Here is a 121,896-nt window from a genome sequence, read left to right as displayed (position 1 = left end):
TCAAAAGCCGTGTCCGCCCCGTGCGTCCCCGGCCAGTCTGGCCGAGTCTCTGGCTTTGCTCTGAACGGAACAAGCACAGCCCTGTCTTATCGCCCAGAGTGAAGCCTCCGTGAGACCCCCTCACACAGGCCCGGCCGCCCTGGCCTGGGGCCCCCAGCGTCCTTATCTTCCACGAGCCATAGAGGTGGAGGCCAGGGGAGGGTTTCCAGTAAGAAGGGCGTCAGCGGAAGAGAGGCCGGGGAGGGCTCGGGGAAGGAAAGGAGACTTGAGGAGGCTGCAGCGGCTGGTCGCTCGCTCAGACTTCTGTGTCCTCTGCCCCCGAGCTCTTCAGTGACCTTCACCAGACCACGGTCCCCAGTGGAGGCGTCAGCAGTGCTCGAACGCCTCTTTTTCCTCTGTTTGGATTTAGATTCCCTCTTGAGCACATCTGTGGGGCTGAGACTGACACCGTTGTGACCTATACTATCTAAATTATAAAAAACAGATACTCACATATATGCTATGATATATTAAAGGCCTCTGCCCTGCTGGAGTTTCTCCCTAATCCAGGGTGGACGTCGTAAGCAAAGCAGGGGGAGAGAAACGAGCCCACCAGCAGAGAAAGTAAACACCCTCGGTCAGCATCCGCAGGCGGGCGTCTCCCAGGGACCACAGCCAGCACAGCAGGCGGGGAGGTGAGCAGTGGGGGCGGGGCGGGGCTGGAAGGCCGTTTCCCACCCTCAGAGAATCTCACGGCCCTGGACATCTGGGAGGGGCCTGAGAGGTTATTGCATTCACACATCCGCCTCCCCAGCTTCCAGCGGGGAAACAGGCAGAGGGGGACGCGGTGCCTCTGTTCGCATGCACAGACCTAGAGGCAGATCTGGAGGGAGGCAGTCCCACGTGATGGCCGGGGTGAGAGACCCGCCGGGGGCTTATCTGAGGGGATGAAAGGTAACCAGCCACACGCAGGGAGAGAGATGCTGCTTCAGCACATTTCCCGTGTCTGACCCCGAATGAATCGTTCCAGGTAGTGATCATGGTCTGACACAGGTTCAGGCAAACACCACTGCTGAGGTGCTCCGTGTGCAAAAGATTCTGTGACTGTTAATTCAAGAAGGCGGTCCCCCGCATAGCCCTGAACAGCCCTAAATCTCCTCTCTAACCGGGGGGCCAGCATTCTCTGTCTTAGAGACACATCCTGGGTGCAGGCGGAAGAGCAGGGGGCCCCTCTGCTCCTGGCGCTTCTTCTCCCCGCCCCTGCCCTCTCGGCCTCAGCTGCAGCACGTCGCGGGCTCAGGGCGCCTGATTCAAACCCGACCTGTCCCGGGCGTGAGCTGCACACCTCTGTGAGCGTCGCTTAGACTGTCTGCATCAGCCCCTCCTTACACAGAGGAAGCAGCTGCACCTCCTCAAAGCGGTTTTATGAAGAGTGAACGAGTCACTAAAGTAAAGCGTCTCGTAGGCTGTGAGTCTCAGGTGTCACCGTGATCATCACTGGAGAAGCAGCGCAGGGAGTCAGACAGACCCTGCCCCCGTTTATCTGCGTTGTGACTCTGGACAAAGAAACCCCAAGAGCTTATAAGGAATCTCTTTGCTGTTCTCCACCGCGGCTGCACTGAAATCAACTACGTTTCAATTTTAAACATTTAAAAGAATACAAATTAAAAAAAGAAACCTCAAGAGTGCCACTTCTTTCTGTATATTACATATTGTAATTCTGTAAATTAAAGTATTGATCATGCCGGGGGGGTCTGCTCGCAGGGGTGCAGTGAGACCCAGATGAGCGAGTGTTTGTGCAAATGCTTTATAAACCACAGAAACACGTACACACACAGGGTAAGAAATGCCACCTCTCTGTGCCCATGCCATGTGGTCGCTGATGGTCCCCAATGTTTATCTGGAAACTCCTGGACACACGGGTCACACTTCTCCCCTCTTCCGTCAGCTGCGATGTCCATCCGCCTGAGGTCTGCACTCAGTAAATGTGGAGTGGGGAGAGCAGCCGTCTCCTCCCACGTGTCTTCTTGCAGAGCGTGTGCCAGCGGCCGGCTCCCTAGGGGACGACGTGTGCTAGGACTGTCCCAGGAGCCAGGCCCCCCGTAGACACTAACTGTGGGGGTGCCTGGCCTGCAGCTCTGCTTCTGGGACCCTCCTGGGCTCAGACCTCTGTGCTTAGCCAACAGACATTCACGAGCTCCCTGAGTCCACCTCCAAGCTACTGGAGAGATTATACCAGGGGAGTCGCCCCCGGCCATCCAAGTCAGGGAAACCGAGAGATCAAACCTCAGCATTTTGCAAAACAGCAGTGACTCCGAGGCCTTTCTTCCTTCTCCCTGTCTGGAGATCTTCCCAAGGTAGCGACTTTGCTTCTTGTGCCACGGCTCTCAGTCCCCGTATCTTCATGAGAAGCGGGACTGGGGGGTCTCAGAGGATGCCGTTGCCTGATGCTGTCCCGGGTTATCTCTGTATCTCCCCAGACACCCACTGAGTGCTGGGCACCGAGACAGCCCTGGGAGCACAGTTCCTGATTGGAATTAACAAGGCCGAGAAAACCAACGTGAGTGAACTTGGCAAAAGGTGAACTGCAGGGGCGTTGGCCACCTGCATGCTGGAGCTGGATTTTTTTCGGAACCACTGGCTGCCTTCACATTTCCTGATGGAAGTGGGGCAGGTCAGCAGACAGCCCAGAGTTGCAGATAACTTTTGCCCACACATCATTCACTTTTTGGAGCGTTGGCTTGAACTTGTGCGTGTGTGTGTGTGTGTGTGTGTGTGTGTGTGTGTGTGTCTGGACGTGCCTTCCGTGAGCCTCAGAAGTCCTTGTATTCTCTTCCAATGGGCTGATTACAACACAGAGGATGTGGACAGCGGAGTTTTTCCTGTTTGATGTCACACTGCAACCCTTTAAAAGTCAGAGGGGGGAAAGGAGGGAATGCAGCCTTGGAGCCTCACGGTTTCAGAAACCAACAAGGAAGAGGAGAAACTTGCCAGCGAGGCCAGACTGCGCAGTCAGGGAAGCGGGGTCAGGTTGCAAACTCTGCACCAGCCAGTCAGAGAGCAGCGATGCTGGGGGCCGGCCTCGGGCTCTTGGTTGGCACCCTGTGCTGTGCGGTCCGAGGGTACCCCAACACCTCCCCGCTGCTGGGCTCCAGCTGGGGCGGCCTGACCCACCTGTACACGGCCTCGGCCAGGAGCAGCTACCACCTGCAGATCCATACGGACGGCCACGTGGACGGCTCACCACAGCAGACCATCTACAGTGAGTGCGGGCTCCGTCCAGGCTGGGAAGAGTGGGGGTCCCTCTGTCCATCCACCTGCAGGACTTGGGGAGGCCTTGGCTAACCCAGCTCCTAGCTTCTTGCCCAGAATCCATGTATGTGTGTGTATGTGTGTGTGTGTTTAAACCTTGGGAGAAGATTCTGCCACCTCCCTAATGAGTATTTATTGGTTTCTCCCAACAAGAATAATTTTCATCTTAACTAAAATCTGTCTTTCCCATAATAGCAGCCACCTTCTCTTTGTTCATCCAAAGAGTCAAACAAATATGCAAAAGATAGGCAAGGAGGCGAGGGGGAAATGAGCCAGATTGGTCAACAGGTGCCGTGTCTGGGCTCATGAACTTTGGCCTGGGTTGGCAGGGGAGGTTGTGAACAAGATTCCTGTATCAGACCAAGGACTGGAAGAGATGAGCACAGGGGTTCTTTCCAGCTCTGAGCTTCTAGTATTCTGGCCTTATAAAAGTCCTCAGGAAAGAAGGTACTAAAAGCAGGCAGTCCAGGAGCGCTGTCTCGATGAGTCTGACCAAGGGCATCCGTGTATCCATCCACACACTCATCCATCCGACAGGCCCACTGAGGGTTTCGGTGGTACCCAGTATGGGCTGAGCTGGTGATGCTCCTCTGTGCAGATGAGAGGCTTACTGGGTAGCAAATCGAGCTGGTCGGGAACTCCCCGAAAACTTGAGTCAAGCAGAATGCCTGTGAAGATCAGGTTTGTGGACGGTTGGATCACAGTCCACAGCAGTCAATTAACTGTGTTTCAGGTGTCTTCATAAGGGACAGCAGGGAGGGTGGAGGATGGATATTGAAAAAGGCAAGGTCTTCTATGTTAGAAGGACTTGTAAAAATGACTCTAAGGATACAGAAAAGTGATCCAATGAAGGGAATGAGAGAGCAATCACAGGCTCTGTTTAATTAAAAACAATTTCTTACGTGAATAATGACTTGCCCTTTACTGGGGTACTAAAGCACCCGGTAACTTTGCTGTGGCCTTGCTGTATATGCGAGACAAGCATTCGGCTAAGAATCAGAGGTCCTTAAACCTGGTGGGGAGACAGAGGCACGTGCAAAGCCAGGAGTTCAAAGCTCTTCAAGCGCTCGATGGGTGGAGAGAGGAGATGCCTCTGCAGACAGCAAGCAGGTTCTAGAACTCAGGGGCTACAGGAGGACTCTGGAGTCAGCATCCTGGAAGCCAAGTGTGAGTCTCATGGCAAAAATCTGAAGTCAGTCTGGACACAATTGATGCAGCCCAAGTGTTGCTCATTTTATTCAGTGGATATTTAACAGACCCTACCATGTGTCCAACATTAAGCAAAGCTCTGTGACTTCAAAAGAAGGCCCAGCTCCTCAAGCACCTCCAGTCTTCCATCCCTTTGTGTCTCCCAGCTCATGAGCAGACTTTTTAGGAGACACGGTTCACACCTCTCCTGGAGGGTCACCCTTACTTCAGGATGATAGGTGATTTCATGTGCAGGATAGAGGATTATGGTAAATTATTTTGATGCTCATCGATGGCAAAAGCTGCAGACAATTAGAGAATGCTGATAAAAACTGTCCAGAATCGTGGAATCCTTTCAATGCAAGGAAGCCCCCAGAGACAGTCCTCCGAGGGGGGCCGTGACTGGTGTGTTTGGGTGGGGTTGGGGGGAGGTGAGCCTCCCGAGCTCACAGCATGCATCCCGGAACTTTTCCTCAAACACCCACCGGCCTCCGGCCCAGACGAGGCACAGAGCACTAGCTGGAATGAATTAAGATGACTGAGAGGAAGCAAAGCGAACTGAACTGATCTCAAGACTACTTTTTACAGAAATGGGATTTTGTTTTGGCACACATAGACCCGAGCTGAGCGCTGTGTCTCCGGCAGTTAACAAACCTGGGAGGGGACTGGGTCGGAGGGTGGGAGGGAGACACTTTTCCTCGTTTACATAGCTTTTCCGTACTATTCAGATCGGTTGTCTGTGAGATTACCAAAGGAACAATGTATACACTGAGATAAAAAGTTACCAGGAGAGGAAAGGAGGAACAGTGGCGCCCGCAGGCGGACAGCACAGGGCAGAGACAGGCTGGAGGAGGACCTGCGGTTTCCTCCTTGGTGAACGCAAAGCAGCGTTTTACCTCGATGGGAAGGTGTGGGGTGCGGGGTCTTTTTCCCCTCCTAATTGATTACACATTTCCAGTGAAACGTGGTTCGTCTGATTATTGTGCTTCACTAAATTCTTGATTGAGAGTTGAGTGCCCAGCCCAATTTGGATTTGTTGGTCATTGGGAAATGATCTGCCTGCAAGATTCTGTCCCCTTGGGACTCACAGCTGATGTCAGGGAGCCTCTCCAATGTCTGTGTCCCCTTCCTACTGTGAACGAGGCCACCTCCCGCTCCCCGTGCCCCCCACTTTGTGAAAACAGAAGCAAAGAGATGCTTGTTACACGCCCATTCATACTGCTTCCTGGATCCCGAACCTTCTCCCTCCTCCGCCGTCTCCCACGTCACTCTGTCCACTTGCAGTTGAGCTCTCCTTGGGCTCTTTAACACGGCAAAGTGTTCTGTCTCCCGCGGGGACCTCGAAGCCCTGTACACCTACCATCTTATTTTCACTGCTCGGTGATGAGACTGGAATACAGCAGGAAATTTTCTACTTTCCCAGCCCAGGTTGCAGCGAACTGGTAATAGTAACAATTACTGGCATTTAGAAAGTGTGTTTATAGCTGATATAAATAATGTCTCCTTATGCCCTGAAGTTGAACAAATGGGGTAAGTGATTCCACTCTGTATGAGAAAACAGAGCTTCAAGATCTTACATAACTGGCTCCTGGTCACATGGCAGTAAATGACCTAGCAGACCCCTGCTTCTCCCGGGGTCACCTGCAAACACTGCAGCACTGAGGGAGATGTCCTTCATGCCTGCTTGGCTCCAGCAGGTGTGGCCCCAGCAGCCAGTGGTTTTGTGTCTTCTCTCTGCCCAGTTCTGCCCTTGGGTCTGTGCAGACCTGCCTTGGGCATCTGCATGGGGTTGGGGGTGGGTGGGAATCAATTCTTCCCTTTGCTGAACTTTCACACGGGCTCCTAGGGGTCTGACTCGAGCCTGTGCATCCTTGCGAGAGTGGGTCCCCGTCCCTCTGCAGGCTGTCCTCTGCTGGCACTAGCCTGGGAGACCATTGCTAGTCCTAAACAACTCATCTCTCCAATCACTGGACCCAGGCATCGGCCAGCACGCCTGCCAGAGTGCGGGCTTGTCCTCGAGGGCTGACCAGCCGTCCCGCACGGTGCTTTCCACCTGCTCAGCACTTTTAAGACACTTTGACCTCATCCTCCTGTTCGAGCCCGGTTGCCGCCCTGTGAAGCAGGCAAGACGGCTGCTGCTGTTCTGTCTTCAGAGCGGAGGACACCGAGGCTACAGTGATGACTTGCCTGAGGCTGCAGAGTCACAGGGCGTGTCGGGGACCCGGCTCCAGGCTCTGCTCCTGTCCCCCGAGCCGCCTGGGGCACCGCGCCCCAGGGGCCTGGTGTCTGCGGCAAGGGCTTCAGCCGTTGATTCTGTCCTCTCAGGCTGGTCGTGATTTCAGTTGGAGACGAGCTACAGGGTCACGGGAAGAGGATGTTAGGGTCGCAGACCTAAGCTTGCATTTGGCCTCAGTTCCCTCATCCCCTAAGTCAGACGCTGCCACTTCCAGGACCAACAACCATAACGTTAACAAAATTGCAGCTATTCTGAGAATTTAAAATTTGTCATGTACTGAGGGTGCAACCACTCAAAGCCAGTCACGAAGTGTCATTTTTCCCAACTAGACTGAGCATTGTTACAGGTCAGAAACAATTTCTTATGCGTTCCACGCGTTCCGCGTGTTTCTCTCAGGCCTTACCTCCATGTTAGCCACAGATCTGAGACACGGTGGCAGACCCCATTTGGAGATTTAACACCCTCTGCACCTCCCAAACCCCGCCACACTTCCAGAGGCCTCCCTGAAGCCTAATCCTTAGCCAGACTTGGAAGCAGATGACCTCTTCTCTTTGGCCCTCTTTCTGGGCTTGGTCCCCCGTCATTCCCTCTGTCCGCCTCATTCCAGTTTCAGCCTATATCCCCTCTGTGCACAGCTAGCATCTAAGCAGTGCAGGCTGCCTTCCTCCGAGGGCTTTGTACTGAGCCTCCGTGGGGTAGATTTGAGCTTTAAGTCACCCTGTGCGGTGCCACCGCTTACTGGGCACAGACACCCAGCATTTACACTGTCTCCAGGCTACGTCCCTGGAAGACTCGAACCCCTGCCTGGGCTACCTCCCTGGGGACTATGAGACCCAATGAGATACCTGGGGAAATTCTGTAGAAGCAAGCAGGAGTGGCCCCGACACTGCAAGAAATGATTCTAACAGAAAATGACAGGTAATTAAACAGCATTCGGGGAGGAAGTCTTGTTGAATTATCACACCTTTCACACCTCTGCTGGTCTACTTGCATCCTTGCTGCAAGACAGAAAACTGGAGACTTTAACTAGTCATTCTTAAAATGGCAAGTCTAGGGAGGGGGGACGGTGGAAGGCACAGCTCAGTGATGAGTGCATGCTTAGCATGCACGAGGTCCTGGGTTCAGTTCCCAGTACCTCCATCAAAACAAGCAAATAAACCTAATCACCTCCCCAAAACAAAACAAAACACAAGAAGTCCCCACGGGGGCGGGTGACGGGCTTACTTGAAGCCATTATCAATAACTTAGGGTGGCGGTGGTATGAATGGGTTTCAGGCCCTTGTCGCAGACTAGTTTTTGAGAAGGGCATTGAAAGAACATGTGGGACCACACCTGGGGAGTTGGGGGGGGGGGACACTGCCAAATGGGAAAAGGACAAAGAACAGCAATGAAGAAGCAAGAAGAAATCCCCCGTGTCCAGGCATCTATTCAATGTGCAAAGATAAACGGTCGGCTTCTGAGTAGATCTGAGAATGTATTAAAGCGGGAGATGGTACAGGTGCTCTGACAGGTGCGGCACTGTGCTGCGGCAGCTGAGAAGAAAGAGTTCCTTCTGACTGGAGAAGTTAGGAAAGTCTCCGTACAAACTGTGACATCTGAGTCTGGCCTTGAGGCGGGAGAGACCTTAATAGCAGAGGAGGAAGGAGAAGGTCTACTCGAATACAGTTCCTGACACCTTCAGGGCGTGGGCTCCCGTAAACCTGCCTCCTGCGTGGCTACCTGGGTGGGGGAACAGGCTCCACAGGCAAACTGGACCCTTGAAAGACATCTCAGCATAGACTGAAAAATCACAGAAGCAGAAGGCTTGGGAGCACATGAGCACCACCACAAACATTAAGAAGTATGGGGCAGGCAAAGGGGAACCTAAGGGCAGTCCAGGCAGAAGGAGGAATGTGTTGGCTCAGGTGGAAGAACACTGGGAGGTCAGGATGCTCCTTACAGGCAGGAGGCGAGGCAGGGGGCATGGGGGGGGAGGGGAGGCGTGGGGGCAGGGGGAGTCAGAAGAAATGAGCGGACTGTTATGGGAAATTGATGCCACCCTTAAGATCAATCAAGGGAGGCTTCCTGGAGGTGGGAGTTGGAGCGCAACAAGGTTTTGACCTGAATGATTTTCTCCGTAGGTGCCCTGACGATCAGATCAGAGGACGCGGGCTTTGTGGTGATAACAGGCGTGATGAGCAGGCGATACCTCTGCATGGACGTCAGAGGCAACATTTTTGGCTCAGTGAGTTTCTTTTTGTGCTGGGTAATTATTTGCCAATAATGATCTAATTTCTCTGGCAAAACACAGTGTTTTATAAAGCGTCGGTGTCCCACTGGCATTACCTCTTGGTGATGCTCTCACTGAGTACTGCATTCTGCCCAAGCACCCAATGCTCAGGTTTATACAGTGGGGTTCTAGCGCCAGGGCTCTCAGTCTCTGGTCTGGCCTGCCCTCTTGGTGCCATTTTTTTGCACAGCACCTTGTCTCCACCCCGGGACCTCCAGTCACGTACGTTCATGTCGTAAAGTCCATTAGAAAGAGAGGGTGAGGAGCCATTAGTGTCTCATAATTCTGTTACTAGACATCCTTGACCTTGGGCAGGTCCCCTTACTTCTCTCAACTTCAGTTTCTTCGCCTGGAAAAAGTGAAGTGGGAAGGACCACGGGCCCTATGAGACTCCCCAGTCAAAGATGTGTCACGAATTCTCTGGGCCCCAGCTGCAATGGCTGGTCTGTCAGATGGGTGAGCGAGGGAATTCCGAACTGCAGAGTGCAGTACGTTCTGAAGCATCGGGAGATGGGACAGCAGCAGGACTGCTTATCTTGAAAGCCCTCGCCACCAGAAATTCCGGGAAAGCAGTGACTATCTGCTTTGCTTTCTCCTGTGTCCCAGCACCTACCACGGTGTCTGGCCCAGAGTGGGTAAATATCTGTTGAACAACATAGATTAAAAATACATAAATATCTGTTGATCACTTACAGGCATATAGATAAGTCCTCACCTGTAAAATACTTCGTGGACTTTGAGGTTAAATCACATACGATGTACTATACCAGCAGGTGCCCAGTCAAACCCAGCTCTAGTTAGTGGCAGAGTGAGGGTTCCAGTCATCTGCAGATGAAGTTCATGCCCTGATTTCCCAAACTCAGTTCTGTCTCCAATGTGAGCACCCTCCCTTATGTATGGCCCTAGGGACCCCAGCCCACCTTTGTCCAGGTGAGGAGGCAGACCCAAGCCACCTCTCAGCCAAAAAAAGTGGTCAGAAGGCAGAGAGAGGGCAGGACAAGGCTGCATCTAGGTGGGCCTCCCTCCAGAAGGCGGACGCAGGGCGGCTTGTGCCGGCAGCCAGTCGCCAGGTGGGGCTATGAGGTCCCCGGGCTGCCCGGCCCGCAAGTCAGTGCTGGGTGCCGGGCAGTTTGGAAATCAGTCAGTATCAACTTTTCCCCGCGGGACACGATGGGTCAAAGGCACCGACCGAGTAGAGAGGGTGGGAGGGCTGGGGTCTCAGGAGTCACCTGGAGGCTTTCGGACGCCCCGGGCCTCACCTGGTCGCTCTGCTCCGGTTTCAGCATCACTTCAGCCCCGAGAGCTGCAGGTTCCGGCAGCGGACGCTGGAGAACGGCTACGACGTGTACCAGTCGCCGCAGCACCGCTTCCTGGTCAGCCTGGGCCGGGCCAAGAGGCCCTTCCTGCCGGGCACCAACCCGCCGCCGTTCTCGCAGTTCCTGTCGCGCAGGAACGAGATCCCGCTGCTGCAGCTCGGCACGGCGCGGCCCCGGCGCCACACGCGCAGCGCGCCCGACGGCTGGGACCCGCTGAGCGTGCTGAAGCCGCGCGCCCGCGCCGCGCCCGCGCCCGCGCCCGCGTCCTGCTCGGGGGAGCTGCCCAGCGCCGAGGACGGCGGCCCCGCGCCCAGCGACCCGCTGGGCGTGCTCCGGGGTCACCGGCTGGACGCGCGCGCCGGGCCGGTGGGCGCCGAGCGGTGCCGGCCCTTCCCCGGGTTCGCCTAGGGCCGCCGGCCGCCAGACTCACGAAACCCGGGGGGTGGGGAGGGGGACCGGCTCCCCTTACACCCCGAGGAGGGGAGGTGGGGGCACGGCTCCCTCCCGGGAGGCCCCCGGGGAATTGCCCTTTGAGGCCTGAGGAGCGGAGATCCTCACCTTCCTCACCCCACCTGTACCCGCCCCACGAGGAGAGAAGGGCTCCCCCTGCCCAGCTCGTCCCTCTGCCTCTCTTCTTGCCAGTCTAGCACCCAGAACAGAGCAAAGGCTTAGCGAGTTCACCACCTGGAAGGTGAAGGGAGAAGCCAAAGCCAGCAGCTTCTCCACTGCCCTCCCCCCGACCCCGATTTCATGTCATCTGCCTGCACCCTGTTGGCGTCCGAGTTTGCAACCTTGACCTAGGGCATTAAGGGCTCAACTGGCAAACCCGGAAAACCCTCATCTCCAGCCTTCCTTCTTCCTTGAGCATCTCTGCAGATGAGGTATTAGCAAGACTAGTGGTGGGGTGGTCAAACCTTGGCCAGAATAAATGCTAGGAGCACTGAGGCAGGAATCAAGCTAGAAACCCACCCTTCCGATGGGGTGGGCCCCTCGCCCTGCTCTCCTCCTCTCTGCAGCCACAGCCCCGCCCAGGGTGACCCTGCTCTTCCCTGCCTGTTGGCCCCGCCTTTGGTTTGAGAGAATTGGGCTTGAGGAGCTTTGGTCTTAGCTCCTGAAGACCTGCCCTGCTAGGATGTTTTTCCAAATGGGAATCAATTCAGATGCCTCTCAGAGGTATTTGATCAAGCCTCTGTTTGCGGGCTGAGTGGTGAACCCTTCTGGATGAGTTACACAAAGGTTGCAGGGAGGGGCCACCCTTCTGGATGAGTTACACAAAGGTTGCAGGGAGGGGCCTCGACCACGGGGCTGCTCTGGGCCAGGTTCTCGGTGGACTGGCAGACTGTGCCCTTTTGCCTGAGTGAAGTGGCATCGAGGGCTCAGGTTGGGGGAGGAGGGCAGGGAGGAGGTCCGACCACCAGGGACCCCAGGGTAGGACTCAGTGTGAGGCCACATGCCCAGCCCTCCGCTATGACCTCCGCTGTGCGCCAGCTGCGGCCAGAGGTGCAGCTAGAACATCCCTGGGCTGACGCGCCTGGGTCTCACTACCCTGGGAAATGCCGGGGGGACCAAATGAAGACAGTTTCAGTCCCTGGGGAAATCCAACCGTGCCTTACTGAAACGCTGAGCGGTGGGCGGGTGGGACTGACGACTTTCTGTCGTCCTCAGGGGCCCCACTTCCTACCTCTATTTAAACGGCCACCCAAAGAGCAGAATGTTAATGAGCAGCAGCTTCCTCTCAGTCACCTTGTCCCCCCACCCCGCCGCCATCGTGTACCCAGCCTCAGAAATAGATCCGTTCTTTTCACTTCTGAGAGATATTGGACAACTGCTCTCACCTGATGATGGACTTACGCTCAACTTGAAGGACGAGTTCCTACTTCGAAACCCTAGAACTGTGTATGGCGCTACACAGCAGCGCACGCATGGCAAGTAGTTCCTTTACAGTTTTCATGGCCTGCTGGAGACACTACGCTGCATAGAAACCATCAGGAGCTCCCCAACACCGGAAACTAGATGGAAAGGACTTTGGGGGAAGACTGGCAGGAACCCTACAAACGCAATACGTTCCCTGGGGCCTCCTCCTTGGCAGAGCCAAGGTAGCCCTCACAATTCCCTGTGTCCCTTAGCACGTGGCAGTATTTATTTATTTATTTGGAAGATTTTGCCTATCGCTCTATATTTATAGATATTTATAAAAATGTAACCCCAACTTTTTCCTTTCTTCTGTTAAAAAAAATAAAATTTATCTCAGTTTCTCTTAGCATTTCCTCTCTGTATCACTACCTAAAAGTTGTCAGAATGTGAGTAAAAAGGATTACGGGAGGGGAGCACTGGGAAAATCTAGAGAAAGCAAAAGTGAAAAACAAATCAGAATTGCGAAATATTCAAAGTTTTTCTCCATGCATAAATGAACTCAGCAATTTTGACTAATTCAGACAGTATTACTGCCAACAAGAAACTTTCTAAATCAATGTTGGATTTCTGATCACTCTAGCGTTTCCTTTAAAGAGAGAATTTTTCTTTTTTTAATTTGAAAAATACCCGTAGACACAACCACATCAGGATCCCAGGGAACCTTTAAAGGAAGATGACACATGCCAGGCTCTATGAGAAGAAATAAGAGGAAACAGCCCACAGCCAAGAGAAAACGCCATCATTAGAAGCCAACCACTGGACAACCCAGATCTGGGGGTTGGGGGCAGGGACTTTATTTTATTTTACCTTTTGTAACTGTTTTTGGGGGGTGGGAGGAGTAATTTATTTTTAGAGGAGGTACAGGGGGTCGAAGCCAGGACCTTGGGCATGCTAAGCATGCAGCTCTACCACTTGAGCTACACCCTCCCCCCCAGGGCAGGAACTTTAAAGCAGCTACTACAAACATCTCTAAGGGTTTAAAAGGAAAGAAAGACACTAAGGAGCAAGCAGATCAGGCATCTCAAAAGAGAAAATAAACAGCCAGATATAGATGTAGACTTGAAAGATATGATGCCTGATACAATACATTTATGAAATGGACTAAATACTAAACTGAAGATGAAAGAATAGACTGAATATAAGAAAATTAATATGTTATCTAATCTGAAGAACAAAGAAAAAGCATGTTAAAAAATCATAAGGGCCATAGTCTCAGTGATCTGTGGGACAAGATCAAACTGCCCCAAAAGGAGTCCCAGGACTGAAGTGGAAAAAATTGGGGAATGATATTTGACGATACAATGGCTGAAATTTTCCCCTAATTGATGAAAAACTCATGTGCTGATCCAAGAAGCTCAGCAAACCTCAAGAAAAAGAAACACAAGGAAAATCACACTCAGGCACGTCACAGTCAGAACTGCTGAAAACAAAAGACAAAATCTTGAAAGCTACTGCAGAAAATAACACTTTCCATCTAGGTGAACAGCTTTCAGATTGATGGGGGATTCCTCAGTGTAAACAAAGGGAGCCCTCAGACCCTGGAAAAGCTGAAAGGAAACAAAGCTATGTACCCAGAACTACGTATCCAGCAGGAGCATCCTTCAATGGGGTGGGGGGATGAAGGTGGGGCACAAACTGGGAGCTTGTGGCCAGGCTGAAAAGAAACAACAGCCCACGGGAAAACTACAGAAAACAAGCACAAGCAATAGAAACAGTAAAAATGTGGGTAAATTTAAACAACTGTAAATATAGGATACACGTTCTTCCCTTGGTTTCTTTAAAATACCTCCTAGAGCAAAAATTACAACATTGCTGTGTGACACAGTTTCCACACGGGATGGGGAGGGTAGATGAACAGATGGGTGCCAGACCGTGACACCGTGTGACCGTCATACAACACACATTCTCAGCAGACTGAGACAGGAGTACTGCATGTATAATCCTAAAGCACCCACAGTAGTAGTAACGCGAAGAGGTGTTGGCAAAAGGCCAGTGAAAGTGTGGGAAGAGAATACTAAAAAGTACTCGATTATCCCAAAGGATGGCAGGAAAGGGGGGTGAACAACAGAACAAGGACCAGAGGGTCCAGCAGACAGGTGACAGGCTGCATCCAATCCTACCAGCAGCTAGATCAGACAGAAATAAAACACCACAACTAGAGGCAGGACCGCTCAGACTTCGTTAAGTAAAAGCACCCGCTTCCAGGTTGTCTATAAAAGACATACCTGAAAGAAAAGAAGGGCAGGACTGCCGCAACTACCTGCCACAGGCTGGATGGCTCAAACCACCGAATCTCTCCTCAGAGCTGCGGAGGCCAGGGGTCCAAGGTCAAGGTGCCGGCAGGTGTCACCCCTCCGAGCCTCTCACCTTGGCTTAGAGGCGGCCACCTCCCGGCCGCGTCCTCACGTGGTCTTCCCGCTGGGCTCACGCACCCCCGGTGTCTCTCAGTGTGAATGAACTTCCTCCTCTTTTAAGGACAGCAGCCAGGCTGGGTTAGAGCTCGCCCGACTGGCCTCATCTCAAAGGTGTCTTTACAGGCCCTGCCCCCAGAAGTCACATTCTGAGCCCCCTGGGGCTGGGACTTCGACACGGGGTCTGAGAGGACAACTCAGTCCGTAACAGACACACACAGCGCGAAGGGCGAGCGTAAGCACGGCGGGCTTCCCGCATGAGCGGCAGACAGAGCGAGCGCCACGCTCAGCAAAACTGCCACAGGGGAAGAGGGACGCTTCATAAATGACACAAGGGCCAGGTCACGAGGAAGACGTAAAAAGCATGAACGTTGAAGTCTCTTAGAACAGGAACAGAGCACAGGCGGCAGAACTGACGAAACTGAAGGGAGAAAAAGGCAAGCCCGCCCCCGCCGGCAGCGCGCGCCCCTCCCGCGGCGAGCGAGCCGGCCAATAGGCCGGAGGCCGCAAAGGGCTCGAGGCTCCCAAGCAGCGCGACTCACGAGCTTCGCAGCATGTACGTTCCCAGGGCCCTGAACCCGGCACCCACAGGAGACAGCCTTTCCAGTGACACACGGAAAGTCTGTTAACGTAGGCCACATACGGGGCCAACAAACACGTCTCAACTGAATCAAAAATTCAGAGCCTCACAGAGCAAAATGACTGCCTGAATACAAATAAATGGGGAGAAGGGTACGGCCTCTCAGGCAGAAGGATTCCAAATAATTTATGTGGACACTGTCCTCAAGGAGGGAGCATAAACCCCACTGTGAGCAGTGACTTCCTTCCAAAGGGTCCCGGGAAGAAAGGCGGGAAGGAAAGTCACTTCCCTGAGAAGGAACCTCGTACACACCACCTCAGCCAGGTGACCAAGGCCAATAGTGAAGAGCCGGGGAGGGTGCAGCTCAGGGGCAGGTGCGTGCCCAGCACGCATGAGGTCCTGGCTCCAATCCCCAGGGCCACCATTAAAAAGCAGAACAAACAAAAAACAACAGAGAACACTGAATATACCGAAACGCCCGCTAACAGGAGAACGAACCAAACGTGCTACATTTATTCAGTAGACTCCAGCGGTTACAAGCAAGCAGATCCATGCGAGTCAGCACGGCGCCCCAGGGGATAAGGGAAGATACAGATTACAGACGGCTGGGTGGTAGTTACGGACATTTTAAAAACACCAAGACAATACCGCTCCCTTATGACGTAAAGGATGGGTGAGTGCAGACTCGCGGGGGTGGTCACCTCTGCAGGAACTGGAGACAGGGCTGTGACAGCTGGCTAAAGGGCCTTTACAAACATCTCAGTGTGTTCTTTCTTTAAAAAAAAAAAAAAAGGGCAGGGTAGGGAAGGGAATGATCACTTCTGAATGGTGGGAACGTGGACATGTATTATTTGTCTTTTGGGGTCATTTTCTCAAGTTTCATCTACAGCGAACTTGCCCTGCTCAGTTGCATGCCCCATTCCACTCCCAGCAAGAAGGCAGGTGGCCCTGCACACACGGAGGACAGGTGACACTGAACTGCACAGGTGATCCAAATGATGTTCAAAGTAAATTGTGACAACAAGTGGTTTTAGCCTTAACTGACAGCTTCGGCGCTACCCGCCTGTCAGCTGACACCCAGCATTCGTCCACATGATAACGTAAAAGCAGACTGCATGGGAAACACTTTTCCTTCCAGATGAGGACTTAAGAACGACCCATCTTATACACAGAATTAAGTTCACTAAAATCCCTTCCTTCCAGCGCCATCTGGTGGGGAAAGGAGGCACCCTCATCTGCGTCTTTCATAGAAACGCCGCCGTTGTGGGTGTCAGAGCTCAGTTCTTCTCGACGGAGCCCCTCCTTTATCCTGGGGCTGCTGCGAGGTCCGCCAGCATCTGCTTGCTTCCTTTAGAGCCTTCTTCAGACTAAATCCTTCAGGTCAGGTAAGAAAGATCTGCTCTTTCCTCGTCTCCTGCTCAGAGAGTCCTCCTTTAGAATTCCGGAATCAGATGACACTCCTCCCTCGTGAGATGACCCTGCAACCGTAACCCGCGTTCATCCACGTCTCCAACCTCCAGCACCAACAACCCCAGCGGCTGATTAATGTTTAGTGTCGTTTGCTTCTACATAAGCTATGAGGACCAGCATTCCTCATTTAAGGGACTTTTAAAATACCAGTATCACATAAATGCGGAGTGGGAATTACAGACCGTTCCCTCATCCGAGCACTGGATGAGACAGTAAGGGAAAAAAAAACACAGGGCAGGAGGGTAGAGCTCAGTGGCAGAGCGTGTGCTTAGCATGCACGAGGTCCTGGGTTCAATGTACCTCCATTAAAAAAAAAATACAGTATCTTGCCAAGAGCCAATAAAATAGGCCAGATTTTGCAGACATTAAAGAAAAATACTGATGTAAAAAAAAGGAAAAACAAAAACAACACAGTAGCAGGGTGATTAATCCCCCAATTTGCAATGCTGAGTTCCTTCACCCGTTTACAATACAGATTCATAAATGAGCAGGTTGGTAAAATTACTCTGGAAAATTCCAGATGTACTCAGACAAAAGACAGCAACTCCAGATGGTTTTCCCTTAGGGTTTTATGTGGCTCTGACACCACCCGAGCTTTATAACCTGTGCAGTGGGCACCTTTTACCTGTCTCCACAAGTGCACGAGCAGAGGATGGAGACAGAGTCCGAGGCGCTCCCTCCGAGGCTCGCGGTCTCTAGATGTGGGTGCGGAGTTAAATTTACTGCGTGTCAGTCACCTCAGTCAGATGGTCCTGGAGGTTCACACAAACACACTGGGTTGTCGGCTTAACGTCTCCTTCCTCCAGGCTGACAATAAAGACACTGATCCCTGTGTTGGGGCTGACTGAGGAAAGTTCGGATCTGCTCAGAGTGGCCGGGAAGGAACACTCCAGGTCGGTCAGGAAGTAACCCAGCAGGCTCTTCAAGTAGCCGCCGTGACTCACAACCAAGACGCTGGCCGCGAATCCCGGTGCGCCGGGCTTGGACTTGGATCTGGGGGCACAGTTATTCCCTAAAGGAAATCTCTCTGCCAAAGAAGTTTCCAGATGGTTGCTGGGAGCTTCTTGGGAACACTGTTCATTCTGACCTGCTTCCTTCAGAATCAGCTGACAAAGAAATTCAAAAAAGTCTTTCCCACGCATTTTCACCTACAAGGAAAGAAAAAAAAAAGTGAAATAAAGTGACATTGACAACTATCTTAAAACATAAACATAACCATAACCAATTGGGTTTTTTTCTATTATAAGTACTATGAACCAGATGATTTCTGTACTTCTCTTCAATCGGGAGGTCCACAGACACTGGTGAGCGAGTGCCCACAATATTTCTGGAACCATGAAGGCTCTCTGGGGACAAAGATGAGTAAGATACAATTCCTGATTCCCAACTTGAAAGCACACGGGTCTAGCTGGGGAAACCTACAAGCAGACAGAAGCCCATAGATCATGTCATGAGATGGTATCACGCAGAGCTGTTTAATGAGCCAGACAACTTTCAAACTGCTTATGAGCTAAAATCCAGAAACATCGCACATACACAAGGAGTCAGAGGTCAGCCCCTCTGACACGGGCAAGCTCGCCGACGCTCCCCGGACTGCGCACCTGGTCCAGGGTCTCTCCACCGGGCGGGGTGAACACAGGGCACTCCTCCCCAGCCGCTCGGGCCATGGCCCTCAGCTCGCTCAGCGGCCTGCCTTCTGCAACCCCGTATTTCTGCAACGATCCAAAAGACAGAAGGGCCTCACGTGAGTCTGCAGGACAGTTCAGGGCACATCTGTGACAGTTTCATGACAGTCATCTGGGGAACAGGCCTAGTCCCTTCTGCTCACTTGCTCAAGTCTCCTTGGAGAAAACGCAAATCCAGATCCACATGACCTTGAAGCTCATCAGCTTTTTAGGGTCTATCAAACTGACCCTTAGCATGGGACACAGGCCACAAAGGAAATACAAACGGCCAGGAAACACGGGAAGTCTACCTCATCAGGAACCTGCAGTGTGAAAATTAAAATGGCACCTTTCACAAGACATTAAATTGGAAGGCCAGAGAGATCACTAACAGCCAGTGTCCACGTGACAGAGATTCTCCCCTGCATCATTCGTGGGGCTATCCGCTGCACAGCTTTTCTGGAAGGGAATTTAGCAATAAGCACAAAAGCCTTTGAAAAAGTGCACACTCGGTGATTCCATTTCTAGGAAATGTATTACACATGTGTACAAAGAATTAACTACAAAGACGTTTATTTTAACATTATATATGTCAGTGGAAAATCTAGTCACAAGTTGGACGTCCTAAGCTAGGTGCGCAGTAGCTTGGTCAAGTACACGATGCGGTATCAGCGCAGCAGGACAGCACGGAGCCGTTAATCAGGGGTCATAGCGAAGTGCATCTGCGGGCACCGAAACACACGGCGAGGGAGAAAAGTTGGTTAAAAAACAAGTAGGAGAGCATTTAGAAAAATATATGCACAATCAGACAGACAGACAGACACAAATAAAAAGAAAGATGGAAAAGTAAGGAGCACACACACTGCAACATTCGGGGTGTGTGTGTGGCAGGAATTGTTACTTTTCTCCGGAAGTGTTCTTAACTATTAATTCCCTACAGGGACAACGGATTACTTGCATAAAAAAATATTTAAAGACACAAACAATTACATATGGTTTGCACTGATGATGCCAAAAGATTCTAACACCACCTCAGATACAAGCGCAATCATGAAGTATTACTTTTTTATAAGAACACATGCACCTTCGCCAGCTGCTCTTCCAACCCTCAAGTCCAAGTTCTTACACCTCAGCTGCACCTGGAGCAGCCTCCATACAGAGGGCCATGAAAACCTCCACTTGCTTCGTTTTTACAAGAATGGAAACAGCCGTTTGTTAAAGGCCCCGGATGCTATGCCGGAGCATGTCAGGCGAGGAGGCCAGGGAGGGGGGACAGGACAGCAGTGACACGGGGCACCCCCATGCTGAGGCTGCGGCATGCGCCAGGGGGCTAATCTAAATGCAAGCGGCCAAGGGCGTGATGGGGAGAACCAGAGACGGCTTGGACACAGAGGGCAAGATGTCGAATCTAGACTTGGGAGATCACAGAGGGCCACTGCCTCCGGGGGCGGAAGGTGGCTGGGTTTGGGGAGCAGGCATTTCAGGCAGAGCAGAGTGCAGAGGCGGGGGTTCAGCGAGGACAGAGCACGGGGCGTTCGGGCAACTCCAAGAAGACCTGGCAAGAAGCACGTGACCAGCGGTCCGGAGCATGGACACGGGCCCGGAGGCCTCGATCTGAACCTGAACTCTGCCACAGACGAGCTCTGTGGCCCTGGGCGTGGACTCGGCCTCTGGGTGCCTTAGTTTTGCTTCTGTAAAGTGGGGGTTAAAGAACGAGGTTTTGACACCTTCCAGCCCTGGGTTCTTGTGAAGATGACCAAACCTGAAGCTCGCAGCTCTTGGAACAGCGGCAGAACGTGGTGAGCAAACACGGCTACTGTGAGGCTAAGCCCGGGCTCCAAGCACAAGGGGAAAGGAAGGAGGCAGCAGAGCAGACCCTGCAGCGCGCAAAAGCCAGGTTAGACTCACGGCAGCCTCTTGCGGGTCAGAGAGAAGGAGCGAGCTGTTTCATACAGGCACGCGGCCACCAGAGCTTGCAAAGATCACTCTGGCCGCAGCGGGCAGACTAGACCGGAAAAGGGGGAGCAAGACAGAAAGCAGGAGAACCCCCGTCCCAGGGATCCAGGCGGCAGGCAGCCCTGAGCTGCCACAGGAGGGCAGCAGTGGGTTCGTTGAGATGAAGGGTTCGGGTGCTACTCGGAGGAGGGACCGGATGACAAGACATGCAGCGTGGGACACAGGGAACAGCGGAGAATGGTGTCAGCAACCGGGCAGAGCAGGGCGCGGAGCCCCACTGGCCGGAAGCGGCCGCAGGGCATCTGGATGGGAGAGCACGACGCTGCTCGGGAGACGGCAGAGGAGCAGGCGCGGCCGGCCCACGACGACGCGCCCTCCTACTGCGTGTCCAGGGTCCACTGAACTCAGAACACTTTTCTTTAACAACACTTGAGCATTGGTTCTTGGGCACAGAGTGGGCCTTTCCGAGGAGCATTTACACCAGAGCCCTAGCGTCTAGGTTGAACTATAACAGAGAACACACGCAAGCGATGCAAAGCAGCTCTTCAGAGACGCCCTAGCCATCCTGTTCCCTCCCTCCCCAGGTGGAGGAGCGCGCACAGGGCTGGCAGGGAGGCTAAGCGCTCACCCGGCGGTGTCACAGAGCATCCCCAAAGCACTGCTCCAGGAGGGGACTTGGGGTGAAATCTCAGACCTAAAAGTGCCGTATGGTTTTAACTAAATCACAGCTTCAGGAAGACCCATCGCTGGTACTACGACTGACATCAAAAAAGTCTATTCACGCCTACAGTTAGCAGGGAGGACTGGGAGGCCGGGGAGATAACGTCACACTTTTATTGTAAACTCTTCTGCACTAAGGTCTTGCAAGCATCCCTTGCTTTTTATAATTCGAGATGCCTCTCTCTTATGATTTTAATAATTAAATGAGACACAATCTATGAGAGTAAGACTGTCACACAGGAGAGTCCTAACAGATTAGCTGATTTCACATCCCTGGCTGGAACACCTTCAAGCTTTAGTCGAAGGATAAACTGAGTGGTTTACCGATGACTTACGGTAAAGGATAGTATGTCGCTGGATTACTTACCCTCTCCCGCAGTCTTGAGTCATATTTTACTGTCATATCTTTGCAAAATCTGCTCTTCTCCAAAATCCCATGCACGGTCTGCAAATCAAAAGAGAACTGTTCCTTCTCTCGTAAAAACCATCCTTCCGGGAGGGTTCCAGACGGTGGCAGAGGGTCCTGAACTCACCTCCTCGCAAGGACAGCACAGCTATAACTACACATGGGATAATGTCCTTGGAAAGGGACGTGAAAACTGGATGGACAGCGCCTCCCCAACAAGGGGTAAAACGACAGCATGGAGTAGGACAGGAGGGGCAGAGAGGAGGACAGAGGGCGCTCGCCAAGGAAAGCCCACAACCAGGACAGCAGGCCACAACGGGGAGGGGTCAGCGGGTACCACTCCCTCCTGGAGGAGCCAGGGATTCAAGTTCCATGCCAGGCACCCCAACCACTGCATAGGAGATAGGAGCCCCCCAAACCTCTGGCTTTGAACCAATAGGGAACAAGTCCAGGAAAACTGCAGAGGTGCACGGAACCAAAAATCTGCTCTGAAACAGCCAGTTCACAAACTCACTCAATCCAAAAACCAGAGCAAAAACCACAGAGTGAAAGCACATGGACCACATGTGAAGGAAACCCACTTACTAATCTTGAAGCATCTGCCAGAGGGGCAGGAGCCAGCTGGGACAACCCCCAGGGACTGAGTCACTGTTGGGAGCCATTTGTGTGACCTCGGGCTACCCTGCCAACGCCAACCCTAGTAGGCGCCACTCTGGAATTCCCAACCCAAGCCGTCAGCCCGGCTGAGAGCCCTGCCATCAGCACCCACGGCAGCCGTGGCCCAGCACACCTGGAGGGTGTGCGCAGCCCACACAGGGCCGTCCCTGGACTGCCTCGCACTGGTGGCCAGACGGGCCGTGCTTCTGAGCCCTACAGGACACTGCCTACATACGCCACTCCTGCAAGACTGGGAGAGACAGCTGATGCGTCTAACACACAGAAACAAACACAGAGATCAGTCAAAATGAGGAGACAGAAAAGCATGTTCCAATCAAAAAAAAAAAAAAAAAAAAGATAAAACCTCAGAAAAAGAACTAAACCAAATGGAGATGAGCAATCTACCTGCTAAAGAGCTCACAGCAACGGTCACAGGGACGCTCCCTGAACTCGAGAGAACAACAAATGAACACAGCGAGAACTCCAGCAAAGGGAAGGCGAATGGAAGAGAGCACCAAACAGGAGTTATAGCTGAACCGGAAAACACGCCAGAGGTGCTCAAAAGAAGACGGGATGAGGTAGAAGAGGTCAGCGACCTGGAAAACCAAACAGAGCAGCGAAATGCAGAATTTTTAAAAGTGCAAATACCTTAAGGGACCTCCGAGACAACATCAAGTGCACTGACACGTGTGTTGCAGCGGTCTCAGGAGAAGAGAGAGGTGATCAGAAAATTTTTTAGAGAAATACTGGCTAAGACTTCCCCTCATGTAGGGGAGGGAGCAGACATCCTGGTGCAGGAAGCCCAGAGACTCCTTCCGAAAAAGGAAAGTCCAAAGAGACGCACGCCAAGACGCGTGACAATTAGAAAGGTAGACATCAAGGATACAGAGAGAACCCCGAAAAGCAGCAGGAGAAAAACTTCTTTACACGCAAGGAAAACCCCGTAAGGTTCTCAGCAGATTTTCCAGCATAAACATTACAGGCCAGGGTGGGGGCAGGACATACTCAGGGTGCTGGGAATTGTGCACCCAGCAAGGGTATCGCTCAGAACTGACAGAGAGACCAAGGACCCCCCAGATAAACAGGCTGAACGAGGCCATCGCCCCCTAACGAGCCCTGCAGGGAATGTGAAAGGGGCCTCTCCAAGCTGGAGAGAAACGGTACTAATAAATAAGGAAACATTTGAAAGTAAAAATCTCACTGGAAAAGGTAAATATGTAACAAAGGTAGTGGATCAATCACTTATAAAACAAAGATGAAGAGGCTGAAAGACAGAAAGCCACAAAATTACAATAATTAGTTAAGAGATGCATAAAACAAAAAAGCTGTAAAATGTGTCAGAAGCGGTATAAACACGTGGGGAGAGGGAGAAAGAAAAGCTGTGGAATGTGTTCAGATTTAAGCTGCTACCAGCTTTAAAGCTGGCTGCTACTTACACAGGGCGCCACGTGTGAACTTCACAGCAACCACACAGAAAAACTTACACTAATGACACAATGGAGAATGAGAGAGGAGTCTACACACAATGCTAAAGAAAACCACCAAACCACAAGGGGAGAGAAAGAGGGAAGAAAGGAACAAAGGGAAACTGCAGAAACAGCCGGCAAGCAACGAGCAAAGCAGCACTAAGTCCGTACCTACGGACAGCGACTCCACACGCAGAGGCACTCGGCGCGCCGAACAGACGCAGAGGGGCCGAGTGCACGGAAAAACCAAGACCCACGCACGGGCTGCCCGCAAGGGGCTCGCTTCCAAAGAAAGGACACACACAGACTGCAAAAAGGTGGGAAAAGATACTGCATGCAAATGGAAATGGAAAAAAGAGCTGGAGTGGCTACACGCAGATCAGACAAAGTAGGTTTTAAAACAAAGGCTGTAATAAAAGACAAAAAACATTACATGATAAAGCTTTGTCCCCCGAATTCACTGAGACTGCCGGGTTCTCTCTGGCTTCCACCAGTCGGGGGATTGCCTTGGCCGGAAAGCCAGGACAACAGAGGGCTCACCTTGCTTGGGGACGGCAGCCCACACCGCCTCAAGACCAACATCTGAAAACAGCTGCGCACATTTTGTCCCGTTTTCTAGCTGTTCGGGGGGGCGGGGGGGCTACATTCCAAACCTGTTATTCCCTCATGGATGTCACAAAAGTCTCCTTCCACTGAGCTTTTAGAAGTTGATCTGGTTCTTCTCTAAATCTCTGGGGCCATTTTTACAGTAATCTATGCCCTAAAGATACTTCATGCAAGTCTGTCGTGTTTTACAGTAACACAGTTCTTTGCTAAAATGTACCTGGGTTCCAATAGCTGACGTCTCTGTGGTGTTTCCACTGGCTGTTTCTCACGACACCCTCTTCGCCTTTCTCAGGCATTTTGTTAGACATTTTCCCCAGGCTACTCTAGTTTAAAAATTACCAAAATAAAGTATAAAAGTAAAGTGGAAAGAGAAGAAATAAGTTCTGTCAGCAGAGAGAAGGGGACTGGGGACGATGTGTGCGGATGATTTAATCCCCTACAGACTCTGGGAGCAAATATTTCAAGGTTACAAGTGTTGAGAGCTTAAACCTTGACTCTAAACTTACCTGCTTTGTCCTCATGAGGTCACTGGAGAAAACATGAGTAAACTTCACGTTATTAAGAAATATACCAGCAGCAGCTGCTTGTTTAAATCCAGTTTCTGAAAGAGGCTCATCTATTCCTTGTCCTGTGGTCATTGAGAAGGAAAAGTAGCATTCAAATATACACATGTATATATACAAAGGATGCGAATAAAAATCTTATGTAAGAGAATACAAAATACAAAATAGCATTTATCTATTATTTTATTAAAAGATTTCCTTAAGTACTTTTGCAGACAACTTTTCAGAGAATTGAAAGCAAGTAAAATTAAGCTATGATCCCATAAAGGCTCAGAAGAATATCTGCCTGATGGGAACCGGGTGCTGGTGACACTGTCCCGAGGTCCCCGCTCACGCTCACCCATCACTTCACCAGCGTGTTTTATTAACGCTGCCTCTGACCTTACGTTCTCAGCTCAGCTGCTGCATCTGGGTGGTCGGATTATCACTTGGAAAAGTTCTTCTTTATCTCCATTGCCCAAACTCAGGAATGTTCAGTACTGCAAACCACTCTCAACAAAGGCCGAAAGGCCTTCCAGTCATTTAGAGCAAACAACAGTTGAGTCAGTGACTCAACACACAAGAAAACAATCCACCGTGAATGAGAGTCAGCAGAAACAACAAACAACAGGTCTGGAACCACTGATGCTTCAGACGCGGAAATCAGAAAACAGAGACTATAAACTAAATCACAAAAATAAGCAACAAGAAGCCATCAAAAACAACCAGATAGCTTTCTAAAGAACCAAATAGACCTTTTAATAAAGAAAAATGGAACAGCTGAGGTGAGAATGAAATCCCTCAGTGGAAAGGGAGATTCACTGGCCGAGCAGCTTACTGAACCCTAAGGCAGGGCCGAAGCTGTTTCCGGCACAGACAGGAGGAGATGGAGCATGTCTCGGATCTTAGAGACACCGAGGAAAGAACGAGGACTCCCAGCTACATCCAGTGGGAGCTCCAGGAAGAGAGAAAATCAAAAACAGGAAGTAGGGAATAAAGACCAGGAAGTAGGGAATAGAGAACAGGAAGTATGGAATGGAAAGCAGGAAGTATGGAATAGAGACCAAGCTGTATGGAACAGAGAACAGGAAGTATGGACTAAAGAACAGGAAGTATGGAATAGAGACCAAGAAGTACGGAATAGAGAACAGGAAGCATGGAATTGAGAACAGGAAGTACGGAATGGAGACCAGGAAGTATGGAGAACAGAAATGAGGGAAGACATAAATCTACTGATGAAGGAAATATGGTGTACACCAAGCAGAATAAATTATTTAGGGACAAAAAAAGTCCTAGGTTTTGTAAGAGAAACTGTAGAATACCAAAATAAAACAAGAAGACAGAGAAAGACAGACTACCCACCATGGGACACCATTCAGCTGAGAGAAGACTTCTGAACAGGAACAATGGAAGCCAAAAAAAAAACAGCAGAGGATAGCTTCCAAGAGCTAAGAGAACTGCTCGTCTAGAACTGTCTGGACCAAAAAAGATTCAAGAGAATAAAAACAGAGTTGTCTAGAATAGAATCGACTGAGACTATCTTCACCACCAACCAACTTACATGAGAGGACTTTTCCAAAGAGATGCTTCAGAAATGAAGTTCTGAGACACAAAAGAAATGGTTAGGAGAGAAACTGGCAAATACACACGTAAATCTAAGTGAATGCTGTCTAAGTAGTGAATTAAATAATAATGCCTACGTCGCGTGGTTAAAAAAGGACAGGACTGAGATACTAAACAGCGCATACTTCTTAGTATTCTAGGGAGGGAGTATTTATCATACACTTAATTAGGTACGAATGGTAAAAATTTAAAGGTAACCATTAAAAGAACAGAAACGGCTTCTTTCAAGGCAGTAGGGAAAGTGAGAGTGGGCTGGAAACAGAAAAGAGAAACAGGCACTTAAGAAGTAAAGCTAAGAGAGAAGAAAAAGAACGGAGAAAAGAATCACAAAGGACAGGTCCAAACTCACCAGAAACCAGAGTTAGCGTGGACAGATCAGTCTCACCAAGTAACAGAAAGAATGTATTTTTTAAAAAAGAACCAAAATTAGCTACCTACCATTTACAAGGCAACACTTAGGACATCAGTACATGGCAAGGATGAAAGGAAAGGGATTGGAAAATATGTAACAGGCAGATTCCAATCCCACAGCTGAAGCTGAAGCTGAAGCTGAAGCTGAAGCAGCCACATCACTGTCAGAAATGCAGGACTTCATGACAAGAGCCTTGGGAAGGAGTGTGAAGATCACTGTAAATAATCAGCGATCCAATTCAGCAGGAAGATACAGCAATTTTTAAACTTGCATGTGCCTAACAGAATAGCCTCTAACTATACAAAAGCGAACACATAAAGCACAAGGTGACAGAATTTCAGGTATTAAAAGGATGAGCTGGCCATCACAATGGGGAACTCAACATCTCTCACTCACAAACGGACACCTAGGTCATTCAGGCAAATGAGTAAATGTACAGAATGAGTAAAGTACAGAAGATCTGAACAACAAAATCACGGTTGATTATTTGATATATAACTCCAAACCCAACCAGGAGAAAACATAGACTTTTCTCAAGCATACAGTGGTAGATTTATAAAAACTGACCATGCTAATGAATTTCAAAGACATGTCATCAAATAAACCATACTGTCAGAACACAAAGCAATTGCTTCCTAAGTCGGTCAGAGAAGACGAAGCACAAAACCAAAAGGCCCCTCATTCGGAAATTTAAAACCCAGTTCTAAGCAACTCAGGAGTCAATGATGAAATCATAAAGGAAATTTAAGATACTTGGTGCTCGATACTTATGAGATCACTACAAATCAGAACTGTAGGTGTGCAACAAAATGGCACTTAGACACACATAAGGCTCGAAGACTTTCTTTCTTTTTTAAAAAAGGAGGCTCTAACTTAAAGAATTAAGCATCTAACTTACAAAGTTAGGGAAAGAACACAAAACAAACCTAAAAAAATGGATGTGAACACAAAAACTTTAATTCATGTTCAACTGTCAGCTTGGAATGAAATGAAACAGATGAGCAGGACCCACAGACAAGGTGTTAGGGATGTGAGTTCAGAGGATGCTTTGAGTGGGGCCCATCTCAGTGGAAAACAGAGGTTCTTTTAATTATCGGACTGGTTTCCAGGAGAGGGAGTCAGGCACACGGAGCGTGAAAAGCAGTTTCTGCAACCCCAGCCGCCCCTAACCAAGTCATATCAAACTAAATACATGCTTGTATAATCCAACTTCAGAAACAGCATGTCCAGCTGAAAGCTCGCCCAAGACATTCTTCACAAAAGCCGGACCAGCTGGGTCACAGCGAGATTAAAAGATCTGAACCCAAATTAACGGAACAAGGGAGGAAGAATCTGTCCAAGTAACAATCCTCCCACGTGAGGAGCCCTCTTTTTAAACCACTTATTCGTTACTACTAAAAATAATAAGCTATCTTAGCAGAAAAATGCCATTAACACCAGCCAGCAAACTTTGTTTCCAAATATGAAATCATTTTTAAATCTGGGCAGAGATATTTTAAGACAACTAGACCCAATATAACTCTTTCATCAGCTGACTGGGCCACTTTGAAGCTGCCCATACATGACTTGGAACAGGCTTTTTTACACCCAGTTCACTCGAGAGACTTACTCCTCTTGGTTACCATCTGCTCTGATCCTATTTCTGTGACTAAGATGTTTTAATTCCGTAATCCCAGTTCACAGTGCAGAGCTGCCCCCGGTCCACCCGACCCCACCAAATCTGATTAACCCACATTTCACATTAACGCAAAAGGAGAGGGCTGAAGTAACAGTCAGAGAATACCAACCTTGAATTATTTTCTCCCTGTTAAATCTTGTTTCTCCACTGAAATAGATGGGAAAAGCCTTTATTACCGAATTAGGTTATTTTTGAAATAAGAAAAAAAATCAGCAATGAAAAGTAATGATATTTGTAAAGACAGCATAATCTAACCTGTAAAAATAAAATGTATTCTCAGATACACGGTAGGATACATAAAACAGATAAACAACAGCGTCCTGCTGTCGAGCACAGGGAACTATACTCAATTTCTTGTAATGACACATATTAGAAAAGAAATTGAAAAAAAAAATGTATGTATATGTGTAACTGAATCTTTGCTGTATATCTGAAACTAACACTGGAAACTGACTACACTTCAATTAACAAATAAATAAATAGATATATTTAAATAAAATATGAAAAAATAAAATAAATTTTAAAAATAAAATAAAATATATTCTAAACTAATATCTGCAATCATCTACGCACCTAATTGTTGAGCTAAAAACTTCAAACTGCCCCAAATTAAAATACATATATAGATCAATCTTAAATGAACTGAGGATAGAAAATGCTATTATAAAATGACATGAATATATAATTTTTGTTAAATAATCTTCTTAAAATAAACAGGTTGGCCAAAACCACGTTCACACGCAGCAGGACCGAAACATGACAGCGGGCCGTCTGCCACGGGGCTGAGTGACCCAGCGTGAGGCGGGGTGAGTAGAGGGCAAGGGTGGCGCAGACCTACAGACCCGGCCCCGCCTTCCAGTCCCGAGCTGCTCACCCTGCTCCACCCTGCAATGCTGAGAACTATCTGCAGCCCACCCCGAGGGATCAGAAAACCAACCCAAACCCGTTCTGCAGCAACCAGGACAGTGACGGGACTAGAAACTGTCACAAAATAATTGAACTGAGGCTGGAGGAGGGGTAGGGCACCTGGACAAGATGGGACAACAGAGCACACCTCCAGTCAAACACACAAAAAGCTATCAGGGAGAATCCCGTAGCAGCTTCTGAGCTCTTTTCACATGCTGAGCACAGGGTCAGGCACTGGACACGAGGATGCTGGAGAACGCGGCCCCTGCACCGCGTGTATCCTGGACAGAGAACTGGATGTGGTGGGGAAAAACACTACATAGGTTTCTTCAGATTAAGTTGTTTCCTCATTTGGAACCAAAAGTCTGCAGCCCACACCTCTGCCCTTCCATGTGGACGAGAGGTGAAAACCTCAACAGGAAACCCCGCTGCCCTGTGTCAGGCTCCAGAACAAAACTGCTCTGGCTCTGTAGTCACCAGCTGAGTTAAACTCAAGGGTCTCAGTTTCCTCGTCTGTAAAATGGGGACAATAACAATCCCTACCTCACAGGACTCTCGTGGTAATAGAGGGAATACAGGTAAAGATTTAGAACACCACCTAGCTTTTAGGAAGCACTAAATGGTTGCATCTGTAAGTCATTTTCAGACAAACTGTATAGATATCAAAGATTTAGCTTACTGCATTTTAAATCTTTTAAAAGTTGTGAAATAAACAATATACAGTATAATGACAAAGCCAGCAGTCACGTACCACCACCCAAGTTAACAGATCACTGCCAGCCTCCTGGACCCATCTGCTTCCATCACAACGTCCTCCTTCCCCAGGGGACCCTGGACCCATCCCTTCCATAACAGTGTCCTCCCTCCCCAGGGGGTCCACTACCAGGACGTTGGCCTGGTCAGGTGCCTGCCTTCCCCCAGAGCTTCCCTACCAGTGTGCAGTGCAGGTGACTGCCTGCTGTTGAACTTGATAATGAACTGCTTCTTGCCACATGTGGTTTTCTGTGTTGCTTCTTTTGTTCAACATTTTGTGAGATACATCAGTGTTGAGAGTAGCTGTACTTGCATTCTTGTTACTGTGTAAACTCCGCTGTCAGAATTTACCACAATGTGTTACATGGTCCACTGCTGACAGACACTTCGCACGTTTCCAGTTTGGGGCCGTGCTGCCATGAACGTGTCTGTACAGAACGCAGCCAAACCTAGAGCAGGGGTTCTCAAAGCCTGGTCCTCGGCGTGGCACCACTGGCACTGCCTGGAAACTTGTTGGAAATGCGGAGTCTCAGGCCCCACCTGCCCCTAGACACACTGAACCAGAAAACTCCGAGGTGGGGGCCCAGCGATCTGGGTCTTAATAACCCCACCAAGTGATGCTAGTGCACGTGAGTGCTTGAGATCCACTCGAGAACTGGTAAACAACTCTTTGTAAGCCAAGTTTTATTGGAATAGTCACACCCTATGTCTAATTATTGTTTACGACTATTTTCACACTGTAGTGGTGGAATGGAGCTGCTCAGACAGACTGTCTGGCCTACAAAGCCCAACCTCTCTGATCCTTGAACTAAAGATTCTGCCTAGTGATGGATACCTGGCACTAGAACCTCTAGGCCAGAGGGTGTGCAAATATTCGGCTTGATTAGATGATGCCAATGAGGTTGTACCAATTAGCACCACTCCACAGTGGTGCACAGCCTCACCATCACTCAGGAATGTTAAGTTTTTGATTCGTGCCTACCTGGAACCCAAACAGTTTACCTCGCCTTGATTTTGATTTGTATTTCCCTGATTACTATGAAAGGCTCATCTCTCCTGCTTTGTTTTAAAGTGAAGCACAGGTTTAAAAAGAAAAAAAATCTCACATGGGATTGATTCACTAAGATCCGGAAAGGAACGTCATCAGACCTCCAGGACAGAATCACAAACTCAGGTCTCTGCCTGGAATCTCGCCCCTTGTTTACAAAAACGGCCATCTGTCAACGTCACCTAGAGCGGTGGTTCTCAACGTGAGCGTGTCTCAGGGTCCCTGCAGGGCTCGCTGTAACACAGCCTGGGCACCTGGCCAGCGCCTTCTCCTTCCTGAACACCCAACATAGCCACCCTGCTCCGGAGGTAGCCTTCCCTCCCGGCCCCACTCCGTGTCCACCCATCCCAACTAAGCACCCCAGCTCCGCGCTCCCGTTTTACCGGCACCGCGGCCGTGAGTTCTCATCTGGGCACCAGCTCACACTCGTACTTGTGCGGCTACCCTGCGTCCAGCTCCTTAAAGGCACAGCCAGAGGCGGTATCTCCCTAACATGCCTGGAACCTGGAGGAAACCCTGGGAAATAACAGAAGCCCCGTGCACGTCCTCTGTGGATGGAAGGTCATCTGGAAATAGCTATCAAAATGACAAGTCTGTTTACCCTTTGACCCAGTAGCCCTATTACTGGAAATGTCTGCATTCACCTATATTTAAAAGAACATTTGTTACAGTGTATTTCTAACAAAAGACGGTAAATAACCTAAATGCCCTTTAACAGGAACTGGTTACTTTAACAAATCACCAGTGGAATATATACCTAGTGGAATTCTATGTAACCGTGTCCCCTGGAAAGAATGATTTTTGAAAAGACAGAGAAAGATCACCAAGACTTACTCAGTAGAAAAAGCAAGGTGCAGAATCCTAAACAAAGATTGCTAGCTTTTTAGAAAAAGTAAGACACAATAAACATTTGGATTTGCACAGAGACACTGAAAGGACACACAGGAAACTATCAGTGTGGTCACCTGTGGGGTGTCAGGACAGGAAAACTTGGGAGAATTGTTCTGTTTCTAAACATGTGGATGTACTGGCTTAAAAAAATACACGACAACGAAATGAAATTTCACAGAACTACGTGCCACTGGCTTGCAGTATTACCATTCTCGAGGTTAACGTCAATAAAAGATGCCTTATGCTCCAAAACTCATTCAGAATCATGTGAAATGGGTATGAAAGCAGAGACCACCCTCCACTGTTCACACCATTTTCAGCAAAAGGAGAAAAAACAGCTGTAACACAGTAGAAGGTGTCCTTTAAGTCAGCAGAAATGGCCACTGGCGTTACTGCATTAGTAACAAACACTGGCATTCTGTAGGGCTTTTTTTTTTTTTTTTTTTTTTGCTTTCAAATGACTTTATAAACATTATAGAGTAGGAATCTAGAAATGGATTTTTTTCCCAAAAATGTACATAAACATTTAGCTTTACAGCTTTTATCAGCTTTATCAGGAGGTTTGTGTGACTCCTTGAAGCAACTGTTTAAAGTTAGTTTGTTCTGAAAGTGGGAAAGAAGAGCAGGTGGCTGCACCAGGTTAGGGAGGTGGAAGGAGCGGAAAGGTCAGAGGAGTGCATTTTGAAGGAGTCAGGAATAACTCCGCTCATTTTAAAAATCTGCAGTGCGATTCGTTTCCAGAACAGACACCCGGCTCTGCAAGCATCCAAACGCTGATGCCAAGGCAAGTCTCATGACCAGCCATTTATAGTCCTGCAAATATGCAGCGTTCATCTTGTAGATTATCACGCTGTCCTTTACTTAAAAAGACATTTTATTTTGTTAGTTCTGGTTGATACTCTAAGGCATTTCTTTAGAAAAATCATACAGGAAGCTCAATTTCCCGATCACATCCTTTTAAAGAATTCAAATTCAGTGGACAAGTACTCGTTTTGCCACAAGAGACAAGTCATGGGAAATCAGTGTACATCTGGGGCAGGTTTTCAAAATGTACATGCTTTGGTGTGCATGGAAGTGGAGTGTACGCTCCTGATGTTCAACCATGAATGTGGCTTCATTCTAACCCCTCCACACCAATTAATCCACGTGAAAACACAGATCTCCAGGGCTAGTAATATGGAGACTTTCACTCAATGGTTTGGGGACAGAAACGTAAAACATCCAGTCCACGTTGTATTTTTGTCTAGATACAGATCAGTCTGAGTTGCTGTCTCTCCCAATGAATCAATCCTATTCCCAGAAAACAAATATCGCAGGAACATAACAACCGCATATAGCTTTATACAAGTTTACAGATGCTACGATGTTCATTTTGCCTGCTTCATTAACAAACGGAACGATGATCAGCATCCAACAAAAACTAAGTAACTGCCAACAGAGGCAGAGGAAGACAAAACAAAGGAGTTTGGCTGTCAATAACTGTACTAACTCATCATCTTTAAGTAATTAAGAGTAGATTAAATTTAGTTTGTAACAATTCTGAAAGAGCTGGCTAAAAATGCAAGTGGAGTGGGATGGTCGTGCAGGCAACGAATTGCAAACACCTACGAACAACATTTCAGGGGAACCGGGGTCTTCAACGTGCTGTGCAGGTGGCAGAGATGACAAGTGACTGCGGTTCTCAACAATGCTGCTGTAGGATCACGAGCAGCTACAGTTCAGTAGGCTTAGTGGACTTGAAGTTTGAAATCTGTTCCAAAAATGACACACACTGGTACTCTCTCCCCATTATGAAGATGAGGATCAACACACACTCAGTAACAGCACAAGAGTCATAAAGGACGTGGTTAAACTTGAATGGCATTTTAAAAGTCTGTGCATTATTGGAAGCAGCACTGCTCAATAAAATTATCCAATTCTGAAAAACATTGATCACGGCAGGGAGGGAATAGCTCAGCAGTAGAGCGCATGCTTAGCATGCACGAGGTTCTGGGTTCAATCCCCAGCACCTCCATTAAAAATAAATAAACCTAGTTACCTCCCCCCTCCCCACTCCCCAAAAACAACCCCCAAAATACTGATCATGCTATCAGTTTCAAAGCATTTGACTATCTCAGAGTTATACAGAATCAGGCAATAGAAAGCTCAGCATACATTCCCAATTTTACACTAAAGGATTCAGTCTTGCTGATTCCAGTAAGAGTCATTGTATTTAATTCTGGCGGTGATCAATCAAGGTGGAAACTGTTCTCCTGAAAGAATCATCAGTTTCTAGCTTGGAAAACTCTGAAGCTCCAGCCATAACCCTACCAATTATTTCAATACCTTCTCTGCACTTTGTCATGTATAAAACAAAGCAAAGCTTTCTTGCCACTCTGCACAACTGTTATTAGGAGAAATTTAAAAAATAACCTGTAAAATGGCTGGTGATACTCAAGCAACCTACAAACACTAGGTTTTCTCTCAGTAAAACGGGGGAGGGCAGGGAGCAGGACAGGTAAGCAGGGTGGCAGTCCTACCCACCCCTTCCCCGCCCCCCGTTTTAAACCCCGCCTCCCCAACTCTCCGTGTGACTTGAGGCAAGTCACCTGCCCTGTCTGTTTCCTCCCTTGGGAACTGAGAGGCCCTCTTTGCCTCGCCAGGTTGTTGTCAGACTTTAATTACAACGGTGCCTGGCACATGATAATTTATTAAGACTTATTTTTAATTAACTTCTCATATGATTTCTAAGAGGAATCAATTTTAAAAATTAAGCCTTTTAAGAAGGAGGGAGGGGATAAAATCCACATTCATACAACTATGATCTATGAAGAATCTAAATAAAACCTTATTTTTCAAGGGGTGGTTTAGCCCAGGCTTTCCATGATCTCTGAGCTTCGATCATGTGTGAGACACTGGGTCAAGGCATCCAGAAAGTGCTCTAACATTAGAAGAAAGGGGAATCGGGGCTCCAGTTCCTGTTCTGCTACTGATTGGCTGTCTGACCTTAAGTAGGTCACACAACGGTCATTCTATAACCACAGGGATTCTATAAAATGGAGAGGCATGAGGTAGAGAGAGAGGAACCTGATTTCTAGTTCAGCCATTAAAATCCCGAGAATCCTGAAGGGACAACTTCAGGCAATGGCCAAGATGCTCTTCCTATAAAGGAAGAACAGCACAAAACAGACAGCAGCTCAAGTCGGCTTTACAAGGGTGGTCCACACTGGTGTTCCCTGCAAGCTCCGCAGAGTCACAGGCGCTACTCAGTCACCTGTGACCCAGGCCTCTGACTCACACTGTCAGAATGCTGGCCCACTAACTACACACGCACTGGAGGCCAAACGGCATCTGCATTAGCGCTGTCTTTATAGAAATAAAAGTTACGTAATCCTCAGATATATTCCTCCCCCTCCATCGTGCTACACACTTTACCCTTCTGCCGTTTAACCGGCACACTAACCCAGTGAGCTGGGTCCTATCACCACGCCCATTTTATGAATCAGGAAGCTGAGGTCGTAACGATTCACTCGGTTATAGGAAGCCCAGGTTCCAGATTCTGACCTACGCCTATCTTGCTTGAGAAATCTGTGCTCCTGGCCGTCCTGAATTTCACTTCCCCTTAACATTGGGCAAGTAAGTGTTGAGAAGGAAAAAGGAAGAGACGTAAAGACATGTTAGCATTTAGCTCCAGGTAACGTTACGCGGTGATGCCGGCGGCTGAGAATGGCGAGGCCCAATTTCCTCCTCCAGCGACGTAAGTTCTGTGGCAAGACGTCAATCTCAGACCCGAGCCTGGGGGACCGACTGCCCTGCCAACGAGGGGTCCAAGGGGACGGCAGGGACCGAGCGGGCGCAGAACCAGGATCGGGAACGTCGGCCTCGGGCCGTCCTGCATCCTGCAAGCCCCTGTGGACCGGCTGGGAGGTGACACGGTGCCGGAGGAGCGCGGGGACAGGGCTGTCCTGCTCCAGCTGCCACCGGCGGCTGGGGACCTTGACCACTGACTCCTCCAGACCTCCCTGTCCTCTAGCGGGACGGACACCCGACACCTGCCTTCCTGCTCGGCGTCGCCGGGGCAGGACAGGCCGGAAGCGGGCAGCCGGTGGAAAACACCTAGAGAACCGCCGGGCCGGGTCTGGGGGGAGCCAGCGGGTCGGGCAGGGCGAGGGCGCAGACCCTCGGTCCCTCCGCCCAGCCCGCAGCGCTCCACGGAGGGGAGAGGGCGGCCCGCGTCGGTAATACTCACTGCCGGACCACGGTCAGAGCGAAGCGCGTCATCCCGCCGGCGCCCGCACGGAGCGAAGCCAAGGCCGCGCCCGCCGTCCTCGCACCGCGCCCCGCGCCCCGCGCCCCGCGCCCGCACTGCGCTCGCCGCACCGCTTCCGCACCCGCCGCCGGCCGGCTCCGCTGCCATAGGCCGAGGCAGCCTCCACGTCACTCCCGGATGGCCAATCAGGGCGGAGGGAGGCCGGCAAGTCGCAGAGACTGGAGCGCGACGAGGCCCCGCCCAGGGCCGTGGCGCGTGCGCCCCTGCGCGCCGGCCGGTGATTGGCGCGCGGCAGGTGCGTGCGGCCCCGCCCCGGGGCCGGGGGCGGATCGTGCCCGGGCTAGCCAGTCCCCGGGGCTCCGGGCAGAGACGGGGGCCGCCGCCCGGGCTTGCGGTTAGTCTGACTTGAGGCTGGAGGGCAGGGCGGCCAGCCAGACCCGTCCGGTCCTACGACGTTTGCGTTAACCCGCGACTCTGGGGGTGTAGGGTCAGCGAGGTCTGCGTGCTTAGACCCACCCGGCCTCCGCCCCAACTCCGCCTCCGCTGACTCGCTCCGGGAGCAAACTCTTGAGCCGTCTGCTGGCCTGAGCCCCGCGCTTGGCCTGCCGAGCCCGGTTTTACCAAAGAACCCCCCACCCTTGGTATCTAATCCAGCTCCTCTTCCTCCCCCTGATTTCTAATCAAGTTCCTCTTTCCCCGACACTTGAATCAGCATCTCTAACAACCTCTCAGGGAAAGAGGGGCGTTTTCAGAATGAGGGTGGCGGGGTCGTTGAGGGGGCCCTAACCCAGGGCGGAGATTACCATGGGGGTACACTGTGCGTAGGAGATACTCCATGCATGTGTTCTGAGTGCCTGAATGAACGAATTGGTCCAACAGATTCTCCTGTAAATTTGAATTGGAAGGCTAATTAAGTAGTTATCTGTGAGGGCTAAAGCAGAAAGAAATCGTTAAGATAGAGAGCTCCAAGGGAGTGTGTGGACTGAAGCTATGAAGAAGCAGAAACCACAAATACTACAAGCTTAAAAATAAATTTACAGAATGGAAGGGAAGAACAGGCAAAGAAAATGGGAGAACTGAGTAGACACACAGGAGACAAGCAAGGCAGAGACAGCCTGGTCCCTCCTTCCACAAGCTCCCAGAGCACCAGACACCCTTGTAGATTATGGTTTTTACAGTGAAACCCATTTGTTTTAAGGTGGTCTGAGAGCATTTCTAAACCTAACTAAAAATAGCCTTCCACTTTGTCTCATTTTTTTACTCTTAATAACTCTGCAAGGAATGAATTACTATTTCCATTTTACAGGTAACTATATTAAGACACATAGAGATTAGTTAATTTCCCATCTCTCGCGATCTCAGAACAGAGTTTGACAGCAAGTGATGCTCCAGGTGGTATCAAAACCACAACGATGAGGGTAGGTACTGACTCTTTTTATTGTTTCCCTGGTTTCTATCAAAATGTTTAGAACACAGTAGGGGCTCAGTTAAGATTTGTGAAATGAATGAATGAGGAATCTCTTTTATCATCAGTTGGTCAAATGAATCATACATCTAAAAAGTTAGCTGATATAATGGGAAAGAATTGTTTTCATAGAAATTAAGAAAATTATAAGGGCCAATATTAACTTTTTAATTATCCAAGAAATATGTATAAAAACAGTGTATCTGTAAATTTTAAGAATCAGGAAAAAATAACTGAGGAATTCAGATCTTTGAAAGAATGGACATTGTCCTGTGTTATTCACTCAACAATTCAGAGATCACCCTTCAGCTTATAAAATGACAGGGAGTTCCTTTAAACTTTGTTTAGATAGAAGCTAGAAACAGCCACTGATATACTTTTGTTGACAACATACCGAATCACACATGCTTTTTGTTTTGTTAATGAAAAAGCATGCCTTGTTGTGGTCCCTCATGCGATAGAATTCTCAGTTAGTCAGGACAGGCCAAGTTCTGCTGCAATAACAAATTAACCCTGAAATTTCCATGGCTTAGGATGCAAAAGTTTATTTCTCTCTCATGTTATGTGTCTGACATGGATCAGAAAGGGACTTTGCTCCACAGAGTCACTCAGAGACTGGAGTTAACAGTTAACATTGACCTCAGCACATGGACTCATGAAAACTAGGGCAGGAAATGAGAATAGCTGAGAGTCTTGAACCAGTTCTTGGATGCTTCCTCCATTCACTGTCCAGAGCTACCCACGTGACTTGCCTAACGGCCAAGGTGATAGGAAATGTGGGGCACCCGTGACTGTTCAGTGCATGGACAGTGCACTGGGCATGCCGGAGTACCCCAAGATGCTGCCCTTGACCCTTGTCCCTCCTCCACCCTGCAGTCTCCCAGGTGGTCTTATCCAGGGTTCAGTTCTTCTTTGTGTCTCCAGCCTGCAGGGGTGTCCTGGACTGGTACCATCCGGCTGGTGGGTGGGCTGGGTCCTGACGTGACAGGCTATGAGGCTGTGGTGGTCCTGGGCTGGTGCCTGTCCAGGGGCGAGTGGAGCAGGGTCCAAGAGGCCTGGCAAGCTGCTTGGCCTGAGGTATCCCAGTACTGTTGCTGAAAGGCTGCTGAGCGGGGTTGGGTCCCGATGCCGAAAAGCTCGGGAGGATTCCAGAATAGCGCTTGCCAGCACCAGGGTCCTCGCAGCAGAACAGACTCCCACACGTGGCTGCTGCCAGTTCCTGTGGCCCCATTCTGGGGCCTCATCTTCCTGGTGCAGGACCCCTGGTCTGGGGAGTCTGATGTGGAACTCAGACCACTGGCCCCTGGGGAGAACCTCTACAATTGTACTTACCCTCCCAATTGGGGGTGACTCCCCCAGGGTGGTGGTCTTGGCGCTACTCCATCTCTGCCCTGTGTACCCATTTTGTTTTGGTTCCTTTTAAATATCCTTAGTTGTACAAGCTCTTTTCTGTGGTCTTCCAGTCTTTCTCATCAATTGTTGCTCTGTAAAACGTGGTGATTTTGGTGTGCCTGTGGGAGGTGAGCTCAGGGTCCTCCTTCTCCACCATCTTGGCCACTCTCTCCTCTGCCCATTCGTTTACCCAGTTACCAGCTGGGCGTCTTCCCTGGGATCTCACGTATAGACACCTCAGGCCAACTTGATTCATGTAGGGCCTTTGATTTTTGCCTCCAGAGACTGCTCACTCTCCCTCAAGTCTTTCCCATCTTAGTAAATGGCCATACATCTACCCAGTGGTTCACGAAATCCTTGCTTCTTCACCTTAACCCAACACTCTCCATCCGTGTCATGCCACATCTCTGTAGGCGCAATAATATGCTGAGTGCTGGACTTTCTCTTTTGTTTTCAAAGAAAGTATAATTAGAGTTTTCACTGATGATGAGCCAAGTATGAAAACACCTGACCCAGTCGGACTGTAGAGTGCGGGAGGGGAGTGTGGGTTGGAGCCCATCCCCTGGGTATTTAAATAGTTTCAGCTGTAGCATTAAGAATGAAAATAGTTATATGGTGGCCAAATGTTGGCCTGTTGGTTAATGAGTCAGTGAAATGTCTGTTCTTCTTGTTTAGAAATATGTCTTTTAAACTGAAGGTTTTTCCTTCTTCTGATAGTAAGGCTGAAATATTTATAGACTTAAATCTCCAGGACTTCAAAGAGCGTTAAAGTGACACAGCTCTGAAATTTGCAGAGACTTGTTCTGTGAATTCATTCACAGTTGTGTTGTGTAAATGTTTCATGTGTATCTGTGAAGAAACATTTATTATTTCATTATTTGGGGCAGAGTTCTATGTATGTCTGAATCAACCTTGTTAATTGTCTTGTTCAGATCTTCAACAACAAAGAAAAGGAAGAAGGGGAAAGAGGAGGCAGGAGGAGGGAAGGAAGGAATCCAAAACCTAAAAAAAAAGTTTCTGTGGGCTCTATCACCAAATTATGTCTTCAGTCCCCCACGTCTCCTTGTGGCCTTACTGTGTCCTCCACTGAGCCTTCAATGCCTCTCTCTCTGCTAGAACACAGGGGGGTTTAAATTTTTATTTATTTATTTGGGTGGGTACTTTTTTTTTTTTTTACTTATTTATTTTTAATGACGGTGCTGGGGATTGAACCCAGGACCTTGTGCATGCTAGGCACACACTCTACCACTGAGCTGTGCCCTCCCCCCACCTTTTTTCAGAAATACTGTTTTCACAGGTTCACTGCCTGTCTCTCTCTGCTGGACTCAGGGAGGTTTTTGGGAGGAAAGGACTCTCTTGTTCTCTTCCACATCTTCAGTGCCTGGAATGGTGACTGTCCCATTTTAGAAGCCCCATCAATATCTGTCATCCATAGAAAGCATGTTCCTAAATAATATTTAGTGATACGCTGGCCTTCCCCTGGTAAGTGAATTAAATGAAAAGAAGAAAAAAAGGTAGGATAGAAAACTTGTCGCTATGAGCCTGATCTGGTCTTATAAGAAAAAAAAATACATACATTAAAACAAAATAAGAAGAAACATGTCATTTGTGTCAAGGGTCTCTCTAGGTGATGTTTATAATGTTAAAAATGCTTCCGCAGTTCAACTGTTAAAGAGTTTTTTTCCCATAGACAGAATGTATATAATTAAACAAGATTTTTTCATAAAGAAAATTATCCAGAGGGCGAGTAGAGGGTGTTGTATACATTGTTCTATGTCCGTGGCCACGCGTACACACTAAGGCAAGCCAAATAACTACCATTCCACTTGCTAGCGTACAATTCTGAATATTCAAAAAGAAATCTGGGTGTGGGTGTAGCCCAGGGGTAGAGCACGTGCTTAGCATGGTCCTGGTTCAATCCCCAGTGCCTCCATTAAAACAACACGAACTAAGTCTGAGTTGATGGGTATGTGTGTTCTTGGTATTTGTTCTGTCTGCTTCTGATCATATCACATTATGATTCTAAGGTAAAGTTCTTTAAGAGTCACCAGAAGAGAGACAAGAAGGTTTTACGGTTAAGACTGAAAATGGACAGACAGATAAAACTGACGTCAGATATTAGTATCAACTAATAGGAGTCTTCAGGGCCCACTGAGAAGTGTGGTTTTGCAGTTACCCCAAGTTATGTCTGACGCCACCCCTATTGCTTTTAAGTTGGAAATTGTAGTGGTTTATGCAAATTTAGCGAAAGAGAGAGTCTTGGACTTTTATTGGCAGGGTTTTCTTGCACCTCCCACTGTCATAATTGATTACAGACTGTTCTCTGATGGAAGAACAGAATCTCGAGGCCAAGAAAATATCACACGTACATGATAAACCATCTGCTTTGTCCGGCAACTGAGAACTAATCACGTGGGCAGCGATCCTAGCGGGAAGGGGCTGCCAGCCCGACGGTGCCCAGTTCGCCCTCGGCTGGACGTCTGAAGGTGGAGAGAGACGTGTTTTGGCAGCCGCTCTGCCAACATCTGACACCTGTCACCCGTAGTTCCCCATCATCGCGAGTTCCAAAAAAATCATTTCTGCCAAACAGCTTTTCTACTGCCGGACCATGGAAGGAGGGCGTCTCAGCCTGATGTGTTTCTGGGGATCTCCCTTTTATTTGAGTTCACATCTCCAGTAATCCCTTTTCATGCCTTGCCTTACAGCCTGTCACTTTGTGGGAAAGAGAACCTTCCCTAAGCTGATGTAGAATAATGGCAGCAGAAATGAAGGGAACAGGACGGAAGGTGTAAATGCTCACGGCTTCCCCGACACGGGTCAGAGCGGGCTTCTCCACCAGGGTCCGCAGGAAAACAATATCCCCCTCCACCCCTGCCCTTTGGGAAGATTAACATGTGCGTTAATAATACCTTTTAAAAAAAATGAACAAGGAACTTGACATGTTTGCAGATACAGTCGTCCCTCAGTGTCCACTAGGGATTGGGTCCAGGACCTTTCTCAAACACCACAATCCGAGGATGCCCACCCTGACATACAGTGGCGCAATATTTGCATATAACCCACACACATCCTCCCGTGGGGACTTTAAATCATCTTTAGATGACTTACAATACCTAATGCAGTGTAAATACTGTGTAAATAGTCGCCGGTTCGCACTGCAGGTTGCTCCCGCCTGTGCCATTAGTGCCACCTAGTGGACTTCCCAGGAAGTGCTCCACGTTGCCACCCACCGAGGCCCGAGGGTGCTGGGGGACCAGGCCAGAGCCAAAGCCTGGGCACCCCAAGTGGAATGGAAGCCTGTGATTTGGGTAAGCATAAGTGCCCAGCTCCCGTGGAATGCTGAGGCAGGGTCCCAGGGAAATCAGCGGGGCTGTCTTACTGTGTTCTCAGGCTGCCCAGCTCTGCCTGCCCCCGCCCCCTGTGGTCAGAGGATGGGACCTGCCCCTCCAGGCAGTGGGAGCCCAGAGCCTCAGCCCAAGCCACCAGCCACCATCTCAGCACGGCCAGCCTTATTTCTTCATGCCTTGGGAGAGATTAGGTCCATGGGAATCCCAAGTAGATGTCTGTGGCTGAGTTTACCCCGTTTCATGAGGATAACGTGTGTCCATGGTGTTTGAAGTCCGCTAGCTTGTGTGTGCTCTTCAAGCTGTGTGAACATTTTCCCTTCATTTTTAAGACCACTTCCCATCCCCTTACTTTTGGAAAAGGATCAAACTCTATTTCCAAACTCAGCTGCATCTTATCAAATGTGTTTCCCTAAAACTCATTTGCTTGAGGAATCCCATCCTGTCTCATCAGAAAGTGCCTGCTGCCACCCTGGGGCATTGGCATTTGCTGTTAGAGCTCTGTGAGATCTTGGGGGACCTGTGAGTTTTGTTTCCCTGGGAAGCTTCTGAAAACAGGGGGCATGGGTTTTGTTTGTTCCTCTCCTCCCTGGGAGCCAGGCGTGGCCCTGCGTGTTCATGGTACCTGTGCACCGTCAGCACTTCGTGACATGCGGACCTCCACACCCACGGTCACCAGCATCTGCGACAGAGAGCAGGGCAGAGATGACCTGGTGCCCTGAATCCGGCACGGGGAGAAAGTCCACCGGAACATTTCATTTTGGTGCAGACTCTGTGCACTGACTTCAAGTCCCAGATCCCTGGAAAGTCATCAGGAATAGACAAGTGCTCACTGGATCACCAACAGAAGACCTGGGATTCCAAAGTCTTCAGTCCATCTCCACTCGCAGAGAGGGCACTGCTGTCTCAGGTTTGAATCTTCCAGCCCTGGGATGAAATGGGTCCGAGAGTGCATGGGAAGGGGCCCTGGGTTTATCCTGAGCCGGCTGCTCCAGCAGTGGAGCACTTGCCTTTCCTGCCTCCTCCCCACCTCAAACAGCAGAGCTCTGCACGGGAGAAGCCAGCGTTGCTGGGTGGCTTTGGAAGAAGCAGTGTTGTAGCATTATTAACAGATACGACATCGATACTGCAGGGCACACAGATGGGGGAGGGACCTGGCTGGACAGCAGGTCGTGCAGAAGAGGATTCCAAGGATGGTTAAGAGCGGCAGCCAGGGGCCCTGGAAACTCCCAAGAGGCCCCGCAGACTCCACCAGGCAGAAACCCAAGAGGAAAGTTCGCCCTGCTTTTCTCCAAGAAGAGTGGAAATCCGTGGGGGGCTGGAGACAAAGGGGAATTTTGAGAGTCCTTGTGAGATTAAACATCCCATGAAGTGGAGTTACTTGGGAGGAACAAGGAATGTCTTAATCTGGACTTTCCCACAATGACCAGTATTAATCTTACTGCCTACAACTCAGGTCAGAAGTAAACTGGAAAGCAGCCTTCAGTGACTGAAAGAGGCAGGGAACCAGAGAGAAAACGAATGTCTATGGTAACGTCAAAAGGGCTGTTACGGCCCTCTGCGTTACCCATCGCTCCCGGGAAAGATGCTGGGCTGAGCTGCCAGGTCTGGGAGCAGCCTGGACCGGGGCCTGGCAGTTTGCTGGACTTGCCCACCCCTCTGCCCACTCTGCCTCCCCACCCGCCGCCTAGGCAGCCGTGGCCCAGCCCTCCCGGGAGGGATGCAGGAACAATCAGAAACCAGGCTCAAGCCACCGACTGCCGCCAGCACCCGGGAAAGCTTTGGGGGGAGGCTCTCTAGAGAACCCCCAACCCCAAATCTGGAGGTGGCACTGAGGGCTTCTGGGAAACCGGGAAATGCTCACACCCAAGGGGACTAGCTGGCAGTGATCAGGGGACTAGCATCTTATGCCAGGTCCCCGTGGCAGTGACTGACCCACCTTCTGAAGGCGGGCTGCGGCTTCGCGCTTGTAAGGTGGTTGCCGGAGGACCCACAAGGAAGAACTACGGCACCGCCTGCTCGTACAGCGGCCGCGCAGCCGCACACGTGGATGGCCCTCCAGGTGAGGACTCCTGTGTCCCCCGACCCCCAGTGCTGCCAACCGAGTTCCAACGTGAGAAAGCTGTGTTCCGTTCTGAGGACGGCTGGTCTAGAGATAAGTCAAAACAGCCAGAGGATTTTTCAGGTCAAGGTGAGTTTATTGTCCAAATAGCACAACCTAATTGCATCCAAAACCATTTTCAAATCCATCTTTAAACTAGTCAGAAAAACAGGTTATTATTTTTAAAAATCACTTAACACTGAACAGACAGGACCTCTTAAAAGGCAGCTGACTACATATCATGTCACCATCACAGCCGACACAACACTGTTTTCCCATACTTCCTAAAAACCTTCCATTTACACCGATCACATCACTTCAGCACTTGCTAGCACCCCAAATACACACCCACACCTCTTAAAGAGTACATTGTGAGAGAATAACATTGACTTGATACGGCATCACACTTGTTTTAAAGCAAAAAAAAAAAAAAATTATAATAATAATAAAAGAAGTCCAAGACGAGAAACTGTAACTGGGAGGGAGAGAGAGAGAGAGATCTGAGGTACGTGGTACAAAGGTAATGAACATAATGGAAAAAATCCAATGGCCCGGTGATTTGCTGGGGATTTAAGAGTTGGCCAGCAGTCAGAAATAAAACCAATTAAAAAAAAAAAAGGAAAACTTTTTTTTTTTTTTCAAAGGAGAGGCACCTGTCAAAATATACTGGCTACTCTAATGGCTACAGTCAGTAAGGCACTTTTTTTCCCCAAAGCAGGCTGCAGGCAAAGGAATAAATGTCGCAGCTCCAGCCTGGTGAGCATAGTGGACATGCTGCCGATGGCTTTTCGAAACCTGAGCCAAGGGTCGGGTCTGACAGCCCAAGCCAAGTCTACAAGCAGAGACACACAGAGGAGAAGGGTCGTTCTGGCTGAGGGGGCTGTTCCGGGCTGTTCCGAATCCAGAATCAAGTGAGGCAGCGTGGGAAGGGGATGCTGGCAACACCCCCCGGACTCTTCTGCCCTGTTCAGTACCAGTGGACAGCGGTTCGAGTGGCCCCGCCCACAGCAGCCAGCCTGCACGCCACAGAGACAGAGCTTCCATCTGTTGGCTTCAGGGGACTTGACCGTCTCAGCACTGATTTCCCTTTTAAAGCTATTCTCAGGGTCGGACTGTCTCAAACATACATGAAGAAGAGTCCTCTGGGCTTAGAAGTCAGCTGGCTTACCCAGACTTCCTCCCTGTTCCAACCCCTCAGGCCCACTCTACCAATACGCTCTTCTTGAACTAGAAAATCGTTATTTACATGCTATAAGGTGCAAGTCTCGTTCTCCTCCCAGCCCTGGCCCCTGCGGCCCATGCAGAGAAAATCTCCCTGCCCTCTCTGAGGAAGTCATCTCCATCCTGCTGCTGTCCGGGCTTCCGGGGCTGCGTGGTCACCCCTGAAGGGGCCGGGATGCAGCCCCTTCAAAGGGAAGGGTTGTCTTTCCACCCCCAGCCACATGTGCCAGACTCGGGCGACGAGGGAGGCAGGGCAGAGTCTCTGCACGGAGCAGGCAGACCCACGGGGACCGGGCTGTGGGACGGGCTGGGCTGCTCAGTGGGGTGGGGTCAGTTCCAGAGTACGGCCTCCTCGGAGAGAGGCCCCTCCTCTCAGCACAGGGGGACATTCTGCCAGGGCACCTGTCCCCTGCCTCCACCTGCAGGCTTCTAGGCGTCATGAGCCCGCGTGGTACTGAAGTCTGCTTAGCATATTATTTTTGGCGTACAAGGCTGTTTCCCCCTAAGGTTTGGCCAAAATAGGGGAAGGAACAAAATTTGGCAGGCTAGGGCAACAACTCAGCCCCCACTGATGGAGAAGAACAAACAAATAAACAAACAAAAAACCAAAGGGAAGAAGTAGAGATAGAAAGACAACAAGGCAGAAATAGGCCAGAACACGTTTGGAACCCCTCCTGTGGGAGGAGAGGAAGAGGAACAGAGTCCACGGGGAGAACCAGACTCCTCTGGGACAGAGACTCCTGCAAGGAAACCGAGATCCGACGAGAGGCTGTCAGGCAATCAACAAATCCAGGCTGACTTCTGTGTCAGGAGGGAACAGGCAGAAGGGCCAAATTACCTGGCACTGTCCCTGTCAGCAAACCCACCCCTCCCATCCCACCAGGCCCCAAGGATGGGAAGGAGAAAAAGTCAGAAGGCCCCAGTGGCCCCGGGGCTCCAGGAAAAGTGGAAAGTTACAGACTGGGGGAGAGCCTGCCGGCCTGTTCCCCTCCTTGTTTGTCAGGTTCTCTCATTCGCTGCCTGTCTGAGCTTAAGGGCTGGTCACGGGGAAAGGAATCTGTACCTGGCCGTCTCTTTAGGCTCCGAGACTCCCGGGAACTCTTGGGCCTGGGCCTCCCTCCATCCTGTGGCGCCCCTCCGGGCCCAGAAGAGCGGTCCGTGCCAAGTGGGGCTCTCGGTCAAACATGGGCTGCTCAGCCTTCCTCTCCCAAACCTCAGAATTCACCACCCACTGGCCCACCAGAAAGCCCTAGAACGTTAGGGGTCGAGGAACCTGCTGAGTCCTGACCCCATCCAACACACTGCGAGTGAGACGGACTCATCAGGACTTGCGTCTCAGGAGAGATGCAGCTCCCCACCTCCCTTCCACTAGCAATCCTCTACTCATCAGACCCATTTCTCAACGCACGATTTAAAACCAGAAAACCATTCTGTAACCACTTAGCGGAGGACCCGGCCTTGCATAGCGCTGGCCAGCCCCAGCCCCCAGCCTGCTGCAGGTTCCGAGAGCACCCTGAGCTGGGGGGGCGGGGGGGCTGCCCATGTCCGGGAAGGGGCCAGAGAGAGGGGAAGGCTTCCAGACGAAGGGACCCGGAGCAGATGAGAGCCCTGCGTTAGAAAGGGCTGCAAGGTGAGGTTCTCCCAAGAGACCGCCGGAATTCTTTAGTGGGTCTCCCGGTCCCTGGTACCCGAGTGCAGACCGTGACTTCCTGGCCCGCTGCCTCAACCTCTGTGCTGAGAGCCGGCCTTGCCGGGGAGGGGAAGCCCCTTGGTTCAGTTGCATTTTTTCCATCATGATGAGGATACCGGAGTCAAAATGGGAGCCCGATGACCTTCATGACTGAAGAGGTCCCTGGGCCTGAGACCCTGGGGCCAAATTCCCCACCTTCCGCCTGGGAGGGGCTGCGGCCTCCTCCCCACTCTGCCTTCCCCTTGCCAACGAACGGGCCCCCAAGCGGAAACTGTACGGTTGTGAGGTATTATGAGAACAAAAATGAACCATTTTCTTTTGTAGCTATTGATTTTTGTCCAGTAAACCTGAGGTAAAGATACTCTGTCTTTGAAGGATGTGATCAGAGAGGAAAAAAAAAAAAAAAACCCATGAATATGTTACCAGAAGAAAACAAACTCTGTATGGAAGGGCTTTTCCAGTACGAAGAACTCCTATCTCAACCATCTACTTCAGGACTTGGAATTTAAGCAGTAAAATAATATATTATAAACACGTTTATAAGATAGCAGCACACGGTGAGACATGACAGCTACGCACTGTTAACGTGAGTGACCATGAATGTTCTTAGCTTCTTAGCAGCGCAAAAAAAAAAAAAAAAATAATAAAAAACTGAACATAATAAAATGAAAAATAAGAGACCCTTAGATTTTTCTCCATCTTAAACCCTCATACTACGAAACAAGGCAGACTCTGTGTATAAAATAATTCTTCAAAGTAGCCCTGTTCTGATTTTTTTTTTACTTAAAAAAGGCAAATATTTTAATAGCTTCATTACCTGTCAATTATAATTGTGCAAAAAAAAAAAAAAAGTTGGTGCTCCAACCTCTCTGCGAACTGAATGCCTCTAAGACGTGGAGAGGAAACAAAAGAAATTCAAGTACGCTGAATGCAACTTTGCAATGAAATCAACAACAACAAAAACAGAACCGGGAACAAAATGCCACTCTGATGACCTTTGCACCAGCAGTAAAGTTTCTTTCTGTGTCCAAAGGAGAAGTACAGAGGTGGGGAAGATCACTCTGTGCCATTGAAATGGTAACAGATCTGTGTTTTTACGCTTTTTCGAAGGAGTGTTGTGATGGGAATTTCAGCGGAAAGGGATGTGTCCTGAGTCCCAGTGGGGATACGAGAGGATGTGAGATACAGGATGAGAACAGTAACCCAACGGGGGGGGGGGGGGGGGACAGGAGAAGAAGGGAGGCAGCTACTCTGCATGATTTGCATAAACCATCCCATCTATCCCTTGGGAACAATTTTTCAAAGTGCTTTTCGAATGGAATGGTTTATAACAACGCTCGCCTGTGGACCAGACATGCCAATCAGCACCAAAAATTCGTCTGTTTCCGAATGAGGGATGCCAAGGTCACATGACTCTCTTTAACACGTCAGGAGAAAAAGGTTCCATTCCAGATCCCACCCTCGGGCTCTGTCTGCCTCCATTTCATAGGAGTTTTTTTTTTTTTTTTTTGGAGGGGGGTGCGTGGGGGATGGCCCATAGCTAGATTGCCCCTTTAGATAAAAATCGGGTGGTGTCCGCAACGAACCATGTTTGGAAGAAGCAGCAAGATGTCCGAAAACACAAAACCCAGGATGCGATGACCTGCGTCCAACGGGCGAAACAGCACATCTCTTAGGTAGCAGCTACTGCAGACAGCAAACGTTCTAGCTAGAGACTTAGCAACGCTCTTGACTTAGTAACAAACAGGCAGTCGGGGCAAGGGCGCTTCTCCATCCAAAATGGTTCGATCGCGTTTAGACTATTAGGTAGCTCCCTCCCCACCACGTCCCTCCTTATTTCTAATTCCTTCTCGAGTTCATTGCTTTGCACTCTAATCATGCCACAAGTGGCATCCGCAGATCCTCCAAATTATCCTACAAGGGGTGTATACATGCTAGTTCATAACATGAAGGAAAAAAAAAAGCCTCCTCTAATTTGTTCCCATATTGCAGGCGTACATTTTTTTCTCTAGCTACTTTGCAGGTTTTCCTGTAAGCATCTTACTATTACTTTTAACATAATCAAACAATAACTGTTCGCATAGATAAGGGATTCCCTTCTGTTGTACTTCAAATAGGCACCAGATGCTTTTAATTATTCCGTTTTTATAGGACCTTTATCTCTCACTTCTAAAAGATCTTTCAATATGATCTAGGTAGGGGGGCAGAATTTTTTTTTTTAAGGTTTCATCCTAAAACACAAGAGAACAAAACACAACCGGAGAGACGGAGAGAACAGATTGAACACGTCTCTCCGCCGATCGGCCCGCCCGACATCCTCACAGGTCAATATCCCGCACGTCTGTAGGGGTGCTGGCCTGGTCCAGTTCATCCTCTGACTTGGATCCGTCGCCCTGGTCCTGACGGTACTGCTGCAGGCTGTTGAGGAGCACCACCTCGATCTGCTCCTGGCAGGCTTTGAGGCAGTCCTAGAAGGAGAACGGTGCAGACCAGAGCCATCAGCAGGGTCAGCGGGAGACAGAGCATCTTACACACACGAGTCAAGCCTCGCCCAAGTCCACGCATGCTTTCTGGCAGGAATTTGGACAGTTACAGAAGGTGCGTCCTCTAGGCACCGCGCAGCCTCACCACTCCAATGGGGGGGGGCATGGAGCGGCAGCATCAGCACCCCTGGGAGCGTGTTAGAGATGCAGAGCCTTGGCCCTCTCCAGACCAATCTAGTCGGAATCTGCAATGGTAGCAGAAGCCCACAGAAGCCCAGGGGAACCGTAAGCATAGGAGAATCAGGCCGGCACCAGCAGAGGTGCGAAGCCACGTCCGACCACGCAGTGCCTGGTCATCAGAGGGCCAGCGAGATGCTTCCTGCTTGGGACGCTGGGAGGTGCTGGGGAAAACGGGACAGCCAGCCCCCAGACTGTGAGACTACACGAGACCCCCCCCCCCCACGTGGCACCTGAGGGACAGACAAGAGAATGGACTGACCTGTACTGACCCCCACATCCCCTGCAGAAGTGCTTAAAAACCGGCAGATCTGTTTTTCTGCTTGTTTACCATTCCCTTTATGCTCGTAAAAATACAGCACAGAACGTTTACAAAATTCTGGACAGCAGAGCCGTCTAATTTGGGGAATAAGCAAGAATTTGCAGTGCTGCTTTGGTATGTCTGTATTTGGTAGGGAAGATTCAGAGTGTGTTGGCCCCAGGCAGAAGCTTCTGTCAGCTGGGTGCCAGGGGACACAGCAGCGATTCGTGGGTGTCACTAGGGAGGGGCTGCGGTTGGCGCCAGCAAGCGGGGTGTGAGCTAAAGAAGTGGCTCACACGGTAGGTATTCCCCAGCCTCTCTCCTCGGCAAGGCTGCTTTCCTGCCCTCTTCTGCCCTCTCGTAAGCAGCGTCTCCACACGGAGAACATGTGACACCACTCTGCCTGGGTGTCTCCGAGGTCTCGTGTGCGATTCCCTTTCGTCTGTTTCCCTGCGTACTGTTCGCTGCCCAGAACTCACTGTTTGCCAAACACAAAAGCGCTGTCTTTATTTTCCAAAAGTCTAAAATGAAGTTGGGGTGAACTACTCAGGAACAAAGTTATTTTCCTTCTCTGACCTCGGTTCTCCCACCTGTAAAATAAAGCTAAGGAAATGAGGACCAACCAAGACCATTTAGATAAAGTGCTAGGTTCAACGCACCACGTATTAAGAATCATGAGAAGTCAGTCCTGAATCTGCAAGAATCCCCGAGATTTCTTTGTAACGAGGTACGAGTGAGCGTCGGCTCAGGACAGGGGAGGCAGGCACTGCATCAGGCAGCGGGGATGGAGTGTCCGGCAGGGCAGACGTACCCCGGCCGCCGAGCTCTCCGTCCACCCTGAACAAGCAGACAAAGAGCCAGGGGCTGACTGCCGAGGACCCACCAGCATGTCCCACCAGCCTCTTCTGGTCACGTCCTCTGAGCTGCCTGAGCCCCTGACCAGTGATGAGGAAGCTGACGGGCCTTACCCGCCACCCACCCCCTGCTCCTCCTCCAAGGCCCCTGCAGTGGCTGGTCTCTGGTCCCTCCCTCACCGCTTACGAAGGTGCTGCACGGTTAAACCTAAAGGCATGATGCTTGTCGGGGCACCTGCATTTCTGTGGAAGATACCCGAGACCCGGAAGACCTTCCAATCTAAAAAAACGAATCTGAACGTTAACAAGGGTAACAAGGCAAAAAACGATGACAGGCAGAACTCATCCCGACCATCCCCTGGGGAGCCCCCGGCCAACCCTATCCAAGTCTCATTCCTCGGATCCTCTATCTTGGCCCCATGGAGAGGTCATCTGGGTCAGCACCCCTGCCACCCCGACAATTTGACCGACTCAGGGTGCCGAGATCATCACTGCATTAGCCACACCGGCATCCGAGATAGGTGGCCCTTCAAATGAGGAGACAGGGTGGTCCAGAGAGCTGAAGAACTTGATCTGGGGCCACAGAGAGTCTCTCTTTGGGTCACCAATATTCCTACAGTTGCTGGCATCCAGCCTTCCCTTCCAGCAGCCTGAGACCCTAAAGGAAGAATCTGGAGAAAGTCCTACAGGGAGGGCCAGCACACTGGGCAGTCCCTTCAAGGGCACTTCAAGATAACACAGGCACCAAATGTCACATGTACATAAGTTCCAGCCACAAACACATGATAAGCTTTCCTGAATAGAACGAAGGAAGATTTCATATGAAAACACCAACCCTCCTTTCAATCAAAATCATTCCTGACCATGTTTTTTGTTTGTTTGTGTGATTTTTTTTAATTGAAGTAGAGTCACTTAACAGCGTTGTGTCAACTTCTGGCGTGCAGGCAGCAGTGCTTCAGTCACACCTGAACACACATAGATTCGTTTTCATCACAAGTGACCGCGAGACATTGGGTGTAGTTCCCTGTGCTGCACAGCATGGACTTGTTCCAGCTCTTCATGTTTGACAGCTCTTGCTTAAAAAGGACGACTGCAGTGGCTCCCACGGGAATGAGGCACCCTGAACCCCAGAGGCCCATCAGTGACAGAGCTGGAAGCTGATGCTCTCGGGGCGGGCTGTGTCCCCATTCCTGGCAAGCTCGAGGTCTCCATCTACCCCTCCTCTGGTTCCACTTCTGCACGACTTGGCTACCAACAGCCCGAGTCTCAGCTGCGAGGACCACTCAGCTAGATGAAAAATGACCTGTCTGGTACCAGCGATGTTGAACATTCTATTCCCTGACTGTGTCACGAGGGAAATCAGCATCCCCTTCGTTGAGACAGAGCCCACAGCCTGCACTGCACTCCCAGCGAGCGTGCGCCTTCCTTGGGTGGGAGCCGGTGGGACGTGAGGGGAGGGGGAGGGGGAGGGGGCAGGGCAGCAGGCCTTGCGCAAGGGGCTCCCAACCTCCCTGGCCGGCAGGACGGTGCCTGGGACTGGGGGAGGGGGGGCATGACCTGGATGGAGGAGGGGGCCAAGCCCCAAGAAGGAACTAAAAGGGAGACAAGCTGCAGAGCCTGAAGGGAACAGGAGGTGAGGCTGGGGAAGAGCGGGAGGGCAGGGAGGCGGAATTCTATGGCGACACTCGACCACCGTTACAGAGCCTGACAGCCGGGGGCTCCAGCAGGCTTCTGGAGGCCCTCACTCCACAGCTGGACCACTGATGCTGGCTCATCCCCCAGCTCCATCTAGTTAAAAGCGAACCCTGGCCTTCCAAGGGCGAGCCTCCAATTCCAGAACCCTCTTCCCCACATCCCTCTGCTGCTTCCGGGCTGTAAGGAAAGGCAGAGCAGAGAATCTCCAAGAAAGAGGGACACGGAGCACATGGTCCAGGAGACCCCGGCAGCGCCTCCCATGGAAAGATGCTCCTTGGCTTCTGGGCGGCCTCCGAGAGCACCAGCCATTGTGTCGTGATGCCCCAAATTAAGCTGATTAAAAGCGGAGCCACAGTGCTCGTCTGTCAGCCTGGACAGGTGGCACTCCGCAGCGCTGGAGGTCGGGCAAACCTCCAGCCCCAGTGATGACGTGTGCCCCCCTCACCCGCCCCCCGCCCCGGAGCCCTGACAGCCGTGTTTGTGATCCCCACTCCTTCCACGGCCCCGACTTCCTCTGCTTGCTGGCTCCGGCTCCGCGCCCTGCACCCTCCTCGGCCTCCATGAATGGGCGGCGGAACTCCTACCACCAGCGCTCAGTGTCACTGCATCACGGCATTGTCACCACACACGCACTGCACTCAACAGGCGGACAAAGGGCTGAATGAGCCCAGACCCGCGGCCAACTCAGGCAGAGACAACTTAGGGAACTGTCTCATTCTTCCTTCCTTCCCGGCCCGCTTGGCTTATTTCCTTGAATACCAAATGAGGCCCGCAGGAAAATGAGGCAGGAGCGGGCGGCATCGGCCTCTAAGTCTGTTCCGTCAGCTGCCCCGCCCCCTGCTTCCCTTCCAGAGACTCCTCTGGAGGGTCCTGACCACAGGCCCCATCCAGTCCACAAAGGATGGTCCCAGGGACCCAAGGGTCTTCAGGGCAGGGTGTGCTATGAGGGCTGAGAAACCAGTGAAGCTGGGGACCCTACGAACAACACGCTGTCCAAACCAAGTCTTCTGCGGCTCTGCAGACGGTTTGTTGATAGCTCACTGACAACCAGGACCATAATATGCCAGGATGACCCTAGGGGAGGGGGTATCCTGGAATCCTCTCTGCGCAACGTGTAAGCACGTGACAGAGAGTTCTGGGGAAACCAAGGTAGAAAAGGATAAACACAGACCGATGACTCTGGTCTATGCCTGTTCTGTTCCGTGTCTTCCAGTGATGTCACATCCTCGTGGCCCGTGAGCCTCAACCAAACTTGTGCACTAGTGACTTAGGAAAACCGTGTCACGGAACAGCGAAGCGACTCAATCCAAGATAAAGCTGCACGACGTTCCGAGGCCCCTGGCACGTTGGCGAAGTTAAGATGCAGCTAGCTTTCCAAAGGAGCGGGCTGGACCAGAGGACTGGAGGCACCCCTGAAACCCACCTGCCCGCCTCTGTCCTCCACCCCTTCCTCCCTCCTCCTCCCTCCCTCTCGCTCTCTGGTCAGCAACAACCCCCAGCGACAGGGGCAGGGGCTCTGGAGAAAGGGCTGAGTCAAAGCCGGGTCTTGTTCAGAGTCCACAGACAAGCCAACAGTGAGATAAACGCTGGTGCCAAGAGCGAGCAGGATGCCGAGGAGATGGGAGAGGGACCTCGATTCTGCTGGGGAGGGGACAGTGCCGGTCCCCCCTCTTAAACTTACCCTTGGCAATGGATGCCCCCTTAGATGGTCCCCCAAAGCCAGAACAGCCTCTCTGGCTGGTGTCTGTTTTTAGCAACACTTCTGAGTGGAAGGAAAGAGTCCTTAAAATATACCACCCTCGGAGACTTTTATTCCCTGTAAAACTGTCAGCCTTCTCACTCAGCCTTCTCTTTGGAATGAAGCATTCCGGTTTATTTTGGCAACCAGAGCAAGCAACAGAGACCAGCTTTCTCAGAGCCGCCTGGGTCCCTCCTATCAAGGCTTCCTGCCGCCCGCCAGGGAGCCAGGGAGACTGGTCTGGCCATTTTGGGGGACTTGAGGGGGCCCTCTGTCCAGTCTGATCCTGGACAATCCGTGGATGGAGGACACAGCTGGACGGGGTCCCCTGTGCCAGGTGCCTGGGGCTGCACAGAACTGCAGGGTCTGGGGTAAAACGCCAGCTCCTCCCAACTCCCGTCTGCCGGGCACCAGGGCCGGCGGGGCAGCCCGACGGAGGGCTCAGTGCAACCCTCTGGGCACTTTACAGTGTGGCCCCAGGACATTCCACGTGTCTGTGTATACACACAGCTTTTTGTTGTGGCAGAACACACATCTCATAACATTTACGTTCTTCATCATTTTTTTAAGTGTACAGTGTTAGCATTATGTGCATTCGGCAAGTCCCTTCACTGTTCATCTCCAGAACTTTCCATCTCTCCAAACAGAAACTCCATGCCCAGAAAACAGCTGCTCCCCATCCCCCCACCCCTGGGCCTTGGGAACCTCTATTCCACGTTCTGTCCCTTCGAATCTGACGACTCTAGGAACCCCGTATAAGTGGACTCATACACTGTTTGTCTTCTTGTGTCTGGCTTATGTCTGTTAACACGTTCAGGGCTCGTGCTGGTTGACGAATATGCCAGAATTTCACTTCTTTTTAAGGCTGACTAATATTCCACTGCGTGTGCATACCACATTCTCCTTCTCCATCCCAAGGACATTTTCTATCACGAAGTGATGAAAACGTGACAGTCCCTACTCCGCGTTTCACAGGAGGCCTGGAGAGCAGAGCGCCTTCCTGCAGGCTGACCTCCTGCTGCATTTATAGCTGCCAACACATCACTTCCCCTCCACTCATCTGTGAGCTTTATTGTGGCTTCTCTGTACGATCATGGCATTTCCTGAGGACAGGAACCTCATCTCTTATGTTCCACGTGCTGCCCACCACCCCGACTCCTCCCGCGCTGCCTTGGGTCCCTGTGCCTTGTTCACAATGTGACAACCTGTGCCCAGTGGGCCTTTAATAAGCCCTCCCAGGAGTGCAGGGAATCAGCGCTTGGAATGCCCTGCTGCCTGTCTCCTGAAATGGTAAACAGAGTCCAGGAAGCAAGACTCGCCTCCCTCAAATGCCAAGGCATCCTGAAGTCTTGCCTCTCCCCTTCCTGCACTCGGAGCTTCAGCTCTTCAATGGGGACAGGCTGAGGGGCGGGAGGAGCCCTGGCGCCTGGAGGTCAGCACACAGCCAGCTGGCCACTGGGGACCTCCCCAGGGAGGGCAGGAGGGAGCCAGGCTCTGGGGACCAGAGGTAAGCTGGGAGCTTCCCGAGGTCTCGAACTGTTCCCTGAATAAGTGGGATGTGCACGCTTCAGTTTCAAACATGAAAATGTTTAACCCCAGGCCCACTGGCGAGAATAAGGCACCCGAGTGCTCACATCTCTGTTCCACAGCCGCGATTTTTAGGAGGAACCTCTAAGCCAGTTTTGTATCCAGTTAACCGAGTCTGACTTGAATGCAGCCTGGCTACGCAGTATCTGAACCGGGCAAGCAGTAATTCCAGCACGAAACAAGAGACTGGTCTGCAGTCTTGAAAAGCAAGGCACAGCCCACGAGCTCAAGGGGCACCCCGGAGTGACCTCTGACCACCTAAAGCCAACAAAAGGTGACCGAAAGGTACGGGACAGGCCGGGGACCCGGTGTGCAGCCAGCCCGTCAGGCCGCATCTGTGATTATCTGGAGGGGGTTACAATGGCAGGGCTCAGCCTCTTGTCGTGGACATTTTTGTCTCGGGGGTCGAGGAGGGGCTGGACTTTCCGCAAGGGGCCTTAATAGGAGGTCAGAGAAGGAAGGAAGCGTGCTGCTTCTGTAAAGGTAAATTCTGTCCAAGGTCTGTGTCGAGAGGACTCGAAGAGCATTCTCCACGGGAAGGTGCGCTGGAGGGTCTTTTCAGTATGTGTTTGGGAGAGCATGCTTTAAAAGCCTGTTCGGAGCCAGCACTTTCTGAAGGGGGGGAGGTAATTGGCCATATATATGTATATATGTATATACACACATATATACATATATATATATATTTTAATGGAGACACTGGGGATTGAACCCAAGACCTCCCTCAAGCTAAGTACACACTCTACCTCCAGGCTATACTCCCTGGAGCCAGCACTTAAAAAGCACATCTAAGAACTGCCTGAGGGGAAGGGGAGGTTCCATTAAGCCCTTCAGCCCCTCGGTTCGCCACTTCCTTGAGATGGTAATGAAGGCCAAGGCAAAATATGGGGGATGGGCTGGCGGTGAGGAGCCAGCGAGCTGCAGCCTTGGGAGCTCTGACATTTAACCTTCTGCTCAGCATCCCAGGTGCAGGCACCAGCCGCAGGCCTGTAAACCACATTTACCCCTGACCTCAATATATTCCCACAGGAGGGCACTCAGATGCCCCAGAACGTCCTGAGGGGGTGACCATGAAGTTCCCCTGCATTCTCGAGCCTCTCCATGGTGACTCCAGAGGGCCTCAGAGCTGACACCCCTCTGTCGAATTGCTTTAAACCAAAGGCCTTTTACAAACAAAAAGATCCCGGCACTGCAGCAGGGAAGGAATTCCGAGTTCCCAGGCCAGGCAGGGTCGGAGCCTCCAGGTTCCTGTCCCAGCTCTGGGAGCCCCCGCCCTTGCCCCCCCCCGGGCCCGACCTGTCCTCACCACCTGCCTCCCTGACCTTCAGAATCAACGGAATCAAGCAACTGGGACCTTCTGAAGCCTGCAACCTCCAACCAGCCGAACCAGAGCCTCATTAGAGCCCAGTCTGGCCCCAAACCTCTCCTCTTCTAAGGAGCTTTGAATTCTGGCAACCAGGAGTTACAGCCTCCGAACTGTCCACAGGACACCCAGAATGGAAAAATCTATAGCTAATAATAGTTCCTTGCATCTGTCTGGCACTTGTACTTTTTAAAGTGCTTTTTAATCCATCATCCCCTTGAACTAAAGGGAAGTGAGAGGCGGGCGGGCCTGAGAGGTGGGCGGGGGCAGACGCCGTCCTCCCACGCCCTCCGCCGCGGGACAGCCTCGCTCTGGCCGCGCCTTCCAGCCTCGGCGCGTGTGAGCGGACGAGAAAGCTCCACACTGGAGGAGACGCAGGCTGAGGATTGTACATAAATGGAAACGAAGCAACAATTCAGACGGATGGGGAAGCCCCAGCCACAAAGGAAATCAGTAAACAGCCCTCCCGCCCCCTCGGCCGGCCTGCTGAGTTCTGTCCTCCAGCTGATGGCGCACGGCTCCAGAAACCTTAGCTGGAGGCCTTACCTGCTGAGTTCTGAACGACCTCAGGTGCTGATCTTAGAAAACAGAAACCAACAGCAAAGGGACCTCTGACACGGCATCTCGCACCCACTGGCTGAGGAAAGAGACGTCCAGTCTTAGCCGAGAGGACGGGGCCACCTACCACGTCCGTGTTGGTGATCTTGGCCAGCAGGTCCACCAGGGCGTCGCCCGTGAGCGAGCTCACGTCCTCGTCCTGCTGGAGCCCGCAGATGGCGGCGCCCACACTTCCAGTTGCGATCATTGACGGCGGGTACATGGCGAACTTGAAGTCTGCGGGAAGGAGAGGCAGGTGGTCAGGGCACAGGGCCGGCTCCCAGCCTGAAGACGCGCGGCTGGAGGATGGCAGTGGACCAGCTGCCCATGAGCCCTGACCCAACAGACGCATCCTCTCCTGTCTTTCCTTCCCCGGACGCCCTTCCTCTGCCCTCACAGTGGTGGTTCCAGATTTGAAAGGAGGAGACTGAGCAGGGAGGGTAGGGCTGATCTGACTGCATGCAGTGAGTTCGGAGGACCCAGGTTCCTCCCCACTCAGTCCCACGATGCTGTAATGGGGTTGGGGTGTCCGGCTCCGGTGGGCAGGCAGGTGGGTGAGACGTGGTCTCCCCTCCCTGGGGCTGATGGCGGGAGTACAGCAGGGGCTCTGAACCCACGTGCCATACCGGGGACATGGGCCCAGGGCTCCAGATGTCAGAAGGAGGGGGCGGTAACAAGCAGGTATGTCTTAGGAAGGATGACAGTTCTGATGTGACTTTGCCATGTTCTTGGGACGAGCCCCAAGGACTAACGTGGCTCAAACCAAAAAAGATGATTTTATTTAAAAAAAAAAAAAAAGGGAAACGAGGTGGGATTTTACACTATCCTCCTCTTCCCCCCAAAGTCAAGGGTCCTCAGAACATCCGGAGAAAGGACAGGAATTCACCCGCGCGCTCGGCACTGACCACCGCATCCGAGCAGATGGGTGACCTGGCTAAGATGTGATGACTCTCGGGCCTGAAGACCCCACCTTCTTGCAGGGAAAGTGGGGGTTGGCTAGAAAGAAGTGGGAAACGAGGACAAATCCGAGGGGCTCAAACCCCCTCCACCCCCACCTCTCCAAGAGCAGGAACAGAGGAGGCTCTCCCGTGATCACCTGGGGACCCAAACATCAGTTTCCTCTGACGGAGACCAAGTCTGCCGCTGCTGCGCATCGAAGGAGGTTGAAGGATCCCCACCCCTCGCCCCTCTTCCTGCTGCTAACAGCTGCCACCTGCCAGCACGTCCAGTACCTGACACGTTCCCACCCGTGTCACCCACGCGTCACCTATGGAAGGCGCACACAATCATTACCTTAACGTTGGGGCTGAGAAACCTTCTGACTTTCCGCAGCCCCCCAACCCCCCGCCTTGTGCTGACACGTGAAAGAGGCCACAGTTTCGTCCCTCGTCCTAACTGAAGTCCCGGGTGGAGAGAACCTGCCACGGGGCGGGGGGCTCTCTCTAGTTTTGCCGTCACTCTAGTGAATTCACGGAGTGTGGGGATGGAAGGCTGGGGGGTGCGGGGCTGCTGCAGAGGGAAGACGTGGGTTACACTTCCAGCTACAGCAGAAGCACTAGGCTGACCCCGCAGAAACAGCCCCAGCTCACGCCACCCGTTCTTGCTCTTCTGTCAATGAATTCCGCTGAAGCACTTTTCCCAGTGACCCCACCGTCCCCATCAAGTCAGGGATGTGCTCAGAAATGGTGCTGGGTCACGGAGCCAGGCCTGCCCGCTTCCCTCCTGGCTGAATCCTACGAACACAGCAGGCCTGGCCGCCTGTCTGTCTGTCTTTCTCCTTGGCCTTCTTTTCTTAGCCCACTCACCGTTTCCACCTCTTGAGGGCTGTCTACTCTGGCGTTCCACCCAAAACCTGCTCTCCAGTATCTGCTGTCCAGAGCCCCTCTCGGTCCCCTGGACGGTGACGAAGCCAGCCTCCCGCTCTGCTGTAGGTCTCATCACGAGTGTTTCTCTGCCCAGTAACCTCGTTAGCTTCCCCTTGTGACAGTCACAATGCGGAGGAGGCCGCCAGCCCATGGCCCTGGGCCCACAGCGGCCCGGGGTGGGAGCAGCTGGCAGGGGAGGGCAGGGCGGGAGGAGATGCCCCCACCCCCGCCCCCTCCACCCAGCCTCAGACCGGGAAGCCCACCCCACACATGCCTCTCTTCGTAGCCTGCTGCCTGCAAGTCAACTCCTACTTTAAGCAAATGAATTAACTTCTGCAAGCTGGGGGGTGTACATGGATGGTCCTGTGGTGCAGCCGGTGCTGGAGTTGCCCCCAGGACTGTACCCTGCTTCTTCTGTGAGGAAAATGCAGAGGGAGCCCATGGCACTGATGGGGCAAGGAGCAGCAGGGACCAGGCCAGCCCCACAGCCGCTCTTTGGATGCCTGAGCAACTGCCCAAAGAAGGCAGCATGCCCGCTGCAAAGCCAGGCCCAGCCCCACCCCAGACCCTGGCAGGTGACTGGTGACCCCGCCCTCCGAGCCCCTGGGCTCCCCGCTGTCTAAGAGGAGGGGGGAGTTAGACCCGCTAACTAACTAGTATTCCTGACTTCAACTCATCGGCAGGTCACCAAGTTCATCGGTGGGTCGTGACCGTGTGGTGTTGTTGTTGACTGGAACACAATGGAACAGAAGGCTTCGGGAGGTGACCCCGAGTAGTAAGAGTAGAAACTGTCTTAAGAAACTCTTGTATCGGTTGATGTAGCTGATGTGCCCCCTGAGTGGCACTAGAAGCTGTGTTTCTTCCTTTATAGTTTGGGCCCACAAGCTGGAAGATACTAGGTTGCCTAATCTCCCAGGGGCCTTCCAGCTCTGATTTGCCTTCACTTAAGGCTCTGGAGGAAGGATGACTTCCAAGGAAAAGGATGAGGAAGAGAGGACAGGACACAGTGCGGCTTCCACCAGGCGGCAAGAGTCACAAGGCGTCTCCCTCCACAGACCAGTTCCGCCCGGCCTCAGGGGCTGCCCCAAGACCACACCCAGGGACACCCCCTCTCCGCTGGTAGGGGAAATAGCAGAGAGAGAAACACCAGCATCAAACAGCTGAAGGGTCGCGCCCTTCCCCTAGCTGGCCCTCCACACTCACCTGTGGAGACCTTAAACTTCGGCTACGAAACAGTACTGAGAAATGTTCACAGTATCCACTTGGGGGGGGGGGGGCGCCAAAAATAAATCAAACTTCATGAGCCCATGCTACAACTGTCCATACATATAGAAAAAGAGAAAAAATAGAAATGCGTATCCAGGCACGCAGGTTGGGGAGCTAAGAGGATACAGAGAAGGTGTATGTAAATTTCCCACCATCAGGTGGAGGAAATATTTTATTTTAGCAAAAATAAAATACCGAGTAACACTCTCCCAGAAATCTCTACATCACTGGTGCAGGAGGGCACACTCAGGGGTGAGGGTCTCTGCACCCCGAGCTGCCCACCCGGAGAGGTGAAGCGTGCCTGGCTTTGTAACACACCCTCTCCCTTCTCCCCCAGCAGAGTGGGACACAATTAGCTAACCAGGGATGAGTCCAGATTGGACAATTTCTCTGAGACGCAGAAAGCAGCGTGACAACACAGCATGGTGCGTTCAGAATGGCTAGGTGACTTCGAAAGGGACTCCTCAGAGAAAGGCAGTGCCCAAGCAGCCAGGAGCATCGGAGACACTTAAGAGGACTCCCCAAGGAGATGGGAGAGTTTGGGCCCAGCATCTCCAAGCCCCAGAAGGTGCGGGCCATGGAGGCTGGTCCTACCACCTCCCAGCTGTGCGAAGCTGGGCAGGTTACCCGACCTCTCTGAGCCTCTGTCTTCTCACCTGCAAATAAGGATGATAGTTCTACCCACCTCCTAGGGTTGTTCTCAGGATTTAGTGACGAGAACAGCGCCTGACTCAGGGTAAGCAGTCCGCCACCACCGTCACTGTCATCACCCCGGTATTCTGACCCCTGGGGCTTCCTGCGGTATTGGCCAATTCCGACTGTTGGAGATTCTGTTCAGGATCTGCAGGGGGAGGGGAAGGAGCCTGGCTTCTCGGGGCTGCAGGCTGATGCCGAGAGCAGGCCTAGCACGGCAAGGCCGGGAGGACGAGGGCTCTGCACCGCCCGGAGGCTCCTCCACTGTCAGGGTGTGTATGTTGCAACAAGTCCCCACCACCGCCTGCTGCCTTGTCAGAAAGGGGCGAGATCCAGGGAGGCCCACGCTCATTCGGGTGTGGTCTCACCCAGAGCCCCACGTGCCAACAGCTCGGACCTGACCTCCTCCCTCCCCACGAGGTGATGGAGGCAGGGGACAGCCCTGGGGGACCCCAGCTCCACCAACCAGCACAGGCAGCCCTGCTGCTGTTTGCTTCCTCAGGGAGGTGTCAACAAAAACCAAGGTGACACCCATCTGTCTCCAGACACTTCCTTTCCCGGGTGAACCAATGACACCCGAGAGCCTGAGTGACTTGTCTCACGTCTGATGCCGGGCCTGGGTGTAAGATCAAGGCAACTGCACTCTGCAATCTGGGCTTTTTAATGTCTTAACCAGAAGGTGAAGTGCTCAGGGCCCCTCCCACTCCCCACTGGGATCACAGGGTCTTCGTTCCTATCTGAAGTGGGAGAAGAGTTCAGAGGAGGAAGCGCTGACTCGAGTCCAGGCGACGGGAACCCGTCCCATCCGGGGACTGGGGGCTGTGGGACCCCGTGGAGCTCCTTCCTTAACCTCCCAAGGACTTCCTGGGGCCCCACTGGGCTCCTTAATCTGGGCAAGCGCAGGAGAAAGGCTCCACGTTCATCGGCTTGGCAAGATTTCACTGGAGAAAAGGTTCTGAGCTCAGCAGGTTTGAAACTGCAGATTAGGTTTGCCCCCCAGTTTTGGCTCAGGGGCTGAGGCCTTGATGGCCAAACGAGCGCTGTGCTTTTGTTCACCACTAGGGGGCGAGAGAGGGAAAGAGAACCCAAGATGCGCTGCTTCCCCTCCTCCAACCTGCGGTCAGTGGGGGTTGCAAAGGCCAGAAGCCAGGGTGCTCACTGGCCACAGGACGACGTTGGCGGCTCACACCTCACCTGCCGCCCCCAGAGCAGGCTCGGCACACCCAGTCCTCGTGGGGCCAGCTGCCTGACAAGCTATGGGGGGTTTAACTCCAGAGGCCTGGGGGAAGTAGGGGGCTGGGTGAGGGCCAGCAGCCTGCTCCTCGCCCACCTTACAGCCAGACCCAGACCGGCCCCACTCACGGAAGAACCAGACTCCCTACTCAGCAGGCCACTTCCCCTCGGCCTCTCAGTGGTGACAGCAGCTCAGAGGCCCATGGATGGAAGTGGTTTCGACTCTTCCTTCCATGTTCCGACCACTCAGACAGGCCTCCCTTTCAGGACCAGGGGCCAAGTCATGCACCCTCTCTGGGCCCCCACTGTCCCGTTATAACCTGGGGGTGGAGAGTCACAAGACACCTCTTACAGCAGGAAGGAAAGCATTGGGGTGTCTTCACCACTGGGGCCCAGGCCCCGGGGACCCTGGGGGGGAGGGCACTCGTGCACTGGACAGCCCCTGATGTGCAGGGGGGCTCCTAGGCAAAAAGAGGAGATGCGGGGCACCATGGGTAGGGAGGTTAAGCACCCTCTCCCCCACCCTCACACCAAGTTCAAAGTCAATGCCATTGGCTCTTCTAGACTAACTGGAATCATCTGTTGAGCATGACATCATGCATCAAGAATCTCCCTACTCCAGCGCGATCCTGAGTCATCTCCATGGTCTCCTTCCTCACGACCTGGGGGCTCAACCATCCGAGCCACACCAGGATGCTCAGGCCCAGTCTGCTTCCCAGCATCCAAAGCTCCAGGGAGGGAGTGCCCAGCGCTGGCGGTTATGAAAGTCTCCCCTCAACCCAGTGCCTCCAGTGACCAGGACCAGCCGGAGTCTCCGCCCCAGGAGCTGTTCAGGGCTGAGCAGGGAAGGAAACAGGGCACCCCCCACCCCATCTGGCCAGCACGGTAAGCCTCAGCCCTGAGCAGGAAGACGGCCTCCTCCCCTTTCACACACATGGGCTCCCCGCAGACTAGGGGACCACTGCCAGCTCTTTCACAGCAGCTTTTCCCCTAAACTGGCCACAAGGCCTGAGGGTCGGCTGCCACCCTCTCCGGATCTGCTGGGGCCTCTGCGCCCCTGGCTGCTGGAGCCCTTCAGCTCCAAGGCTGAATACCCAGGGTCCATGGGGAGCAGGGGGCGGACAGAGCAGGCTGGAGGGACCCATCTCCCTGGGGTTCTGTCCCCAGTGCCTGCCACTTGCCGACCTGTCCTGGGCACCCGCCCATTCGTCACACCCTGGTCCCAGGATGTGGACTCTCATCTAACTGGAAGGTGTTTCCTTCAAGAAAAGCAGCCCTTGGCTTTCAGACCATCAGGCCAGCTGCTGTCAAGCCCCTCGTGGTGGGATGCCATGGCACCCAGCCATTCTTGCTCGCTCGAGGGCAGATGAGGGGATAGAAAGGCCTTCCGAGACAGGCTCACCCCTCCTAGACCCAGAAAATGTCTTGAGAACCTCCTGGTGCTCTGAGCAGCCTGCCCCGGGACGTAGTACTTGGCCCGTGGTTTTCGTTTGGTCGGAGGAGTTCTGCCTGCTCTGGCCCAAGTGAGCTCCTCTCTCTTCACGACTTCCTCTGCTTCCCCTTGGACCTCTGTCCTCAGTCCCTGAATCCCAGGCTCCCTACTCTGGCCCCAAACTTGGCAGCTACCCCAAGGATCTGGGCAAGAAGGCCAGGAGTGGGGGATGGGATCCCCCAGTTTGGATAATGGGCCTTCACAGAATCTGGGGATCTGCTGGTAGTCTGGACAACGCCCCCCACCCTCCTGACCCCAGTCAGAGACTAGAGAGGAGTGGGTAGACAGACCCCAAGAGCTGCGTCACATGGGAGACGAGGTCACAGCAGAGCGCTGACGATCGAGCACTGGGCCATGGGGTGGGAGTGGGGTGCAGGGTCAGGGGGCGGCTGTCGGAGGGCCAGAGAGAAAAGGGCTGGTGACCCCTTCTCCACAGTGGATAGTGACAGCAGACAGGAAGGGCCAGCTGGGCCTGGGAGACAAAGTAAGTCAATACGGGGCTGACCCCTAGGGCGCAGGCCAGACAGCAGGAGAACGAGGGGGAGAAAAGAACGGTCACTGTCTGCAAGGCAGCAAGGACATCCGCGCAGCTGACTCTCCCGCGGAGGGCGCGGGGCTGCAGCGCAGGACTAGGGGAGCTCAGGGAGGGGGCCTGCCCTGGACTCCCCTGCGGGCGGCTGGTCCCTGCCTCCAAGCCAGCCGGGTGGAGCGCCAGGTCCTGCTGGACCCAGATAGGGGCGGCTGGGACAGTCATTGTACCCGCCCTAGACAGAAGAATCAAAATCAAGAGATACTTTCACAGTTAGCATCGGGGCGTGCTGGCTGGTTTATGAAGGTTCCTGGTTCCCTGCACGCCGATTTTCATTTCCACAACCACCCTGAAAAGGTGGTAGGATCCCGATGCAATAGGCACGTTTTGCAGACAAAGAAGCTGAGGTTCAGAGAGGTCAAGAAGCCTACCCGAGGTCACCCAGTAGTAAGTAGCAACTCCCGACCTTTTGACTGTGGCCAGAGCGATGCGCTGCTGCAGACGCCCCTCTGCGCAGGCAGAGAAACATGTAACAAGATGTTGAAAGAAGTCTACCCCCACGACCCACTGACAACTCAAGTGCACACGCCCAGCAAACGTGAACCCTGCTCTCCTTGGGGGAGAGAGCTTTACCCCGTCACATCTTTACCTAACGTTTCTGATTGTGAAAACAGGACCTTCTGATGTTTCTGCCTTGGACAAGTACAGATTCAGAGTCTCTCCCATGGCTGCTATCATTAGGGGAAAAATACAGTAGAAATTGGTCAAGGTGCCGTTTGATGAGACAGTATCAAATCACTGCCTTCAGTTTATTAGGAAAACGCACAGCAAACAAGGCCTATGTATCAATTGTGGGAGCAGCCTGGTGGGTGTAGAGCTCTTATGCCAAGAAGCTTTGCAGAAGCTAAAGGCTGTAACCAAAATCCAAACAGTAACATGTGGAGGGAAGGCACCAGAACGCAGGCTCAGGACGCAGGTCCTTGCTGAAAACCCCACAGGTCCACCCCCACCCAGGAGAGGGGGCAGCCAGAAGGCAGTAAATGCCCTACAGCCGAAGAGAACTGCTCCAGGGCGGCCTGTATTTATCTTGACAGTGTTCCTTTAACCTGCACTTGCCCCTGCTCCCCCCAAATTTCCGCTTGGGCTTATCTCCAAGCCATCCTTTTCCTCAAAAGATTAAAGATTTAAACACAAGCCGAGAGCAGTATATGTAATCTTCAAAGAGCGCTGTAGACACCATAAAGAATATTTTAACAGGCGCTGGGTTTTTTTCCCCCTTACCACACCTGTCCTCATAAACCATTTATGAGTTTAGCAGAGAAAAAAAATAGACGAGCTCAGATAAAGGTAGGAAAAAGCCAACCCCAGGATGAAACCTTGGACTCGAGATTACGCAGGAGAACCCTCTCCGGTAAACCACCCCCAACCCACAGAAGTTAGGGCTGCAGGCTGCCTCCCCCAGGATCCCATCCCCCCTCCCCCTCCCCCCCCCGCCCAACCCCTGGAGTGGCTCCTACCAGTGGCGCACAGAGCAATGAAGGTCTGCGCGTGCTTGCGGATCAGAGACAGCTTCTCATTGGGCTGGGGGAGCTTCCGAAGGATGTGCTCGATGAAGTCGTGGGGGGTGACAGCTGCCAGGTTCCACTTCAACTTGCCCAGCACCACCAGCTCCCACTCCTGGCGAGGGAGGGAGGAAGGCAAGGGTCTAAGAAAACCCACAGGCTGACCTGGTGTCCAGGGCCTGAGGGGTCAGGATCTGGACTAGTATCAACAATGCTTATTAGGACGCTACCAGACTGTGAGGTGGGCCCATTTATCAAGCAGCCCCAAAGCTTTGAAGTCGGTGACGAGCTCAGGTAGCTGGTGCCAAGACAGCACTTGCCTCTATTTTGCCTCTCTGGCTCCCTCTCCCACCCCCACCCCCAACCCGGACTTCCAGGCGAGGCTGTGGCCCCTCCCACCCACCCACCCACCCAGAAGGTCGTACCTACAGTAAGCTAGCGCCAAGGTCACTGTGGCCCTTGAGTAGGAATTTACTGTCTATGCCTCTTTGCTGCATTAGCAGTCTTTTTAATCCTCATGGAAAAATGATGTACACGGTTAAAGCTCAAAATTAAGTTTCTTGGCCCAAATCCTTGGCAACCAATTAGCTTGCTTGTAGTTGGTGCCAAAAAGTGCCACTTTTCTCTGCTGTTCCCACTTTCCCCTGGACACATGATGCGGAAATCTCGGGGAAATGATACTCAAACACAGAGCACCCTTCCCCTTAAATGTTTCACGGGCCTTTGTTATCACGAAGGACCAGATGGTCACTGGCAACCCCATTCTGCAGCTGGAGGTGGTTCAGGGCAGGGTGAAGGTGCTTGTTCAAGGTCATGGAATCCCGCAGCTGAAATGCGGACGCAATGCAACCCTGTCTCTTATGGGCCTGTCACCAGCAGCCCACCTCGTGGAAAGTCTTGTTTCTCTCCCCCTATTGAAGGTACTTTTGGAGGAACTGTGCTCAAAGGGAAGCAAACCAAAAAGAAAGCCTTAAAAATACGTGCGGTCGGGGGGCGAACAGGCCTACTGCTCGATCACCATCAGACAAACGAGAGCAAGAGACCAGCTCGCCAGTGCAGCCTGCTCCCCTTCCCCCTAAGATCCTGACCTACTGAGTCCCATTTCCCCTCCCAGGCACCGGCTGGCTGTGTGGTCTGGGCTGACTCCCGCCTTCGCTGGCCTCAGCTTTCTCATTGGTAAAATAGGACTCCTCCAGATCTCAACTTCCAGGATAACGAGACAGGGAATGGAAAGAGACAGGTTGGTCTGCGGCAATATAAATTCGCTTGGGAGGTCCTGGAAAATCTGGGGTGTTCCAAGTACCCCATGTTTAAACACCAACATACTGAAACAGTGAAGCAAAAGGAAGAGCCATTTTCCTGGTCTCCCATGAGAAAAAGAACCGGATCCAAATTCTAACAACTTTTTCTTTCCCGGCTTTAAAGTCGGCCTTGGCTTTTTATGGGAGGTTCAGGGTAAAACCCAATAGACACAACCAGCGTCTTCCAAGATGGCCTGAAATTCCAGCCATGCGTTCCCGCAGGGAATGTGAGTATACACCACTCGACTTGTACCATTATTAAAGGAAGCAGATCTCCCAGAAGAAAGCACCTTTCTGGGCCTCTCGGACCAAACCAGAAGCAGCTGAAATCTGGCTGCTGTTCAAAGGTGAGGTCATTCATGCCCCTCTGCATCCTCGGAGATGCCTCCCCGTCTTTGCACATGTCTGCCGCTAGGTGGCAGCACAGCCCCAGGAAGGAAAGCTGCTCACAAAGAGCTCAGTTCTGGCAGCCAGGCCGGCCCTGTGGACTTCGGGCAGGCCCCGGCAGCAAGGAGGAGGAGGGGGCGGGAAGAGGGGCCCCTTTCCCAGACAGTTGAAGAGATAGGTGTGCAGATCCCTGAACATGGGCCCCGGAGCCGCTCTACCAATGCCACGGGGCTGCGATTGGGACGTTGTAAGCACAAGGCTGCAGGGGACAAGAGTCCGAATGGGTGGGAAAAAGGTTTGCTGGCAGAAAACCAGAGTCCAGACAGGTCCCCTGTGTCTGTACAGAGGTCACAGACCACTGGAGCTAGGAATCCAGGCTTCAGAATCCTCCAACAAGGGGCCAGATTTGACTGCGCTCAAAAGTCAATGAGCAGATATTTAGTGAACAGCTACTACGTGCAGATTGTCCTGAGACTTTAAGAGATACCTAAGACCTACCTTTGAACTCCGGGGTTCTTAGAAGGCACACCACACAACACGTTCCTATCATGTAAGAAGTCCATGACTGTCTCAGAATTCAGTGATTGGAAATTTGGGATTTAATTAAAATACTACCACTGTGTTCCATGCCTCCCCTACGATTTAATTAAAATATTACCATGTTCCATGCCTCCCCTACACACACACACACACACACACACACACGCGCGCGCGCGCGCGCGCGCGCGCGCACGCACGCACGCACGCACACAGGCAAATGAATCTCACCAACACAAACCTTGAGAATCTTATCCATGCATGTAGCCTCAGAATTACTTAGCACATGCCCAGCACACAGTAGGAACACAAGAAGTCTCATAGTAAAGGAGAGTGTTCCCAGAAGTGAGAAAATTCCAGGGATGGGTAATTTGGGGGTCCTAAGAATTTGTTTTGGGAGCAGATGGTCGAAGCATATCAGGCTAAGGCCCGGCAAGGAGGAAGAGCAGAAAGGCAGGAGAAAGGAGGCAGTCATTACCAGCAGCTCCTGAGGCTTGATGGAGTTGTCCGTGTAAATGCACAACTTCTCGGCTGTCAGCGGGATGGTCTCTTTCAGCTTGGACGCCAGGAACATGCACACGGCCCCCAGAAGCTGCAGGTGGGTCTTCGGAGTCGGGACTCCGGCCAAGAAGCGGTCCAGGTAATTGATGGCCAGAGGGAAGACCTCTTCCTCACACTTCTGCTCCTCGCAGACCTACGACACGGGTGGGAAAAGGTCGGGGTCGGGGGAGAGCGTCGTATCAGGAAGAGAGAATTAAAGAGGAAGACGCAGTCTCTGGAAACAGGACAGAAATTGAATTTTTGCGGGGGGAGGGGGAGGGGAGTAGCGTAAGTGATAAGAGAGAAGGCGAGGAAATTGGGGTAAATCTAAATGGCTCGCCCGTGCTGGGGTCCTCCCCGGGAGCCTAAAACCTCCGAAGGGAGGTGGATTAGAGGCCGGGCGGCCGAGGCCGCGCCGCGCAGCAGCGCCGGGCCCGCCGCCCCCGTGGGCCGCGCGCTACTCCGCACTCGCTCACTCACTCTTTTTTGGATTTCGTCATCTTTTCAAAAAATCAATAAAAATATTCTGGAGGCTCCGGGGGTCTCGTTTTTGGTCCCATCCGGACCGCCAGACCCCTCTCTATCATTCCCGACAATTGAAAAAATTGTCGGGGAGGGTCTCCGCGGCCTAGGCGCCGCATTTGGGGGGGTGGGTGGGGAGAGGTGGGGAAGCGAGGGGGAGGGCGGAGGGAGCGAGCGCCGCGCAGCCTGGGCGGCCGGAGTCGGAGCAGGGGAGACGGGTTCAAAAAATAATTAAAAATCGAGGAAATATCCCACACCAGCCCTTTCGGCATGAAAACCCCCCAGAGGCCTCCGGCTTCCCGAAACGGAGGTTTCGGGTGCCGGGAAGGTCTGTACCGCGACCCCTGGGGCTTCGGATCCCGAGGGGAAACTTGCAGGGGTGAGCGCCGCGGCGGGAGTGTCCGGCTGCGGCCCGCAAGGGCAGAGGCCGGGGACGGTGGTGACGACTGGGGGACAGACGAGGACGGGGAGCCGCGGGAGAAGAGCGCGGGGGGCTTCGGCCGCTCCTTCGGGGGGGGCCGCTATCCCTCCTGCACACACCTCCTCCCCCCTCCTACCCCACCCAAATCTCCGCACCCAGGAAACTGGAGGCCGAACCGTAAGTAACCTTGGCGAGGTGGGGGTCTGGGGGGAGGGCACTATCGGAAGTAGGGTGTCTGGAATAGTGGGGTGCGAGGGGGGAGCGGGCGCCGGGTTCCAGCCTCTCCACCCCGACTTTACAAAGCAACATGGCGAAAGCCCGGCAGGTCCGGAGCCGTGCAGACGTGGGCACACGGCTCGCTCGGCAAGGGTTCGGAGCAAGGGGAAAGAAGTGGTCCTTTTGGGTTCCCCGAAAACACACGTTCCTTCAATGTGACTTCCGGGGCTCCTGAATTCCCCGTTTCTCTTCTCCTCCCTCCGCCCTCCCCCTCCCCCCCCCCTTAGTGCCAACGCGGAGTCGCGACCACATGCGGGGACCTAAGGCTCGGAAGAGTTTGCCCTGGTCTTGGGGGGGAGCTCATTTTTTAACTTTGGGGACTGGGCTCACGTTCCTCCTCCCTTCTTCAAGGCACCGAAAGCTGCCTCGGCTTCGCAAGACAGGTCGGGAGGAGGGTGGGAAGAGGAGGCAGCCACATGCAGGCACACGCGCGCGGGATGCTCCCCCACCCCCGCCCCAGGACAGCCTCGCTTCTCCTAGATTTTTCTCCTTCCCCCCTCCCCCTCCCCTAGTGAATCTCGCACCCCACAAGGAACAGAAAGGAAGCCATGCGTCTCGCCAAGGGCGCGGGGTAACCTCTCGCATGGGAGCTGGGAGACGGGCGCCGAGGCTGCCCTCTCCCAGGTCCAGGGTCTCCGCGTAGGGTCGGGGGTCCGGGCGGGGACAGACAGAGTGCCTGCCTGCAGACTTACCTCCAGCATCCAGGTGGCCACCATCCTGCGCATGTAGGGCTGGATGTCCTTCTGCACGCACTTGAAGTAGGAACACTGGGGAAGGTAGCGCTCCTCGATGGTGAGCAAGTTCTGCAACACGCGGTCGTCTTGGAGCAGGTTGGCGTCCGGCACGGCTCGGCGGACCGGGTCCACCTCGCAGCACAGCAGCTCCATGGCCAGCTGGGCGCCCACTCGCTCCCCTGCGATCTCCGGACTGGAAAAGTTAGGGGGTTTTTTGGAGGGGGGAGGGGAGAGTGTTCCCCTTACCTCCTTCCTTTGGCTAAATAAGAGGTTTTCGGGGAAAAGTTAAGGGCAGAGAGAGAAGCAGAGGGGAAGAAGACAGGAAAGGGATGGGCGGTGGGAGAGGAGCGCCTCGGGGGCCGCTAACTCTGCCTGCCCTCCCCTTCAAACTTGTCTGCTCTCCCCAGCTCGCTCTGCTCTCTGCTCTGCGAGGCAGTGACGCAAACTGGCTGGGCAGTTACTTCTCCTCCCTCTCGCCTCACTCCCCTCTCCAGTTCCTCCTCCCCTTCCCTCCCCTCCCGTCCCTCCCCTCCTCCTTTCAATCTCTCTCTCCCTCCCTCCCTCCTTTCCCCTCGTGTTATTAAGGAGAACAGCAGCTGGCCCGACCAAACTTCAAACGCGGTCCCCCGTCCCCTCCACCCTCCCTCAGCTCTCCGAAGACCTCACTCTCTACCCAGCCCCGCAAGCCAGGGGCCCCGGAGAGGGGAGCCCACAAAAACCCCACTGATTCCCAGTTATTCCCTCTGACTGTGCACACTCGGTAGGTGCATCATGCCAAAATACGACCCTGCGACTCTGGCTTCTTCAAAACTGATCCTCACACATCTGCCCATATATCTGAGATCCAGGAATGACGGGTAGATTACTGGAAGACGAGGTGGGCTCAGACAATTGAGAAATACGTCCCTGACGTGAGAAAGGAGGGTAGTTTTAGACAACAGCAGCTTCGCGTACCTAGAGATAAAGGTTATACCTCTGAAATGTATGTCCCTGATCATCTGAAGCTGTTTCCAAAGCCCGAATAAAGGGACCAGAACTCGCCCCCCCCAGTAACCCCCTCCCCGCAGATGTGTGGGGAGAGGGTGAAGAGGGAGGGGTGCGTGTCTGGAGGAGGCGGGTGCCTCTCCGACGTGACAGAATGTGACCCCGGAGTAGAAAGCATCCCGTTCTTGGGGGCGCCGCAGGCGCCATTAGGAGACGCGAGGAGGCGCCCCGAGCCGCCGCAGGCCGGGGGCAGGGCCACCAGCGGTTCCGCCGCGGCCAGCGGCCACGCAGGAAAAACCCGCTTCCTCGCCCTGCATCTGCTGACAAGCCGCCCGAGGTGTCTGCGCCGAGCGTGGCCACACTGATACAGCTTTCTAGGAAATAGCCCGGGAGGGGGAGGGGAGGGGGGCAAAAGAGGGGAAGGTTTGGCTCCCCCTCTTTCCCCCAGCGCAAACGACACCACCTCTTCCTTTTCTCCGAGGCCCAAGACTTCCACTCTGGGTACCTCGCCTGCCTCCTCGCCTGCCTCCTCGCCGACCCTCCGGCTTCACGCCTCGCTAGCAGTCAGGGCTTTCTCCCCGCGAGCGGGACTGCGGTAGAGACGCGGCCAGCGCGGTTGGCGCTGACACGTGCTCAAATGTATCCTCGGGTCAAAGCCGCTTTTAGAGGGGATCTGGCGGCGTTTCCTCACCTCCTTCCTCCCTCCACCCCCCCACCCCGCCCGTCAGTGCTATTTCACTTTGGGAGGAAGGGAAGCGAGACCAGAGCCCCCAGCTTGCTGGCCGAGCTGGCATGTGCGGCGAGCACGGCGTGGGTCGGGGCTCTTGGGACACACCGAGGCAGACCCAGGACCTCCTTCGCCGGGAAGGGAGGCCCGAACCGGGGCGCGGAGGGCGAGCGGGGGAGGGGGTGGGCTGGGTGAGCAGAGCGCTTGGTTCCCTGAAAGGAGGGGGAGGTGGAATACAGAGGGCGGGGAGTGCATAAACCAGAGGTGCAAGCGATTAACTCGGGCCCCGGGGCCAGCCCCTTTCCACGAGGGTGGGGCGGAAGGGGTGGGTGGGTGGAAGGGGGATATCGCTTTAAAAGAGTGAGTTAAGAGTTTGGGGCGCCGTCTCCCCTCCCTCTATTTGCATAGCCAATAGCTCTGGGTCTCCTGCTACTGCGCGCTGATTGTTACCGGGCAGATTACTTTTTTTTTTTTTTTTTTTTTTTTTTTTAGTAGGACGCGTTCCCCGCTACATCAAAAGGAAGCCAAGAAGGGGAGGGCGGAGGGAGAGCGGCGACTGGGGCGGGCGAGGGCCGGGGAGCCTCCGACCTTATCAATAGCCGCGGGAATTAGTATCCAATCTACTGTATGTAAAGAAAGGGGAGGGAAGGGGCGGGCGAGGAGAATGTCTAATTTCTGTGGAAGCCATTAGCTTTCGGGAGAGAAAAAAGCTCCCTGAAAAACCCAAGTTGCAAACTCAAAATGAAACAGCCCGGTGCGGCGCATGACACTCGGGCCGAGTACCGTGTTCCTCGGAATAGAGCGGGTTCGTAACAATCACCTATTGATTTCAGTCAGCGTGGAGTTCCCGACTCAGGCCTTGAATCACTCCGGATAAATACATTCACTTACATGTTAAGACCCCATAAAGGAATTAGTCAAACTTCACCCCAGCCACCTTTGAGCGGATCAAAGAAAGCTGCTGGGATGGGGGTGCAGGGGTGAGTACAAGGAGTGAGAGAGGTATTTTTAAAGTATAAATCTACCCCAACAGGCAAGGACAGAAGCCTGCCTGGGCTCCCAGCCTCTTCACATCCCTGGATAACTAACCGAGCAGCGCTTTTCTCTCCACCTCCTTGCAGGGAAAGCATCCCGAGCGTTGGGTCCCTCGAAGAGGGGCAACGGCGGCGGGGAAGAGGCGGGTGGTCGTCCTCGATGCCTTGCCTACCCTGGGGAGAAAGCCTGGGTGGCGAGGCCTCAAGTCTCGGGAGCGAGCGGGCCCCCTGCCTCCCTCTACCCCAACCCAGTCGGGCTTTACAGAGAAATTCCGGCTGGGGGCGGGGGTGGGGGAGAGGTGGCTGCGAAGGGGAGGGCGCGAGGGGATGACCCTCTCCCCGACAGCACCTCCGTTCACCAGGACCTGAGCGTGTGGGCACTCCCCGCGTGGCAGGCTCACCCCTTTAAGTTCCCCATTCACTTCCCCTTCCGATTATGGACTGTTCCCGAACAGCAACCTCGCAGCGAATCCATCCCCCAGTGGTTCAGGCTCCAGCGCTCGGGGTGGGGCGTGCGAGGGTGCGGAGGTTGGCAGGAATGGCTCCCGGAGGCTTGGACTGGAAACTGAGTTTTCCCTTTTGGTCGCCATTCCGACCATGTGTTAAAACCTTAATTTTGCTTGTTAAAAAGCACTCCCCCTCGCACGCGGGAAAAGGCACGTTGCCTTCTGGGCAAACCTGTGCATTTTCTTTGACTGTCGATTTAGGTTTAGAGAAAAAAAAAAACAAAAACAAAACCCCAAGCTCTTGTGCTCCGGCTTTGAAGTTAAGACTGGTCACTGGAGGGAGAAAAAAATGTTGGCTCTTCCTTATTCCTTTTTCACCCCTCGAGGGGAAAAAAAATTCCTACCCTTTGTAGATCGGTGATAACCTTTAGCGAACGTCAGTTTTATTGGACTTTTTATTCCCGCTCTGGCCAGCTCGCCACCCCTCGTGTTGTGGGTTTCGGTTGGAAAATGTACAAAACCCTGTAGGTGTCGAGTGTTTATAGGCACATTTATGCAGGAACCTGCAACGCTAAGCACACATACGCCCCAGCTCACCTGGCGGATGCCGCCCAGCCAGGTGATCCTGCCGTGGGCTCGGTCCCCCTCGGGGCGCCCTGGCCGGGTGGGGGAGGGGAGCGAGTTCAGGCTCAGGCCTCCCCCACCCCCAATTCCCGCCCCACCCTGCCCAGGGGCAGGGCTGTGGCTGTTTCTCCATTTGGGGATGAATGGGCAATCAGTAAGAAAACCCGACGGTCGCTTGAAAGTAGATGGCCAAGGGTCCGAGTCTCTGCTCCGGGCGCCTGGAGGGCCAGAAATGAGCCGGCGGAGGTGCAAAAGGAGGAACTGGGAGGGAATGAGAAGGGAGTGGGAACAAATTAGAAAAATGTGCGAAAAGAAGAGGGACAGTTCGGAACTGGAGCGCTCGGGACCGAGGGTGGGTGGGGACCAGCCGCGGGGAGGCTCCCCGGGCCGGGCACTGCAGCTCCAGGTGTGAGGACGCTTCCGGGTCCCCGCACGGCCGCCCCACGCCAGCGGCGGTCCCGGGGCGCCCGGATCCAGAGAGGGCAGAGCCGGGCCGGCCTGCGCACTCCAGCCGCCCCCTCGGTGTCCGAGCTTGGGCCGGGGCTGCGTGCCTGGGGCAGCAGATGCGACAGGCGTCAGTCTGTAACGCCTGCCGTCTGTTCGCCCAGCTCGCATCTTACTCCCCTCCCTAGGAAAAAAAATAAAAAGGAAAAAGACCCGAACTTTTCCCCTCTTCCTGTCTGATTCAGCTGTAGGACACGCCTCACTCAGCCCAAAATAGCCCTGGAAATGCATTCGCTTTATAAATGTGAATTTTCCAGTAAGATTTGGGGCGGGGGGCGTCTGGCCCACGGTGTCGGTGGGGCCGGCCTCCGGGAGGAAAGGGAACCGGCCGGCTCACTCCGTCGCCCTCCCCCCAGCCGGCGCCCGGGAGGGGCCTGCTGGGCGGCGGAATCGCGCCTCCGCTGGGGGAGCCACCACGCGGCTTTTTCGCGGAATTTTGACGTCACCCACACGTGGGGGAAGGGGCTGGGAGAGCGAGAGGAAGCGGCGGGGGAGGGGGCGGGCGGGCTGCGGCGGCGTGTCCGGCACCTCGCGGGGGGCTCTCCAGCCGCTCGCCCGCGGCCGCCCGGCGCGCTGGGACCCGCTGAGGGCGCCCGCCAGGGGCCAAGCGGCGACCCCCCTCCCAGACCCTCCCCTCCCCGCCCCCGAATCTTCCACCCGGAGGACTTTATTTACTCCCTTTGAAATCGCGAGCCGCTCTTGGTTCCGGGAAAAGCTGATTTGTTTGGGTCGTGGTCCGATTGCGCTCTTTGGCGACAGCAAACTGAATGTCGCGACTGTTGGTCGCGACGCGCGGCCACCTAGCTCTCCACCGTTTCTGCGGTGAGGGAGACGTGGGTGTGTTTTCGGTTCCTCGGTTGTGAGTTCTGCACTCACTTTGACAGCGAGTTTTTCACGCGCGACTTACTCCTTCCTGCCCCCCCCCTCATCCACTGTTTCAATACCAGCTGGTTTGGCGGATGCTGTGAAATTTACATGTGACATCTATCTCCCGAGGATGGATAGGGGCGATTGTGGACCAATTCTGCTGTATTAGGAGCAAATCCGTCTGGAAACACGCTTGTCAAAAGAGCCCCACAAATAGATAGGCAGGCGTTTAGGGCAACTCCCCTCCCACTCCCTGGACACCCCTGTGGTGTCCTTCTAGACTCCAAGAGGTAAACCCTGCAGCTGCAGAGCGAGTCCACGCACCTTCATTTCCCCCACATTTGGGCAAAGTCTTTTTGATCTTTCAGTCAGTAGAGTGATACCTGAAATCTGCCATTTCCAAATCCCACAGTGACAATTTTGACTTTATGCTGAAATGTACAACAAGGAGCTTTGTGGGAATGTTTGGGAGAAAAGTCAATGTGAACTGGGTTTTACCTCATTGAGGTATAGAGATTGTGGCAGGAATCAGATGCAGAAAGCTAAGGGCTGCTTTGAAAATGCGGTTTTGAGGTGGAATTACTTGTTTCAAATGTAAAGGAGAAGCTTTCTGTTTGAATCACTTATGGAGCGTGGACCTACTTCTTTTTGAAGATGGCAGACTTTGGTTATAAGCATACTTCCTTTGTTTTAACACATTCCCTCTATTTTTAACTTATTATTTACTTCTTTTTCGTTTAATGGTTGCTAATCTGACCCAAGAGACTTTGTTTTGTTTCTTCTGGGGGGGGGGGAAGAGTTATAATTAATGAAAATGTCAATACTTGCTGTTGAAGGTCAGTCTGAGTGAACTGTATTTGAGAGTGCTTGCTTTGGGGTGCCTGATTTGATGAATACTTGGTTTGTGTGTACAAAGGTACAAAATGGAATAAATTATTGGGAAAACAAGAAAAGGAAAGAGCCAAAGAAGTGTTTAAAAAAACAAAAAAGACAAATGCCTTTTAAATTTTGCAGCTGCTTCATTTTAGACATTTAAGTTGTGGGAGGTGATATTAAGCACTTTGTAGATTTAAATTCTTAGTAAAATGTCAAGACTACCACTACCAGAAATTTTTTTTGAGCAATGGTTATTTTTATTTGTTTTCTAAACACTTCAATTTTGCCAGAATTCAAGCATTCATTTGCTTTTAAAATGTCCACTTTTCTACTGTGTTTGAATATTCTTTCGATGTTGTGGCTTTATTCAGCTGTGTATTACTTACAACCAAATTGAAGCAATATAAAATATTTCTAACAAATAGTCCTTATTTCATATTTTATTTTTCAGTCTTTAAACACAAGGATTACGAGCATTTGTTAGCATGTTAGCACAGTGTATGGCATACGTCTGCAACATGCTGAATTCATATTCTCCACACCTTTAAAAACTAATTAATAAAAACTGGTGAAATAGTTTTCTTGTTGAGGTTTTTGATTTTTGTTCTCCTGGGGGCAAATTTCAGGCAGCAGATTGAAAATTTTTCTAGTTATTTTCTTGGTGGTCTTTGGTTGGCATTTTAAATTTAAAATGTGAAATAGATCGTTTTTTAAAGTTTTGTAATCTTCAAAATGTGCACCTCTAGAGAGAGCTTCATTCTATTTCAGGGTTGACCTGAAAGCAAGCAGTTTGTGTAAGTATACTAGACAATCCAAGCTAGGATGGATTTAGACTTCTAGGAGGAATGTATTTCCTCTTTGCTCAGCCTTTAAAAAAGGCATCTGCTCTTACATGAACTTGAAACAAAGTCTGCGCCTATGCACGATGCATAAACAACTCAGAAAAGCACAAACCCAGAGCAGAGCGGTTTATCTGGAAGGTGAAATTAGAGCAGAAAACCCCAATCTATTTGTGCTGCTGTCCATCTCAGCTCACACTTTCATTGTGTCTCATCAGCTATAAACTGAATAATTTTTTTCTTTGTTATGCAGAGAGGTCAGTTTCTTCAAACCCTCTTTGATAATAATGATGATGATGATAAAGAATAATAATTCCTCTGTCTCCATCTCTTTCAATGAGTGTGTGTCAGCCTTCACTTTATTTCTATTTTTTAAACTGTTATCAAATTGTAAGGACATTAGGGATTCTAAAGTTAGTTTTTTGTCCTGGAGAATAACACCAAAAGCACTCAATTTTATGCTTTTGAAAATAAAAAGTCACCAAAGTTCAGTATACTTCTTACTTAAGGGAAGAAAAAAAAACACACACAGGATTTCAAAAGAACGGGAAAATTCCTTTGCGTAACTTCCAAATCCTTTCCTTCATCGTGCCTACGTATGTTTCCATTTTGGAGGGTAGCCAGGCGGTCGGTCCCACCGGCAGACGCAAACCCAGGGCCAAAAGTCTTTCCTGGTGTCCAGGAAGATGTTCTGAGGCAAATGGTGTGAGTTTACATAAGGTTTCGGACGAAATGTCTTGCATCTGGCATCTTACAGCCACCAATTATTCCAGGCTTGTGAAATACTATTTTAAAGAAAGATTCTGAGAGAGGGGAGTCTAGGTCATGCATTAGCCTTGTGCAGGCCATTTTGGGGGGCGGGGGTCTTCTTGAAATCACTAGGCTCAAGAACTTTAGTTGTTCTGAGTAACAGTGTCTGCGATTCCTGCTGTATAATCCCCCAAAACTGGTGAATAACAAGTTTTTCTCCCCCCTTACTTCTGAATATGTATTTTCCTCCTAATGTTTCTCTTTTCTAAATAAAATGGTATATGTAATTTAAAATTTCCTTAACAGAATATAGACTTAAGCTCAAATTTACTTGCCTTTTTACAAGGAAAGTTCATATAATTACCCTTTGGAGTGTAATTGCCAGCAATTTTATGTCATCTAGCAAATGATTTAAGCGAGTCGGTAATCGAACTCCAGTGAAATTTGCTACATTTGGGATGAAAACCATACTTTACCTCAAGAAATCAAGGTCTGACCTTGCATTTAGACACTTAAGACTCTACCTGGGCTGCCTATATATTTTATTCAGTGGAATTGTTTCAAATTTTAGGAAGCCCTCACTCCCCGCCATAGATGAAATGCAGTCTTGCTTAGAAACAGGGGAGCAGACTGTGGAACCTCGTGGCATTCTGGCCCTAGAATCTGCCTTCTGTGTCTGGGAGTCTGCAGTTGAAATTCTATATAGTATTCATTCAGGTTATTCATGCTGAGCGATCACGTATGTGTTAAACTGATAACATCGCAGGTCTGTGCAGAGATACATCAGAGGATGTCCGCGGCACGCTTCAGATGTGTAAGGTAGAATTTAATTGGTTTTAATGGAGAAGTCAAATATGCAGAGGTTTCTGTGCTTTGGAGAATGCCTTAGGCTTGGGCAATTTATTCTTTCATTTATTTGATAAAAACTGAGTCCTTACCAGGTGCCAAACAGTGTGCTAGGCGTCGGAGATGTAGTGGGCATGCAGGTGGACACTCAATGAGTGTTTTGTAAGGCAGGCAGGAAGGAAAAGAGTTGAACAATACCATCCCTGTCCCTGGCAAGCATACTGTCTAATGATCAAGCCTGGGGAAGAAGTAACAACCCACACATGAATGCTTTAAGAAAGTAATAAAACAGAACAAAAGACATGGAACGAGATGCCATGTTTTACCATCTTACACCACCTACCTTAAACCAGGGGCATGGAAGTGTGTCTTTTCTTTAAAACTCAATCTAGGCAAGTCATTATTACTTGGATTGCACAGTGGGTTTTTTATTATGTTCTTAAATTATTCTTGAATTATGTTCTTAATTTATTTATAATCTATTGGAACTAGTTAGTTGGATGTCTGGGTTACGTGTCTGGGGTTTGGTTAGTCCGTTTAAAGTAGCCAAAGCCGGAGCCCCTTTCCTGGTCCACCAGTCTGCGAGCATTCCTTACTTTGAGTAGCAGGATTTCCCACAGCATCTGTTTCTCGTCTGAATGAACCTTGCCTGAATCTGACAGAGTATTGATTAGAATTTCCCCGCTTTTCTTAGGGAAGTTGAGGTCAGAGTGGGTCATTTACGTGTCCTGAGTCACTCAGATGTTGACAGAGCAGAATACAGACCTCTGCTTATTAGCTCGGGTGTCTCCTAAAGTGGATGCAGAAAACGTAGTCCTCGTCATGGGCACCATTTTGGGGAAATGACACTGGGCTGCAAGGCAGAGCGCTCGCCTTCTGGTTCCTGCTGCGCCACCAGCCAGCCCTGTGCCCTGGGGGTGGCTTACATGCTTCCACTCCAGATGTTTCTTCCTCATCTACAAAGTGAGTTAGCTGGAGCACATGATCAGTACGTTCCCTCTCAGCTCTAAATTTCTCAAGTTTCCGTGGCTTGATTGTGATTATGATTATGATTATTATCAATGACAAAATAGGAATCCTGTCTTGTAGCACATCATGTATTTTACGTTCTGCATAAAAACTCTCGAGTTGTGGATTTGGGTATGTGTATTCTCACTCTTTAGGTATCTTGGCGATGCTAACTCATCCTGGATTGAAACCTTTTAATTCAGTTCCTTACACAGGTGAGCATTTGCTGCACGTGGTCAGCCGATGGAGAGAGCTCTTTCCTCGTTCTCAGCCGTCAGAATACGAGGGCAGTCTTCAAAAATACACGGAATGTAAAAATATATGGACTGTATCACGGTCCCAGGGTGCTTTAGGAAGTCCCAGCCCAAAAGTTAAACTAACGTAGTGCTTATTTCTACAACTCGGACGCAGCCCCCATTCTAACACAGAGTTTTGTTTTGTTTTCTTTCCCCCTCCTTGGTGAGAAGTTAATTAGGTCTATTTACTTATTTATTTAATGAAGACACCAGGGATCAAACCCAGGACCTCATGCTTGCTAAGCGCACACTCTAGCCCTGGGCTGACCCTCCCCACCCGAGCGCGTAGAGTGTTGGGTGGGCCCTAGCTGCAGACCCTCCTCTGGGTAGTCTAAGTGACGGCTCGGAGCCCTGTGCACCTCTTCCAACAAGACTTACTCTGAGCTGCGTGGAACTCACAGAGCATCAGGTGGCTCCTTTGGTGGAAAGGGGTCAAAGCAAATTTCCCGGAGTTGCAATCTTTAGACCAGACATCCCCTCTGGCTCCCTGGCGTACCCTGATAGCTAGGACTCAGCAAGTCAAGCTTTCTGCTCTGTCCCATTTTTCTTCCTCACTTTCCATTGCTTTGAACACGTGAGAAGTTTCATTCATTGGGGTTCTATGTACTCCTGTAAAATCCACTTGTATGTAAATTATTTGTTTTATAAAATTAGGTGTTTGTAGGCACATTTCTGTCTTAAAAGTGTGGCTACCGAGGAAGAGAAACTGGTAGTCATTAACAATTACATTTGGGAGAGTTTCTGGACAGTGTTCTATGTAATATTTTTAAGCATAGGGTCTATGGTGTCATGGAAAGAACACTGGACTTGGGGTTGGGGGAGGTGGGTTCCAGTCCCCATTGTGCCGTAAACTGTGTAACCTAGGGCGAGACTCTTTTGGGTTTACAACAGTCCATGGGTCTCCCAGTCCATACCCGCATTTGTCACAGAGGAACCCCTTTAGAGCATCCCTGATGGATAAAGATGATGTCTTTGCTCCAGCATTTCTCCTGATGAGGAACTCACGTCCTATAAGGGTTCCACACTGTCTCTACAGTCTTTCTTAGGTTGAGAAGGATGCTTCATCTGCATCTAGACTTAGCAACGTTGGTGAGTGTCTGCGTACTCCTGATGGGCCCTGAGCTGGGTCCTTTCCTTACAGAATCTTCCCAAGAACCATGCGCCATTAGGACCTTGAAGGACCGAGGGGTTCAATGCCCTACTGAAGGCCACATAGCTAGTTAGGGACCCAAAAATTCCTGCTTCCTGGCAGTGTCTTCCCACAAATGCTGTCTCTGGCCACCGGAACGAGGCGGAACTAGCCATTTCCCTCATTTACGCTGACAGTCGGTCAGGTGTCTGAGGATGGCGTCCCTTTGTCCATTTCTCTTTGGCTCTTTCATTGGACGCCAGCCCCTCCACAGTGGGCTACGCTCCTCTGGATCTTGACTCGTTCCCTGATATCTGTCTCAAAGCGTGGGGTCTTTCTCAGTGCGTCTCTAATGGGAAAGAGCAACTTGGAACAACTTCAGAAACCGGCAGGGCACCAAGGTGGTCCCAGGAAAACGTGCTAGGGCCATGGGCCGTTCCCCTCACCCCACTCTCCTGGTACCATGGAGGCATCCCTCAGTACCACTGAGGACGCACTAGTCTAGTCAGGAAAGAGAAAATGGTTGTCCCATCTTCTGGAGGCTGGTTTTATTGATGAGATTCAACACTGCACTCCATTTCCTTATCTATAAATTGGGTGAATGAAACTAAGAATGCTCGTATCTATGTTCTGTGGCCCCAGGGAAAACTAGCAACTCTGATAAAACCTTAAAAGGAGGCCTATTTCTGCTCCTATAAAGAGCTTCCTCAGCAGTCCATCCCAGAGTAGCAAGGGTTACCTTCAGTGATCAGACAAAGGACCTACAGCAGTAGCTCATTAGGGATGTTACAAGGACACTGATGAGTCACTCTGAGCCTGGACGCCCTCGTCTGCAGCAGAGCGATGATGGTGTCTACCTAGCAGAGTGGTTGCTGGGGGTAAGTGCTGGGCCGGGCTTAGCACAGTGCCCCGGTGTCCAGTGAGCACAGAGGGACTGCTGAGCGGGGTGACCAGTGTTGCCAAACTCCACTGCGTTGTGTTCTCTCAGCATCAGAGCAGCTCCAGGAGTCCACGGAATTGTTAGTGTATTTCATACACTCCATGAAAGTATGGACATTTCTGTACCAGATCTTGGCTCGGGGGTGTTTCTACCCACTGTCTACACCATGATGGGTCAGTTACTCAGTGGCTTCTGCCAACATGGTTTAATCTCAAACCAGTCCATTCGAAACTTCGTATCACCTTGTCCTCAGAGAGCTATGTACCAACAGGTAATCTTCCAACCTTAGTAATCTTCCCGCCTGTGCAAGGGACAAGGGGAACTCCATCTACATAATCATTGAAGTGGGAAAAACCTTATACATTGAATCCATTGTTTGCCAAAGTGAGGTAGTTGATACATGGAGGAGCATTTTGTATTTAAACAGTCTGAGGTTTATTTGAACGAATATCAGAAAAAAATGCAATGCATCAAACTCGTATTTTCACAAATATTACAATGATATTTCAGTTTTGAAAAAGGATACTTTTTAAAAAAATTACATGAGTTGAAGAAGTGATATATAGATATTTCTTTTAATCTGGAGGGTTGTATGGAAATTATTAAAATTTAGAAAACAAACTCGAGTTTCTCCTTAGAAAGCTAAGGGGCAGCATCTCACTTACACACAGAATCACACAGCCTGCCAGTGGCAGTGCTGGGTCTAAACCAGCACCCCTCACTTCTGAAACTAAAGAAGTTAAGACTTTGCATGGGTTCTTTTCATTTAAACTATATTGTTACAATTTACCCATTCTTCTTGTTCCTTCTGTCAGTATTTTATTGTGGCTCATGAACGGATTCTGTTTTCTGAATGGCTTTAGATGCTTCTCATGGTTTATCTCTGTTTTAATGACTTTCCCTATGTTAACCTTTTGGACTGGGTGCCTTTCTTTTTCCCAGACCACCACTGCCTGTTATTTCTACCTCTCCAAGTAGGTTTTCCTTTTGTTCTGTCACCTTTACCAACCTCTCTGTCTTTTTAAGGCAAAGAAATGTCATTATTTGACTTATCTAGCAGTTCTCAAGAAAAGCTCTTTCTCAGGGCTTGTCATTAGGTGACCTGACTCAGAGCTTGCTCTCTGAACAGCCTTACCCCAGCATGTTTGCCCTAAACAGTCAGCGGCAACTGTTTAACACTTCAGCTACCTGAGGGGGCGATGCCCATTGGAGCTAACAAGAGGCTGGCTAAGACAATTAAAAGGAAACACTGGGACATGTGTTTTCCACATGGGCTTTGAAAAGCTCTGGCGTATTTTGGGGGATGTGGAAGGTCACATGCACATGTGTAGCTTTGCATGTACACAGGAAAGGACTCAGAAAGCCCTAGGTACTCACCACTAGCTGACCTGGAGCCTCTATGCAAACAGAAAGCGATAGTGCAGGAAGGTTTTTAAACCGCCTGCCACTTGCTGAAGGCCTGCCCCTCACACACACACGCTGGGTCTCTTGGCAAAGGCTAGAAGACATACCGGTTCAAGGTGTTTAAGGAAATCTATGTCTGATCGTTAGCTGACCATGAAGCAAGCCAAACAGAGACTTCAGTGATTATACATGACGAAGAATACAGACTTTATAGAATTAGTTCAGGAAAGTCACTAAGTAAACAAACAGCAGTGACAACAATAGCAACAAAAACAACAAACTCTGCAGAGTGCGTGTGGTGGGGAGCTCACCGCAGAGTTGCTGCCTTATATTATTTTAAACATCTAGTTTTCGATAAAAAAATTTATGAGACACACAGAGAAACAGAAAAGTATGGCCTATACACAAGACAAAAAAAAAAGCGATAAATAGAAACCGTCTCTAGGGCAGCCCAGATACTGCGCTTACTAGACAAACACTTTAAATCAGTTATTTGAATAGAAATATGTTCAAAGCAGTAAAGAAAACCATCTCTAAATAATTAAAATATAAGAATATCAATAAAGAGACAAATTATTAAAAAGGACAAAATATAAGTTCTGGAGTTGAAAAGTTCAATAATTAAATGAACAATTCAGTGGGGTGGGGAATGGCGCTCAACAGCAGATTTGAGCTAGCAGAAGAAAGAATTAGCTAGCTTGAATATAAATCAGTTGAGATGATCCAGTCTGAGAAACAGAAAGGAAAAAAAAAATGAAGAAAAATGACCAGTCTCAGAGACCTGTGGGACGCCATCAAGCACGTCGACATACACATAATGGAAGTTCCAGAAGAAGAGGGGAGAGAGAAAGGGACAGAAGAATATTTGAAGAAATAATGGATGAAAACCTCTCCAATTTATTTTAAAACATTAACCCACATGTTCAAAAGGCTCAACAAACTCTGATTAGAATAAACTCAAGGATAATCACACCTGTACACGTAATGGCTGAACTTTCAAAAGACAGAGAAACTCTTGAAAACAGCAAGAAAAAGCCCAACTCATCACAGCCAAGGATCCTCAGCGATGTTAACAACTGACTTCTTGTCAGAAACCGTGGAGCCCAGGAGGCAGTGGGATGGCACGTCCAAAGTGCTGAAAGGAGACGACTGTCAACCAAGAATTCTGTATCAGGCAGAATTATCCTTCAGAAATGACGTAGCAATTAAGACGTTTTCAAATAAGCAAAAACTAAAAGAGCTTGTTGCTAGCAGACTTTCTTTACAAGAAACACTAAAAGGAGTTCTTGCAGTTTAAACGAAAGAATGTAAGATTGTAACTCAAATCCACAAACATAAAATGCACTGGTAAATGTAACTACATAGGTAAATGTGAAAGACAACATAGATGTAGTTTCTTTTTTGGTAACAATTTTCTTCTCCTGTCTAATTTAAAAGCCAATTGCATACAGCAGTTTGGCACGGTCCTGTCGCATGGCAGGTCCTCGTGCATCTGTGCGGCATGCCACGACCCTCGTTTGCACCTGGTGTCTGTGGACGCTGAGTATCGTAGAGGCAGAAAGAGCAGGTGGCCGGAGCTCCAGGTAGGGTGGTCTCCTGCTCTTCCTTACGGCGCTAAGATAAAAGGAAAGGAAGATGCTTCCGATGTGAGCTAAGCCTTACTGAGAACAGAACCATCTTCTTTCTTCCCACTCACCGAGAGCTGCTGATCAGCGTGCCCTGTGTTGCAGATGAGAAGCAGAGGTTTACAGAGGTGATTTACCTTGGGTGGGCACACAGCTTCCACATACTGTAATTTAGGGACCTGCACTCAGATGACTGCGTCCATGTCTTTAAGTTCTCATCCACTTTTCAGAAAATGAAACTAGAAACCGTAGATGGTGCTTAGTGGGTGCGGCTTCCCCAGGAAAGGTGATGGAGGGGGCGTCATGAGACCCACACTAAAACATCAGCTCTGGACTGGCAGCAAGAGACGAGCAGATAAATGTACATTAACTTCAAATAAATTTTAGGTATGTGTAGTTAGTTTTTAAGTGATTTCTCACTTTCCCAACATTTTCAGAGAACCCACCACCTTCCCAGTCACATCGGAGAGAGCTTTGCTTTCTGGTTTTCTTTTTTGAGGATAAGAATTTTAAAACCTAAAAGGGATCATGCCAAACATATTGTTTTGTAACTTGATTTTTTTTTCCGGCTAACAGTGATCTCTGAGGGTCTCTCTCTGGGTACAGATCTGCTTCATTCAGTGTAAGTACAGAATGTCTTCCCGTGATTAGAATGTCTCACAATTTAACCACTTCCTACAACTAATGGGCATCTGGGCACCCTCTCTCCCCACATTTTTTGCTTTTACAAATAATGTTCCCTCAGGCATCCTCGTACTGTGTTTCATGGTGCATTCAAGTGTCCATGAAAGGAGAAAAATCTTGAGGTCTTGATTCTGTGAATTAAGTGGTCCAGGATAGAAACTGAACACCCTGAGGTCCTCATCTTCAATGACCTTACAGTCTATGGGGGAGGGACAGGTGCATACACACACAGCTTTTCCTTTAATATAAGAGTGAGGGAGACAGTCTCCTCCATGTTATGGGAATACAGGAAGTGGGAGGCTGAAGGGTTCAGTTTAGTGAGTGGATGACTGGGAAGGCTGCATGGAGGAGGCAGCACTTGGGTCCAGGCATGGAGGATGGGAAGGCTCTGATGCTTCGTCTGCCCCCATCTTCCTACCATGGTCTGGCAATGGACCTGTCATTGGATTGGATCCTCTTTAGGCCATTTGGTTGGAGGAGTAATGGTGGGGGTGGTCGGGAAGGATGCTTTGAGCCAAGGAGACAAAGCCGAGGAACTCAAGTGAGGATGTGTAAGTTATGACCAGAGGACCAAGAACTGGCTGCTGTGGCTGGAGCATCAGAGCATCAGTCCCTCGGGGCAGCAGGAGTGGAAGGATGTCAGGGGCGGACTAAAAGGCACCTAGGACGGATTTGGGTTTGCCTGGAAAAGGACTTTTCTTCAGGATATGTGCTGAAGGTCTGGCAGAGAGTGCCAGGACAGAGCACGCAGCTCTCTGATGGGATGCTGTGAGCCAGACTGGGGAAGCCATGTTCTTTCTGGGTGACCCCACCGCCCCAGGTTTTACTGAATCTGTTTCTGTGGCAGTCTCTCTGCTTCACTTTGGGGGGCTGTCTCTGCTTTGAAGTCAAGGGAAATAGCCATGTGGAAGAAAACTACAAAGTTTCAGTGGAAAAAAAAACCCCACCTACCTTTAGCTGCCATTGTGCCTGTATCCGTAAAAATTCTCCCTATGCTCCATGAATTTCAACATGCGGTTTATCTCATTTGCTCCATAAAACATTTTAGATGCGACTTTAATGGCCTAACCCCAGAGAGATAACTTGACAGCCGTCAAACATTCAGCAGCATTCCAAATAACCTTTTGCCGGAGCCTGCCTTCTACGGGGCCATGTGGATGTCAGACGCACACCACTGGAGTCACGCTGACATAGCTGGCATGCCTGGACTGCGGTGGAATCTCGGGGGGTACCAATCACAGGCCAGCGAGAAGCCATTGGCCGGAAGAAACAAGGCCAGCACGTTCACCTCTCCGCAGAAGGAGCGGTGGTTTGGGAAGGAGGGCCACAGCCAGAGGAGGACCGTGACCTCGAGCAGGATGAACACACGTCACTGATGCTGGCACCGGGCAGCAGCATTCCGGGGGCTCTGGCCATGATCCTGCACCCTTCTCCTGACCCCCAGCTGGAAAAATGAGGAAGACAGCTGATCTTCCCTAAATATACTTCCTGCACAGAACGCCTGGCAGTCTTCAGAGATCTGAGAAATTCAGAGTGGTTAGTAATGGCGAAAATTTGTTAAGCACTTAAACATCTACCAGACAGTGTGCTGAGCATCTTCCAAGTAAGTCATTGACTTCCCAATTCTTCCCACTTTAGGAAGGAGGAAACTGAGGCCAGGAAGGAGTGAGAAATTTACCTGAATTCTGCAGCCGGTAACTGGCAGAATCAGGACTTGAACCACGGTCTTGCAAAAGCAAAGCCAGGCTCCTGCCCAGGGCACTGAAAGCCAGGTACCCTGTGGTACCCACAGCAGCCGCCCTCCCAGGTGGAGGTCTGTGTGTTGAGCAGGTAGAGAAAAATCTTTAAAGGGACTGTTTTGACTCTCCAGGTTTCCTGGGGGTCTGGCAGGCATCCTTACACATGCTGCGCCTTGAACCCTGGTTTGCTGTAAGGTCCCCTGGCTGGGCAGGGCGGGGAGCGGGGTGGGCGGGATGCGAGGTGCCAGGATGGGGCTGCTCCCCGGGGGCGGGGTGGGGGGCTGTTTGTGGGGGCTGCGTTGCAGACATTCTCTCTTGAGTTGGGGCCTTACTGTTTTCGCCAGGGGTGGTCCATCTCCCCTTTTTCTTGCTTTTGGGGTTCTTCTTTTTTTATGCTATAAACCTTGTTCTGACTTAACTACGTGTCAGATAGGGCACTGAATTGTGGACATAAAACCATCAGTGGGCAGCGTCTCCTTTGGTCGAATGAAATAGGTGCTATGATTATCTCCGTTTTAAGAAGATGAAGAAACTGGAGCTCAGAGAGGCTAAATGCCAGCTCCAGTGTCTGCCTGATTTGGTACCCTGCCCTCTTCACCGCGATAACAACCACAGCAGAATGCTAACAGTGTCCTCACTCTGCACAAGGCACTGTTCGAATACTTCTTTTAAAGTAACTCATTCAGCCCTCACAACAACACGGCGCGGGGACCACTGTTATCCCCGATTAACGCGTGGGGAGACGGAGGCACAGACGGGTTACGTCATTTGCCCGAGCTCACCCGGCTGGGGAGTGGCAGAGCTGGGGTTACGTTTCACTGCTTATATTCTGTGATGAAATAGGAAGATAGTGCTCAGTTTTTGCTTTGCTTTGCTTTGCCCTTTAAATCCCTTGCGATGGCCCCGAGTGGGCTGCCAGGGTTCTGAGAGCAGAGTCTCTGAGCTGAACTGGGAAGACGGCGTCCCGGCAGCTCTGGAGATGGAGGGCAGTGGTGGTGGGGGGGGTGATGAGACGGCAGCCACAAGCCTGGGGTTTTGCCAGGGGAGGCCTCAGAGCCCACTGGCGGGTTGGCACCCCCTAGCTGGGCAGCACACCAGGACGAGTCGTGGCTTCTAGGAGACCAGCAGAACATGGTCCTTGGGAGAGGAGACAGTCCGAGGGAGGGGCTGGCCCGACCTCAGCCTGCAGATCCGAGAAGGGCTGTTCTGTGGACGAGGGGACGGAGGGAGGCAAGAAAAAGTAAGTTTCTGTTTGGGCAGCAGCAGTGGGGTTTCAGGGAGAGAGGGATATATCCCAACAGTGCCCAGTGTTCAGCCCTGGTGGAGGTGGCCAGGGGACCCGTGCTCTGTGGAGGGGCCTCTAGAGAGAGGAGAGGGCCACCCTGAAGCTGACCTCTTCATTGTCTCTGGCCCCTAACCTTCTGAAACCCTATCCATCTTTGAAGCTTTGGCCCCACTGCCACTTCCTCCAGGAAGCCCTCCCTGACTGATCATCCCTCTGCACACCCGTAGAATTCACAGTTCTGCTGAGGGCTACAAAGCCCAGGAACCCTGAGGTCTAGGCCAGTCCACGGTCACTCAGGGCAGGGGTCCCCAGTGGGCTGAGGCTCAGACCAGACATTTGGGCAAATGAAGCCTTGGGCATTCTGGAAGCCAGCCCACTCCGTCCTGGGACCTCTTTCCCTGGGAACTCCCTTCTTACAGCAAGCATACCTTCCCTACTGTCCACTTGTCCTTGGGCATTGGGTGTCTTATCACCTCTCTGGTACGGTGTCTCCTGGCCCTGGCAGCTTCCGCCTTGAGGATACCTCTCAGACGCTCACAAGACACTTACTGAGCACTTAACATGAACCAGGTACTATTGCAACTGCCTTCCAGTGGTTACCTTACTTAATCCTTCCAACGAGCCTACGAGTCCATGTTATTATCATGATTGCATTACAGAGAAGGAATCGGTGGCCCCAGTCCTCCGGAGCTAAGGAAACAGCCGGTACTCGGGAACAATGCTGAAACCCTGGGCGGGCATCAGAGTCCGGGCTTTGTCTCTGACTGGTCCTCAGCAAGAAGATATCTGGAAGCTTCACGTTCCTTTGTACCTGCCACAACTCCTAGCAAGCACCTCTGCACCGTAGTTGCTCAATAGATGTTGGCTCATTGATTGTTCAGAATGTTTCTAGTCTGCTTGTCAGTGATCAGTGAGTTCGGGTGCTCTTAAGAGAACAAAATCGTGTTGAATCCTTGCTAGACAAAACCAGATACTTCTTGGGAGAAGTGAGAGATTTGCAGGCAGTGTCCTAGAAAATTGTATTCCAAGTCTTCAAGGTAACTGTGACATAATGAAAAAAAGATATATTTGGTCTTTGTCCCTGGTTTCTGACACAGAGCTCCTGGATCCCTTGGAATTTCCTGAGTCATAGGAGTGTCTTTTGTCCTAATGAGGCCACTTTTGGGGGGTCCCTAGATAACTTCAGGATGGGGGCTGGTCACCAAGAAGACCAAGGCATGAATAGACAGATGGAACTCTGAGCCCCATCTTCCCAGCTCCTGGTGGGGAGATGGGGGCTGGAGATTGAGTTAATCACCGATGGCCGGTGATTTAATCAATCACGCCCAGGAGGATGGTGCAGCCCAGCTCCACGGGGACAGACGGGCCTATGCTCTGGACCCTTCCAGATCTCACCCTATGTACCTGTTCACCTGGCTGTTCATTTGTATCCTTTATAATATCTTTTATAATAAATGGGTAATAGTAAGTAAGTAAAGTGTTCGCCTGAGTTCTGTGAGCCGTCCTAGCAATGATCGAGCCTGAGGAGGGGGTTGTGGGAACCCCTGAAACCGTGGCCGGTTGGTCAGGAGGACAGGTGGCACCTGGGACTTGGGCCGGCATCCAAAGTGGGAGTCTTGTGTGGCCGAGCCCTTAACGTGTGGGGTCTGTGCTAGCCCCGGGTGGCCGCTGTCGGATTCAAACTGAATTGTGGGACACTGCGTTGGTGTCCAGTGAGTTGGAGAATTGGCTGGTGTGGGGATAAAGCCCAGATGTTTGGAATCATAAGTGCTGTCAGTGAACACAGTCCATGGTGGCAAAGAGAAGCGTGCGTTGACTGACTCAGCCAATCAAAACCACTTTATTAACTGTTCTTTTTTCTTCTGTCCTCTGCCTGTAGGGGATATACGGTAAAACTGGCTCCTATAAGGATGGATGTTGAAAATGCACCTTCCTGAAGATGCTCAGGCATCCGCGTGGACCGGGCTTGGTTTGTGCTTAGCTGGACGGTCTCCCCCAGCTTTAAACTGAGAGCGGTTCTGATACCTATTATTTGTTTGCTTTTTTGTGGGGGTGAGGGGAGGTAATTGGGTTTATCTGTTTATTAATTTTTTTAATGGAGGTAGTGGGGATTGAACCCAGGACCTCCTGCATGCTAAGCATGCGCTCTACCACTGAGCTACACCCGCCCCGCTCTGGTACGTTTTAGATGGCTTCATTCACGGTGAGGGTTATCTGTTCCATTCAGGAGACCTGGCGAACTGGACTTGATTTTGAAATCCTCAAAAGTCATCTCAGGTCAAACCTGAATGGGGGGGGGGCGGCATTTGAGTCTTAGCTCCTCACTTTAGAGAAGATGAGGCAGTGACCTGGAGAAATGCAGTGGCTCGGTCGCATGACAAGGCTTCGTCTGGGCTGGCCATCCCACCTCTGTCTTCCTCCCGTTACTGTGCACCTTCTTTGCGCCTGACTACACGCCCGTCCCTGGTGAGCACTCCCTCCCTGGTCCTCAGCTGTGTCACAGGTGCTTGATCACTGATCCCCTTCTGGATTTTTCTGGGATTGGTTTTTTTTCCTGTTATTATGGAGAATTTTCAAACATCAAGGTAGAGAACATAATATAAGTAACTCTTGCGTGCCCTCACCCAGCTTCTACCATTGTTAACATATGGCCAACCTTCTTTTATCTATGCCTATCTCCAGATTCCCCTCCTGCACAGATGATTTTAAAGCAAATCCAAACGTCATGAAATTTCACCTATAAACACTCCATGTGTAGCCACGTAAGAACCCTCTCTTACATCCATATAGATCTACAACACAGTGATCATAACTAACAAAAATGAACAATAATTCCTTAATATCAAATCTCCCCAATTGTCCGTCTGTCTGTCTTATGCAATTGATTTGTTAAAATAAGGACTTAGTTGGGGTTTGGGTCTCAGGCATCAGGTTGAAGGATGAGCTGCTCATTCAAAGTCCTTGCCCGAGAATGTCTGCTGAAGAGAGGAAGTAAATTACATCATAAAGATCCTTGATGGTGGTGGTAGATCACAGGCATACGTGCCTTGACACTTTCTGAGCTTTTTTTGACCCATGACCTTCACGTTGGATGGAGTAGACGTGTGTCATTCGCCTCCTACAGAGGAAACCTGGAGGCCTGGAGGTGGTATGGGATCCAGTCAGTGGTTGAGCTGAGACCACCTAAGTTTCCTGTAGATAACAAAGCACTGTAATAGCCTCCATTGCCTTAAAATCATAACCTCTACTTTTGCAGTGTGTGTGTGTTTGGGAGGGGGCTCAAAAGATTCCTACCATCTTTTGAAACATGTTTTACAGAGAAGCTCATGTAACCTTCACAGTATGAAGTAGATGCCTCCATTCTCATTCCGCTGAAGAATCCCGGGCACAGAGGGGCTGAGACATTTCCTCAAGGTCACCCAGCACTGGCATTGAAACCCACCTCTGTAACAGACTACAGAGTACATACTATACTATGTAATATACTGCATACAAGACAGCTGTCATTTTCAGTGTTGAAAGTTTACCTCGATTAACCTTATCTTTTTTCCCTTTTAGAATGTGGCTTCGATCATGAGATAAAGTTCCTTTTAAAACAATGGAGACTCTTCAGACACTTCATCGACACAGACGTGCTTTTCCTTTATCCGTGAAGTTCTCCACGACTCCTGGCTAAATAATTAAGGGCTGAAAGTAAACCCTAGGCTCCGGACCTGTCTGCCCCCGCCACCCCCCAGCCAGTGGCTAGCGTCACAGCGTCCCCGCCTTGGCCTGGCCCTGCTCACTCTGTCTTGTGCTTTCAGGAGCAATCAAAGCCCTTTTTAGAAAATATTTCCTGGTCTTCTGTGGCCTTGGATGGACAGAGTTTTCCACTAGGCTTTTTTTTTTTTTTTTTTTTCCAGCCACACTGGCCCTTAAGAAGATGTTACTCAAGACTCCACACCTACTTCAAACATTTTTAGGGGCCCTGGCTGGGGCCTCGGGTGTGACTGCCAGGAACCCTACGGAGAGGTGGAGCCCCGACTTGGGGCCTAGCCTCTGTCTTGGTGCTGACCGGGAGCCCCGGGGGCCCACTGCCTCTGGGGTGACTTTCTCACAGGCCCCCACACAGCGTAGGCTCGTCAGGCTGCCGCCCCGGCTGCTTCTCCCACCTTCGTGTCCCCGGAGGGGTACCCCCCTTCCTTTCTTCTCCCCAAGTCTGTCTGGTGGGGAGCAGCTGTGCTCTGATATTAGATAGAATGTTTGAATGTTTTCTGTGCTCACCACGAGCTTGTGAACAAAAGGGTTTTAAGAACCCTGATAAATGAACAAGGTCTCTGGGAAGATGAAATGTTACCAACATTTCAAACAATCACAATCCTTGTGTATCTCGAAGGCTTTGGCTTTTGCAAAGCAGGGCCGGGTGGGTATTCAGTGGCGGAGCCTTGGAGCTGGGGGATTTTTTTCAGCCTCCCTCTCGACCTGACATGGGAAAGTTGGTCGGAAGGTGGCCTTCGAGGCCATCAGAGCCCTGAGCTGCTTTCCCACGGCTGCGCGTCTCGGCTGAGGCCCCGCTGGGGAGTTTCCGGGAGTTCTGTCAGCACAGAGGCCACGGCTGGGCTTCCTGGTTTCTGTTATCTTCCAGGTGGTGCTGAGGGTCTGTCCTCCCTCGAAGCGCACCCAGCATCCTTGGTTACACATTGCCTGCCTGCAGGTGCCGGGCAGAGCCTGGGACCATCCATCCACAGGGCAGCCGGTGATGTCCTCTTCCCCAGCCTTGACATTCAAGTGAGGAAACTGAGGCTAAGGGAAGGTAAGGGCCCAAGGTCATAGCAAGCCGGGCTAGAGCCAGTGTTTAAACTGAGATCTGGGGGACCTCAAGGCCTCTGCTTCGTGGGTGGAAGTGGCGACCCTGAGTGTCTGGCCAGGTGGCGGGCCAGGGGCTCCCAGGCTGTTCTGTGGTCCCGCCTCCGTGGAGGACCTGCTTCTCACCGGCTCTGCTCGCCTTTCTTTACACTCTTCTCACCCCGCCCGCCTCCATCCGTAGCCCTGAAGTGTGCACTCCCGTCCTCAATGCCCCGTTTCATTGTCATCCAACCCCAGGCTCCTTGCTTGGGTCCACTTGCCACTCCGTGTCCACAGCCAAACCCAGGCATTCCTCCCCAGCACAGCTGCTCAAAGCACGGAGCAAGATGACAGATGGAGAAAAAAGCCTCTCACAGACTGTGGACCCCCGTGAAATCCTTCATTACGGGATTTCCCTTGTCAGGGCAGCGAGGAGAAGCCCGAAGGCTGACGGTAGAAATCCCTAACACATAAAGAAAGGCACGGTGCACACAGCGAAGCATCTGACAAGCCGGCCCCACGCACGGGGGCGGCGGGGTGATGGGGGAGGGGGAGGGGCGAGGGAAGAAAAGAGGGAAATGGCCAGCCTCGTGATTTCATTTCCTGCCTGTTGGTACCCAGCCTGCTCTCTCCTCCAGAGATCCCACGGTCTTTTTAAAATGCAGCAGGAGGGATTTAGGTTAGACTCTAGGAAGAACCTCAAATCTACCAGAGCTGGGAGACCCAGGAGTGAATTGACACCTCCTTCTCTGGACACCTGTAAGACAGGGTTCAGACTCGCTATTGGGTCAGGGATGGGCTGGACCCACTGACTTTGGTCCTGTGGATTCAGGCATGAGTACTTACTTACCTCTTGCCTTTAGGGGGTTCTCTTCTCAAGCCAGGCAGGGTCTGGTCAGTAAGTTGGCATAAGAAACCGCTAAGAGGCGGGCACGCAGGGAGCAAAGCCCAAAAGCCCTGCCTCCAGCCACCCACGAGGTGCCCCTTCCTGCTCTGTCCTCGTTCTGCTCTGCCCTCGTCCTGCCCTGCGTTTCTGACTTCCTTTATCCTTGGCCGCGTCCCTCACTCCTACGGAAAAACACAAGCAAAGCATCTTTCCTTCGGGGTTTCCACGTTGATAAAAAGGTTTGCCTGAGACACGGAGTTGATCACAAAGCTCACGTTTCCAGCAAGCTGGAGAGAGAAGGGAGGGCAGGTGCTGGTGCCCAGGCGTGGCGAGGCCGCCCAGGAGTGAGGGGCTTTCCCTCTGCGGCTCCGAGTGCTCCCTAAACGGGGCGTCTCCAGGCTCTTCTAGGCCAAGGGAGGCTGTGAAAAGTGCAAAGGCATTTCCACCGTGACCCGCAGGAGCACGCTGTGCCGCCTGGCGGGGGTGACCTGGGGAAAGCGCCACGGGTTCCACGCCAGCTCACCTGAGCTGTGGGACCTTGGGCAAGTCATTTTACCCACTCTGGTCTCCGGTTCTCCTTTGGCTGAAAGGGGTTCATCGTCAAGATCAAAATCATGGGGATGGAGTGAAATAAAATTTAGAAAGTTCTTTGAGTGGTTGAGAGCGACACGGAAGTGTGATTTTGCTATTCGGGATTTCAGGGGCGCAGAGGACTAGGAACCAACCGTAGGCCACCCGCCCCCTTCTGCCGGGACTTGCCAAACCTCTGTAGTGGCCGTGCCAGGGCCCCGCCAGAAGCCGTGGGAGGAGAGGGGCTCCCGAAGCCAGCAGCAGTTGGAACTGTGGCCGGCGAAACCACCCACCTCCCTCTTTGCCCGGCCCGCTCCAAACCCCGGGAAAGTCAGAGTTTCTGTGGAAACTTCGGCGGTGCCTGCTAGACCAGTCTGGCATGGGGGTGGGGGCTGCACTCTGCCAAATGGTGGGCATGGAGGGGAAGCGACAGCTGGACGGTAGAGGTCGGGAGGGAGTCGGAGCCCTTCCCCTGCCGGCCCTGCCAGGCGCGGGCACAGCTGCCAGCTCTCAGCACAGGCGGAGAGGCGGGGGCAGTCCGAGCGGGGCAGGGGCGCTGGGGGCCCTGCGTGCAGGATGCTGGAGAGGTCTGGGGCCAGCAGGCAGGGCATAAGGTGCACACTGCCCATCGAGACCCAGAGGAGGCTTGGGTCCAGCTTGCCCATCCTGGCTGGCTCTCCTTCAGAAAAGGATGCTTGCTGCTCGGCTGAAAACCATGGACTCACCTGCTGCTCCTGGTTACAAAGACCCCGTACTCTCACCCCCACCCTGCAACACCCTGCCTCCCACGGCTCCACCCTCTGGGCGGGGGACTTTCCAGTTTGCCCCGTGGGCACAAGCATGCGCTCGCTCCGCCTCCCGCCTCCCTCTCTGCCTGGCCCCCCAGCCAAGCGGGAACCTCATAGTGTCCCCATGACGGGTGTCCCAGCGCAGGGCCAGCGATGTGGAGCCGCAGAAGTATATGCCTGTGGTGTGACCGCAGCCACTCAGGGCTCTGGGTTTGCATGGTCAGCAGTCTGGACACAGCTTTATCCTCCTAGACACTGGGTATTGGTTTTTAGAGCCGAGCCCCTGGCAGCAACTGGCCTCTCATACGAGGGTCCATGTCCCCTTCTGCAGGACAGCAATCTCAGACATCGAACTAATACTGTTGGCTTCACTGGCTCTAGGAGCCCCCAGGGCTGGTTCTCACCCCTCCGCTGGGCACCGGCCCCCCAGCCCCACTCCCGCCCAGGGCCTGGGGAGTGCGGCTCTGCCCCTCTGGGTCTCAGGGTTTCATCCCGGAGAGGAGGGGGTGGGCCAGTTTTCACAAGAGGAATAACGGTGCTGGCTCTATTGTGTGCTTGTTGTATACCCTCCATCTATTTATTTCCTTTGACACACACACACACACACACACACAACACACACACACACGGGTAATTCTAGTTGGTAAAGGCATCACGCTCAATTCTTCTCTCTCACTCACCTCATGTAAGTTTCACAAACTGCCATGTGTGCCCCCAAGCCCACCGACTCTCCGGACCACCTCCCTTCATGGGCATCCCCGCCCCTGCCGTTGTGGTTCAGGTCCTCCTGGCGTTTTCCTGAAAGAGTCCCACCCCCACCGCTGCAGCCTCCACCCTCGTGGCTCTGTCTGACGCCTGCATTGGCCCAGCCCGAGCCCCACAGCTTTCAGGCAAAACCCAGGCCACTGAGGAGGGCTCGGAGGGGGCTGGCGCCCATGCACAGGCCACCAAGTGGATGCCACCGCCGAGCAACAGGGGTTTGTTACGGCGAAAACTTGTTCTGTCATCGTGCCTTTCTCTTTCTAAATTGCAGTACAGTCAGTTACAATGCGTCAGTTTCTGGTGTCCAGCACAGTGTCCCAGTCAGGCGTATACATACATATATACATATTCATTTTCATATTCTGCCTTTTTTACAGATGAGGAAACAGAGGCTTGGAGAGGTAACAGATTTGTTCATCTATTTTATGTATAGTTGTTTGTGGGGGGGATGGTAATAACTCCGGGGTAGAGCACGTGCTTAGCATGCATGAGGTCCTGGGTTCTATCTCCGTTACCTCCATTAAAAAAAGAAAAAAATATATTTTATAGATAGTAGTTTGTACCTGCACATCCCAAATTCCTAATTTATCCCCTCCGTCTTCCCCTGTGGTCTCCATAAGTTTGTTTTCTAGGTCTGTGAGTCTGTTTCTGTTTTGTAAATAAGTTCATTTGTGGCATTGTCTTTAGATTGCACATATAAGTGTCAGGAGCTTGTAATAACCTATAATGAAAAAGAATATATATGTAGAACTGACTCACTTTGCTGTACACCGGAAACTAACACATTGTTGTGAATCAACTTGGCTTCAATAAAAAAATAAAAGGTTCTTGCTCATACAGCTGGTCGGGGATGGAACCATGAGCAGAACTCAGGTCTTGCTGACTCCAAAGCTGTCCCCCTGCCTGTTAACTCCTCGCTCCACCAATTTAGTTACTCAGGCACCTTGCAGGTGCTATGACATTTAAAGCCTCTGGACTTTTTACAGGGTGTTCCTTCTGGTTAGCATGATGCCCACATGTCCTATTCATGCTCCACAGTCTTGCTCAATCAAGCATTTCATCCTCTGTGAAATCCTCCCAGAGCTCCTTCAACAGCTCGAGGTGGTGTCCCCTCCTCTGGTTAACACTGTCCCCTTCATCCCTCTGTGACTGCCTTGATTTTATCGCACAGTCATCACAGGACCACCTGTCTGCTTGCCCTGGGGGTCTGTGAGCATTTGAGGGTAGGGACCAGGTTTTATTTGTCCTTGGACCCCTAACCCTAGTCAGTACTTGAGCAGAACGTGTTGAAGTTTCCCAAGAGCTAAATGCTTTCCATGGACTGTCTTATTGAATTTTCCCCATAACCCCGTAAGATATCATGGTCTCCTTTTTATAGACGAGGAAACTGAGGCTGGGGGAGCAGCAGCAGCTGCAGAATTTGAATCATTTTAATTCATATTTGTAGGGGTCCCAGGAGAGCCCTCCTGAAGCTGGCTTTCACTATCCATTGTTCTCACTTGACACGCTGTGTGTATGTGTGTGTGTGTGTGGCCGCGCTGCCGTGAGGACTGAAGCCCTCCCTCGAAGCCACTTCCAGAGGGATTAGTCTTGTGCCCAAGATCATGTGGCTGGAGAGTAACAAACTCAGCACTTGAACCCTGGATGATGGCCAGAGGAGGCCCCCAGAGATGGCTGCCAGGGGCCTTTGGTTAGAAGTCATCAACTGGAGAAAACTCTAATTTGAAAAGACACATGCCCCAGTGTTCATAGCAGCACTATTTACAGTTGCCAAGACATAGAAGCAACCTAAATGTCCATCCACAGATGACTGGATAAAGAAGTTGTGGTGTATATATACAATGGAATACTACTCAGCCATAAAAAAGATTGAAATAATGCCATTTGCAGCAAAATGGATAGACCTAGAGATGATCATACTAAGTGAAATAAGTCAGACAGAGAAAGACAAATATCATATCTAAAAATAAATGTTACAAATTCTATTTACAGACTAAAACAGACTTACAGACATAGAAAACAAACTATGGTTACCAAAGGGGAAAGAGGAGGGAGGGATAAATTAGGAGTTTGGGACTAACAGTTACACGTTACTGTGCATAAAATAGATAAACAACAAGGACCTGCTGTACAGCACAAGGAACTATGTTCAATTTCTTGTAATAACATATAATGAAAAAGAATCTGAAAAGGAAAAATAGATACGTATGCTTCTGTGTAACTGAATTGCTTTGCTGGACTCCTGAACGTAAATCAACTACACTCCAATAAAAAAATAAAATAAAGAAGTCACCAGGTAATGAAGCATTAATGTGGAGCTTACAAAAAACCCAAAGGACTCCATTTTTTTTCTAGTTTCTAGGTTAATAGGGGAAATAAGTCATTAAAATGTACATAATGACACATACAAAAAGGACACACCAGCAGGTGCATAAAAATAGCAACTGGGCAGACATACGTGTGTGGAGTTGAGCTGCTGCAGGGCGAGGTTGCTGGGGAAATGGGCTGGTTTCTGGGTAAAAGGGCACATGACTCAAAGTTCTAATGAGGAGGAGGAGGTGATGTGCTGTCCCGTCAAGGCGCTCTGACCTACCCTGTGGTTCGAGCTCCCTCATCTGCGTAGACGGGGGTTACAGTCAGTGGTTCCAAGTCCCCATCCAGCATCGCTACTTTATGGCTCTGGTTTTGTTTTCCAAGTAGAGAAAATCCTGAACACACCCAGCACTCAAGACTTTCTTTGATACCTGTGATTTTAAAAAGACTTCTCGGAGGACAGCCGCTCAGACCTCTCCACGGGGACCATCTGTTCTGAGACCCGTTTATGGCCAGGTCTCATCAGGAATCAGCCCCACCCACCCCCATCCCTGTCCAAGGGACGGATGGGTTTTAATGTTCAATAGATTCCGGAAAGTCAACTGCAAGAAAAGGAAAAAAATCATCAATTTCTCCAAAGCCAAAAAGGGTGGGTTTGAGATGCTTGATGATTTTGTGTGATGGGGGCCCAGTCTTCCCTACGACAGTGTGGGAGATTTCGTCTGACAGATGATAAGTGATGGAGAGGACACTGCTCATGTGCCACAGGCAGGTGAGTCGGCCCTTCTCAGGGAAGCATGGAGCACTTAACTCCGGGGCTGTTTTCTTGTTCCTGCGTGGAATCAAGAGCTGAACGTTGCACAGGGTGCTGGGGAGTCCAGGTGCTTCCCAGGAGCCATCCCCCTCCCTTTGAAGGATAAGAGGGAGATGAATTTGATGATGCTGGTTCCAAGCCCAAGGGCCATGGCCGCATCGGGATGAAAGCTACTGGCACTGGGGTGTCCAGGGGAGGCCAGCTGCCCCAGAAACCCATGAAGCTGCCAAGCACCTCCCATCCAAGGATCCCAGCAGCATATGGGGGTGGGGGAGGCACAGAGGAAGTGGGGAGGGGTGGCATGGAGGATGGTGGGGAAAAGCCACTGGTGAGAGTGAGCTGTGCCAAGGCTCTGGGCTCTGTGACCTTCTGGGGGCCACTGGGCGCTTCTCTGGAGACCTTTGGAGGAGGGAAGAGGTGGACGGTCAGGTGGGAGGTGGTACCCCAAACACTGCCCTACAGAATGGCTGAGGTAACAAGAATCCTCATGGTCTGGGAAACAGTTCTAAACATTCATTTGACAAATCATTTGTTTGCGCCGGGTGGAGATGGTTCACAAAGAATGTCAACTTTCTATATTTGGTTCTGGATGAAAAATAAAGTTTCGGGTAGGAGATTTGGATCCCATCTGTACAAGCGCGTTGAAGGAGGTTCCACGACGAGGGGAGCCTCTGGTCCATGGTCTCTCCCTTAAGCCGTCACTCCTGTCCGACCCCTTCGGAGTAATGGGATGTGGGAGGAGACGGGGGCAGGGAGAGGAGCCGTGCGGGCTCACGGCGATCTCTGGACTTGCCCGCTCTCCTCTCCTGGGTCCCTTGAGCGGCCTGGGAATCCGTAACTCAGTTGTCCTGTCCGTGTGGCGTCAGGGTGACCTTTCCCGAGGAGGCAGCCAGGCAGTTTCTCCCATCCGGGGCTCTAAGCAGCCTCCTCCTTCTGGGTCTGGAGCCTCCCACTGCCAGTCAAGCTGATCCATCCCATCCCTGCTTGGTCTCACGGTTCCCCGAGATTCAGTGTCACCTCCTCACTCGGTAGTGGCCTCCCTTAGCTTGAGGGAGAGGTGGTCCACTGCGGACGGTCTGATTCAGAGTGTGGACAAGGAAGCTCTGCTCTTCCAGCACAGGGCGAAGTCGGCTGGCCTTTCTCCCCCTCCCTCAGCATAGGATTTGCCAGTATCTCCTGAGTTTGGGGAGAGGGGAGATGGGGGTGAGAGAGACAGAAAACAAAGGTCCCGGCCTCCATGCTCCCCACAGTCCAGCTGGACACGGACGTGTCAAAAACTAACAGCACCACTGATGGATAAACGGGGCCCCTGGAATACAGAGGACGGGGAGACCTGGTCCCCTCCCAGCAGGTGGGCACCGAGCCAGGAAGCTGAGAGGAGGGATTTGACTCGGAATTTGGGGGACAGCGGGGTTTGGGAAGGAGAGATGGGAGTGGCACTCCAGGGGCAGAAGGATGCCGAGAAACATGGTGTGTGGCAAATACTAAATGTGCCTGAGTGGTAGATGTTTGGGGAGGTGGGTGATTAAGGGTTAAAGTGAGAGTGGAAGTCAGTATGGGAGATACAGGGGGCTCTGCAGAAATTCCGGAGGACCCTAATTCTACTCTCTAGATTTGTTCCCCTCTTCTTGAGCTGCTTCATTCCACAGCCATCTTCCCTGTACAGTCACCTAAAGCCTGGGAATCCGAGTTTGAACACAAGCTCTCAGTGAAGTCTGAGTAAGGGCTGCACTCCTTAAACATATGCCAGAGAAAGCCTTGGTCGCCCCCAGTAGCTCTAAACTCATGGCCTGTCCTGAAAAGGGGTGGGGGGTGGTTCTCGCTGTGATTCTTCTCCAAGACTGTGGCCACGCTCCAGGTACGTGGGCTCCCCAGGGTCAAGGAAGAGCCCACTGTCTTAACAGGGAACCAGGACACACGGAGTTCCCGCAGAACAGACAGCGCCTTGGGTTCAAAAAAATAGGCTCTTTGAGAAGCAAGCACCCGAGACCCAGGGCAGGAGTCCGCCACCCACCTCCCTGGCTCAGCCCAGCTCTGTGCTGCTTCCCAGCCCCCGTTCCTAATGCAAACCAGACTCACACTCACTGCCACCCTCCTCCACTCCTGCCCACTCTTGGGGTCAGCACAGGGCTTGTCTCCGCCTTGGAAATGCCAGAGCCTTCTCTCCATCAGTCCCCATCTCTCCCGGCCAAACCCGACTTCCAGGAAGCTTTCTGGACTGACCCCCGGAGACCTAACCAGTCTGTTTCTCAGCACCTGCTCAGAACTCACACTTATTAGCCTCCCTTTACCTGATGTCCCCTCTGAGGGCCTCATTCCTGAGCTGTGTGACTAGTGAGAGGGCTAAGAGGGGCCCATCGAAAGCAAAGATCTCCGCCTGGGGCAGCCACACACACGGTGCCGGGGTGAGGGAGGAAGTAATAACCTTCTATCAATCAAAGAAAAACATAGTCAAGCAAGGGCTTCCGCATAACAATGTATCAGTGCTGGTTCATAAATTGGGAGAACTTGTGATTCTCATTTGCCCTGCTCACGGAGACGTTAATTAATAATAGGGGACACTGGGCGTGGGTATATGGGGACTCCCGGAACCATGTTGACACATTCCCTGTAAATTGAAACTTTTTCTAAAATCAAAAGTCGATTTGAAAATACCGTTCTGTTCACAGTCTCCATTTTGCGGTTGTAAAGTGATGTACGCAACATTGTTATAAAAGTACCACATAGTGACTTCAGCTTCGTGACAGCAGGACCCAGATCAGACAGAGGTGTCCGGAGGCCCAGGCTGCCATGAGGTCTCTGCTCCGCCATGCTGTCTAGAGACCCAGGCTGCTGCTCCCTGCCTCCCCACCTTTGCTAGATCGTATCCTTCTGCGTGGAGTCCAGGATGATTTGCTACCAGGCCCGTGCTCCGGCAGGAGGGGCTGCCTGGGGGAGTGGGGGAGAAGGGGCAGGTTCCAGAACTTACACATCACCTCCCCTCCAGTTCCACTGGCCAGCACTTAACCCAAATGGCCAACCCTAGCTTCTCGGGCATGGGAAATACACTCTTCCTTTTGGATGGCTCTGTGTCCAGCTAAAATTTCGGGATTTCAATCCTGTAGGACAGTGGGAGGCAGTTAATGGGAGGCCACGAGCATTCTTTGCCACAGTGGATGATCTCATTTAGTTAATGACTTGGCAGTAGGTAGACGTGCACACACTGAGGGTACTGCTCCATTTTTAAAACTGCCTGGGGCGCACAGTCAGGAACATTCCGGCCAGCTGTGTAAGATGCTCACAAGGTCACAGGCTGTGTTTCTGGTCCCAGCTTCTGGGACCCTGATCCGTGACTTCGCTCCAAGGTCCAGTCAGGTCTGATGAACACGTGTGAGTTTCTGCTGGTCCGATCCAGACCCCGAAGCCTCTTCTCCTCTGGGTCGGTTTCCCAGCTGCTGCTCCCTTGGGAGGCCGAGGGAGTGAGGAGGAGGGGTGAGGAGGGACAAGGACAGTGTCGGACAGAGGTGGGCAGACAGAAGGAAACGATGCCGGACAAAGAAGGAGAGAGATTAGGAGAGAGCGGCCAGACGTTGGGCCTGGAGCCCAGGAGCGCGGGCTGCAGAGTGGAGCGAGGCCAAGCAGAGGGGAGGCCCACCGAGTGAGGGGGCCCAAGGGGAAACGGACAGTTATCTGGGGGCCGGTGAGGTCACTTACCCTCCGGAGGTAACACGTCCTGCTTTGCCAAGGTCGTTCTGCCCTGCACGTCATCTGAGAGGGGAGGGGCTATTTGTAGGTGGGAGGAGGAGGTGGGTCACTTCAGCTTCCCCCAGGCCCACCCTCTGCTCACACGTGGGACAGACCGCTGGCCACCCGGCCTTTATTTGTGCAGGTGAATTTCCTCCTGGGTCTAGGTTCTTGTTTCCAGGAGACCACAGATGCCCCCACATGCTTCCCCCCATCCCAGCTTAGAAGAACAGAAGTTCAAGCCAAGTGCAAAGGGAGAACTTCAGTGCCAGAGAGAACTTCTGCCCAGGGTACTGTGGAGGGCATCCCCGAGGAAGTGACAGTCTCGAAGGACAGGAAGAGAAACTTGAGCGCGCAGAGATGCGCAGAGAAGTAAGGACGCCAAGGGGAGGGAACCCTGTGATGGGAGGCGGGAAGCACAGGGGACACCGGGCACCAAAGGGGCTTGGAGGAAGGAAGGAGGAGGAGGCGGAGGGCCGGGAGCAGGGCTGCTCCCTGCGCTGGAAACAAGAAAGCAACAAAGTGACTTCTCCCAAGTCACCGCTGATAAACACAGCTCTGCGTTTCGCCTTCCGTCTACAGAAGATAGGTCGGGGCCAGGTGTCAGGGCTCCTAGTCTGACAACGGGCAGCGTTCTGCAAGGCTGCTGCCCCAGAGGCTCTGGGCGTGTGGCTCCCCTACCTGCAGGGGGCGCTTCTTTCTCACCCCGAGGGCCAAAGCCCCCCAGGTCGTGGACCCTGGGGTCGCCCGGCCACCATGCAACAGTTGTCAGACAGGCAACCGACAAACAGCCATCCCGCCCCCTCTGCCCACTGCTTTCTGCCCCCAGCAACTGTCACTGATTTCTGCACACATTTCCTTCCACTTACTGAGTAATTTTTCTTGACCCTGGCATTCCGTGAACTCGCACAACTTAGAGGTTCTAACTCCCTCCCGCCCCTGACGGTGCTCTCCCTCTGCCTCCTTCCTCTTCTTTCCCTCTCTCATCCTTAACCACTGGCCTCCCCCATCACTTTTACCCCCGCCCATGCCCTTGACCTTCACACTCTCATGGCTTTATCGTCGTCTCTGTCGTGTAACTATTCATCTGTAACTGTTTATCTGCATAGATGGTGTATTGGTTGAAATGCTTGGCGCAGCAAGCACCTCTCGAGACCCTGACTCAAAGGGCTGAAGTAAGGAGGACGTCTATCAACAAGCAGCGACAAGTCCTGAGATCGTTTCTGGAGGTGGGTAATTTGATGGCTCAGTATCATCGGAAACCCAGATTCCTTCTCTCTTTTTAAAAATTTTTAAAATATTTCTTTATTTTTCCCTTCTAGTTTTGTTGGGATATAATCAACATACAGCACTGTATGTGCTTTTGGGGTGGGGGGCAAGGTAGGGGAGGCAATTAGGATTTATTTATTTATTTTGATGGAGTACTAGGGATTGAACCCCAGACCTCGTGCTTTCTAGGCACGCACTCCACCGTTGAGCTGAATCCTCCCCTTCCTTCCCTCTTTCTGTTCTACCGTCCTTAGCAGGTTGATTTTTGCCCTCAGGCTTTTCGCCTCATGGTCACAAAGTGGCTGCAGCCGCTTTGGTCCATGCCTCCTGGTGGAGTCTCATTTAGAGGCAGACGAAGGGAAGAGTCAATTTTCTCTCTTTTTGAGGAAAGAGATGAATTCTAGAATTTTCTAGAATCCTCTTTGCAGACATCCCCTTTCATGTCATCGTCCAGAATTCAATTACATTCCCAGTCTTCAGCGCAGATAAGGGGGATGGAATTACCTATGATTACACTGGGCTAACCCAGATTCACCCATGGTGCTGGAGTCCAGCGTCTTCTGCAAATGTGACCACTCCACGTGTGAACCAAACTGTGAATTAGTGAGGATTTGTCATCAAAACCAACCTAGCCCCCCAAAGCCTCACCCCCTTTTTACACCTCTCCTGCTTTTCCTGAGACCCTTTTCTCATTTATAGAGCTGCAGGGGCCGAACTTTCATGTTTCTACTGAAAGCTGCATTGTCAACAGAGCTGGGCTAGAGTCAGGAGCCCTGAGTTCCCGACCGAATGTAACCAGTTTGTTATATGGGCTTAAGCAAGCCACGCTACTTCTCTGGATCTTCAGCTACGATGTTTTCCAAGGTTTCCATAAGTTCTAATCTTCTAAGAACTGTCCCAAAGGAAAGATTTAATATATATACTTTAGGAAACAATTTACGTTAATCATTCACTTGTTACCATGAAGTTAGCTCCACGTGTCTTCCCAGAGCAATTAGGCAAGAAGAAGAAATAAAAGACACCCATATTGGAAAGGAAGAGGGAAAAATGAGTTTAGTTCATAGATGACATGATATTATATGAAGCAAATACTAAACATTCCACACACACACACAAATGTTAAAGATAACAAAAAAATTCGGCAGAATTGCAGGATACAAAACCAACAAACCAAACCACTTATGCTTCCATATGCTGAACAATCTGAGGAGGAAATTAAGGAAGCAATTCCATTTGCCATAGAATCAAAAAGAATAAAATACTAAGGAACAGATTTAATCAAGGAGGTGAGAGACTGGTATACAAAAAACTATAAAACATTGCTGAAAGAAGTTAGGAAAGATGTGAATAAATGGAAAGACATTGTGTGTTCATGGATTGGAAACGTTAATATTGTTGACAATTCTACTCAAAGTGATCTAGAGATTTAATACAATTCCTATCAAAACCTCAATGTGACCACTCCACGTGTGAACCAAACTGTGAATTAGTGAGGATTTTTGGTAGAAATAGAAAAAAATCCTAAAATTCATAGGGAATCTCAAGGGACCCTGAATATCTATGACAATCTTGAGAAAGAAGAATAAAGTTGAAGGACTTTCATTTCCTGGCTTCAAAACTTCCTACAAAGCTATAGTAATCGAAAGAGTGTGGTGCTGGCATAAAGACAGACATATAGACCAACGGAGCAGGTAGAGAGCCAGACACAAGTCTTCAAATGTATGGGCCAACAGCTTTTGACAAAGGCGCCAAGACCACTCAGTGGGCAAAGGACAGTCTTTTCCACAAACGATGCTGGGAAAACTGGATCTCCACATGCAGAAGAATGAAGGTTTCCAAGTTCCCCTCTATAAAATGGGAATTACTAAGACTGCCTCCCTCACAGCCCTAAAGGGCAAGGGAGACTTCAATGAGATAATGGGAGTGAAAGCCTTTGAGCACCTCATTCCAAAGTTATCAGAGCATCTTTTGCCTCAGGCTCCTGAAACCTCTTAAAAGCACCACCACATTTTCATCATATAAAAATTGCCCAAGAAAGATCTCCTCATTACCAGGACTTGGTGGGAACCTGGCACCCATCCTCACAATCCCCTGTGATCACAGAGCCTAGCTGGTCCAAAGAGACCACAGAGGGTACCATTCTGCTGGTTTATCTGGAGAGCAGTCGGGGACACAAGGCGGAAGCACCGGAGTGTCTTGCTTACCTCCTCCGCTCCGCTGGGGCCCAGGCGGTGGTTCACAAGAGTGGCCCTCGGCTCCCTGGTCTCCTGGCTGTGGTTACTCTGTTTGCCAAGGTTAACTTTTATCTGACGCTACTTCCTACTGCAGACCCGACCAAGAGAATTTTGCCCAGTGTTCAAATTCGTGTGACTCATATGCTTTGTGGGCAGAGCATGTCCAAGGACCTGTGGGAACAGGGGAGGCAGGAGAAGACGAAGCCTGTTAAGCAGGAAGGGACCTCCCTTCGCCTCCTCACTGACAGGTGAGGCAGACGTGGTGAGCAGGCGTCCGGCCAGGGCGGATGCAGTTCCCCTGATTAAAGCATCCTTCTGAGGTGCAGCGTGAGGTGGAAAGAACTGGTCTTTAGAGCTGTTGGGTTTGGCTCTGCCACGTCCTGTCTGATCTTGGGCAGGTGACCTGACACCCGGGAGCCCTGGTTTTCTCAGCTATAAACTGGAGATAATAACCCCCACCCCGCAGGGTTGCTGTGATTAGAGAGAAAGTATGAGGAGGGGCTGGCTTGTAACGGACGCTCAGCACACAATTATTATTACAGTCATTAGATTCTCTGCTATAAATTCAGCAGGGGGCTTTTGCACACATACTCTTCATTCATCTGGTCAAATATCTCTTCATCCATAATACATTTAGGAACTCAGGATTGTGTCAGGTTTGATGGAAGGTTCTACCAAGAAACAGAAAGTTGGGGGTTCAAGAAACTTGGGCTTGAATTGAAAACAGGGACCCGAGAAGAGCTGAATCATAAATGGAAACACCACCCCTTCTTGGCAGTGTTGGGAGTGTTCAGAGGGCTAGGGCTGCAGATTCAGCCTCTGGTCCAAGGCAGGCTCAGCCAAGGGTAGCAGGCGGGGGCTGCGTCCCACCTGGGGACAGTCTGCCAAGAGGCTCCGAAGCGTGAGCTTCGGCTCTCCTCACTTAGGAGGGCTTCTTCCAAGGCTCTGTAACTTTGTTCTTCTCTCCTAGAGAGAATCCCTCCGGTTGCACGAGCTTCAAGGTCCACGCACCTTGCACTGTCCTCACAGGGGACTGGAATAGAAGCCTACAAGCTCACGCCTCGTACCTCGCGCTCTCAGAGCATCAGGAATACGCAGGTGAGTTACAGACTCAGGACACCTTGGATCCAAAAGGAAGGTGCTGATCAAAGCGGGCCTCGCAGTGGAGAATCTACAAATTGGAAGCTGTGTGGACTGACAGAAAAGATGCAGGGGGCAGGTGGTGAGGGATACGAGGGTGGGAAGTATGCTTTAAGCAAAATACTTGTCTAATGTTCACTCTGCATGTTCAGAAATAACGGATAACATATAACTGGGGAATCGGCGTAGGGAGCCACACCCGTCTGGGTTCTGCTTCCTTGCGCACCGTGGTTTGGGACGGGTCAAGCAGCATCTCAGAATTCCAGTTCCATTTGCAAATGGCAATAGTAATGCCTACTGCTTGAAGTGAGGGGGGGGGCTTCTGTGAAAGTGCCTTACAGCGGTGAGGCCCTCTGCTCGTCCACATTGGTTCCAGTCCATTGTATTCAGACCGCAGGAAAGATTTTCTTGTTCACCAACGTGACAATGGGGGAAAACAGACCAACCCGGAACTCCCTGAGTAGAAGCCCCGGCTTATTACGTAAGTCTGAACGATCCACTTCTCGGAGCCTCAGTTTCTTCCCTTATAGCTTTGTCAAGCTTTGTCAAGCTTTGCCCTCGGTGCAGTTTTGAAACACCAGGGAAATAATGTTTCAATCAGTCTGATCTTTCAGTTCCTTGGGAGGAAGTAAATTGAAAACAGTCCAATTCACTCTCCTCACTGTGCCCTTTGCTACAATGTGGAAAGGAGAGTTTCTCAGACTTTGAGTAGCAGGCAAGAGCCCCGTGTGGGCTGGACAGGGACGAGGACGGTGACTGGAGATGGAGTTGCGTGGTGGCGGGCGTGTAGAAATGTCGTCGCCTTTGCTTGAATGCAGTGTCCGCGCACTTTTGACATCAGTCTCATGCTTGGTGTTAGGGTCGACACTCTACTGTTGGGTAAAATGGGGCTCAGACTATCTGAGCAACTTCTCAGGGGTCCCACCTCTAGGAAATGGAGCAGCTGAACTTCAAACCCCGGTCGGTGCTGGAGCCTGCTTTGCTGGTGTCCATGGTGGATTTTCAGCTCTTTTGCGTCCAGGACCGGGAGGGCTGCATCCATCTTCTGCGGGAAGTCGAGAGCTGGTCCAGGTGGGACCGCACGCGGGGGAGCCTGTCGCGGACTCCAGCATGTGGTGGAATTACTGGCCATTATCTCCACACCAGGGAGAGCGTCGCCACCCAGCTTTTACAAAGAGGGAGTCGGCTTCAGTGTCTGATGGTTTCTGTCCCCCTCGCATTTCTATGTAATAGCTTCCGAAAGAAAAGGCTCTGTCTTCCTTATATGTTACGGCTCTTTCTGTTAACCCATCTCTTCAAGGATCTAAAGAAGGAGGCCACTGTGGGGGCTGCATGTCACCAAACAAACTTGGGCTCCAATCTCCATGACACCAAGGACTGGTTTCAAAAGCAAAGACAACAGGCAATTTTGAAGCCGATTCCTCCTGTGATGCTTGACAGCCTTCAGACAGCGACCGAGGAACCGACAGGACCATCTCCTCCGCATCACAGAGATGGGAGGACCAGCCCCTGCCCCTCCCTCAAGGCAGCATCTTCCCCATCCCGGGCTCACCCCGGCTGGTTCCCGGGGCCCCACTATTAGGTGAGTAATAAGAGCAGGATATAAACCCGCCCTTCAGGCCAATCCCAGAGAGAAAGTAACATGTCCAAACACCCTGTTGTTATTATTACCAATGATAGTAAGAGGAATAATGAGCAGTAACTGCCTTTATTAAAGAAACCAGGGAAGCGCACGTGACGGGTGGCCCCGGGGCCGTCTGGGGCCCGCGCGCCCGGCGGCGCTGCAGCGTGTGCCGGCCCGGCTGCGGGGAGCTCCCCCGCAGCGGCGCGGCCCTCTGCAGCAGGTCCGGACTCACCTTATAAATACATAATAGCCTAAACGGACTTTCTGTTTATCAGCTGCGCTGTAAGTGTGGGTTGTCCTCCTATAAACCTGCCTCTTTAATAGGTGCGCTTTGGAAATAACACCGTAATTGTAGCCAGTTAAAGCCCAAGGTATTTACCCTTCATCTGTGGCTACTTTTCCCTCAGTTTTGGAATTCACAGGGACATCCTAGGCTTCCTTAGCCCTAGAACCTTCTCCAAGGCCAAGTGCAGCGCTCTGAACATTCCAAAGTCACAATGAAAGTGCTTTTTGCATGAGTGGATCGTGGCAGAGGTCTTAGAGGCGATCTCCATCATTCCCCTGCTTCCCCGGGGCTGAGACCATCCTAAAAGGGTCGTGATGGCGATGAAGAGGACGCAGAGCTTACGAGCAAAACAGATCCAGCTTCAACATGCAGTGTCTATTTGAGTGAGACGCACCCCTTGGTGCCCTGAGTGTGTCTGACGCCTGGAATAGGTCATGTTTTTCACACCTCCTCCCCCTCTTCCTCAAAATTATTTTCCATCGTAATTGTGCAGCAACCATGATTTTCTTGATTTGTTCTTGATTTGTTCTTTAGTTTTTAAATACCAATTCTAAAAGATAAACAATGATATTAAAGACATTGTCAAAATTCAGTAAAGTGCTTCATGCACGAGCCAAGACGAACAGTTAACAAACAAAAGGTTAGGTATTTTACAGTTCATAGTGTGTCCTACTGGTTTACATTTTAAATACAAATGAAGTCCCTGGGTCCTTGCATCAAAGCACAGAATTGAAGTAAAGCAAATTCTGTTTCTTTTCCTTTACAATCTCTGTGCTGTCACCATCTCCAGTGTGTGTCTCTAACATCACCGGGCAATTCTCTGACTCCCTGATGGGTGTCCCACAGATTGAACTCAGTTCTGACGCTGCCTGCCTGGGGGCAGTGTCAGACCCCACAGGCTGAGGGGTCCGTCCCACGAGGCTGCCCCCACCCCAGAGGCCGGCTGAAAGTCCAGGTCATAACCTGTGCTTCCCACTAACTGGCTGTAGATCGAAGGTTCCTATGACCTGCTCTTTGGGATCAATTACTTTGTCAGAGCTGCTCACAGAACTCAGGAAACCAGTTTCCTTGCTAGATTGCTGGTTTACTACAGAAGATATTAAAGACACAAACGAACAACCAGATGAAGAGATTGTGTAGTGGGCGAGGCCTGGAAGGGTCCCAAACACCGGAGCTTCTGTCCCAGGGGAGTTTGGGGTGTACCAGCCTCCGGGGACATGGATGCATTCTGGTTCACCTGGGACCTTTTGGAACCTCTTCCTTGTGCGTTTTTCTGAGGCACGACTGGCTAAGTCGTTGGCCCATCTCCCCCTGGCTTTCCAAAAGTCAGCTCATTATCATCACGCGTTGTGGAAAGGGGCTTGCTATGAATAACAGGACACCCATCTCACCTTTACGGCTCTTAAGCTATTTCAGGAATGGAGGACGAAAGACCAAATGTTACAACAAAAGGCGCTCTTATCACTCAAGGAATTCCAGGCTTTGGAAGCTGTGAGCCAGGCACCATATGTGTTTAGTATGAGTTACAATTTCACGCCACTTTTTTCAAATCAACTGTTTGAATGCAAGAAGATACGATATCACAGCAGTTGATGGGGACTGTCTGAGAGAGCAGATCGGTGGCTGTGGCCGTCGCGCCGTCAGGAAGACACTGTGGGAACACAGGCTTTTTCACTGAGCTTGCGAGGGTAGGGCAGGTGGGGGTGCAGGACAATGTAACTGGGGGTTCTCCAAATTAACTGCCATATGAAGTGCAATTTTTATTAAAGATACGTAATAAAACTGTGCTAATTTGAAGTATGTGTGTGGGTGTTTAGTTAAACTCAATAGTAGTCACAGAAATTATTTAGAACTCAGACCAATGTAAGATTTGCTTTGAGAATGCAGAGAGCATTTTATCACTGACTTTGTTAGAACTGCAGGTGCGTGGTGATAATAAAAGGTTGACGTTAGTTTCATTATTTTAAAAAAATTTACTATTTTTTGTTTGGGTTTATTTTTTGAGGGGGGAGGTAATTAGGTTTATTTATTTTAATGGTGATGCTGGGGATGGAACCCAGGAACTTGTGCATGCTAAGCTCTCTCACTGAGCTCTACCCTCCCCCCTGGTTTCATCAATTAAAAAAAATTCTGTACAGAAAATGCCCCCACCCACCCCCGCCCCACCCCTGCCCTTGTCTCAGTGCTTGAGCAGGGATCCCTCCGAGAACTCATCATAAAGGATCCGGGGAGGGTGAGCACCGTCTAGCCCCAAGCCCGTCCCGCAGAGACAGGGGTGGGCTTAGCTCAGCAGGACCCCTGCCCAGGGACTCACATCTGCATCCTTCAGGGTTGAGGCGGTGATAACAGAAAGAGCCACTGATTAAATGCTCTGAGATTTTAGGGCGTGGCTAATTTAGTGTAGGGGTCCTTACCAGCAAAATATTACCCCAGAGTAACAGGAGTCAGTTTGCCCCTTCTTCCTGCAGAATGTCACAGGCTGAGGGACCTGCTGTCCCCAGCAGAGGATGGCGACTAGAGACCGAACAGCCGCAGAGCCCAGGTAGGAGCTGATCGCGTGGTGACCCGGCAGGTATTCCCTGGGAAGCACTGTCCGCATCCCAAATTATACTGGGTGAGTAAGATTTCTGTGGTCTTGCCTTCAACAAGAACTTCCATAGACGTTATCTTGTTTCAGTCTCCCAGTATCTGTAAGATGCAAACCCTCACCCTCAGCCCTGTTTCGTAGCTTAGAAACTCAGATCCAGAGAGAATGATCAGATCTCCCAGGCATGCAGAGTGGAGACTAGAGCACTGTTCTTTTTAAGCTTTTGTTTTTCTGAGTGACTCTGGAGCAGGGCTGGCAAAGGAGAGACCATGAAGTGTGCGCTGAAGATTCTGGTCCCACACGGCTTGTAGGTATGAAACTTCAGGTGCCAGAGTGAAAAACAAAGTCCTCTTTATCTTTTTAAAATTTTTCAAAATGGAGGTGGATCTTCCTAGAGTGAAATGTCCAAGTCACAGGTGCACAGGAGGGGATTGCAAGCGTTTAACCCCGACCCAGAGCCCGACCGAAACCACTTCCCGCAGCCCAGCACGCCCTGTCGCCCCTCCCACATGTACCCACCCTCCAGGGTGACCACTGGCCCTGATTCCATTGCAGGAGATTCATTTAAAGATTTCTTTCTCCTTTTGTGTGTGTGTGTGTGTGTGTGTGTGTGTTTACAGGACGCAACTTTTCAGGCTGAGATTTTTTCTGAAATTCATTTACTTTTGTGATTCACAGAGCAAAGGTGAGACGCTCCATCTCAGAAACTTTGTCCCTGTCGACCCACCCCTGGAATGAGTTTCCCCGGGGAGCCGCCCTGCTGTGCCCCCTCACCTCCACCTGCACCTCTGCCAGGTCTTCCCTCGGACACCTTCTCGGTGACGCCTCCTCTGAGCGGACTGGTTAAAACCACAGCCCTGATCCAAGTCCAGGGCAGACGTCTCAGCTCTGGCTGGCCACACAGCCCCCTTTGTGACCTGTCTGTGATTTTTACTTCGTGGGCACTCAGAAGAGTTTACTGTCCACTGGCCTCACGTTCCTGACGCTTTTCCCATATTTGGCATTTCTCAGGGGCTGGAGGCTCCGAGGTCTCCTTGTATTGATGCCGTGTGTAAACAAACAGAACAAAGGAGGCAGTGGGTATTTGGATCGAGGGTTATCCTGTCTGCATGTGGATCTGACAATGGCTGCTGAAATGTCTTCCTTAGACGCAGTTCGATTTCAATGAAACTTGAAGAAGTTTTCTTTTCCATCTCTCACGTATAACAATTACTACCTCGTAGAGAGAAATGAGGAATTTAGGATCAACAGATACACACTACTATACATAAAGTTGATAACAACAAGGACCTACTGCATAGCACAGGGAGCTATATTCAATAACTTGCAGTGGAATAATGGAAAAGAATCTGAAAAAGATCATATATATATATACATATATGTATGTATAACTGAGTCACTTTATCTGTTGAATGAGTGAAGGGACAACTCACACGAGGAAGCGCAGTTATGGTAGGACAAACACGACCTCTGGCTAGAGTTACAAGGGGCCGCCGGCCTGCCTGCTGGCTGCATGGCCTTGGACAACTCCTGCAACTGCTTTGAACCTCAGTTTCTTCATCTGGAAGACGGGGTAACAGCTCCCTGAACCGCCCCATCACGGGTGGTGAGGATCAGAGGAGGAATGAGGAAAGCGCGTCTGTGGAGTGACGGTGGTGGCGGCGAGGGCTGGGCTGTGCTTGACTGTAACATCAAAGCCCTTACCAGCCACGAATCATCTTGGAGTTTTGTTTGGAGTTCACAGTGCTTCTCGGCCTCTATTCTTGCCGGCTGGGTAGCTCCCTCCCTTCTGTGTAAAGCAGGGCTGTCTTTATTTATCCATAAAGCCTCAAGAGAGAAGCCCTGGCTCCTGCACACAATGAAAATCCCTTGTCCTCACCTTGGCACCAAACAGCTGACAACATGCTTTCAGAGATGTTATCTCGTTCGCTGCTGGCAGCTCTGCCACGGAGGGGGTCAGGTTTGCTCTCCAGGCTGGAACCCCGCACCCAGCCGCCTCTTTTCACAAGACTCGAGTCCGTTCTCAGCTGTGTCCTTCCAGGCTCAAAAGCCCTAACGTTACATTTGTCTTCCCAGGGAATCCCTGCCTTGCCAGAGCGACAGGCGTATATTCCTCAGGAGGAAAGTTCTAATCCCCATTGCGTTTAGTCACTTGTCAGGCAGTCCCTCTCTCTGACCCACGTCCCTCTGACTGTCATGGCAGCCCCTGCCCTCTGGTTCTGTCTGCAGATGCCCTGGGGAGTGGCGTGAACCAAGATGGTTATGTCAACTGACCCTTGCAGATGGTCAGATTAGGAAGGAGTCTTGGGGGCCAGCAACCCCATCTTCCTGTTTTACAGATGGGGACCCAGAGGCCTGGTGTGACACGGCCCCTGAGCAGCAGACACAATTCAGACCCATCTCCTGAGCCCCGATTGGATGTTCAGGGCACTGTGGTGCCCAGTACAAACGCCACCTACTCCCCAAGTCACTAGAGTCAGTGGCTAAGGACAGGGCAAGATCTCAGCGCCAATGGTGTAGTGTAAATCAGAGCTGTTTTGCTGGGGAGCTGGGAGATGATCCCTCTGGATTCCTGCTGGTGTGGGGGGCTTCCAAATGAGGAAACAGGGTCAGGAAGCCAAGTGAAGCAGGAGCTATGGGCTGGCATCACTGGGGCTGAGCCGCCTGCTTCCCAGGGGTGCAGGGTGACGCAGTGGGGAAGGTGGACCCTGGAGTCAGGCGGCTCCTATTCAAAGCTCGGTTCTCTCACCTACAAACTGTAGGGCCCCATCTGGGCCTCAGTGTTTCCATCTGTGAAATAGGCACAACACTCATGGGGCATTTTGGTGGATTAGATACACTTCTGCGCCGTGCCTTGGCTCTGCTCTCCTCTAAAACTTGGCTTGTGTATCTCTAGCTTTGGGCCAGGATTACGGCTGGGGGTAGATGGGCTCAGAAGACCACTAAGGAAAAAAAAGGAACCTTAGCATCTTAGTCACCAAATAGCTCTCCCAAACCAGACTTTGTGGAGCTGTTTTCAATGAATCAGACACCCTCGAATTACATTACCCTCGAAATCCAGAAAGGTATGAAAATCAAAGGAGAACATGCTGGGGGCAAAATACTTTTGGGGTTCTGCCAGGTCAAGCTCCTGCAGAAAGTAAATCCGCGAGAGATGCTTCACTGAACCCGGTGCCCAGCCGGCCTCCCCGCCCTCCGCAGGAGCCGGCTGGCCAATGGGCAGGCTCGGGGGAGCCCAGGGCTGCCTCTCCCACCACCGCTCAGGGCTCACGTCCGCGGCTGCCGGAACCAAGGTGTGGGGGTCGAGATGGGGCCACAAGGCACAAGAGTTAGTTCATTTAGACACACACACGCCCAGTTGTTCTGACTTTCAGAAGTTCACCGCTCAGTGGAGATGCATTTGTGTCCCTGATCAGGATATTTAAGCCTTGGAATGTTTAATAATTTCTTGTTTTCTCCTGGTGGAGGCAGGCAGTGGACCTGCCTTCAGCTGCTTTGTTTAAAGCTGTAGTTTGCGTTCCCTGAACATACATCCATTGTGTGAGGGATGAGATGAGGACCAGAGGCCAGCGCTAAGGGCAGAGGGAACACTCACCTGTGATCAGGTAAGGTGCGCAGCGCCTCACGCCAGGTTGACCAGTTGGCTCATCTGTGCCCCGGCCCCCCGGGAGGGGCTGTGTGGGCTGGTTTGGCTGCTGTCTGGTGCAGGTCCGCCGACCTCCCTCACTCACAAATGAGCATGTGGGATGAAGGAAGTATGTTTTCCTCTGAGAAGGTCTCTGACCAGGCCCTACAGGGATACGGACCATTGTGAAATGACTTAGAATCTGCTTTTCTTGCCAAACCAAGTCCTTCGCCGCTTTGTATTTTGAATCAGGGGCACCCACCCCAGTAAGTTATGTGATCTTCCTGTTCCCCCTTCCCTTGCTTATAATAGACAAATACACATAAACAGTGTAGGGGGAAGAAGGTGATGGGGAGAGAGAACGTCTTTGAGGATATTAAGAGAAAGTGGGTGTTGAATTCATATGGGAAGCAGCCCCCCTCCCCAGGGCCAGCTTCGGGGTGTGTCCCACCTGGGGGCTATGTTAAGGGTTTTGATTTTGCTACAACAAAAGCAGTGCCTTCTTCTCAACGAGGGAGCAAAGGCTGTTTCAGGCAGCCCAGTACATACGAGGGTGAGGGTTTTGTAAACAACCCAGAGTCAGAAAGGACAGAGGTTGATGGATAACTGTGCATTAGCCTCGGGTGGAATCTTGCACCCCTCCCCTCCCCACCCCTCCCTTCCTGCGCATCCCCGGCTTCACACTGGCACCGGTCCCTGTGTCCCCCTCCAGTGATTCCAGCCGAAAGAGAGGGTGGGAGAGTCCTTACGGGAGGCTTAACCCCAGGACTCTTTTCACCAGAGAGGCGAGGTTGTCTAAACAAGCTGTCACATGAAAGATCAGCCTGTGTTCTGTGTGTTAGGGAGTGCTAACAGAGCACGGTCTGCAAAGGGGACGGGAAATCCCTTTTATCTCGGCCTGTTTCTTTCAAGCGCTTCTCTCGCCCTAAGGATGCCTCCCTAGTGGAAATATTCCGAGTGCCCACCGCCTGCCCCCTAACTGTGTGCAGAAGGGAGGGTCCTTCCCACACCCCACTCTGCGTCTGCTAAGTGCTCACTCTGGCAGACAGCTGCTTGCCTGCTGGTCCGGAAAGCAGAACAACATAAGCTGGATTGGAAAACCAAAACGCGCCTTCCACCAGGTTCCCAGAGCGGTAAGGCCAGAGCGGACGCTTGTGAGGTCAGACACGTCCAGCAGAGCTGAAGGGTAGCAGGTGGCGCACTAGAGGCTTTGCAGCCTGTACCCGGCAGAGCCGAGTTCGGATCCTGTCTCCACAGCTCAGGAAACGGCGCGCCTTTGGGGAAACGATTTCCACTCTAAATGCCTCCTTTGCGTGTTTGTTGTGAGGATTAAAGATAATGGATGGAAAGGGCGCGGAACGAGTACATTAAATGAGTGGTAATTACAGCAATCTGGGTGGAAGCTTTTTGCAACAGGGCCCTCAACAGGCTGTTACTACATATGTGCTATGAATTAATCCATTTAAGCAGTCCATCCAGAAATACTGACTTATAAAAACTTTTATTGGATAGTAATGCAATTACCAAGTAAAGAATTATGTCAGGAACCTTGGACTTTGAATTTCAGATGAAAACACTCAACAGAAATCATTTGATGCCCACCACAAGGGTTCCCCCTGCGTCCCGCTCCAGGGCTCCCACCACGAGGGTCCCCACCGGGTCCCGCTCTGGGGCCCCCACCACAAGGGTCCAGGGTGAGGCGGACTGAAGGGTCTTCCTCTCTGGACACGGAGCGGGTCCGCGCCCCCATCTGCCGCTGTGTGCTTCAGGCCCGCGTCCTGTGCGCGGCCACGGGAGCCGAGGAGCCACCACGTACAAGCCGGTGCCTGGAGAGACCACTTCGTCTATTGACAGGTTGGCTGACAAGCCTGGAGCTACAGGCATGCTGAACTTGGGGCTGAGACAGACCCTCATGAGAGAGTTCGTGGGGATGAGTGTGGAACGCTGCACGCTGCCCAGGGGAAGCTGGACGCTGCCGTCTTCCAGTTTTGCTGTTCTGTTTTGTTTTGCACGTCCTTGGAGAGAAGAGGGCAAAGATGTGGGGAAGGGGTCCCAGCTCCCATCGGGGCCCCCACACCACGGCTCTGAGGATCCTGAGTGGTTTAACATGAAGTGCGGGCTCCAGGCATCCTTCTGCCTCCAACCTGATGGATGAAGCCCCTCATCTCCCTGAGCCTCGGGGTCCTGGTCTGTGAGACAAAGTGGTCAGCGAGGTCAGTGCTGAGATTTTTTACGGGATGGACCATCTACAACCTACTCCTCATGGTTTGTGTTTATGAAAAGGGTCATTTTGGACACTTAGCATATCGACTTTTTATTCTGTAGATTCCTGTGGGCCAGAGGCTTCTGGACAATGTGCCTCTCGGGGGAATTAATCTGCTACTTTCAAGTCAAGCCTTGGATGTGAGTGATGTAATAAGGTCAGGAACTCATGGACCTCTAGCCTCTTATATCAGATCACAGAATACCACAGCGAGCCAGCCGCCGAGGGGCCCTTCAGGACGGGTGGCGGGGGCGAGTCCCCTGCTCAGACGTGGCTTGGTTCTATCTCGGCAAGCAGCTTCCAGGGGGACACAGCCCACCTCTGGTACCACACTCCCTTCCATCTGCCTGCAGATCCCTGGACACGTGGGAATGAAGCTGTCACCGATTCTCATTCCTACAAAGTCACCGGGAATTGACTTTGTAGCATCAAACTAGGAACGCCTGGAGGAAGAAAATGCCCCGAGCTCCCCAGGAAGCCCTCGGGTGAACGTGAGGAAAAGCTGAGACCAGGCTTGGCCACCCACACCTGGGTGGTTTGTTTCAAGGGAGAAAAGAGCCACACCGCCATCCTGGTGCCCCTCACCCCCCCGTCATTTAAGCCACTATCTCTGGGAGGGGGTGTCTTTATGGCCTAGAGGTGAATGTCATTCCTAACTGGTGCAGCGTTTGCCTTTGGAAATCTGACCCCGGCAGAGAGAGCACAAGAAGGGAGGGTGGCATGTACCAAGGATGAGCAGGGGACCTGGGGCTGATGCTGGAGGGGGAACAGCTGTGTGTGGAGGAGGCGTCCACCCCGGCAGGGACCCCACAGGGAGAGGAGGGAGAGCGTGGTCCAGGAGCAGAAAGAAGGCCAGAGCAGGTGGGATGCAGAGCCTGAAGGGGCGGAGAGGTGTGGAACGAGACACGGAGCACACGGGCCTGGTCACCCTTGCAGAGACTGTGGACGTTTTCCCGGGAGCAGAAGGAAGCCACTCAAGTGCCAGAAGCAGAGCGGGGTGTGGTCACTTTTGGAGGAGTCATTCTAGCGGCCTGGAGGAGAAGGGATGGGTGCCAGGAAACCTGTCTCTGAGCTGGGGAGACGTGAGCGCAGCCTGGGTGAGGATGGTAACAGTCGTGGAAAATGAGCAGCTCCAAGAGCCAGACATGCAGGAGGCAAAATTAATAGCATTTGGAAATCAACGGAAATGGACTGAGAAAGGAGACACTTTCAGAGACGACTCGTGGGCGTCTGCTCTTGGGTAATGCGGTGACGTATGCGTGCGTGCGGTGGAGCCCACCAGTCCCCACCCCGCGTCTTTCTTCTTCCTTCTTCCTTGCTGGGACTCTTCGAACCTGCTTCCCACGATGGAGCCGACAGTGCAGGACACTCCTTTCCCAGCAGTCAAGGCAGGGGCCCTGGATCTAAATCTGGCCAGTGATTTCAAGGGCACGATGCTTGCTTTGTCTGAATTCTATCAACCACCACCCTCACTTTATTTACTTTATCTTTTATTGAAGTATAGTTGATTTACAATATTATATTAGTTTCAGGTGTATAACAGGCAAATCCGTGAAGGCAGGAGTTCCATCTGTCCTGCCCCCCTCCTGTGCCCTCCAGGGCTTAGAACAGTGCCAGACGCAAGCGGGCACCCGACACACGTATGTTGAATGAACACGTGAGCTCGGGGAGGGGCGGACCGGAAGTGGCCCTCGAGCATTGTGCTGTCCTGCCTCGTAAGTTCAGTGACACACCTGTGGAACAGCTGACTGGGTTAGCGGAAACTCTGGATTCAGGTGCGAAGTATGAACAGTCTGTGAAAGTGATTCTCAGCAGAGGAGAGGCAAGGTCAAAACTCCTTGTTGGGAGCAGGTACAGGTCAGAGGTAGAGCGTGTGCTTGACATGCATGAGGTCTTGGGTTCA

The 121,896-nt window shown here is 51.4% G+C and overlaps 3 protein-coding genes and 1 long non-coding RNA gene across 5 annotated transcripts; 2 read left to right on the top strand and 2 right to left on the bottom strand.

The window, feature by feature from the left end:
• Window positions 1-2,808: 2,808 nt before the first annotated feature.
• FGF23 (fibroblast growth factor 23) lies at window positions 2,809-13,158 on the top strand. The gene is made up of 3 exons (XM_074357612.1): window positions 2,809-3,241; window positions 8,836-8,939; window positions 10,268-13,158. The coding sequence occupies exons 1-3, from the start codon at window positions 2,869-2,871 to the stop codon at window positions 10,706-10,708; spliced, it is 918 nt and encodes a 305-aa protein (XP_074213713.1). The 5' UTR covers window positions 2,809-2,868; the 3' UTR covers window positions 10,709-13,158.
• A 2,529-nt stretch (window positions 13,159-15,687) lies between these two features.
• On the bottom strand, window positions 15,688-36,385 carry TIGAR (TP53 induced glycolysis regulatory phosphatase). 2 transcript variants are annotated; one of them, XM_074357611.1, is made up of 6 exons: window positions 36,232-36,385; window positions 28,515-28,552; window positions 24,657-24,778; window positions 21,383-21,460; window positions 18,277-18,387; window positions 15,688-17,823 (listed from the first exon to the last, which is right to left on the bottom strand). In XM_074357611.1, the coding sequence occupies exons 1-6, from the start codon at window positions 36,261-36,263 to the stop codon at window positions 17,395-17,397; spliced, it is 810 nt and encodes a 269-aa protein (XP_074213712.1). In that variant the 5' UTR covers window positions 36,264-36,385; the 3' UTR covers window positions 15,688-17,394. The 2 variants fall into 2 exon arrangements, with proteins under 2 accessions (XP_074213712.1, XP_074213711.1); XM_074357610.1 differs by lacking the exon at window positions 36,232-36,385 and adding an exon at window positions 35,687-36,138.
• Window positions 36,386-44,630: 8,245 nt separating this feature from the next.
• CCND2 (cyclin D2) lies at window positions 44,631-72,104 on the bottom strand. Its single transcript, XM_074357613.1, has 5 exons — window positions 71,637-72,104; window positions 69,664-69,879; window positions 66,916-67,075; window positions 58,409-58,557; window positions 44,631-49,933 (listed from the first exon to the last, which is right to left on the bottom strand). The coding sequence occupies exons 1-5, from the start codon at window positions 71,829-71,831 to the stop codon at window positions 49,784-49,786; spliced, it is 870 nt and encodes a 289-aa protein (XP_074213714.1). The 5' UTR covers window positions 71,832-72,104; the 3' UTR covers window positions 44,631-49,783.
• Window positions 72,105-72,277: 173 nt separating this feature from the next.
• LOC141575930 (uncharacterized) lies at window positions 72,278-96,643 on the top strand. Its single transcript, XR_012504034.1, has 2 exons — window positions 72,278-88,797; window positions 88,900-96,643. It is a non-coding gene; the product is annotated as an uncharacterized LOC141575930 (long non-coding RNA).
• The last annotated feature ends 25,253 nt before the right edge of the window (window positions 96,644-121,896 follow it).

This window comes from Camelus bactrianus, chromosome 34 (genome assembly GCF_048773025.1).
Source record: "Camelus bactrianus isolate YW-2024 breed Bactrian camel chromosome 34, ASM4877302v1, whole genome shotgun sequence".
Taxonomy (NCBI): Eukaryota; Metazoa; Chordata; class Mammalia; order Artiodactyla; family Camelidae; genus Camelus; species Camelus bactrianus.
The sequence above is the reverse complement of the archived record's forward strand: the minus strand, read 5'-3'. Positions and strand labels throughout refer to the sequence as shown.

Coding starts and splice junctions, on each gene's coding strand:
- FGF23 (XM_074357612.1), top strand. CDS start 2,869: ATGTCACACTGCAACCCTTTAAAAGTCAGAGGGGGGAAAGGAGGGAAT. Junction 3,242..8,835: donor ACCACAGCAGACCATCTACA/GTGAGTGCGGGC, acceptor TTTTCTCCGTAG/GTGCCCTGACGATCAGATCA. Junction 8,940..10,267: donor GAGGCAACATTTTTGGCTCA/GTGAGTTTCTTT, acceptor CTCCGGTTTCAG/CATCACTTCAGCCCCGAGAG.
- TIGAR (XM_074357610.1), bottom strand. CDS start 35,880: ATGCAGGACGGCCCGAGGCCGACGTTCCCGATCCTGGTTCTGCGCCCG. Junction 28,553..35,686: donor TCAGCCGCCGGCATCACCGC/GTAACGTTACCT, acceptor CATCTATTTCAG/TGGAGAAACAAGATTTAACA. Junction 21,461..24,656: donor ACCTCATGAGGACAAAGCAG/GTAAGTTTAGAG, acceptor TTTGATTTGCAG/ACCGTGCATGGGATTTTGGA.
- CCND2 (XM_074357613.1), bottom strand. CDS start 71,831: ATGGAGCTGCTGTGCTGCGAGGTGGACCCGGTCCGCCGAGCCGTGCCG. Junction 58,558..66,915: donor CATTGCTCTGTGCGCCACTG/GTAGGAGCCACT, acceptor TCCTTCCCGCAG/ACTTCAAGTTCGCCATGTAC. Junction 49,934..58,408: donor AGATCACCAACACGGACGTG/GTAGGTGGCCCC, acceptor TTCTCCTTCTAG/GACTGCCTCAAAGCCTGCCA.